Consider the following 144179-nt stretch of genomic DNA (forward strand, 5'->3'; position numbering starts at 1 on the left):
GTTGGGGGCGCGAAAAAACTTCTGGGAGCTGAACGCTTTGATCTAGAGACAGTGGAGTGGTGCCATATGAAAGCTTATATTCTCAGCTACCCGATTGTGGTATAATCCGGTTTTTCGATTTTTTTCAAAATTCCGAGAAAATCGCGTTTGAAAGTTGGGGTAAAATCTTTTTTCGAAAAATCCCCGAATCTTTGAACGCTCCTGGAAGCTAAACCGCTTGAGAGCAATTTTTGGGAGTGATGCCAAATGATAGCTTGTGTCATGGGCCTACGCTTTGCACATTGTCAGATTTTTAAAAAATCGCCTTCCATGTTAAACCGCCACATCATGCCTATTTTTTCAGAATCGTGCCTATTTTTTTTTTTTACTTTTAAGTTCTCCCGGTTTGAGAACGCCTGGACCTACAGGGATGGGAATTGTACCCAAATGTAGGTTAAAGTCCCCGCTACCTTTTGGCATCAAAAAATTTTATTTTCATTTTCTTCAAAATTCCGCGATATAGTCGTTGGAACGCTTTGATCTAGAGACAGGGGAGTGGTGCCATATGAAAGCTTATATTCTCAGCTAGCCGATAGTGGTATAATCCGGTTTTTCGATTTTTTTCAAAATTCCGAGAAAATCGCGTTTGAAAGTTGGGGTAAAATTTTTTTTCGAAAAATCCCCGAATCTTTGTACGCTCCTAGAAGCTAAACCGCTTGAGAGCAATTTTTGGGAGTGATGCCAAATGATAGCTTGTGTCATGGGCCTACGCTTTGCACATTATCAGATTTTTAAAAAATCGCCTTCCATGTTAAACCACCACATCATGCCTTTTTTTCAGAATCGCGCCTATTTTTTTTACTTTTAAGTTCTCCCGGTTTGAGAACGCGTGGACCTACAGGAATGGGAGTTGTACCCAAATGTAGGTTAGAGTCCCCGCTATCTTTTGGCATCAAAAATTTTATTCATTTTCTTCAAAATTCCACGATATAGGCGTTGGAAGTTGGGGGCGCGAAAAAACTTCTGGGAGCTGAACGCTTTGATCTAGAGACAGTGGAGTGGTGCCATATGAAAGCTTATATTCTCAGCTACCCGATTGTGGTATAATCCGGTTTTTCGATTTTTTTCAAAATTCCGAGAAAATCGCGTTTGAAAGTTGGGGTAAAATCTTTTTTCGAAAAATCCCCGAATCTTTGAACGCTCCTGGAAGCTAAACCGCTTGAGAGCAATTTTTGGGAGTGATGCCAAATGATAGCTTGTGTCATGGGCCTACGCTTTGCACATTGTCAGATTTTTAAAAAATCGCCTTCCATGTTAAACCGCCACATCATGCCTATTTTTTCAGAATCGTGCCTATTTTTTTTTTTTACTTTTAAGTTCTCCCGGTTTGAGAACGCCTGGACCTACAGGGATGGGAATTGTACCCAAATGTAGGTTAAAGTCCCCGCTACCTTTTGGCATCAAAAAATTTTATTTTCATTTTCTTCAAAATTCCGCGATATAGTCGTTGGAACGCTTTGATCTAGAGACAGGGGAGTGGTGCCATATGAAAGCATATATTCTCAGCTAGCCGATAGTGGTATAATCCGGTTTTTCGATTTTTTTCAAAATTCCGAGAAAATCGCGTTTGAAAGTTGGGGTAAATTTTTTTTTCGAAAAATCCCCGAATCTTTGAACGCTCCTGGAAATTAAACCGCTTGAGATCAATTTTTGGGAGTGATGCCAAATGATAGCTTGTGTCATGGGCCTACGCTTTGCACATTATCAGATTTTTAAAAAATCGCCTTCCATGTTAAACCGCCACATCATGCCTATTTTTTCAGAATCGTGCTTATTTTTTTTTTACTTTTAAGTTCTCCCGGTTTGAGAACGCGTGGACCTACAGGAATGAGAGTTGTACCCAAATGTAGGTTAGAGTCCCCGCTACCTTTTGGCATCAAAAATTTTTTTTTTTCATTTTTTTCAAAATTCCGAGATATAGGCGTTGGAAGTTGGGGCGCTCACTTTCAGCTCAGCTCACTTTCAGCTCAGCTCAAATGAGCTAAGCTATGGTACCTAGCTCAAATTTGAACTGCGCTGTGAGCTGAGCTGAAATGTGAGCTTTTTGCAACCCTGGCAACTTGCCACATGGAAATTACCACATGCAACTTGCCACACGCAACTTGCCACATACAACTTGCCACATGCAACTTGCCACATGCAACTTGCCACATACAACTTGCCACATGCAACTTGCCACATGAAACATGTAACTTGCTACGTGTTGTGTGTTTTATGTTTGCCGTACTGTGGCGTACTGCATTTTTAAATACTAAAGTACTGCGTACTCTAAAGGTGAAACGACAGCCCTGCTACCCAGGGTGATCGCGTCATAATCCCTTTGACATTCTTGTCAAAAAGTAAATTTTTATACCCACCCTCCCATAAGAAGTATAACTTCAAAAATATCGAGTATATCGATACTTCACAAAACTATCGATAGTTTCAATACTTCCAAATTATTGTACCACAAGGCTACCGATATTATCGATAGCTTTGAAATTAATAAAACACAATTTGAACTACAAGTTAAGTTTTCGTTTGACATTGGATATAAACAACGAATTAACATAGTGTTTGGTAGATATCGATAGTTTCCATTATCGATTGTATCGATAGTTTTGAGAAAAAACTATCGATAATATCGGTAACCTTGTGGTAAAATAATTTGGAAGTATTGAAACTATCGATAGTTTTGTGAAATATCGATATACTTGATATTTTTTTGTTATCGATGCTATCAGTCAAAGTTTAACCAACACTAAATTAACAGTTAAATTAATTTTTAATGGAAAACATGAAATGTATTTGTGCAAAAGAGAACAAAAACAGCGAAAAAACGATAAACAATGTAAAAAATTTCGATTTTTTTAATTTTTTTTCAAAAAAATCACTAAATTTTCAAATAAATTGTTCAAAATAGTTTATAATGTCTTTCTACTGGTAGCAAATAACGTTTGAGCAGAATTATTAGCAATATAAATATTGTTTTTGGTTGAAAAATTACGAAAAAAAGTGAAAAATTCTCAAAATAATTAAAAATCTTTCAAAAAAAATTTTGTTCGAAGTCGTACAGATAAATCGAAAAACTAATGACGCCAATCGATTTCTCGGGTCCGAAATAGGGCGAAACAGTTAATCGCGCACCTGTCTCAAAAAAATTTTTCAAAAAACTTGCACAGTGTTATTTAAATAAAAAGAGGTTGTCTGTAAAGCCGGTTTACGGATGATGATTTTAGGTGATAACGTCGTAAGAAAACAGGTTGTGTGCTTTTAAAATGAGTCATTTATTTATTTATTTCAAACAATTATAATTTACAAGAAAAAGCTAAAAAAAATTACCTTTTTTCTTTTCTCATTATAAATTGAATCTTCTTCGTTGGCTATAGGTCTTGATTTGAGTCTATCTTTTCTTCTTTGTCGACGTTTCACGTGTGCTTACACGCTTCTTCAGGACTAAGAAAAATAATTCTATAAAGCTCTAAAAACGTATAGAATAAATACTTATCTTGAATCCTCTAATGAATTATTTTTCTTAGTCCTGAAGAAGCGTGTAAGCACACGTGAAACGTCGACAAAGAAGAAAAGATAGACTCAAATCAAGACCTATAGCCAACGAAGAAGATTCACTTTATTTAAAAAGAAAGGTCACGGAATAAGGAAGTATTTATTTTTTTTTCTCATTATATTAATTTTTTTTTATTTTAAAAGCTTACAAAAAAAAATTATACCATTAAAAAGCCAAATAGGTATTTCGTCTAAATAATAAAACCATTTTTAAATTTGTACAATGAGCAAAAAGTATTAAAATGAATTATTAAAAACAATAATTTCTTTTGAAAAAAGTGAAAAAATCATTTCCATCACCCAAAAATTCATTTTTTTGATATAACAAGCTATAATAAATCTTATACCACCTGAAAGCTTAAAAGTTAAAATATATATATCAATCATGTCTTTTAGGCATCTACAAAAGAGCTAGAATTTTTTGAACTCGAAAAAATTTTAAAAAAGCAAAAAAAAAACATTTATTTTTATGTTCTCAGGCTATGGAATCAATTTTTTTGTTTGACTACCTATAAAAAATATATACCATGTGAAAGCTTATTATTTCACCTTTCATATAACGTATCAATCTCATTTCAAAGATGCCTACAAGAGAAGTAAGAATTTTTTAAAGTCAACCATGTCGAATTTCCAGACTGAGATTACGGTACTTCCCACACTGGTGGCTGTTCGGGGGGCAACAGATCTCCACTGGTGTTTTGAGGTTTTTCGCAAGTTTCTTGATTTAAAATTGTGTAGCTTGTAATTAGTCTACCGTTATGTGTGATATACCAAATAAAAGGTAATTGTATCAGGATGCTCATAAAAGTTTAATAAAATTTCTATCTGCTCTTGGTCAAAAGTTATAACCTGTTGAATTTTAAAATTTTATTTTACCGTTATCTCAAAATTGTGTTTACGAAAATGACTAAAACTCACACATATAGTCGTAGTCATGGTCTATCATTACTCCATATACTTTATTCCTGTATCTATTAAAGAAAAAAAGATAAAAAGAAAAAACGATGAAAATCGGTAAAAAACGGTCAAAAAACGTGTTTTTTAAAAACTTGTTTCTTCCGTTATTCAGTCAAAACTCACTAAACGATTCCAAATACACATGCACATGTATGCATAACCTACATGTCCATAAGTTTGAACGCTCCAAAAAAAGCTAAAAATCAAAAATTACCCAAAAATACCCCTAAAAATCAATGTGTTTTTCAAAAATTCATATTTCGAAACGCAGAGTGTTGGAAAAAAATCCGTATCAGACGCCTAATTTTTTTTCCTCATCTTTCACCTGGCATCTTTAGAATTGTCATAAAAAATTTTCCTTTACTCAAAATCATCATTTTGTCATAGCGCCAACACGTGTACAACGTTCAAACAAAACGTTATAGTTTAGTTACAAAATTTTTTAGAATTTTTTTTTAAATGCAGTTATTCTTAAATTAATCTCATCTACCTATACCAAAAAAAAAATCAATTCTCTACGACTTCGCATTTAGATTTCAGCCCAAATTTCATCTTTCTGTTTTACCCCCTGTTTACCCTATTAAATGACGGAATTTTTAAAAATCCTTCATTTGTATTAAGCTTTAGGTTATTATCTTTCAAATAAGCTATAGGAAATTTTTTATCTCTAATAGTTTATTTTTAATTCCGAATTGAAATTTTTTGCCGCACTGCGAAAGTGCGAGAGTGTAACTTTAGAAAATGGCGTCAATTTTTTGTGGTGGCGCCATGGTTCATCGATTTATAAGACGTTATCACGTCAAAAAAAATTTCTAACATTTTTCCACCAAAAAGGTTGGTATACCATTTTTAAGAAAATATTAATCAACAATTTAAAACGATTTTTTGAAAAAAAGCATCAACTCACTTTCAGAAAATTGATTTTTCAAAAAACTATAATTATAATTTTTTTTTTTTTTTTGAATCCCAAAATGTTTTTCAAAAAAGAACGTTACCTTAGTGCTTTTGTTAGTAGGGGAGCTTGACATTAGTGGATTGCAAACTAAACGAAGCTTACAAGACCGCTAATCGGACAGACTTTCCCAGGCCTTTTGGCAGCAAAGTAGCGACATCCGGTTGCCTTTTTTGGTGTTATGTAGGTTGTAGGTTATGTCATTAAGTCAATGGGAAACTTATCTAGAAGATTTATGGTAAAAGTAGCTATACGCTTTCTATGAAAAATATTATGGAAAATTATAATTTAATAAAGGATTTTCACCAGTAATGTAAAAAATATAAAAAAAAAATAAATAAAATCTGGTTTTTAAATTAATGAAACACCGTTTAAAGTCATTTTGATCACAAAACAAAGTGTTCCCTGAAGAAATAATAATTAATTATTTCTTCAAATTATCCACTTAAAAACGAAATTTCGAAACATTTCACTACACAGTTTTCAAAAAATTGATTTTAATTTTTTTTTAATAATTCTAAACTTGCCCTATACACCTATGTATACTATAGGACCTGTATCGCAATTAAAAACAGTATTTTTGGTCTATTTCATAGGGTCAAATCACAAGTTACCAAATGAAAGCTTACACTGCATAGATTAAGAATCTACTTATCTGTCAAACTTAACATGGGCCTAACATGCATCCGAAACCCTTTTGCGAAAAACTATGTAAAATTCTTATTTTTTTTTTTTTTCAACTCAATATCGATACACTAACTGTTGGCATCAAGTTGAAAAAATAAGAATTTTACTTAGTTTTTTTTTAAAGGGCGGTCGAACGCATTTTTTATTTTTGAAAAAATAAATTTTCTTTTTTGCTTAAATAAAACTCATAATTCGATATACAAATGGGTTTGCTCGAGTACAAAAATACAATTTGTCTAAATTCGATACAATTTTTTAATCTGTGTCTTCAAAATTCTTTTGCAATCTAATATTTAAAAAAAAGAGGAAATCGAAAGTATTTAAAACGAAAGATCTTTTTATTTAAGTTTTAATTTAGTTTCAGATTTTTTGAACCAAAACAAATGTTACAATTTGAGTATAGTGACTTGTTTGTTTTTTTAAATGAAAAAACTCATTGTAAACATTTTTTTTTTGACATTCATCACCAAATATTGAAAATGCTGTTCAAATTAGAGACTAATAAAGTCGAAATGCAAAACACTGAATTCACTCTGTTATAAATTCAGTAAAGAAAATAAAAACAATTTTCAAAGTACAGCATTAAGTCCGAAGACCTGCAAACTTTTATATGGAAAAGGCATGTTAGTGTATATTAAACCAAAGAAAACACGTTATTCTTTATGTCTTTTCATAGAGTTTTGATATTTATCGAATATTTAAGTTTGTAAAACTAATTTTAAGTTCAAAACTGAGCCATTACCTGAAAACCAAAATTGCACTTTTGGTCCTCACGATTTTGCATTTTTTTTTTTAATTTTTAACACTTGTAGTCTTTTGTGAATATGTATTTTTTTCCATTTTTATTCATACCGAAATTAAATAAAAATTATTTTTTTACGCAGAAAATAGTGAAATGTATACGCAAAATTTTAGAGTTTTTGCAAATAAAACATTTTCATTAAATTTTATATTAATTTCTCGTGTGAAAAATATATTTCAATACAATTGTATCCATTTCAGTACAATCCAAATTAAATTTTCAGTAGGTACAATTAAAAAATGTAATTTTCCATCCCTGGTGCTGGTTGATCTCAATTATATTCAATTTCATCGATTTTATTCAAAATTTATTAACACTACTTATATTATACAATATTATGCATGCATGAGCAAAAATGACTTCGAATAGTGTGGTAAGAACATAGTTCATTATTTTTGTTAAATACCCTCTTGTTTTTCAATATTAACAGAGTATTATAAAATTTGAACATACCTCTTTTTCCCAAGACTTTACATAGCAAATTTGAATTTGAAGTGATTTATTTATAAATAATTAAATTGTCGTTAGGAAAACTTGTCTATTTCCGGTTTCCTGTCCCTATTTGTATGCAATATAAAAATTAGTTTGCAAAGACTGACAAAGTTCGCCTAAAAGAATACTTTTCTTTTCATACCTCAACTATGCAAGAGGAAATTCATATTTTTAAATAGTATTTCTCCTTGAAGTAGATTATATTTTAATAGCTACAATGAATGAAGAAAAATCTAAATTGAAAAACGGAAAGTTCATTTTTCATTGTTCTTGAAAGTAATAACTTCTAGACATGCAATAAATAGGGCATTTAAATCACATTTTATATATTATAATATGTTTCTCTTGTTTATGATTGAACTTTCAGCCTGAACGGATAGAAAGTTAATTTTTTTCAAAAATGGCTCCTACGATTTTGATTAAATAAACCGAGAGCTTGTTTTTGAATAAGGTCTGTCTCTTAATAAAAACCAATTAATAAAATTTCCTGCCATAGAACGTTTTTTGTCTATGAATGTATCTTTTGAATGTCTGGTTCAATTTAACAATTTTTTTTCAATATAAATGAAAACATAGAACTTTAAAAAATAAGTTTCACGATTTTTGAGAAATATTTGGATTATTGTTTTTGTTAAATCTTTTTCGATTTCAGGGTGAAGAACTTTTTCGAGATTTTGGTTTTAATTGTTTATTAAAAAATTTTAAGATATGGAATATCAACTTTATTTTTAAAACTAAAAAAGACATATTTTCAAAAAATTCTTCTTTTATAAGTTTCGTACTTTTTGCGTAGCCGAAATGTATTTATGAGTAAGATGTTATTTTTATTGGCTTTATATATAACTATTAGTATTAGCACCTTGAACTCTTAGAGCAAGTGCGCCACAGCAGTGTATTTTATTCTATTACATTTTGCGTTTTTACCTAAAAAAGCCTTTTCATATTATTTGGAGATTAAAGTGCAATAAAAATGCAATGAAAGGTATTGAACTAAGAAAGATCTTCCATCTCCATTATACCTAATACTAAAACAAACAATATTAACGCATAAATGCAGAGATTAGAATATGTTCCGACCCAATAGAAAGTCAGGGAAGTTACAATATTGTTATGAAACCTGGTTAATATTCACACAAATAAAATAGCTTACAGACCCATTTCGTTCTTTCCAGTAATTTCGAAAGTCTTGTAGAAGTAAGTAGTTCAGTCAATGAGAATGAGAAAATTTGCAAATTTTCTGTCCCACCAGTCGTTCTCAAGATATTGAGACTAATACGTTTTTCGAAATGGCGGTCGCAACACAAGACCAAACAATACGCAAACTAAGATTTATACTCAGGATAAACGCCTCTTCAATACTGCATCCAAACTTAGCTGACGTTCCAAATTTTTTCCGATTTTTCCTCATTGACTGAACTAAAGGGGCTTAATACGTAACGTGAAAACCAATTCGACAATCAAAGATGGATGAAGTGCACAAATCACCCATGTCATTGAGAAAATTTGTTCAGCGGTCTTTTAAAATATGTCTTAAGCTATAGGATTACACCAGGGTCAACGAAATCGGTCAACAATCGGTCGACACTTTGACGTCACCTAAAACTGCATTGTCACTTTTTCAACGCGCTGTCTATGTGTCAGTGCGGGTGTTATCGTACTTATCAACCCGATGGCAGCTTTTTTTTTTGTGTTGACGATCACAAGACATGGCACCTTTAAAAAGATTAAGATGTCACTTTTACGTGAAAGAATCAACGCTTTTACCCAATTCGATCACCACGTAATCCTAACTTTAAGTTTTTGAAAAACCCTACTACACGGTCAACGAAATCGAGAAGATTTGCGGAGAGATTTGCTGTCTGTCAAATCGAGAACCTTATAGATGAGTGTCATAAATGTAATACCGTGTATTAAATAGAAATAATTGTTGGAAAGAACTGTCATATGTTTCTAATTTGTTTCTTTTTTAAGCCAAGTACGCTGCTGATTTGAAACGAAAAATTTTCAAGTCTCCAAAGTCTACAACGAAAATGCTAACGAAAAAATCTTTGCCGCCGGGTACAAAGGGGTTAAGTCACAAAATTGCACTTTCCGGGTTTCGATAAAATAAGAATAACCTCTTTTTTCTCTTTTATTTTGTATCAAAAACATAAATTTAGAACAACTCTTTTCTATAAAAATAAGAGGATCAATGCTCAAAAGTTCATCGATTAGCTCAACTTCACATTTTCAGGCAAACTATCAATTATGACTTAACCCCTTTGTACCCGGCGGCAAAGAAATATCATCGAGTATTCTGTCAAAGTCAAAATAAAAAAATTCTAAATTAATGTCGTTTTCGATTGGCCTTCTGAAAACGTTTTATTCTCACAAATATGACAAGCAGAACGCTTCTCAGAAGAGAAATTCTCTTCTCGATTTAAAATCGGAATTCACTCGAGAAGAACTAATACACGAATATTTAAAAGTCAAATTAATCATTCAATCAAAATTTTTTTTATTTTTTGAAATAAATTAATTTTTTTCCGAAATAAATTTTTTAATTAATTTTCAAACTTGCCTAAAATATTTTGGAAACCAACTTCCCTATTAATTTCTTCAACATTACCAGTTTTTAAAAAATTTAAAACAATTTATTTGAAAGAAAAATAAATTAATATAAATATTTGACATTTGAAATTTAAAAGAAAAACACACAAGACACAAACACAAAAAAAAACAGAATTGAGTGGAAGCGATTTGACCTGTTCCATTCGATTTCAGAATGAGTGAATCCTTGAGTGAAAGCAATCGAAAACGACATAATTTAAAATCAAGAAAAATCCACCGAAAATAATTTTCAAAATTTTTTTTTTGTTTAGATTTTTAAATCCATTTAAAATAAGATACAGGGGTCATAACAGCAAAGTAAAGAAATATGCGTTAATTTTAAGCAGGAGTGTATTTTGAGTTCTATTGGTTGGATATTCAAGATCAAGGTCTTCAGGCCTAGGCAAAATGACAGAGCATCATTATTTAATATTCAAAATAAAAATATAAATCAATTTGTCCTACAAATATTTTCCTAGGTTTAAAAAATACTAATTGCAATATCTTATATTTTTAATGCAATAAAGCAAAACGTCGTAAATACAAATAGTTAAATATTTTTATGAAATTTTGTCCACTTGAAACTAAAAAAAATTCTTCAATGTTATTGTAGGTATAAAAGCTTAAAAGTAATTTACTGCTTGTTTTTTTTTTTTGTTTTTTGGTACAGAAAATATTTTTTCTTCCTTCCTATATTCCAATATAACTATGTATAATGATCAAGGTCATTCTAGAGCTTTGACTTTTGTCGAAATTGCCCTTCAGACAGTATTTTATTGAAGGTTGACATTCAAACAAAAACATCTTATTTTTTTTGTCACGAGCTTACACATTTACATTATTATGAAATTATCTCCAATAAAAAAAAAAAACAAAAACATTTCCTAATTATAGATTCATGGCGCAGGAATTTCACAAAACTATTTTCCATAAGCATTGTGAAGTGATATTTAATGTTTTGTCATTTTCACTCTTGACTAAAAAATGTATTAAATTAACTTTCATCTTTAAGAAGTAATCATTCGAAATTTGTCATTTTCATACAAATAATGTCAAATAGTTTGATATAATACAAGTTTCTTTCACCATGCGGCGCCACTCTAGCTACTTACCATTGATATTAAACTGACAAGATGCCATGTTTAATGCCAAACACTTGAAAATGTGTCAAAAGTCATTTGTTTTCAAAAATTATAAATTTTCGAAAAATTACTGTTGATCTGCAAATTGCCTCACTTTCTCACTCTTCTTGTCCATACGGAAACAGCTGTCTGGTCATGATTAACGGTCTCTCATGAACCATTTGGTGGGGTATTTAAAAATACTTTTGTTAGAATATGAATGTTTTTATAGCTTAGTTTTATTGTTTCAAAAATACATTAATCTTACTCAAATTTTGTGTTAGTAAACAAACAGATGTCTTTGGAGTATTTTGTTTTATTTTATTATTTTTTTTTTTTACTTTTGTTTAACCTCTAAAAATATTCTACATATTTGACTTTTCTTTGTTTTTTTTTTTTTTTATAAATACTATCGCACAGAAAATACATTTTGGACTTCTGTTCTTTTTGTTGTTGTTTTTTTTTTTTTTAATTTAAATTGATAAATTTATGTTTTTTTTTTTGTTCATAAAAATTTAAAATTATTTTACTTTTTCAGTTTCTAAATATGTTCTCATGGGGCAATCACCTACACCCAATTTATCTAATATTCCTAAAATATCGGTACAGTAGCGCTCTTTGTTTTTATATTCATCTTCTGTATATTTATCCTTTCCTTCGCTAAGTTTTTCAATAATCTGAAGTTTGGCATCAATTACAACATGATTGGAATCGGGTATAAAACTGGAACTTTTCTCATTTATATACTCGATAACCACACTTAACGAATCTGCATGGAATTTAGCATTTAAGGCTCCAGATGCAAAGTCTTGACTTTTATTCATTTGGCTGTGATTTGATTTTTGTTTACATTTCAAACAATTCCAATCGGGATGGGGCATATTTTTAGTTTCTGGCACAACCATGCCTGGACATTGTGTGTTGCGGCAATACAGACCCGAGATGAAGGAACCTTTTTCCTGTAAAAAATAAAAACAAAATATTGAATTGCAATTTTTTAAGACGGGTTTATTTTTTTTTTTTTTTTTTTGATGCAGAACCCTGTTTTATTGAATAAGAATTTTTAAATCTATCATTCAAGTTCAACTCTAAAAACTGTTATATTTTTTTCTGAAAACTGTAATGAAAAGCAAGTTTGCAAAATAATAAACTAACTCTTTAACTAATGTGAAAGTGTAGTTGTAAAAGAAAATCAATTATGGATAGCGAAAGCAAAATACTGGGTCAAACTAGAATTTTTTCGAAACATCACAAGAACAACATTTTACCGAAACCCGTAAGTATTGAGAAATAACAAGTTATAAAATTCTGAAAAACCTTAAGATTGGTTTTTACGATATTTCTTTAAATAAAATTTTATTTTAAAATGTTTCAGATAATACATTTAAATACGAAGATTTTAGCAAGCATACAAGCTTAAAAAATAATCTTTCAAGAAATAGAGCCATATTTTAAGAAAAGATCCTAAAATCCCCGTCAAAAAAGCAGAGTCATACGTCTTAATACGCTTAGTAGCAACAAATATTTTTTTATAAAATCAAAACCAATACGCCAAGGCACTGTAGAAATTAGAACTATAAGAGAAAATGGCTCAATTAGAAGAATCCGATTACGAATCGATATAAGTAAACAATTCATTACCACTCCCAAAACTGGAGCAAGATTTTTTTAACCCTTGCCAAAATTTTTGCGTCGTCAAATTTCATCAAATTTTAGGTTTTAACTCTTTTAGAAAGTTCAAGTGTATGCTTTAAATCTATGTGAAAGTAGAGAAAATGTGGGAAAAAAGTTTTTAACCAAAACCAAAAAGAACTATTTTCTACAACATTGAAAAAAATTAATTTTTCTAAATCAACATTTTTGCAATGACCTAAGGTCCACAAATTTGTTTTTTTTTTTTCTGAATTCAGATTTTGGGGGTACCTACAGAAAAAAAAAAAAAAAAGTGTGTGTACACATGTACACGCGACTGAAGTTATACTTCTCATTCAATGTAAATGAATTTCATTTGATATTTTTAATTTCTATTATGAAGTAATTAATCCACACTTAGTTTTTTTACATTTTTATCAAGTGAACAATAAATTAATTCTTTCATCCTCCTTGCGTCCATGTAATTTTCAATTTATTCTGTGAAATTTACTCATGTTGTGGGGTTCAGACCGTACGGTATATGGTTAACGAAAGTAAATGAATTGCGCATAAAATGTGCAATATGGTAATTTTATGAGAATTGTGTGTGCTTCAGCACTAGTAGTAGCAATATGGAACTGGCAGGGTTGCTACAAAGCTCAAAAGTTAGCTGAGCTCAGTTCACAGCCCAGCTCAAATTTTGAGCTAGCTCACTTTTGAGCTATGTACCATAGCTCAGCTCATTTGAGCTGAGCTGAAAGTGAGCTGAGCTGATGGTTGAGCTGAGCTGTTGGGTAAGCTGAGCTGTCGGTGAGCTGAGCTGTTGGGTGAGCTAAGGTAAAGTGAGCTGAGCTGTGATGGGTGAGAGGATACATTGATTTTTATTTGGAAAATATAATGAAATATGAAGATATTTTAAACTTTTATAAAACACCATAGCTTAAGATGTTTGGTTCTAGTTATTAATGGAATTATTTTAACACATGGATATTTTTATAAATAAAACAGATAATTTTTCGTGATCTTTTTTCTTGGTTTTTTAATAGTAAATGTATTTCTATTTTTTTAGTAAAATATTTCTTTTTTTATCATAAAAAAAAATTCCAGTACAATCCGATTTTTCGACTTTTTTCAAAATTCCGTTTGAAAGTTGGGGTACATTTTTTTTTTCGAAAAATCCCCGAATCTTTGAACGCTCCTAGAAGCTAAACCGCTTGAGAGCAATTTTTGGGAGTGATGCCAAATGATAGCTTGTGTCATGGGCCTACGCTTTGCACATTGTCAGATTTTTAAAAAATCGCCTTCCATGTTAAACCGCCACATCATGCCTATTTTTTCAGAATCGTGCCTATTTTTTTTTTTACTTTTAAGTTCTCCCGGTTTGAGAACGCGTGGACCTACAGGGATGGGAGTTGTACCCAAATGTAGGTTAGAGTCCCCGCTACCTTTTGGCATCAAACATTTTTTTTTCATTTTTTTCAAAACTCCGCGATACAGGCGTTCGAACGCTTTGGTCTAGAAACAGGGGAGTGGTGCCATATGAAAGCTTATATTCTCAGCTACCCGATAGTGGTATAATCCGGTTTTTCGATTTTTTTCAAAAACCCGAGAAAATCGCCTTCGAAAGTTGGGGTAAAATTTTTTTTCGAAAAATCCCCGAATCTTTGAACGCTCCTAGAAGCTAAACCGCTTGAGAGCAATTTTTGGGAGTGATGCCAAATGATAGCTTGTGTCATGGGCCTACGCTTTGCACATTGTCAGATTTTTAAAAAATCGCCTTCCATGTTAAACCGCCACATCATGCCTATTTTTTCAGAATCGTGCCTATTTTTTTTTTTTACTTTTAAGTTCTCCCGGTTTGAGAACGCGTGGACCTACAGGGATGGGAGTTGTACCCAAATGTAGGTTAGAGTCCCCGCTACCTTTTGGCATCAAAAAATTTTTTTTCATTTTCTTCAAAATTCCGAGATATAGGCGTTGGAAGTTGGGGGCGCTCACTTTCAGCTCAGCTCAGCTCAAATGAGCTGAGCTATGGTACCTAGCTCAAAAGTGAGCTAGCTCAAATTTGAGCTGAGCTGAAATGTGAGCTTTTTGCAACCATGCAACTTGCCACATGCAACTTGCCACATACAACTTGCCACATGCAACTTGCCACATGAAACATGTAACTTGCAACGTGTTGTGTGTTTTATGTTTGCCGTACTGCGGCGTACTGCATTTTTAAATACTAAAGTACTGACTACTCTAAAGGTGAAACGACAGCCCTGCTACCCAGGGTGATCGCGTCATAATCCCTTTGACATTCTTGTCAAAAAGTAAATTTTCATACTCACCCTCCCATAAGAAGTATAACTTCAAAAAAACAAAATAAGTAAACCGTAGAGTAAGTATTAGGTTCTTTCAAGAAAAATTAGCTGAACTCCTGAACTTAACTTTAGTATTATTGTCGTTCAACGTAAATCAAATGTGAACTTTAATTTGAAAATATTTTAACTTTAACTTTCGTCTCTTAAAATTAGTTTAAATTTACAATCGTTTTTATCTCATATTTAAGAAACTTAGCAAATATATGACAATTTTAGAATGGTTTCGTTTCCACAGCAAAATTAAATTGTTTAAAGTTTTAAATGAAAAACAAATACAAAAGCAAAGTTTGAGCAATTATACTAAGAAACTCATTCAATTCACTGCTTTTTCGAATCAAACTGAGAAATTACTTTTAAATTGTATCTAGAAACTGTTTTACATTTGTGTGATCGTTACAGTTTTTTTGTATCTTTATTTTTCACTGCGAATTAAAGATGGCTATTAATGTGGCTTTTGGAGAAAAAAAATTACAAAACAAAATAGTTTACATGGCACAACACTGGTTTGACAAAAATTTTAAAAAAATCTCAATAATGAATTATTTTGGAAAAAGACAGCATTTTTTGGCAATTTTTCATTAATAATAAAACCATTTGTTTTTAAGAAGGCGTTTGTGTATGGCTTTTTCATACTTTCAGTGATGCTGCCTTTTTTTACAATCAGTCAGACAAATTTTTCTATCGTAAAGTTTGTCAAGTTAAAAACAAAATGTTTTCTTAATTTTCTATTTTCTGCCATCGATTGAAAATAAATGAAACCATTTAATTTTAAAAGGAAATGTTTAGCAATGTAAATATTATTTTTCCTTAATTAAAGCTTCTTTTGCAGAAATTATTTTATTTTTGGCAAATTTTTTATATCACTCTTAAAATAAAAAAAAAACGGCAATTAAATAACAAAAGATTTTGCAGAAATTATTTTATTTTTGGCAAATTTTTTATATCACTCTTAAAATAAAAAAAAAACGGCAATTAAATAACAAAAGACAACAGATTTTTATTTTTGATATAATAATAATAATATATTATTCCTTAAAAAAAAAAAAAAAAAAAGAACAATTTTGAGATCTTTAATTAGGTACCTACACAGCCACACAAAAAACAATAAAAGTTCTGACCTGAGGTTGCGACTAAGTTTTTCATATAGTTTTTGGGTCGCTGAAACCGAATCCGAATTCCGTTTTGCCCCATCACTTCAGGTTTTTGAGATAACCTCAAAAAATATCACGAAAACAAAAAAAAAATTTTCTCTGATCTGGATGTGCGAATATGTTAATCATATAGTTTTTGGATCGCTGAATCCAGATTCGAAGTCAATTTTGCCCTATCAAGTCAGGTTTCTGAGATATCCCCAAAAAAATGTCAAAACCAAAAAAACAAAATTTCTTATCTGGGGTTGCGTCTAGGTTTTTCATATAGTTTTTGGGTTGCTAAAACCGAATCCGAACTCTATTTTTCCGTATCACGTCAGATTTTAGAGATATCCTCAAAAAATGTCAGATAAGAACTTTTTTTTTTTTTTTTAGCTTAGACATTTTTTGAGGATATTTCAAAAACATGACGTGATACGCCGGATTCGGTTTCAGCGATCCAAAAACTATATGAAAAACTTAATCGCAACCCCAGATAAGAACTTTTGTTTTTTTTTTGGTTTTGACATTTTTTTGAAGATATCTCAGAAACCTGACGTGATAGGGCAAAATTGACTTCGAATCTGGATTCAGCGATCCAAAAACTATATGATTAACATATTCGCACACCCAGATCAGAGAAAATTTTTTTTTGTTTTCGTGATATTTTATGAGGTTATCTCGAAAACCTGACGTGATGGAGCAAAACGGACTTCGGATTCGGTTTCAGCGACCCAAAAACTATATGAAAAACTTAGTCGCAACCCCAGGTCAGAACTTTTATATTTTTTTGTGTGGCTGTGTTATTTAACAATTAACTAAAAAATGTCCTACTCAGTCCCGAAACGTTTATGTGTTTTTTTTTTTTTATTTGTTTAAAAAACAAAGGAGTCGGAGTTTTTGACATACAACAATTTCTTCAGCAAAACTATTATTATCTCTCCTGTAATTATCATGGTTTATACACATAAGTAAAAACCCATCAATCTCTTTCTAAAGTAATATGCAAAATTTATTCAGGCAAGTAAATTCAAAATTTAGATAACAACCAAACCTGACATTACGACTCCACAGAGGAGTTTTTGTAATATTTTTTTTAGAACAGAAAATATAACATGCCTGCCAAATTTTATTAAAAAACACGTTTTTGATAAGAAAAAAAAACGAGTATAATTTTTTTAAGACAAGGATTATCTTCTCATATGTTTTTTTTTTTAATTTATTAGGTACTGACGATAATCTTCATATAACATTATTTTTTTTATTTTTTTGGCTCTCTCGCAGATAACAATGTGATTTTTTATAAAAAAAAAGCTTTTATTTAGTTTAGTTATGAGTCAAAACTAAATTTTTCAATTTAAATTTTTATTTAATGAATATTTCGAAGCAAAGAGATTGATATTTATTTTTAGGTGATTTATTAATAACTACTAGGTACCAGAGATGAGTATTTACTTCATATGTAGCAGATCTACTTCATTAATTTATTTTGATGTATCTGCTACGTAGCAACCTATTTCTACTTCGTTTAACAAATTTTTTCTAACGAACAAAATTTCATTTAAGATGTGTCATCTTGTTTCATTTTTTGTTAAGAATGCATTGTTAGTGCTCTTTAGGCACTGCAAGAATTTCACATCATATACATCCAAATCAAAGACCCATCCAAGATATCAATTATTTTATGTCACCGCCCAGATCCACATAATGGCTGTGGGTCCGGTCATGCATTTTGCATAAAATAAATCAGACATCGGCTTTTAAAAAACAATCTTAGGTTATTATATGGCAGATGGCACATCTTTGCTCATGGAACTAAGACCAAGTCAATGAAAATAATTTTGTAATAAAAAACGCTTTATAATTTGAAATTAAAAATCATTATAGCAATCACGGGGATGGCTTTTTGAGAAAAAAAATCATATTTGTTATTTACGAGTGATGCGCTTTCAAGCCATGCAGGTCTCATTTAAATCGGTGCTGGTTTTTTTTTTTCCTTTGTTTTATAATATGTATATTTTTTTTTTTCATTATCTGCTACATATTTTCCAAATCTACTTCGTTTTTTTGGGCAGTATGTTTCACTTTTCGGGCTTAGCATTCTCATCCCTGCTAGGTACCAAAAGGCGTAGGTAGGTAAAAAAAATCTTACCAAAAAATATTTATTGAAAAAACCGCTCTCACGAGCTTGAATTTTATTTTCCCAAAATGAGTTGTAATAAAAGAAATCAATTAACGTAGAGAAGATTTTTTTTACAAAGAACGAATTTTATGTTTTTTTTTTTTTAATGTAAGTTTTCCAAACTTTTATATAAAAAGTTTAAAAAAAATTACTTTTGTGTCATTTTCTTTATGATTCAAAAACCTAAATTTCAAAATCATTGAAAAAAAAATATTTATTTTTTTTCATGAAGAAGAAGAATAACATTTAAAAATAAACTAAAAACAAAAAAAAATCACTGTCCCATTTCTGAAAAATTGATTGATTTTTTTTTTCAAAATCTTAAATTTTTTTTGGAAAATGTTGTTTTCATTTATATTAAAATTTAGTATAGAGCTTTTGCATGACTCCGTCAAAAACCACTCCTATGTATGTCCTATGCATGTAGTGAAGTTTAAAACAACTTTCAGAATTCCATAAAAATCATTTTAACCAAATTAAAACAAAAAAAAAAAAATTAAGGCAGATATGAGTTCATCTGAACAAACCGACGGACAACGTCATGAAAACCACTTTTTTGGATTTATCTATCATCGTTTGTCTGAATAAAACATCGATTTTTTTTTTGTTAGAAACCAATACTTGTAGAAAAAGTAAGTGAAAATTTCACTTTGAAAAATTTCCATTTTTACTTACTAGTTTGTTAGGACAAGAAAATTTGAATTTAGCTACTCATAAAATCTTTAAGTCATCGAATCAATATTGTAAAACTATTTTTTACGAAATTCCGACCAAAAAAAATAACAAAAAAATAAAAAAAAAAACCTTTAAATAGAGAATTTTGAAAAAAAAATATAATTTTTCACTAAATATTTTCGAAAAAATAATTTTTTTACATTTGGCCTTTCAAATTAAGCTAAACTATTTTACACCAACCACTTTTTTCAAATTTCCAAAACTCACCGTCGGATCCATACACCTCGGACACTTGCAAACGATATGTTTTTTCTGCTTCAAAAACTGATACCTCGCAATATTATTCGAAAACAGCTTAGTATACGTTGTAGTCAGTTCGGTGCCCTTGGGAATATCCAATGCAGCCTTAACAGTCATCTGCCATGTCTTTGGATCCAAGTGATACGTAGTATTTGACACACAATCATTATTCAAAACTCCAAACAATGGATACAATGATCTATGTGGACATTCCTCATTGTTTGTAGTCTTTTCCGGACTGCCTGCATTAAATCCATATGTCTTAACAGCTGCCACTGATCGATTAATAACATCAATGATCTTCTTGTCGGTAGGGAAATTTCTAAAACACTTGGCTGCATATCGCACCTCTGTTCTATGATTATTATCCAAAGTTGCTTGTAGAGAATATAATAAATCCTGTTGTTCCTGAGCCAATAATAAACCCCGGGCTACAGTTAATAGACGAAGAACTTGTGAATTAGCAATGCCAGGCTCATTCGGTTCCCACGACTTAAAAAGCTCGCATTCATCTTTGTGTTGCTTCTTTTTTGCACACGCCCCGCACACTGACAAACCACATCCTTGACGGCACATAAATTTGGTTTCATTCAAAACCTTAAAACATATCGAACACATATTCAAAGAGTCCTCATTTTGAGCTGCGGGCCCAATTAGCAGAGGATTTTCACGAAATATCACATCACCACGTTTAAGATCTCGCGCTGCATAAACTGCACGACCACCGATTTCCGAAGGACCGATCTCCCAGCCAGGATCACTTTCATGCAAGGGACCCAAATTTTGCACTATTAATTCCGAAAGACGTTTAGGATTGTTCATTTTGAAAATAGAAAACAAAAATTATTGTACTAGAATAGGTAGTATATGTAAAAAGTTCTTGAGGTTATATAAAAATTTTGTATGATTTTTTCGACTTTTCACAACGATCGGTCTAACGTCTTCTCGAGAACTGTCGTCCGTTGTCCAGTGTAGCTCATATTTAAAAGTATTTGCGGATAGCACGCATCGATCGGATTGCTAGCGCGGTAGGTGGTGGCAGAAGTGCTATCGCAGTGGTGGGCAATTATTATTATTCGAAAAATAGTTGGCCACGTGCCAGATCATCAGCTATCAAGCGTTCACCCACCACCGCCTTGCGCCTTTACAAACGTTTCCGAATTTTTATAATTTTGTTGTTGTTGTTGTTGTTTTCTGTTCAACAATTGCTTGTTTGCCACTGTGGCGTTACAATTTTTGAGATTTTTGTTTTTTTGAGAAAAAACATTTTCAAGTGGCTGTTTGAGAGTGTGTTTCAATGAGGGAATGAAAATTAGCGCTCGGTTGGAAATTGCTTGCTACAAATTGCACTCATCCGGGGGACAGTTCCGGTCAATGGCGGATTTTCGAATTCTGCGTGGCATTGCGTACAGTTTTTTCAACCTCCTCGGCAGGCAAATAAACTCAAGAAATGATGGGGTAATAATTAACAAAATGCAGACACGATGTCGGCGGTGGGTTGGTGGGGTGTGGGGGCAGAAACTTTGGCTATGACTGGTATGGCTGGGGTGGCTATATGGCGCGGCACGATCAGATTTGTATATATTTTTCTTGGATGCGAACGATATGACATGAAGAAGATCATTTTTGAAGAGATGACAACATTTTCGGAACAAAATCTAAGTGGACATGAGATTTGTTCTTAATTGGATTTTGCATGGCGTTGCAAGGCGACATGTCCGATGACATACAGTAGCAGTTCGTACGGAGTTACGACGGGAGGGCGTTTTAAAGGATTGTTTTTTTTTTTTTTTTATTATTTTTGAAAAATTTTATTAATTAATGTTTGGTCGTGGGTGATTTTTATGATTTATTTGTAACGGCAACATTGCAATACTGAAATATATGGCATTTTTATAAAAACAAAAATAAACAATATAATGTCTGCCTTGTTGTTATACAATGAACAGAGTCTTTATGGATAGAGTCAAGGTTGTGGCATTGGGCCTTTCATGTTTACGGCTATGTCTTGTTTAATGTAAGACGACTTTTGTATTACAAAAAAGAAAATTGCAGATTGCGGCTGGTGGGAATAGATCAAAGGCTGTCGTTTTAAAATTATTGTTTGTCAGAAATGCATAATTAAGAAAGTGACGAATTAATTGGGCTTTATTTAGAAGGTGTTTTTTTTGCTTTTTTTTTTGTTTGTTTGAAGATTGAATATGAGGTTGGAAATGTTTTGTTCTTTTTATAATACTGAATATCGTAAGCTGTTAAAGGTGGTTGGCCTTGATGTCAAATTGAACAAACGAAAATCACTTTTTCTACAAATATATATTTGCAAAAAAAAACTAGCTTGAAAACAGATTTTTTTTTTTCTTGGTAAAACTTGGCAATTTCATTGATTCATTTTTCAAAAACTGACAAATTTATTGATAGACATAGAACTCAAATATGTAGCTATTTTTGAATCAGAAATGTATCAAAAAAATATTGACATGATCGGTATGTCCTGCTTCAGCTGAATTGAATATTTTTAAGTTTTTATGTCACAATTCTCGATATAATCATAAAAATAGAATTTCGATTTTTAATGACCGTGTTTAATAATTTGAATAATTTTACATGTCTTTTTTTCTAAAGAGCCGTATTTTTTGTTTCTGTCGATGATCAGTGAACCATTTGATAATTTTTCTATCGAAATCTTCAAAGTTGTTTTATTATTCATCAGTAAATTTTTTTTTACAAGGAAAAGTGTTTCGTAAACGTTTTATGTTTTTAGGGCTTCCTAGTTTAAACTCAAATAAAAAATTAAGTGTATCTTAAAATTTTTAACAAAGTTTTGTGATAAAGAAAAACAAATACAAATACAAAAATACATTATTTTAAAATCTTGGCAACCTTATAAAGTGTTAAGTTTTTTAAACGCCACCCCATATCAATGCTCATAAAATAACCATACCTTCATTAATGCGTACAATTTGTATTCATTATTGACGTGTAGAGGGATCTTGTGCTATCAAACTATTAAGGTAAAATGGGCTTAGAAAAAAATGCTAAACAACAATTTAATTAGGTAGGTACACCATAACACTAAAAGAAAAAAAAGCACTTAAAGCCCCATAAGCCAGCCGTATTTTCAGGTTTGAGAATTTTAAAAACGAATTGTCTTTTGAAGAGTAATTTAAGTGTCAAAACAAGCTAGTTTGGAATCTATAATATATCTCATTTTTGAGTTCTGGGACCTTTTTCAGTCACAATAAACTAAATCAGTTATATCGGCTACATCAACGCATACAAATTTAAATTTTTTTCGAATCCTAAACTTTCCCTATAGGACCTACTTATTTACCTATGTGTATCTTAAGTAAAAAATAGAAAATATAGTATAATAATGACTCATACAATGTTCGCTCTTTTTTAAATTTTTTAAAATAAAATTCAGTTTGAACGCCTTTTCTGGTCGGCATTTTGTTAAATTAAAACATTTTTTTCTATTCAATACACTTAAATACTTAAGAGTGCCAAATTTCAATAAAAAATCAATAAATAAATTTCGCCAAAAAATTAATAGAAATAATGAAAAAAAAAGAAACAGTCAATTCCGTCTAAGAGAAAGAAAACTTTACTTTAAAGTTTAAACAATTGTCTTAAAGAAGCTATGAAGAATCTTTAACAAAATTTTATCGAAGCTGTATCCAGTGGCGCACGTTGAGTCACCGGGGCCCCGGGGTAAGACTAAATTTTGGGGCCCCTTTGATATTTGGGGGCCCCTTAGTTAAAAAAAAAATTACGTATACGCCATAGGTTTTTTTTTGTATGGCTTATTTATTTTTATGTTTATTTTAATGTTTTAATATGTTCGTAATGCACTTTGCTATACTTACCTAAAATGTCTCTCATAAAAGTAGTAAACACTTGTACTACACGGAGAAAAATGAATCTAGTATTTTATACTCCATATGACTAGTAAGGTAATTAAAGTAAAAAGCCCTAGATTTTAAGTAAAATTTACCTTACGTATTGAACATTTCTTGGATCCGTAAAGTAATTTTTACAAGAAAGTTATGGTGAACAAATTATAGTAGTATATACCTTACGAGTAGCAATATTTTCTTTACGTAGAGTCAAATATACCTTCAACCAAAAAAGTGTATGAATCTTTTCACTTTAAGATTCTAGTAAAACATATTTTACAAATTTAACTATTCTATGAATAAGTTTTACCTTACACTAAAGTAATAATAATACTGAATTCTAGGAAATTTCCCCAATAGAGATCAGTACCCTCGATACATAGAAAAAACTCTTAAAGCTATCATTGAAAAGTGCGCCATTTTTTCTCCATTTGTGTTTGATTTTGATTTTTTGTCAAAACTTTTAGGTGACGAGTGCGGGATAATTATATTAATTCATAAAGAATTCGCAAACAATTAGATCAAATAAAGTCAATTTAATTTTTATTGATGATATTTGCCTAAATAAAATTGTATGCATTTATCTTACAAAAATTAATTAAAATAAAAAGAGGTGATTTTTGTAATTATTGAAAAACATAACAGGGTCATACGTTACTTACTTCTAAATAGCTTTGAGGATTAAGTACGTGTTACTTAGTTATGCTTTTCAATAATTACAAAAATCAATTTTAATTTTTGTAAGATAAATGCATACAATTTTATTTAGAAAATGTCATCAATAAAAATGAAATTGACTTTACTTGATCCAATCTGTAACTAAATTATATACCTTCCATAGAGAAGTTCAATTTACTTTAAAAATCAGTATTTTTAGCCTTATAGTAAGGTTAAATATGTACCTAACTTTCTAGTAATTTCTATTAGAAATTCATACAAAAAAAGGCTTTACTGTAAAGTTAATCATAAGCTATAAATTTACTAGAAAAGTAAGGTAAATTCCATTTTATTGGGGAGTCATCCCTATTTAAACTTTACATTAAAGTTAAATATACCAGAAATAAGGTGGTTCATACCTTATTTTTTCTCCGTGTAGGGGCCCGCAAAATTAAATATTTAGAGACCCCTAAAATAAAAATTTTTTTAGCTTAGAATTGATAGTTCTTGGGGCCTCTGTTCTGAAGTAATAAATACATATTTTATTTTCCATCATCAGACATATTTTTTTTTATTTTGGGGCCCCTGAAAAATTATTTTTAGAGCCTCAAAATTAAGTGCTTAGAGGCCCCTAAAATATAATATAATTTTTTTGGAGCCAAGAATTAATAGGTATTGGGGCCTCTGTTCTGAAGTAATATTCGGAATTCCACCAATAACGTAATGTTTTTATTTTGGGCCCTGATGTATTTATGTTGGGGCCCCTGAATTTATATTTAATTTTCCATTTGATTGTTTTGAACCACTTTTGAAGATCCTCAAATAATATTTTTTTGCTTTTTTGGGGCCCCTAATGTATTATTTGTGGTGGCAAAGATTTTTCAAGTAATATTTTTTGGGGCCCTAAGATAAAATTATAATTTTTCTTTTAAAAAAGCAGTTTATTTTTTGTTTGGGGCCCGCCCCGGTTGCCCCAAGGGAGTGTGCACCCCTGGCTGTATCTATAGTAATTTTAAAAGAATTAAAATATTTTCTACCTTGCCAGAATCGCAATTGATATCAGGTGGCTCACAGTCCATCCATCATCAATCTATTTATTTGGCTATACCATGGTTTTCTTAAGAAGATCGAAAACAAGATAGATGCAACTTTTATAAGCTTCCTTATCGAAGTCTTACTGATTTTGCTATTGTTTGTTGAAACACTAACACTTTTCAGTACATTTTCGTGAGATCTATCTCAAAAAAAGTGATTAGAGCTTAAGCTCATTCTTTTTGCATATGAGCCATAAAGTCTGCTTGGTTCTTTTATTTCGCAGTATTAAATAAATTCTGTTTGTTTACTTTATGTATTCGGATTTGTTTAAGAGTTCACATAGTATAAGTCAATGATAAAGAAGTATAATTACTAACTCGTGTACACGAGCCAAGGACCTGTCTTTTCAAGATAATTATTTCTGAAATATTTTTCAAAAATTGTGGGATTAGAAAATTATAATTTACAAGTTCGTGTGGTTTAAAAATGTATCTTTTATTATTAATTTTTTTTTTTTCATCTTTATCTATTGTTAACAGTCAAATAAACGCATAAACATGCAATTAAAACTAAAAAAAAAATACTTTTTTGTTTATTTTCACCCAGTAAACTCATTTCTGTCATAAAATTCGAATGCCAGGCATCTGTGACGATATCAAATAATATCAATTCTAATTTTGACATTGGACGATTATTTTATATTATATTTTTTTATGCAGGAATTTAAAACGCATAACTCATGTTTTTCATGTGATAATATGAGTTTTATATTTGTAAAAAAATAAATGTATGTTATTAAGTTATTTATTAAAGTGTCAACTTGTTGGCATATCTGCTTGTATTTTTATTGTTTTCTTTTTTGTTTTATTTTTTTTTTGTCTAATCATTTGACTCTTCACCAGTTGTATCCATTTGACTTTAAATTAAAAAAAAAATATCTTTAAAATTTCTAAAAATATTTTATATAAAAAAAAAAAATAATACTAAGCTAAGTTAAGAATTCCGTGGGAAAATCTCTGTCTTGTTATTTGTTGAAAATTCTTATTCGCCTAATTAATATTAATGTGGTTTTTCAAGCGTGTGATTGTTTTTTTTTTTTTTTTTTGAAAATCAGCAGACAATATTTAAGATCAGCATAAGATGGATTTGATAGTTTTGACAGTGTGACTTTTTTTCAGAATCTCGCAAAGTTTATATGATTTTATTGCACTTTTATAGCGGATGTGTGGAGTAAATCAATCAGTTGGATCATCATCTTTTTTATTTTCTTAAATTTTTATGAGTTTTTTTGTTTGTTTTTATTTATTTAACACGTGAAATATTTTAATTACCTACCACCATGCTGAGTTCGAGTTTGTTTTTCAATGATTATTTTGTTAAAGTGGTTTTCAGTTTTCACTTTGCAAAAGAAAAAAAAGAATATTTCTTTCGTAGTAAATTAAACCATTTTCTGTAAAAATAAAAAACCTTGTTTAGTGTTTTACTTTCAATTTCAATGTTAAATTCACTCTGGCAGTGAAGATATGGATATTTTATGTCTTTTTAGTGGAATTTTTACTTTTTTAAATATTTTGTGTACCTTGGTATTATTTAATACTAATTGCTTCCTTTGATTCAGTTATTCAATAGGTAAACATTTTGATTTTATATTTTTTAAACGTAATCAAATTGGGAACACACAAGAAGTGATGGTGTAAACAAATCGTACGGAAGAAAATCTAGTTAAGTTATATATTGTGTATATTGATCTCTTCAAATAAAAAGTAAGCAAATACTCAGATTTTGCTATGGAATTCTTCAACTAATTTTCTTTGACGATGATGTGAATGCGACTGGGATCAATCACTCTTACCATTTGATGTGACGTCGTCGCTCGTTTTGAGTAATATCGACAAATTTCACAACCGCATTAAGAAAAGATAGGGTAAGAGAAATCAATTAAGACCCTGTTGTACTTTGTACATAAACAAATAAATGAAAATTAACTTGAAGTTCTTCTTAAGCACATTTTAAAATAAAAATATAAATAAAAAGTTCCAAGATTTTTTAAATTAAAAAGCCATGTTAATCTTGAAAATGCTTTTTCATAATGTATTGTCAGACTTAAAGGATTAACCTCTTAAGCACCACAGTCACTCATCGTATTTTTCATTGCACAGCAGTAATGGGATTTATCAATGCAAATCCCTTCAAGATTAATACGTTCATTATTTGCTTGACATTTTTGAAAATAATAAATATCCAGAATTTTCTTGTATTCTGAAATTCCATTCTGATCTATTTATATTATTCTTTTTTTTTTAAATGAAACAAATGAAATGAGAATGTTAAAGAATGTTCTTTATTTTAAATTCACTCTTTTGTGTTTTTTTTTTTTTTAATTTAAAATTAAAAAAAAAATAATAATGCATATTGTGTTATATAGTGGCTTTTTTTATATTTTATTAAAAGTGGCATTTTAAGACTATTTATGATGATCGTTTTGAATGCGTAGGTTTTATGTGCGGCTTTTCATTAATCAGTGTTATACACATTATATCAAAAATAAATCTTTTTAGTTTAGTCAGAGATGAAAGAGTATCTATAAATTTGTATTTATTTATAAATACATAATAATATAATAACTGATAGCTACTTTATTATGAAAATGAATAAATTTGACTAAACTATTTTGTTTAAATTGATATTTACTACATTGGAGGTAATATTTTATTTTTCAATTTGTATGAAAGTATGCAATTTAAGACAAATAAACAAAAATGTGAGATAATTATAAACAAACACAAAAACTGTCAACTTGTCGATGTAAATTTGTAAAATTTCTAATTTGAAAATTTTTAACGATGATGGGTGAAAATATTTAAGTAGCAAGTCTATGAGTAAGAAACTGACAGTTAAAAAATATAAAATAATTTACGGTTTGAAGAGAAAAAATTTGTGTTTTTTTATTAGTTTTACTATTGATTGATAGATAATAAATTAGTTTTTATTTTTTTTTATAATCAATAAAACAAACATTCCTATAATATAAGATGTTTACAGTGGTAATTTTGGGTATAAGATTGGTATCCTTGAAAAAAATAACATTACAAAATTTGACAGCTAAACTAACACTAACAGGAATAAAAAACACTTTGTTTATCTAAAAATGCCTATCAATTAAAGAAAATGATTCACCACATATTTATCTTTTTAGTTAGAAAAAAACAAGGAAAATATTCATTTTTGGCTCACTAGAAACTAGATTGTATACCTATTATAGACCTGGTGTTCTTTTGGCTCTATTTTGTGGAAAATAGTGTAGAAAACTACAAACTTATTTATTACTTTTTATTCCTAGCAGTTGCCAAAAATTAATAAAATGTAAATGTTTTTATCATAAACAAAAGAAACAAAAATATAATTAATTATGTATGTTCTATAAAAAGTGTCTTTTCATACTCCTTTTTAAGTTTTTTTTTTTTATTCCGCGATCTGATAAAGTTTCTTCGTAGCCCAGTCAAATTGTATTTAAAGAAGAGGATATTATTGTTTCCAGCGGTTTATTTTAAGTTTTTTGTTACTGAAAACAAATTGTTCTGTTGAAGTTGTCCAACAAAAATTAAAAAAATTAATGAAAATCGTCACCTACTTCTTAAAGACAAACTTAAAAACATGTTCACTATGGTGTATACGTGTATTTTAGTGAAAATTGTTCTATTGGAAATATAATAAGAAAATTAATGGCCGGAATGAAGAGAATATGATTTAACTATACATTTAAGTACATCAATCAGCAAGTGTAAAGGTAGCCCTTGCCACCATCATAAACCTGCTGTTTTGAAACCAGGTATATTTTAATCTTATCAAAACACTAATTCGATTTAGACGAATTTTTGTTTGTAAAAGCTTTAATACAGTTTTGAATCAGAAACAAAATTTTGAAAAATTAGTTTTTGGGTTTAGGAAAAACAATTGAAATCTTTTTCTTGAAAATCATTTTTTTTTTTTGAAATTTTGGTTTTATTGCTACAAAATAGCATACAAACCGATTTTATTTATTTATTTTTTTTTTCTCAAAAAATTATTTAAGTTAAGTATACAGTTCTTCTTCTAAAAAAAAACCTCAAGCATTTCTTATGGGAGACGTTTTTATTAGATTTTTTTCCGAAAAAAAATATTTTTTTAACTCACCAGTCACCACAGCTGCAAACCAAAATCGAAAAAAAAAAAAATTTAAACACACCACGATTTTTTTACTCGCAAAACAATGTGCATCTCATTGTTTTTGTGAAAAAAAAACTAACAATAGTCATCTGTTCATCACAGACTTTTTTTCAAGAGAAGAAATTTTTTTGCCACTTATTTTTTTTTTTATCAATTTTTTTTACTAGGCTTCATAAAAAAAATATTTTTTTTTAAACGATTCTAACGATTCTGAAAAGATTTTTTTCTAAAGTTGCCAAGTTGTGTTTAGCAAGCCTCTTGAGGACTTCACCCAGGTGTTGGCGGTGTTCGTTAACGTCGGATGAAGCGATGCAGATGTCATCCATGTATGGGAACGCGAATTCAATACCTCGTAGCACTTCATGAACTAGCCGTTGAAGAGTTTGGGCTGCGTTACGTAATCCGAACGTCATATGGGTGAATTCGTACAACCCAAAAGGCGTGATGATGGCAGTTTTAGGTATGTCGGAAGGGTTGATTGGTACCTGATGGAAAGCCTTCTGTAAGTCTATTTTTGAGAAGATAGTCTTACCTCGAAGTATGTTTGCGAAGTCGTGGAGGTACGGGAGCGGATAGCGGTCGGGAACTGTTATTGTGTTGAGACTCCTGTAGTCTCCACATGGCCTCCACGAACCGTCTGCTTTTCGTACCATGTGAAGTGGGCTGGACCAATTGGATTTTGATGGTCTGCATATCCCAGCACGCCTGAGCAATTCGAACTCCCTTTTTGCTGCAGCCATTTTGTCTGGTGGTAAACGACGTGCTCGAGCTGAGCATGGCGGGCCATTCGTTTCAATGAAGTGCAGAGCTTTAGAGTTGGTTGATGCACCTGGAGGTGCGAGACGAGTAATGTTTGGAAAAGTCAAAATTATGTCGGCGAATGGCGAGTTTCGATCTATGAGCTGCGGTGATTGTTGATTACTGGTTATAGCGAAAAGCGGTTTTGTAGCGAAATGGGTGCGTGAATCGATGAGCCGGGATCTTTTTACGTCTACCATTAAGTCATGATGCTGAAGAAAATCGGCGCCGATGATTGGAGAGGAGACGTCAGCGACGATGAAAGTCCAAACGAATGGGCGGCGAAGACCAAGATTAAGCTCATGAGTTACCTCTCCATAAACTTTAATCGGCGATCTGTTTACTGCGAACAGCTGCATTCTGGTTGGACGCAGCTTTTTGTGTGATGCAGACGGTGGAATACAAGAAACTTCAGCGCCAGTGTCGATCAGAAACGATAAATTTGTGTTTTGTTCTTGTAGACAGAGTCTTTCAATCGAGTATGACGTATTCTGATAGTGGTTGGTATCCGAGGGCGTTGGACGGAGTCACAACTGTTGCCGTGAACCTGATGGTAAATTTTTACCGATTCGGCAAGGCTGACGACAATTAGTGGCTCTTTTACCAAATTGTCGATGGAACCAGCAGTCGTCGAACTGCTCGATGGAATGATCGCGTCTACGCTGGCTGGAAATTCGAGGCTGACCTGAGCGTGGTGAAGTGAGCGTACGTTGTCGTGACGGTCGTTGGTGCTTTGTCAACAATTTAGAAAATTCTTGCACCAAATAAGCGGCTTCAGACGAAGTTGATGGCGCATCGGCGGAGGTGTGGGCTTGATGTTCACTGAGCTTTGGTGGTGAGCTGCAGGGTACAATCGCGTTAAGCTGTCGTAATTCGACGTTTTCCATAACGGTGTCGGCGATTCGAGTTTTTTCATCCACACCCCCTTTTACCAAGACAACGACTGCATGAACGGATTGTGGCAGACGGGAAGCCCATAAATCGAGTAGGACGGCTTCGCTTAATGAGTCCTTAGCTGTCTGAACCATCTCGTAGTAGAGCTGGCTAGGTTTTTTGTCGCCGAGAGGCATATCGTGAAGTATTCGACGAAGTCGTTTTTGCTGGCTATCGGCAAAGTAATTTGTGAGTTCAGTGCGAATGTATTTGTACTTCTCGGTATCCGGAGCTGCATCAATAATGGATCGGAGCTCGGTTAGCCTTGCGAGTGGCAATTGTGAGCATACCGTATCGAATCTGCGACCATCGTGTGCAATACCTGATGCTCGGAAATAGAAATTCAACAAATAAAACCAATTATCCACATCCGACTCAACAAAAGGTGGCATTTGTAGGCGAGCGTAATAATTTGCAGCAACATCAACAGCTTGATTGTCACCGTTTTCAACTTGTTCATCGTCGGCCATCACGTCGGGGTCACCACTTTAGACGCTGTAAAAAATGATTAAAAGAAAACTTTAATATTTTAAACTACTTTATTTAAGAAAAGATATGTGATCATGTGATCGGGTGATCGATTAAATTAGAACTGAAACTCGAACGGTTTCTTGTTTAAGCCAAGCTACACCTGCATCCTCATTGGCCATTTGCAGGTGGCCTCTATCGACTCTCGTCCGACTCTATCGACTCTCGCCCGGCGCAGTGTTGCCAGAACCATCCGCCACATGCATTTGAATAAAAGAAAATAATGAATACTTGTTTTACAGCCTAATATGATTTAAGATGTTTTTTTTTTTTCCTCTAGAAAACGAATTTTAGAATATTTTTTTTATAAGGCTCCCACTTTTTGAAATTTTTTTTTTTTTTTTATTTAAAAATTATTTAAAGTATGCTGAATTTTTTCGACAAACAGTTTGACTGGAATTATTGTTCCACGAGCAAAGCCCTATGTTATTCACATATAAAATCTTAATTGCTTAGAGGCACGGATAAAAATTAGGTAAGTAAGAGACTTGAAACTTTCAACCCAGTCGCCTAAGACAAAAAATGGCTTTAGGTCGCAAAATTGCACCGAACTAAATATTTGGTTTGTTGTTATTATAAAGAAATCAGTACTATAAAACCAGTTTTTCAGTTTCTGTGTGACTGTGACACGAAAAGCCTTGAAATTTTTTTAACTTTTTTAGTTTTAAGCATATAAATTCTAAGGGTTAATTTGATTTGATACTATTCTCATGACTGTGTGCCTTTGGTCCAAGTCCCATATATTTTTGTCTTATCTACTTTGTGAAAAAAATTCCATTTTTTTTGCTTTGTAATTATTTATACAATAGTTAAACCGATTTGTTTAGCTTGGTAGAAACTTATATACCTATTCAAATTCTCATACCAAATGTGAACGTTAAGAGTATCGATACTATAAGTGACTCCATTGATAGTATTTTCCGCGTTTAGTTCTATTAAACATCTCTGATTTTCAAGAAATTAAAAAAAAATATTGTTTTGCCTGAAAAATTAAAATTTTTCAAAGAAAAACAGAAAAAATATGTACATATAACATTAATTTAGAGTCTAAAGCTTCTATCAACAGGCAGATTTAAGTGATTTTTTTTTTGTGTTTGCCGAATGTCTGCGAATTTTTAAAGATGATTAATTCAAGCCATTATAGGTACACTTATAGGTGCAATTTGTCGATATACAATACGTTTACGTTATTATAGATGTTTGTTGTTTTCCAAACACACATGACTGAGAAATGTTTTCGCTTATGTGGTACCTACATATATATCAAAAATTCACATAACAAAGTAACAAGAAATTAGCAATTTAATAACATTTCGGACACACATCATCGACATTGAAAATGCAACTTGAGGTTTTAAATTCTAATTAAATTTTTGAAAAAAAAAAAAAATAACCAAACAAGAATATAAATCTGTTTTGTATTTATTTTTTTTTTCTTCTTGTGTTGTTTTGGTTTCCAACACACTAAACCATGATGATTGCATTCACATGTTTTTGCTCTAAATCTTCCATCAACTTATTAAAGAAAACTGACGACCGACCGCTTTGCAACGATCAACGACGAAGATGAACAGCGGATGCTGGCTGATGGTGGGTCCAGGCCAAAAAAAATATTGACATCAACAACGAAAAATGTTGCTCTTCGATATAAAGTGGCCCATGCTGACAGCGAATAATTAGGATTTAATGCCAACTTAGATCAACTTCTAAAAATCAAAATTGGAAATACATTTTAAGTAACGCTAATGTATTTTTCAAAAATTTAAAAAAAAAAAACCAAAAATATTTATAAACATTAGAGACAGTTGGTAAGTTTGTCAAAAAACGACAGTTGTTGTTGAAAATGATGGCAACCATCGATCCGAGGATCCGACTGTCACACTGTAACAACATCAAAAAATCTATTTCGCACCTCAAAAACTAAAATATTTACGTTATTCCAATTTATTCGCAATATTTTTTTCAGAGAATTTTTCACCTCCCTGATAACCTGAATCAAAAATGAAAAATATATGCTTATGTACCTCGAGTAGCGTTATTTATATTTCTAATTAGTAGGTAAAGTAGTGGCGGTAAATTTGGGTGACAGAGTAGCGGTGGGCAGATGATGATGGCAATGCCAGCCGGTGATCTGGCAGATCAGTGAATGGAAAATTAATAATTTATCAAAATAACCAGCATGTAGAATCAGCTGCAACATTTTGCGGTGGTCCTGTGTCGGTGTCCTCCTTTTTCAGCGCCAAAAACTGTTTCGCTTGAATAAATCAGATTGGCCATTAAAACGTTGCAAAAAGTTGTGCAATCAAGATTTGCTGATTTAATCAAATGCACATCATGTCAAAAATAGTGTTTCAAAAGATTTTTCTTTCAACGCATAACCAATTTTTTTGGTTGGTTTTTAAAAATTGTTTTTTTTTTTCTTTTTATTTTGTGATTTTTCGTGTTAGAAAATTGAGTCTTTAGAAATTCATTAGAAAAATCGAAACACAAATAAATTTTGTTATTTTACAGCGGAGGTGGATTGGATGGTAGAATTAGAATTCACGGAATGCAGCCTGTAATTGGCGTCACATACTTGTTGGTATAGGTATGAATTTTTCTGTTTTTCAATGAATATATGAAAATGTCTGTGATTTTAGAAAATGTTAGCAATTAAAAGGTGTATCATTTGAATTTTGGCAGAATATTGAAAGAAATCTAAGGTAGGTAGAGTGATATAGTCTCTTTGACTTTTTGGATGCAAGAAATGTTGCTATTTTTAAAAATAAGCTTGCAAGTATAAAAATAATAATAATATCTACCTAGTATAAGAAATTTGTAAAATTTTGCATTAGCTACTGGGGAATCCGGTCATGTGACTCAAAGGTGATTATTTTCTATTTCTGTGAAAAAAAAAAATTTTAAATATCAAATGTGGGATGTATTTTCCAACCAGACAGAGAAAAAAAATACTTTGTAAGATATTGTGTAACTTATTTAGTAATTTTAAGGATTTATTCGAAATCGATTTGTCTTTTTGCTTTCACGTCAACCAAGTACATCACAAATAGCAAACGACTGAACATGGCAAAGCTGTTCAGTATTTAACTTGAAGAATATTATCAATTTCAAAATTTAGCAGAGAAAAATTAGAGAAGTATCAAGAAGTTGGTCAAGTTGATAAAGCCTCTGTCATCAAAAATCATCTCAAAAATGTTTAAACCAAATTACTTTCAAATGTAACTTGAGGGTTGTCAAATCATCCATTTATATTTTAAGCCTAATTATTTCAGTTTGCTCTCTTTATGGGCAACTTTTTAACGGTAAAATAGCTAAACCGTTGGAACTGTTCAAAAAACCAAAATTTTCCAATTTTTTTGTTTTTACTATTTTTACTATAAGTAGGAAATTTTTTTCTGATAAAATGATTATTATTTTTAGAAAGGCTATTTATTTGTCTTTAAGATTCATTTTGTTTCAAACTTCTACAATTTTTTTTAGAATGCAATATCAGTCATCAAACCAAAAGCCATATTTTTGACTTTGACTATCATTTGATCTTTTGAGATGAAATAAAACATAATATTTCTGCAGGTCTAAATGACTTACTTCTTTGAACTTTTTTATGAGAAAAATCAAATTCTTTTGAGTTTATTTGAACATTTTATTTATTTATTTATGATAAACCAAGGAAAAATTAAAAGTTTTCAAAAAAGTTAAATTTTGAAAAAAAAGCTTTTTATACCATTTTTGGATATTTTTCCTAATTTTGAAAACTTTAGCTAAACCTGTAAAATGTACATATAATAGGTACTATAACTTGTCGAATCGTAAAATGGAACCTTATGAGTAATTCCATATGAAAACGTCCAAAAAGAGAAAAAATCGTTGCGGCCTCATTTAAGATTTTGCTCAATTTTCGTGAGAATGTTCTCAAGGACTGTTAAGAAGTAAATCCATGGTCTTAATTTCTGAGATAATTTTGTATGGGAGCTTGAGGATCAACTATTATACTCCTTAAAAGCTTTTTAAACGTTAAAGTTGCTTCTATAACGCTTTATTTGAGCAAAATTCTTTATAAAATAGCCATAATGCGCATATGCACGCTTCGTTAACTTTCGTCAAGCATATGCCGGAATGAGTTAATTTAATAAAATGAAAACAACATGGATGCAACAGGAATGGAAGAATTAAATTAATTTTCACTCAACAAAAATAAGCGAATTGTGGATTAAATAAAAACAGTTTTAAAAATATTTGTATGTTCATTATGGCTACTGCTCATGTTTTCAGAAACAGGACGAAGCAGTTCGTTCGATTTGACATATTTATTTTAGATTTATCTCGCGTACTACCCAGCAAATGGAAATAACCAGTGAAATATGTACGTTAGGGTGTGTCACTTTTGTATGGCCGAAAAAAGTACTCTAATTTTGCAATGTAATAGTGGTCAAAAGTTTTATTGGTGTCTAAGGTTTAATAATATGTAAAAAAAATTCATAATATCGTTCGTCTTTGGCTAGCTCAAATCGGTTAAAGTTGTTAGGAAAAAAACGACTTTATATGAAAAAATGTATTTTTTCCTTCTCAAATTATTTCGCAGTTTCTTTACTAAGTGTTCAATTCCAACATGTATAAGCTTTAAAGTTTTTTCTTATAAAGATATATAATATTTAATATATTTGTTTTTGTATTCAAACGGCGCAATTAAAAAAAAAACATTTATTTCAAAAATCTCTAAAAATTCTAATTTCTTCAATTTCTTCCTATATTTTGAGCGAGCCAAAGGTATTAATTAAAATGAAAATTGTAAACGCAGCATTTATTTTTGATAAGTAATGTAACTTTTAAAAGCTATTACATTTGGAAATTCCATACTTTAGCATTTTGACACACCCTAATGTACGTATAAGAAGTACCTAATTCTTTTCTTCTGAAAAAAGGTAGGCACTCGGAAAAAAACTCAGTTATTTTCTTCTTATACATAAGAATACGTCAAGCAACTATCTCTTTCTACCATATATTTTCCCGCCATTAAAAAGTACTGATATAACATATTAAGCCACTAGACAAAAAAAAAAACACGCCTCGGGGCTTAACCTGAATGAGTTTTTTTTGTCCACTTAAGGCCGGTTGTAATAAAAAAACACAAATATTGTACTTCTCTGCTGTTTAATAGGAGTGCAAAAAAGGTAGCCATTTTGATCGTAACGAGTCTTATATGAGTTTTTTAGGTGTGAAATCAATCATGGCGAGAAGCTTCTCATCATTGTTATAAAAGGAAAATAGTTAGTTGGGATATTATAAAACATGTAAATTGCTTAGAACCGACTGTGTTTATGTGTCCTGTTTAGCACGGGCGCGGGCGTAGTAAAAAAAAAACACACCTCTAGTGTCAAAAATGTATCCCAAGCTTAATATTTCCCAATTCACACACGGCCTAAAAAGTCAAATGAAAATTGAAACCACAGAATAAAACCACATCAACATTTCAAAATGACGTCTTAAAATAAAATTTTATTCGTGGCAAAAAAAGGTGTAATTGCTACAAAAAAAAATGTACCTACACGCCATGGTATAAAAAGAGAAGGTATGATCATAAGAAAAAACTCAGTATCGAGAACTGTCAAAACTTATGGCTACTTAAGGTTTTGACAGCCCAGTCCATTGAAATTGTTGTTGTAAACAAATTTGTCTTGGAAATTGTTGTTGCTTTTGACTTTGCCAAATGCCAAACGTCAAAACCTTATTACCCCATTTTGTAAGATGGCGGCTCTAATGATCATACCTTGTCTTTTTATACCATGCCTACACGCGATTGAAGTTATACTTCTCACTAACATAAATTCACTTAGTAGGGGAGCACAGCAAAAAAAAATATTTATGACCGTACGTAAAAAAATCGTTTCATGTAAATACCTACTTTTCATTTAAGTGCAAATTCAGCATCAGCCTTAAGAAAAATAATACTCACATTAAACACTTGGCGCTGCAATCGCTACAAAGACGAAAAAACAAATAAATACACAAAAAAATGACAGCTCGGCATTTTATTTCTTTTTTCTTTATGCGATAGACATTTTTCCAAAATATTTTTTCAACAAAAAATCAAAAATACTACAAGAAAAATTACAAATTAGATCGATTGAAATACTATTATTGATTCATTAAATCCTTATAATGGATAAAAAATCAAAAGAAGCTCTGCGTCGCTATAAAAAAGCCCGAGCTGCTCAATCCAGTTCGGACAGTTCAAGTAGTTCCGATTCAGATTCTGGATCCAGTAGTGGATCATATTCCTCATCGAGCTCTGAAAAGAAACCCGGCCATCGTAAAAAGAAAGCTCGTGATAGTAGTTCATCGGGCGATGAACGTCGCAAACGTGACAAAGGCCATTCTTCGTGCCATCAAAAGAAACTCGAAGCAAAACGTAATCATTTGAAGAGAAAATTACGCGAAGCTAAGGCTGCCAAGAAAAGAGCTCTTGGCACAAATGCAGTTCGCCGTGCAAGTCCTGGGAAAGTCAAAGTTCCCGGCGAAAAGAAACACGTTCGAACTGACAGCAAAGAACGACTCCGTCACGCTGCTGAGCGGGAGAAAATGCGTGCACGGGAACGTGAACGTATTCGGAGTCGTTCACCAAGAACTTTGGCCAAATTAGAGGCAAAAATGAGGGCAAGAAAATCGCCAGTTGCCGCAGTTTCACGGCATCAATTATCGCCTCGTGAGAAGATCATTATTCAAACAAGAACTCGTGAAAGAACTCCCGAGAGAAAACGGGATTTGAAAATGCGACTAGACGATTCACGAGAACGTGAACGTAGAGACCGAGAACGAGCAGAAAGAGAAGCCGAACGGCAAAAGGAGCGTGAGGAAGCTCTTGCTAGATGTCAGGAACGTCAACGAGAAAGGGAAAGATTGGCCAGGGAGAAATTGCGTCGTGAGAAAGAGAAGGAATATGCTGAGAGGGGAGGTGAACGATTGATTCCACGACCAGCTGAAAGGGAAATGGCTTTGGCACAAGCCAGAGGATATGGCAGTCGTGAACGTTCGTTGGAAGATGAGGGCAGGCTTCGTCATTCTCACGCTAGTCGAATTAGGGATCCGGCTTATGAAAGGGAGCGGGAGTATTTGGCTGCCGAACATCATCGAGTGCCCGTTTTGGAGCGTGATGAGAGAAGGGAACGAGAGTACCTCGTCATTAGACGGAGAGAAGTTCTTAGTCCAGGACATTACAGAGACGAGAGGGATTTGTACTCCGAGGAGGAAAGGTATGTAATTATTCGTGTTTATTGGTTTATCTAATTAATAATTATGTTATACTATATAATAGCTATACAAAACAGGACTTATTTGTACAAATGTTGAAATTACGAATGAGAACAATTATGAAACGATTGCTTAAGCTTTTCAATACCAATTCTCAGAGCTGTTTGCTCAAACAAAACTTAAGAATTTAAGTTCTACATAAAACCTTTTGTGACAGTTTACGCAAAGGAAAAAGTAGGGAATAAGATTTTATGTTCTATTTAAATATTTAAGAACAAGGTGTTCGTTTGTACTAGGGATGTTGAGAATATTCGCATCCGCAAATGCGGTACATGCGCATGAATTGGGGCATCCGCCTCCGCATCCACAATAATCAATGCGGATTTTCATGCGGATGCAAAGAAGTTGCGACAAGAAAGAATGGCGCGTACCAATGGGATTAGAGATGCGCAGAACAGTTCCAAAGCCGGAACGAACAAGGAACGGTTCTTTTTGGCGCAGGGACATAATAGTACAGGAAAGATAGACTTTTTCGTGGAACGAAATATAGGACGGCTGAATTTTTCAAATCTGAAAGAGGAGTGTTAAAAAAGCTTAATTCCTGGTTTTCGGGACGCCACCCCCCTGGCGAAATCCGCCATTTTGGAAAACTCGAATCGCTCTATATCTCCAAAACTATTAATCCTAGAGAAATGATTATCAGACCAAAGTTCTTGGAAATTTAATTATCTTTTTCTTTGTAATACATTATTTTTCTGAGCGGGCAATAGTTTTGAGGTTATGTTGTTTTAATTTATTTTTTTTTCGGTTTTTTTAAGATTTTATCATTCCCGGTAATAGTAACATAATTGTATATACGGTACAAGTTATAGACCATCAAATATTCAATAATTTGGTATATTTTTGAAAGTCATGCGATGTATGAGTCGAAAGTTATTGATCTGAAAACTATAGTCTAAGTACAGGAAAGTTAGTAAATAAAACAGGCAATTTGTGAAACGAAATATAGGGAGGCTGATTTTTTCAAATCTGAAATAAGGGTATTAGAAAAGCTTAAGTCCTGGTTCTCGGGACACCAACCCCATGGCGAAATCCGCCATTTTGAAAAACGTGAATTGGTCTTTTATTATTTTTCGGGATTTATGTCCCTCTTTACTGGGTCATAAGTCCCGAATCCAATTCGGGAATTATGTCCCACCCTACTGAGACTAAAGTCCTGAATTTTTTAGTCGAAAATGGGACATAAGTCCCGAATAGAGTAAAAACTATTTTACATACATATTTTTACTATAAATGTTCATCATATAGGTACTAAGTAATCTATAAGATTATTTTTTGGTGCCATGAAATGCGCCCAAGTGTAATAAGGAAGCCTTTCGGAAATTGGCATAATTTTAATTTTCAAAAGAGAAATAAAGCATTTTTTCAACATTTCGCTTTATTTCTTTTTACGTCAATATATTTTCTGAAAAAAAAAAAAAGAATGTGCCTCGTTTCGGTTTATTAAAGCGAAACAATACCAATATGATTTTTATATAATTCCAACTTTTCAAAGAATAAGTTTTATTTAAAATTTGTCTTACTTCAATTTGATTTGTTTGTTCCAAAGATATGCTTGTGTTATAACTCGATAAACGCGAAGCGGAAAAAAATTTCTCAGATTCAAATCTCTTTAATTTGCTCAACCCAAACGCGAAGCGGAAAACAATTTTGCCCACGGGAGAATCCATTTTGAGGTGTGGAAATAAAAATTCGCACGAATTTGGCATTTTGTGGAACTAGTGGAACTGTGTCCGAGTGAGAAACTAGTTCCAAGAACTATTTGGCTCCGGAACTACCCATCTCTAAATGGGATTCACATCGAGTAATGGTCTGTGACTGATTTTTTTAGGCAAAACACAGAAAAAACGGGCTATAAAAAAAGTGTTAATTTTATAGCCCGTTTTCACTAAAGCCCAAATTAGATAATTATATCATTTCGAATTTCAAATTTTATAGGAAATTTTTAGAATTTGGATTTCGAACTGACCTAATTTGCGAAATTATCAAATTTGGGATGAAAACAGGCTATTAATAGAGATCATTTTTTCCGGACAAAAAAAAAAAGGGAAAAAGCCATTGAAGTCTTTAACGATAATTTCTACCCACTCCACGAGGCAGTTTTCCTAGGGAACAATTATTTAGTAGCGCGGGGTTTAACTAACAAACCTCTGTGTAACCGGCTGTGGCGGTATTACTTTTTGTTAAGTCTAATGCACGTCTTTTTGATTTCTCTCACTAAACACAAATAATAAAAAGGTTATTTATAACTGTATCATTATTTTAATACATTTATATTAATTTTTTTTTATAAGATCTTAAACATCCGCATCCGCATCTGCAGATATTAACTTTGAAAAATCTGCATCCGCATCTGCATCCGCGGATGTGAAAAATTCCACATCCGCAACATCCCTAGTTTGTACTGTTAGGTATAATTTCTATCAATCCATTTTAATTTTGAACTTGATTTAAGTCTTGCAAAAACTACGAAATCCTATACTGCCCATAATCTCGCAAAGGCCCTAGCTACAAAATTTTCGATTTATGTCGTTTTCTTTCACTCCAATGAGAGTACCCTTTTAGTACTTATTTTTGCACTTTTGAAGGTTTTGTGTTCTTTGACGCCACAAAAGTGTAAAAAAAAAATTACTCCGGAGTGATTTTAGTACTACGGAGTACCCCGGATTTACTCCACATTTTTAGTCAGATTTACACCGATTTGCACACACACTTATGAATTTGAAGTTTGACATTTTAAAATTTTGTTTAAAAAGTGAAAAATGCGAAATGTTTTTTTTTCCAAACTTTTGTTATTAACAAAAACAACCATTATGAATATATTTTCTATTGTATTATATTCCGCCAGATATATTTCTTCCATTTTTTCGTTAATTCTTCACTTTTTCCAAAATGAAATTGAAAACCGAATAAAAAAAATGTTCAGCCAGTGTTCTTCATCAATAACAAAAAAAAAATCCTGTGCCATATAGCAAAAAAATCACATTTTTTTTGTGCGTTGATGGGATATTTTTATTTTACAATTATCAAACTAAGGGTGTGTGTCAATTAGGCTGAAAACCCCGATCAGAAGCGTAATGAAAAATATACCAAAAGTAAAACTAAGTCCACTTCTACACGAAGACGCAAAGCGCGAGACGCACATAACAGCAAAGGAGAAATAAGGTTCGAAAAAAAGGGAAGGAAGATTTTCTACCGTGTCTCCGGTAAAAAATTTTGTGACTCTTTTTGACGTTTCCCTTTGATCTTGTTCTTTTTTTTGCTGTTCGGCTTTATTTTATTTCGTCGGTTGCGTCATACGAAAACAAGAACAAAATACGCACCGAAATAAAAATCAAAAGGAAATTGGAAGATGATTTCTGCGCCTTCCGTCTTCGTGTATTATGCTTCATATGTTATTAATATTAATTATTCTTTTCAATCCATAAAATGTTTTCCCTAGGCCTGTTATCACTATTTTTTTCAAGGAAATTATCCATTTTTGCCTTGTCACACACACAATTACATAAAAAAAATTACTCTCATTATGTTCTTTCACTCCAGAAAAAGGAGTAAAAATTTAGAGTACTCCTTAATAGAGTGAAAGAAAACGACATTAGATTTGCTTGGCATATTTGGTGGGCATTGTCTCTGATTTATTTTTTTTAGTCTAGGTCTTCAAATAAGTCATAAAATTCCAAATATTTTTTTAAATTTTTTTCATTTTTATATGCAAATTGCGGTAATCTATTTAGTGTTTCCCTCTTTAACTCAGAAGGTAATGAAGTAGGTACCTTCTAATAGGATTTATAAAGTGAAAAATAAAATGGTGTCTGTACAAAGTAATTGAAAACATTGCAGTTGGAATTAACCAAGCATAAAATATGTTTTATTTTGGAATATGAAGCGAGAGTGATAGAAAATGGAGATGAAAAAATGTGACTTCAGTTTTTTGTTTTTAATAATTCCTTCATCGATTATAGATTTTTTTTATTTTAGATAATTTTATTTATGCTTATTTACATAAACAGTTTCTATAATTAAATCAAGGTTAATCTCATGGTACTTATTTAGCTTTAGTCCATCACAATCGTTCACATGATAATAATCGAAATACGGAAAGCAAAATAAACCTTACCGTCTGCGACGGACGATAGTGATTATTGAAGTCATGGAAATCAAACTCTTGTCGAAACGGTATCGTTTTTAACAGACTCCCAAAAAAGAGGAGGTTATCAATTCGTCAGTATTTTTTTTTTTTTCTTTTTGTTTATGTTTGTTACCGCATAACTTTGGACTGGGTCAACCTGGGTGATAATTCTTTTTGTATTCGAAAGCTGGTGACTGCAGTGTGGTCCCCTTTTAATTTCGCCCAGTTCCGACAAAAGAATCCTTGAGAAAATCATAAATTCAAGTTTTTATCCATAGAAGTTGGTTTTGTTTTTTTTTTTTGGTAAAAATGATTATTTGATAATCGAGTAACGGAATGAATCCCTCCCCATACATGCGAGTGCTCAATGTGCGACACATTCTTCTTTAGTCTTTGACTGGGACTGGAACGGGTTTGACGCATTTCCTTGACAAATTTACCATAGTACTTTACAACGCCAAGGAATGATCGAAGTTGCGTTAAATTCTGCGGTGCTGGCATGTTCTGAAATTTTTTATTTCTGCTTGATCTGGTAATGATCCGTTCTTATCGATTATGTGGCCAAAAAAACTTAATTTGTTGCAAAAATTAAAAATTGTTTATACCTCTGCCATAGAATCCATAATCAAAAAAAGAGGATACGGATATGGTTGTAGAGTATTGTTGAGGCCTAAATAATAATCTTCGCAAATTTCGATGTTACCCTTTTGTTGTCTACTGGCATTATGATATCAAGAACTTTCAAGGCGTTTTAGTTCTTTTTTGATCAATGGTATAACAGACTTGCACTGAAAACATGAATTGCTCCTGGCTTGAGATAAAGATGAACGTCGACTAAAACGCATACTGGTTCATCGCTAAATAATCTCTAGTATTCTTAACGAAAACTGACATGGCTGCAAAAAAAACGAATTATTTAAACAGTCGAGTTGGTTTTTTTTTTATGAGCAAATGAGTTTATTTTTCTCATGAGAAGACGAACCTTTGATATAACATCAAGAGACGCCCTATCGACAATAAATACGTTTAAAAACGGTTGTACTAAGATTCAAGAAGCAATCCATTTGCAGGATCATAAACAAATTCTTGAATGAATCGATTGTCTATTCTTGATTTCGTCTTCCTTTTCCTTTCCGATGATTGATTGCAAAAGTTTGCTTTGCAGTTCGAGAAATTCTAGAATCCTCAGAAAAATTATCTTCGATAAGATAAATGTTGCTTTATGGATTAATAAATTAAGTTCTTGAATAATCCTCGTCGCCATATTGTTATGTATTCAAGAAAACAAGACTTTATTTAACAAGCCAACAGTTTAAATACATTTTTATATTCATATCTTTCTAACATACTTTTCTAATAAATTGATTCTGTTTTTCAGAGCTGCCTACGCACGGGCATATGCAGAAGAAGAGCGTCGTCGTGACCCCAGATGGGATCCAAGAGAACTGGAACTTCTAAATGACCGTGAGCTTGAGAAGCTTTATCCACCCGTACGACGTGGCGAAGACTGGCCCGAAGACGATCGATGGGATGAGAAGAACTGGGGACGCAGCAAGTCAAACCGTCCCCCATCCGAGCCCGACTGGGACGCCGAAGAGTTTGCTGGTGGTTCCCGTCAGCTTTGGGAAGAGGCACGTGAAAAGCGAGAACGTGAACGCGCATTAGACCATGTGCAGTCGCCCAGTTCGGGTCGATCCGGACGTTGGCCACAACAGGATTGGGCTCGTGGACATCCACAGGCCGGTGAATCGGGCAGTAGCCATCGCAAAGGAGCCAACTACCGGCATAGTGGTGCCCCGCTCGACTATATGCACGATCGTCAGAAATTTCGACCACATCCACCGCCACTGATGGCTATTCACAGTGGATATCATCCACCAACACGGCAATTCCCATCCAAACGACAAATGACCTACACAAACCCAAACTTGAAGAAGAAACTCGGTGGTCCACCAACAACTCCAGGAGGAACTGCAATTCCATCATTGCTGGCACTACCCCCAATACCTCCGCCATCAATCAGTGAATTGGTTGCAGCTGAAAAAGAACAACAGCCTTTGATGATGGAAATTAATGAACCAATTCCAACTATGATCCTTCCTTCGGTCATTCCCGAGGAAGAGCCCAAGAATGTTGAAGAAGTCGAAAAACCTGAACCAGAAGTTAAGGTGACGCCTATCGAGCAAGCAAATGAAGAAGTAAAAGATCCTGAAGTCAAAGTTGAAGAACAGGCTTTGCCTGAAACTCCTTCCGAAACTGAGCCTGTTCCAGTTAAGGAAAATGAATCATCATCGGAGGCAACTCCCACCACTGAAGCAGTTGAAGAGCAAGCTCCAATTGATGCTCCTACTGATGTTGCAGCTGCTCCTGCTGTTCCAACAGAAGAAAATCCAGTAGAAACCGAGCCTGTTCCCGATGATCTAAGTGAGATCTCGGACAGCGATGATGAAATTCTAGACAAATTAGAAGAAAGTAAGCCTGCAATTGATCCATCCTCTGCTGAGGCAAATGGAGATGTTCCATCGGAAAATCCAATTACTGGAAGTCCAATGAAAGATGCTGGCAATGAAGATTCCAAACCAGAAGTAATGGATGATGATTTGTTGGATTTTGAGGAAATTTCCGATGGTGAGCTGGAAGAGGATTCGCGTACTAAAGGTGTTGGTGATGCATTGGGAGTTGATTGGGCATCACTTGTCAAAGAAGCCAAAGTTCCAGCATTGCATGGGGCAGAGCGGACAACTGCTAAAGAGAAGTGGCAGGCACATAGAATTATTCTGGATGTGGGTATATCGCTGAAAATGGCTGGTGAAGAATTTGGCAAAAGAATTTTGACCGAAGCCAAGGAGAAGTTAAATGCAGAATTAGGTGAGACGAAACCAATTAAAATGGAAATCAAAGAAGAGATGACTGAAGAGGCTGCTGCATCGGAAGAAAGTGGCGATGACAAAAATAAGATCAAAATAGAATCAAAAATGGAAGGAACCGGAGGGGAGACTTTTGATGTTAATCGTATAAATCCTTTGGCATGTGCACAGGTTGGTGAGCGGGTCAAGCTGGCAGCAAAGCAAAGTTTAATAATTGGTGCATGTGGCCCAAATAGTCGGGCTCTAAGTGCTCGATATGACTTGAAGTTGCGGCGCAAATTGTGTGGTCTACCGACGTTGGAATGTGATTTCCGTCGTCCAGCAAGTGAGAAGATGAAGTCTATTGCATTGGCACTTTTTCAGAGAACAATGGAGGTGAAGTAAGGGCATAAGATTTATTGAATGCTATTAGTAATGGACACATTTATAATTTTGTTGTTCTGAGTATTTAGGGGGACATGTATTAATTAATAAATAAAATTAAGATTGATGTGTAATGAAAGGTGGATTTGTATTTTTAATTGTTTAGGTTTCTAGCGAAATAGTATTTTGGGGAACTATGACGATTTTCGTATCTCGTAAACATTTTATGATATAATCGCAAAAAAGAAAACAACGATTAACAGTGTGATTCTTATTGGGAATTAAAAGTTATGCACAATGAATAAATGTACAGACGAAGGTATTTACCAAACCATGGTCATGCAATCAAACATGAAATTCCGTTTATAGAGGCGCAAAATTTTAAAGGATTTAGAGAAATTCTAAGGCCATTTTAGTAATGTACTAAGTTATAAATCAGGGTGCTTTTTAACTTAGTAGCTTACTAAAATGACTAGCATTTCACTAAATCGTTTAAAATTTTGCACCCGAGTGTCTAGCATCTATTCATCGAAATGTAATATGAGCTGAGAAAGAAATAGTAGAAATGTTCTGATAACTGTAACGCACATCACGTAGGTAATAATTTAAAGTCAGCTTCAGATTTTTTGTTTGCTCGCAAACAAGTTTTTTAAAATTGGAATTTTATCACTGGGGAAATGATTTGCAAAATGTTTCAAAATGTTTTTTCGACCGCTTTTCCCCATAATACTGTTTTTAAAATGTTTCAAAATCACTCATCGCTTAAAATTTACCATACTTCAAACGTTTTTAAGTAGCCCAAAAGTATGCAATATTTTTCAAATGGTATTTTCTCACCAAAACCTCGCATGCATTTATTCATAGGTTTAGAAGCTTTACCTATGTAGGTGATAGCAATTGACGGCATCTTAAGATGTTAAAAGTATATAATATGTACTTCCTTCAACGCGACTTTTGGATCAAGAATGTAATAGTTGCATGTGGTATCCCTAGAAAACCTTTCAAAATAAGTGCAAACCTAGAAAAATTTTCAGCAGGCAATTCACAATTATTGAAAACCCTTTTCAACAGTACGATTATATCCTCAAAATCGTTATTTTCGAAATTTTGCATTTTTTAAAACAGAACTTTTTTTAACGGCGTATAGACAAGAAAAGTTAAAGTAGCAATTCATGAATTTTTTTGATAGTCATCGACACAGAATTTGACCTCTATAGTAGGTAGGTCCCAAGTCCTTTATGGTCTTCTTTTATGCTGCCAATCAACCGATCAGATTTTAAATCAATAGCAACATAAATCAACATAATTTGTTTCCACCCACTACCATGCTCAAAAATAATAAAAAATGCTTGTGAAAATTTTTTTTTTGTTAGATTTTAAATTATAAATAAAAAAGTGAAAATGACTCCTTAAAAGTAAAGCTTTGGCATTAAGGACAGATAAATATCTGATGGTCAGTCTGATTGTAAAAAAAAGTAAGCCAAATTGTTCAAACATTAAAAAAGAGTTACTGGGTCGAATCTCGTGAGTGTTTCAGAGGAAAAATTTTCATTTGTAAGGCAAAAATAAGCAAACAAAATTGAATTTTTTTGGAGCATGCTCCGTTTGTTCCAAAATGTTTCTCAGCCACTTTTCTGAATGTTTTGAATAAAATAAATACAAAATTTAGTTTTAATGAATCTTTATTATTTTTCCAACTTATTAATTTTACTTTTTAAATGTATTTTATGTTCCGTTCTTTTATCAAAAAAAGATAAAATTTTATAATAATACATTCTTGTTCTTTCTAATTTCTCTTTTTTTTTTTTTTTTTTGATTAAGAAAAAGAAAACTTAGTTTTTAAATTTATTCATTTTTTTTTTATATTTTTAACTATTATTCAACTATAACTATGTTTTTTTTTTTTGTTTTGTTTAAAATATATAAATTTACAAAAAGAAAAAAAAAGTATTAAGCATAGTTAAACATAACTTTCTTAAAGATAGTATTTGGTGCATTCACATTTTCTTCTCTTATAGAAAAAACAAACAAAAGTTTTGTTTAATTTTAATTAAGTTTATGTTTTTTTTTTAATTAATCGAAAAAAGCTTTTTTTTTCTAATTTATCTTCTATGACGATCTATTTTGTTCTTTTCCTTTTTTTGTTTATTTTAACTTTTTCTTTTAAAATTTGTGTTGCATTTTTTTTTCTACTCTTTTTCTTTATTTTATAAATAAGTATTTTCTTTTTTTAATTTTTTATTTTTAAACAAAATATGTGAAATAAATTATTATAATTTAAGTTTTTTTGTTTTTTTAATTTTTAAGTCTTAATATTGAATACAATTTTTGTGAAGGTGTGTGTGGGAGTGTGTGAAATGAATGTTTTTTATTTTTCAATGCAACAGTGAATCTCCAAAAAGGGTGACTTGTGAAGTTTTGAAGGTACAATAAATCTTTTTTAAACGACGAAAAACTTGCCAATGTTATTTTTTTTTCTTAAATATTTTTTAAATAGATAAAACAGTTTTCCAAGATAACAATGATGAATAGTAATGCAGATAACAATTGCTTTTGTTTTAAAAGATTTTTTTTATAACAAATGTCACATAAAAAATATATATAATGTACAATGATTAAGGAAAGAAATTAAAAAAAACTTATAAATGTACAAAAACTAAATTTAGTGTAATTAATAATTATTTAAAATAAAAAAAAAATACTTTACAATCTAAGTGAATACCGCAGCATTAAGGAGATGAGATGAGGTGGTGGATGGTTTTGTGTGCAGCAAGTCCGAAGGTGGCCTCGGCTCAGCACTCTTAACATTTAACACTCCAATACTCGGATGTCTTTTTGTACAACATAGAATTTATGTTTTTTACCAAACAAACCCCAAATCACTGCCACATTCTCAATAACAATGTTCACTGGGATGGTGCATATTGCACCCATGACACACAGCAAGAATCGCAGCAATCCAAAGCGATATAGTGAAAAGGATTTGATTACACCAAAAACGTACATGTAAATGTTAACGGCTGCAATGAAGGCGCACACGAAATCCATTACATTTGGACATGGAATCGGATAGAGCCCGGCAAAGATGATGTTAGATGTGGAAAGGGGCATTGTTACCCATGAATAGACACTAATGCCTAGGAGGAGTTTGTGCTTGAGCGGGATGATTTTTGAGTGCACAACAAGGAGAATTCCTTGGAGCCAACGTTTGCGTTGCTGTAGAAAATCCAATAGTGTGAATGGAGATTTCTCGTACATTTCACCTTCGATGAAATTGAAGGAGTAACCTTGGGCGAAGGCACGCATAGCAAAGAAGCAGTCCTCGGCCACGGATCCATCGATGCCATTGTCGAATGAAACTTTACGTTCGGCGCCCACCTGGAAGTAAACAAAAATGTTAATTATTTTGAAATCACAAAAATACTTTGAAATAAATAAATTTAAATCAGCATCAGGAAATACAGGGTGTCCCAAAAGTAATGGATCAAACAAAATATGCTCATTGGGGAACTTAAGGGCTCTCAGAATTTGGTAACTTGTTCATTTAAAATCCTTACGGTTTTCAATTTAATGCAATTCTTGTGAAATTTCGAAAAATCTTTACTTTGCAACAGTATTTTGCTTCCCGCGCCCATTATTGATTTTTGTTTTTTTTTTTTAATTCTTTTACAAAAACATTGCCAAATAATTAGGAACAATAAATTAATCAAAATATTTTTTATTCCATACGCCATTTCGCTGCAAATTAACTAACAGTTTCAAGTTTTATAAAAAATCTATTTCTAACTTTTATTGAGAGCAACACCGCAAAAAAATAATGTACGGTTTGGTCATATATAATATGTACTGGGGGGTCATTCCGTAATTTTGAAAATGATAATCAAATAGACGATAATCGTTTCACAGTTTGAGAATCTTTAAAGCTATTTAAAATCATGCCTGATTCAATATTTTCAAAACAGTTTATATAAATAAAAGTTTTCATATCCTTCGAAGTCGTATTAGTCTAGGTGAGCTAGTAGTTGCCTTTTAATCGGGTGGCCGAGGTTCACCTCCCGAAATTGGAATTTTTTTTTTTTTTTATTTTCTGTAAGTCAATAATCGTCAATAAATAAACGATAGCTAAATTCGAGTAGGTCTCGTTTTCGGAGAATTTATTCGTTTTTGGGTGCAATATTAGATTTTATAAAAGTGTTACGAACTTATTCCAATCACCGATCAAATTTTTTGGAAAATGAAAATTTTCAAAAATTACTTAAGATACGCATAAGAAGAAGGCAACTTTCTTTGCCTGTTCCAACGCATATGTATGTAAGTGCACATGAACATTTTGATATCATATTAACGTTATTGAATATTATTATAAATAAAATTATTTATAATACCCACAGATTTGTTCAAAATGTTCGCCTATATGTTCAAAAACGAATAAATTCTCCCTAAAACGAGGCCATTTTTTTAAGAAATAGCCTAAATGTAAAAAAAGACATACATGTCCTGACTAAACCCCTAGTCCTAGAAAAATGATTTATACCTTTTTGAAAAGGGTGTTTAATATAGAATAGAACCTCATCAAAAATGTTTACATTTAGTCTTTATCTTAAAAAAATGGCCAATAAGTCAACATACATATACCTATTTCAAATGAGAAAGAACTTTAACCCTCTTGGGGCGCCATCTAGCGCCAAAATAAAAATCTAGAAAAATTAGGGGATTTTTTTTTTATTATTTAGAAACAGTTTTAACACTTAGGAACTCGATTAAAAAATAATGAACGCTCTAATGTATATAGAGGTGAATAAAAGATTGCAGTTGGTTTTATACGTCCATCTCAAAATTTGAGCGTTTTAGACGATTTTTGCTCCAGAAATTTGTTAAAGGGTGAACAAACGAAATTTTTTGGTGGGCAAACATGGACAAAAGGTGGAAAAACGAATTAGACAAGTTTGGTTCAAAAATTTTGAGGTCGCAATTCTGGTTTCACGGAGCTAGTAAAATCATTGCAAATTTACATAAAATGTTCAAAATTTTCAAGTGACTCTATTTATTTATATTCAATAGGAATTGAAATAACTCGATTTGAAAAGTGGGGAAAAAGAAGATAGGGGTGAATACGTCAGTTTAAATGTTTTTACCTTTGATTTTAAGTTAATAAATTGCACAAATTGCAAAAAAGCAATGGTAATAATTTTCCTGTTGTCTAAACCTAAACAGAAAAGCATTTTCTCTTTAAAAATCGCTCCTAAGGACACCTCTAGTGCAAAAAGTGTATGGAATTCGACGTCGTTCATATGTTCACCACTGGAACGTTGCAATCGATTAGTTGTAGGTACCTAGTTTTTGAAAACTCATGCAGATATTTCAGTGCAGCATGGCTGCTCCATTGGCTGTAGAAATGTGATGCTAATTTTTCACATTCTGTTGGTTGAGTTTATTCAACAACATTTAAAAATAATTTTGCGATCAAAAATTGGTCATCTTAATCTTACATTTCTAGAATTCAATCCGAGAAGTTAATGAACTTCTTGGCGATGTCAAACTCTCGAAAGTGCAGTATTGTACTGTTGGAACTTCAAACATCCTTGAACATATAATTGGAAAATTAAGAAATCTACTCCCTAGGTCTACACTATGGGACGAGAACTATAACGTTAACTCTCATAAAAATGCCGAATTATCCACTCAAGCTAAAAAATTTCACGTAAAACGCTCCAAAGCGTATTGCTTTCTAAGCTTTATTTATAGAATAAAATTAATATTATAACAATTTAAAAGACAGGCGTAAAGGGTAACAAGAAGAAATGCTATTTAAATCAGATATTTAATATTTTTTTAAGTAGGTAAATATGATTTTCAACATAAGGCAGACCAAAAAATTGTTGGAAACAGTGTCCACGCATAATAACATGAAAACTGAGTTGCATATTTGATTTCAGGTGTAACTCCCTTAATCATGGCATTTAATTATCCTTGAAAGATAAAAACACTTTATGTAGATCATACAATTATGGAATTTCTGTGTGTTTCCAATTATTCATCACCCATAAAGAATAGACGTTATATAACTATCACCAAAGATAGTAATTTAAATTATAATAATGGTTTAATATAATCTTTGAATCACCAAAATGATGACGACTTAACTATAATCATTTTAAATTTGAATGTACGTACGATTACCGACAGACAATTTTTATTAAACAGCTCACCAGGTCAAAGCTCAATTATTTACGCTACGAGCTATGTAGGCAGGCAAGTGAACATTTTTGTGTGTTAGATGGAATTTGAATTTATTTTATTAAAGCCGCGAAACATCACTCTCTCTCCAAATTGGACAAATGCCAAATTCTAATATTCTCATCTGTCGAAGTTAATTGTTTTCTGTTTTTCTCATTTTGTTCTAATTTCTAAATTTTGTACTTTTGATTTTCAATGAATGAAGCAGCATGAAATAATTTATATTTATTTGTGTATCTTGGAAAGATTTCATAAATAAATGATCATGAGAATTAGTTAATTATATTGTAGGTATAGACAAAAATAAATAAATAAACCATTTAAGGTAATTGTTTTAGAAGTGGTAAGAGGACAAATTGATTTTTCAATTCCACTTGTTTCAAAAACAGGAAAATTGACAAAATAATGAAGAAATATTGATTCTGATTCTATCGGTTAAGAATGCAATTCACTAGCAGAACCTTTTTTTTTATTAATAATGGAACTATTTTCGGGTAGAAAATATTCTTTCCAAAGGGATGTGACTTTTTTTTTTTTTTTTTTTTGTTTATTTACGCTCTCTTAACAATTGTTTGATATTTCACACAATAGAATTAAAAGTTCCAAAGTTCAATTGTCAATTGTCTCCGTTTCTATGTAACTTTAGAACTTTTTTTCCTTACAAGTACCTGTGTAGAATATTAAAAATTACTAAGAAACAGGTTTGAGAAAAAATCGAATCTATTTTCTTAAATCTTGAGAAATAGCTATCGGCGGAGAAATAACACTTTAGGGTAGGTATGCATACAAACATAAAGTTTCTATTAAAGCTATAATTGAAAATGACCACAGTCTCGCTTTGAATGCTAAATTAGCTTTGAAGCGTGTAAAAAAAAAGTAACAAAAACTCAGGCTTTCATAGGAAAAGAAATACCTAACACAAAAGCGAATTAATTTGCATTTAAATGTGTATGTATAATTGAATGATCATCAAATATAATTGCGATTGATAGACGACACGGCTACAAGGTCATTTATAATATGACATTTTATAAACAAACAAAACAACTGCAATGAGCCGGGTATGTAAAGTCGAGGAAATTAGTCCACAAAAATGTTGCAGACAACGGAGTGAAATAATTTTTTTTTTTACATTTTTTTAAAAACTTTTTATGAAAAGTTAAGATTTTGTAAATTAGGTTTAAGTTTTGTAATTTTTTTTTTAATTTTCGGATAAATTAAAAACATAACGCCGTATTTTGGAGTTGGGTTGGAGTGATTTGAACAGATGTGTATAATAAAATCATAAATATCAAAGACGGCATGAGCAGAATTGGACGCAGTGCATGAGTTTTTACACATATTTCCGTGATACTTCGAAGTCTAGCCAGTAAAAATGTATCAACAGATACTTTATGGGAGTTATTTCATCCTCTCTTTTTCAGAAAAAATGATTTATAGACCAAGAGCCTATAACAAATTTCGGGAATGGAAGTATAAACAACATCTGAGTACGCAGTTATAAAACTTCATGCGTCTTGATAGCGGATTCAAAAGTGCGGCAGATTTATTTTGGGGGCTTTATATGGTTTTCGCGGGATTAAATAACGTCAGACTTCCAATCAACGTGAGTAGGTTAAATTTACATTATTTAACATTAAAAATACAAGATAGTCATTCATTTCTCCTAAGCCTTAAAAATTCAATAGGTAAAATTTTACTATACTATGAGTATTTTCAGAGTGTTTCAACATTAAGATAGGGTTGCCAAGTACACACTAGTGTAAAAAAAATGTAAGGGTTAAATCATTTTCAATTTTGTTTGTGTTTTTTGAGATACGTAAAAAGGATCGTATTGCAAATTCTAAAATAGAATTTGGAAGCTTCAAAAGTCAAAATTTCATTAAAAACAAAAAATTAAAACCATCGTTTTCACGTAGTTCTAAAGTTTCAACAATATTTTATTTTTCGTTTTTCAGTGCACCGCACAGTGCACACACCCACGAAATATTTTTGTGAGCTAAACCATTATTAAGATTTTAAAGGAAATACATTCAGTTTTAATTACTCATTTATAAAGTTTGTATAAGATTTTTTTAACGCTTTTTTTTGGATTTTGAATAGAAAACCTAGGCTCGCTGCGTGCTGCTTCTCATGAACTGTTTGGAAACCTTGTTCGTAGCTCGACAAGGCAAAACTAATACATACATATAAAGTGTACTTTATGTTCTTTTATGTTTTTATTACATAGATTACGACCACTTAGTGAGCAGCTGAGCGGCAATTCTGAGCCTGACAAAAATTAAAACCTATGAAAATGTATGGGACCAGTTAGAGAGATAAAGTTTGTAAAGTATTTTGTAACTTTTCTTAAAAATGATATAAATACAAATATTTTAACCAATGAATAAAGATTTTGTGTTCAATTTTCTGGTAAATGAATGCTTGAATTCTTTTTTTATCCCCTAGCTTACTAATTTTACAAAAAATAGCAGCGCTAGACAATAAAGACAGGAAACTCAAACTGACTCATCAAGTAATAATATTTGATTTGACAACAAAGGCCTCAAACTATTATAATAACTTTAACAAATCAACGGAACCAAACACTTGAAGTAGGTACTTAACAGCTAAAGCCATTTAGAAGTTTTCACAGCCCTTATCTTTTGTAAGTTGCACTCTGTTTACAAGTACATAGTTGAATCTCAATCTGATTTAAGATATGACTTAATCATTTTAAGAAAAGAAATAATAAATCGAATATTTAATATACCCACATATTCCAGTAAACTAATTGAATGAAAACCATAAGTGCTTCAGCGATGAATTTATTACTCACGATCTCTTACTTAGGTTTGGAAGTTATGGTATGATGTTATAATTGATGTTTAGATATTTGCAAATCTGATTCAAACTTATTCCTGACACTTTGAATGAATACTTGATTTCGAAGGGTTAGTAAAGATGCAAACATTTTTATTACCTCTAAAAATATAAAACAAATTTAAAAAAATTTCATATAAACTTACTTGCGTCACAACATAGCTTCCCTTCCAGCTAAACAATGGCTTATGGAATAACTTAAATTGCAATCGCAACTTCCCCATATCATCACTCACACGAAAACTATCCGCCAATGTAGTCAACCAATTAACAACATTTTCATTGGCATACGTTATTAAACCCTGCCCAAATGGATGTTTCCCATCTAGTACAAAATTGATAATACCTCTCACGCAATTCTCAGTTAATAAAGTTTCCTCATCGAGATGCACGATCCAATCGTTATCATTCAATACATTAACATTGTCCTCCAGACAATATTGCAGGGCGCGTGACTTAAACAAAGCACCAGTTTTTGTCTTATACGCATTCGGCACCACAATCTCACGAATCCGACGGTGCTTGGCCAGATTAACAGCCTTATCGGTTACAACTTCGATGAGGAAATTTTCCAGTCCCGTATCTAAACAGATATTCATGTTGCGCAAAACATTTGTCTTGACCAATTCGGGGAAATCACCACGTGTCACCACTCGTATGCAGATAAATGGTGCTAACAATGGGCTACCCTTGAGGACGACTTTCTCAGGGAAGGCATTATAGAAGACCAAGCCGCAAAAGTTAAATAGCACCTGCGGCAGAGTGAGGAACGTGAGGAAACGCAATAAGTACAAAAGTATCGTGGGTATCTGGCCATATTCAGTCCAGGGATCGACCAGTGTAAAGGAGTCCTCGTTGATCTTGATCCCGCCAGAGAATATCTCAAAGAAGATTATCACAATGATGAGCAGGGTGCAGTGCAATAGATGTCGTGCGTTAGAATTCATCTTGTTATGTTATTTTATTTCTTATTTATAAGCTTTTTTATTTGAATACTTTTTATTATTTCGTTTTTAAGTTTGTGCTTGTTCGTTTTTACTTTTTTTTTTGCTTTCTAAATTTGTTGCAGTGTAGTTTTTTTTTGATTAATTTTCTTCTATTGGCTCTAAAGTCTATAATTTTATAAATGTTGTGGACGAATTTATAGTATTCTGAACTTATATATTTAAATTTGTCCGTTTTCAGCTATAATCTCTTTATTTTTAGTTTTTTTTTCTGTTTTTATATTTTTGTTCAAAACTGCAGGTCAATTGACCTTGCAGAAGCGATAGTAGAAGCAGGTTGTATCCTTAGCATTAATGCGGACACTTCTTGTGACATCAACAACAGCACACGAAACGGCGTCGATTCGGTGCTGGGTGGGGGCCAATTTTGGGACATGAGACAACGATGAATTGAGGCGCCAACTTGAAAATAGTATTCAAATGACGATGAAAGACGATGATGCACTTATGTTGTTTATAATGCGGCACGGTGGCGGTTGGTGGTGGTGGTGTATAAAGAACGTCAAGCAATTCTAAAGAGGAATTACATGAGTGTTCTTTTCTTTTTTCGGTGCAACCAATTTTATTGCATTTCTGTAAATAAATAAAAGAAGAAGAGAAAATAAATTATTTTTGAAAAGAAAACATTCAAAGGAAAAAAAAATTGTTTAAATAAATAATATATACACTGCCGCTCAAATGAATAGGTTCACATTTTAGTTCATCTTACTTTTAGCTTGTCTTGGTATTTAATGCAATGGCACATATTTTTTTATATGTAACGAGAGAACATCTTTATGCGCTTAGTTTAAGAGAAAAAAAAATGTCCTAGGGCCTACCGTTCTTCTCACACGGTAGCTAGACCAAATCTAGTCATAAAATCAAGCATATTTTTTGGCTCATCTGAATAGGTTCAAAAGCAAAAATGTTAATAAATTATGAGTTGCATGGGTCAGTTGGACTCAAAATTGTGTCTGTCAATAAATCTGATTGTGTATTACGTGTAAGGATGAAAACTGGTCGTGAAAAAGCCTTAGGCGCGAAAAAAATGAAAAAAATAAAAGAAGTCTTTGAATTAGGCCAAAACTAACGATGCGTTGGGACAAAAACAAACACAAGTTAAAATTTAGTAAGCAGTTATTTGCGCAATATCCAAGGGTATAGAAACAACATTAAAAGTCGATGTAACTCAGTCACAACATGGGCCGATGGATGTGCAATGATCAGAACAGCATGACTTCGCGCTGAAAATTAAGCTGAAAACCGGTATAAAATGCAGTTTAACAACGGCAAAACGGGTTTTCAGTTTAAAACGGTTACCAATTTAAAACCCACGAAAAGAAACTCGCCTCCAATAAAAAAAAAAAAACATGTCGTAAAAGTCGAATTTGCAACCGGTGATTTTTCAAAGAAAAATAAATTGCACGACTGGGGTCGCACGTACTTGCTCTTATGCTTAAAGTAACTATAATGTTAAAGCTTTTTATTCAAGAAATTAAAAATTTGATATTTTGAAGAAATTTCATAAGTAGTATAAAATAAATTGCACGACTGGGGTCGCACGTACTTGCTCTTATGCTTAAAGTAACTATAATGTTAAAGCTTTTTATTCAAGAAATTTAAAATTCGATATTTTGAAGAAATTTCATAGGTAGTATAAAAAAATTAAATCTGTTTTTATAATTAATAAAACTCCGTTTTAAAATATCTTAAAAAAAAAAACAAATATGCCATTTTATTTCTCGTATAAAAAGGTATTTTTAGAAAAAAAATTTTGAAAATTGTAGGAGCCGTTTTTTAAAAAAATAATTTTTTATATATAAAATTTTTTTAACATTTTTCAAAAAAAAAGTTGGTATGCCATTTTGAAGAAATAATTAATTTACACATAAAAACTAAATTTCAAAATTTTTCATTGATCCGTTTTCAAAAAATTGATTTTTCAAAAAAAAATTTTGAAATATTTTTTAAAAAACCAAAAATGCGTTTTTTGAAAATTTTCTAAAATTTTAATATTATCTTTACTTACACACTTTTGTATACAAATTTTCATTTAAATCGGGTTAATTTTGTACGAGATATTCAGAAACGAAAAAAACTGTTCTATGACAGGTACCGTTAATAACGGTACAAAAAATATTTTTTTTATTTAAAAAGTTGGCCCTTATGTGTAGTATTACACACAAAAATTTTAATCAAAATCGTTAGAGCCGTTTTTGAAAAAAATTAACTTTTCTATTTCCGTTATATGGCAGGTACCGTTAGTTTTGGTCATAAAAAAAAAATTTCAATTTCCCCTCTAGGGAATCACCAAAAACTGCTAACTACCAAGTTTGAAGAAAATCACTTCACTCGTTTAGGCTGTAGCTATAGATAGAGACAGACGGACAGACAGACAGACAGACAGACAGACAGACAGACAGACAGACAGAATTGCCGGACCCACTTTTTTGGCATTCTCCATCATCGTAATGTCATGTAAAATTGTTATCTCGAGTTCGATTTTTTTTACGAATCCTAAACTTGCCCTATAGTACCTATATCGCAAGTAAAAAAATGAATTAAGTGGGCCCCGAGGGCTAAATTCCTATTTTTATGACCTTCGTAGAGAGAAGGATTATTTTAAGTTGTCTGCATAACTGTGAAGGCAGTGTCATTAAGTGCAAAGCTATTTCCTTCTACAAAACTTTCGATCTGCAATTTCTAACACAGTTTTTTTTTTATTGGAGGCGAGTTTCTTTTCGTGGTTTGTAAAGTGGTAATTTTTGCGAAGTTTTATTCTTCTCAATTGTTTACCATTTCTGACAACCCGTTTTGCCGTCGTTAAACTGCATTTTATACCGGTTTTTAGCTTAATTTTAAGCACGAAGTCATGCTGTTCTGATCATTGCACATCCATCGGCCCATGTTATGACTGAGTTACATCGACTTTTAATGTTGTTTCTATACCCTTGGATATTGCGCAAATAACTGCTTACTAAATTTTAACTTGTGTTTGTTTTTGTCCCAACGCATCGTTAGTTTCGGCCTAATTCAAAGACTTCTTTTATTTTTTTCATTTTTTTCGCGCCTAAGGCTTTTTCACGACCAGTTTTCATCCTTACACGTAATACACAATCAGATTTATTGACAGACACAATTTTGAGTCCAACATTTTTGCTTTTGAACCTATTCAGATGAGCCAAAAAATATGCTTGATTTTATGACTAGATTTGGTCTAGCTACCGTGTGAGAAGAACGGTAGGCCCTAGGACATTTTTTTTTCTCTTAAACTAAGCGCATAAAGATGTTCTCTCGTTACATATAAAAAAAGATGTGCCATTGCATTAAATACCAAGACAAGCTAAAAGTAAGATGAACTAAAATGTGAACCTATTCATTTGAGCGGCAGTGTAATTAGGTACAAAAACTTGACTTTGAAAAGCAGAAAAAATATGTTAAGAGTTCACATTGTAAAGGATTGTTGTTTAGGGTTTAAACATTTTTTTAAAGTAGGTAAATACCTATAAACTTTTTTTTTTACTTTGTCCTACGCGTAAACTATCACATCATATAGTTTCATATACAACCTACATGTTTAAAAATGAATGTTTGAATGTTAAGGAAATTTTTTGAGAAATTTTATTGAAACTACTTGTTTGTTCGACTGGCGTTTATTTAACAATGATAAAATTTTTCAATACAACATTTTTTGTTGATGTAGGCCCCAAATGTGCTAATCAATAATGATAAACGTTATTATTTCTGGCAAAATTTATTTTTAATTGATTTTGATTTAATTGATTGACAATATCTTTCTTATTATATGAGTGAGTCACTTGAGAAATAAGAATTTTGGCAAAAAAGTAAAATGTAAAATGGAACGGATTTTCCTAACTTCGCCTATTTTTGGGGTTATCGTAAAAAAGTTAAGACTTTATACAAACACGATTTATGTCCCCTTTATTTCAAATATATGTTTTTTATTTAGCCTTTTAGTTGCCATTTTCGCCCGTTAGTGCATTTTTGCCTTTTTAGTAGTTAGGTAGTTTTAAGAGGCTAAATTTGCATACTTTTATTTTAAATTCATTTTTGTATGGGATATCAATTGGGCCAGTGTTCCCCATTTTGAAGAATATCTACGGAATTGAAAAAGTTCACTACTATTTTCTACTTCAATCAGGGACTAAAAATAGTTGAACAAGTAACAAGTAATTACTCTGTAATTACTGTAATTAATTACTCGTTTCTACTCAAGTAGAGAGGTCTTTTAGCTCATTTTAGACGCTTCTAGAGACAATCACAGGAGGCTGTTTCCTGAAAACTTTAAAATGCTGTTGGTAATTCAATACTTTCATAATTAAATTTCAAGCACTTTTTTCTATTTATTTTTTAAATGCCTTTTTTTGCATTTTATTTGATTTGAATTTTGTAGGTCATAAAGATCCTTGCCCAGCGATTTGATTTAAACTTTTTAGTTGCGAGTTTTGAATCATTCACTAGTGGTGAAGTTATAAATTTAATTTTTAGGGCTAAAATTTAAAGTATTTGCGTAATAAATAGAAAAGCTTGTTTTTCTCAATTGTATATTTTTACATTCTTTTCAATCGAGTTTTAGGTCAAATATTAGTAATTACTGCGATTTATTAAAGTTTGTATCTGCTTAAATAAAAAAACATGGACCTGCTCCCCTTTTGATGCAATTATACTTAACTAAAACATGTTTTGTTTCGTGTTTTACGAAGTGTGAATAATATGGGCGTTAATATACAGGGTGTCCCAAAAGTAATGGATCAAACGAAGTATGCTGATAGGGGATCTTAAGGGCTCTCAGAATTTGGTAACTTGTTCATCCCAAATCCTTACGGTTTTCGATTTAATGCAATTCTTGTGAAATTTTGAAAAATCCCTACTTTGCAACAGTATTTTGCTTCCTGCTGCCATTATTGATTTTTGTTTTTTACAATTCTTTTACTAAAACATTGACAAATAATTAGGAACAATTAATTAATCAAAATATTTTTTATTCCATACACCATTCAGCTGCAAATTAACTAACAGTTTCAAGTTTTATAAAAAATCAATTTTTAACTTTTATTTGAGAGCAACACCGCAAACAAAATTTCTACGGTGTGAGAATGGTTTATTATTTCAAAAAGTTGCCCAGTTATTGTAGTTTTCAAAAATGTATAAAAGTTTCCAAAGTTGCAGTATGATCGCAAAATATTACAATTTGAATTCAACAAAACAGGGTTTTTCAAAACAAAAATACAAACAAAAATAGAGGCTTTTGTTCAAAGAAAAATAAACAAATAACAGCTCGAGAAAATGTGTTTATTTTTGGTTGTTTTTTGTTCTGAAAAACCCTGTTTTGTTGAATTCAAATTGTAATACCTATTATGCGATCTAAGTGCAACTTTGCGAACTTTTATACATTTTTGAAAACTACAATAACAGGGCAACTTTTTAAAATAATGAACCATTCTCACACGAAATAAAAAGAAAGGTAGGCCTAAAAACTCCTGGTACAAGCAAATGCAAAAACACCAGCATTCAGTTGGCCTCAGAAACGGAACAATACAAAACCGGGAGGCTTGCCGCCGATTTCTGAGGTCAACCCGGCGAACCCCACAGGCGGATCACTAGTGTGAAGCAGTAACGTGGGAAGGTTATGATCCCCTCGACATCGAGATCATAACAGCGCCGAGAAAAAAGGAAGAAGAAGAACCATTCTCACACCGTAGAAATTTTGTTTGCGGTGTTGCTCTCAAATAAAAGTTAAAACTTGATTTTTTATAAAACTTGAAACTGTTAGTTAATTTGCAGCTGAATGGTGTATGGAATAAAAAATATTTTGATTAATTAATTGTTCCTAATTATTTGTCAATGTTTTAGTAAAAGAATTGTAAAAAACAAAAATCAATAATGGCAGCAGGAAGCAAAATACTGTTGCAAAGTAGGGATTTTTCAAAATTTCACAAGAATTGCATTAAATCGAAAACCGTAAGGATTTGGGATGAACAAGTTACCAAATTCTGAGAGCCCTTAAGATCCCCTATCAGCATACTTCGTTTGATCCATTACTTTTGGGACACCCTGTATATAAAAAATTTTTTTGGATTTTTAAAAAAATATTTAAATTTTTAGTTTCAAAAACTGTTTTTTGAAAACGTGTCGATAAATTTTTTCGAAATTTTGAATGTTTCAAACAATAATTTCCTAAGAATGTCATTCAGTTTTTATTTTTGAAAAATATTTGAAAAATTTAATTTTTAAGATTTTTTTTGAAAATTCGGTTCTAGCGATTTTCAAAGAAAAATCTAAAAATTCTTTGGTATCCGCAGGAAAATAAATGACATTTTTTGTTTGCAGGTCAAAACCATTAATTTATAAAGATGTTTTTGTATTTTTAAAAAATAACAAATTTTGTTGGATGAAATTGATGCTCTGTAAAAAGTCTGTGGGAGCGCTTAATTTTTCAAAAAAAAAACACCAACAAAGGTGATCAAATCAAGGTCTTAAAAATTAAAAAAAAAAAATGGATGCTGAATAACCTTGTTATCTGTTTCAAATGGCTATATGACAGAAAATGTTTCCCATTCAAAAAAAAACCGAACATTTTTATAGAAACCAAAAATTCAAGATGGCGGCCAAAAGTTTATTTTAGGTTTTTCTTTATAGTAAAAGAAAATAAGAAAATAAAATATCGGAAGGAGGAAGGTGGAGCCAACTGCTGGGTCAGATTATAAATACACGAATTGGTACAATCTCAGATTATGACACATGACATAAAATTTGATTGTCACATTATTTGTTATCATGTGACGCTGAAAATCGCAAAGCTAATAAAAATGATATCTTCAAAATGTGTCACTTAAAGAAAATTTTAATCTTTTAGGAAATTTGCACACAAAATGATTCACCAAGCTACTATCAATATCAAGTCAAGTCTGTAAAAATAAAATCAAATAAAAGTTATTGCTGTTAAAACACAAACAGAAGGCAAAAATAAAATCTTTTACAAATAAAACGCAGCTCCAGTCAGGTGGAATACCTTTTCTATTCGAGAGACAGAAATATGTCTCACGTGAGTGATGCATCTAATAACAAGTTAATAGAGATTTATATACACAAGTGTAAGGTACGAGATACGAGAAAATTTAAAACTATCAGCAGAGAACATTTTAAACAAATCTAATAGCGCGACGAGCAATTTTCAGAAAAAAGTTGTTATTGACAACATTGTTTCAAACAATTTCAAAGAACGAACACTGTATAACTATGTATATGATATTAAAATAGTTTTATAACGTACCTACACAACACCTTAGTTGTTTGCTGGAATCTGAAAATTTAAGTGTTTTAAAACAGGGATGATACCACTAAGTTTTAAAGCATTTAGGCTTTGAATTCGAATAAAAAAGACTTAGGGCGAAGTTCATAGATGTGACTAAAGTCGAGATTTTTCTCAAGTAAGTTTTGAGCAGACTTTTGGCTACTTTAGCTCCTTGAAACGTGAAAAAAACTAATGTGTTAGCGTTAGCTAACTAGCTAGCTCTTATGAATAAGAGAAAAGCTGAAAAATTCTAAAGTTAGTGCTTAAGAATTCACTCACAAAATTCTCCTAAAAAATGTGGAAGATTACGACTTGAGGAACGACCCAACGAATATGACTGTATTCCACCATTTGACCACTTTTGTTCTGAGCACCTTCTTATTTAATTAAGTAACATGAAGTAGATATACTTTTCGTAATGAATTTTTAATCATCTCTGGTTTCAACTAGAAAAAAGCGTAATTTCACTAACACAGTGATTCACATGAGGGGATTATTTCCTCTATCTCTGTCAATTATTTGATTTGTGTGTATTTTCTTTTTTTTTTTTTGTATTTTTTTGCATTTAATTAGTGCGGTAGCCTTATAAAGTAGGTAGGTTAGGTACCTACTCTGTGATTTCAAGAAATAAATAAAAAAAGTAAAACTGCTAATTACACAACTGACAAATGTGCACTTGACACGAATCTTCAATTAAAATACTTTTATACCTAATCTCATACAGTAGAGAATTTTTATTGAAATAAAAACGTAAATTAAAATATATTTTATCAACAAAAAAAAAGTTAAATCTGCTCGTAACACGGAGTTATTAGATAGGTAGGTATATTTTCCTAGATATTTTTAACTATTATAAATAGTATAGATAATAATGTATATCATTTTTCTATGGAAATTGAACTTTGGATTGTTTACAATTAATTGCTAGTTTATGGCAAATACAAATTAACTTTTTAGTTCGTAGTAATTGTTGTAGAAAAAATAAAATTTTATAAATTTTATTGAACAGGCAAACTAGGCGAAGTAAAGTATTAATGGGTTTTAAGGATTTCTTATCTAATATTTAATGATTTTTAATAATAAAAATTTTCCATCCGTGACTGATTTAGTCGGAAATATTTTTTAACGTTTTTTATGCTTTTTCATTTCAGATAAAGGTTTTTTTAATTTTAGAGTTTACGAAAATATTAAATTTACTGTACTGACACTGAGGAATTTTTTTTCTGCTATAGTCAATTAATTGATGGTTTAAATTTTTTGTGGTTACAATATAGTTAGGTACTATACTCGTATATCAAGAAAGGTTATATCCTAAACGCGAAGACCAAGTAAAGATTTTTAAAAATATAATCATTAAAAATGGTAAATAGGGATAAAATGACATAGTAAAAAAAAAACAACATTTTCGAAGCGACAACTCTTAGATAGTTGAATTTTTTTAATCAATAGGTAAATTTATTAAAAAAAAATGAAAGTGTTGACAAAATTGAAAAAAAAAATTCTTTTTTACAGAAACTTGAGTTATACCAATGAAAAGATAACAAAATAAAATGCACGACTGGGTGGCACAAACATGCTTTTATTAAAAAAAAAAATATAGAATTCGTTTTTCAATGGAAAAAACAACATCTTAAATCAAAATAAGCTCCAAAACAAGTATGGAATTAAATTTGTATTTACTAAGATGCACTTTAAGAAAAAGAGCTACATATTTAAATAAAAAAAACTAATTTTTTATAAATAGTTTTCAAAAAAAAAAAAATTAAATTGATTTGGTATGCTATTGTTAAATTAAGCATTTATTAATCAATTGATAAAACCAAAATTTAATGAAATATTCAATGTATCGTTTTCGAAAATTTGATTTTTCAAAAAAAAAAAATCAAATTTTTTAATACTAATCCACACTGACAGAAAGACATACCTTAGCTGCGTTCTTTATCTAACAATAGTCAACTATGATTGTTATGTCAAAAAATATTGTTAATGTGTCATTGTTAGAAATTGTTGGATTTTTACAAATCATTTAGGAACGATTTATTGTTAGAAATTGTTGAACTGTCAAACCAGCAGCAAACATTTTTTTGAGAATATTTTTATTTCCATTATTGTAACAAAAAATCATGTTTTTTTTTTCAAAATAAATTCTCTAGCATCAAATAAATACAAAACTCTTTTTTTAATTTCATTTTTTTCTCTTATTTCCAAAGGAAAAAAATCTTTGAGTTTGTTTTGTAAACAAAACAACCACTTTGACACATCAACTATCTCATGAGTGTTCAACTCACATCATGGAAGTGAGTTGGAAATAGTTACGATTTGTAACTTTTTGACACTTCAAAACGAGTTTAGGAACGATGTTCATCTGTCAAATAGTTACAAATCGTAACTATTTTGTAGTTTAGGAACGACAAAAGTTAACGATAGTTAACAATAGTTAACTATTGTTAACTCTTTTTTTTGCATTCTCTATCATCGTTATGCCATGTCTGATTTGTATCTCAACTTTTTTTTTGGACGAATGTTTAACTTGATACTATAGTAATTAAAATAAATTGCACGACTGGGGTCGCACGTACTTGCTCTTATGCTTAAAGTAACTATAATGTTAAAGCTTTTTATTCAAGAAATTTAAAATTTGATATTCTGAAGAAATTTCATAAGTAGTATAAAAAAATTAAATCTGTTTTTATAATTAATTAACCTTCGTTACAAATAATCTTAAAAAAAAAAAAAAAATATGCCATTTTATTTCTTGTATAAAAAGGTATTTTTAGAAAAAAATTTTCGAAAATTGTAGGAGCCGTTTTTTAAAAAAATAATTTTTTATTTATAAAAATTTTTTAACATTTTTCAAAAAAAAAGTTGGTATGCCATTTTGAGGAAATAATTAATTTAAACATAAAAACTAAATTTCAAAATTTTTCATTGATCCGTTTTCAAAAAACCAAAAATGCGTTTTTTGAAAATTTTCTAAAATTTTAATATTACCTTTACTTACACACTTTTGTATAAAAATTTTCATTTAAATCGGGTTATTGTTGTACGAGATATTCAGAAACGAAAAAAACCGTTCTATGACAGGTACCGTTAATAACGGTACAAAAAATATTTTTTTTATTTAAAAAGTTGGCTCTTATGTGTAGTACTACACACAAAAATTTTAATCAAAATCGTTAGAGGCGTTTTTGAAAAAAATTAACTTTTCTATTTCCGTTATATGGCAGATACCGTTAGTTTTGGTCATAAAAAAAAAATTTCAATTTCCCCTCTAGGGAATCACCAAAAACTGCTAACTACCAAGTTTGAAGAAAATCACTTCACTCGTTTAGGCTGTAGCTATAGATAGAGACAGACGGACAGACAGACAGACAGACAGACAGACAGACAGACAGACAGACAGAATTGCCGGACCCACTTTTTTGGCATTCTCCATCATCGTAATGTCATGTAAAATTGTTATCTCGAGTTCGATTTTTTTTACGAATCCTAAACTTGCCCTATAGTACCTATATCGCAAGTAAAAATTAGGGGTCGAATCGAAATATGAATTTTTGAAAAACACCTTATTTTTAAGGAAGGGTTTGAGTGTTTTTTTTTTTTTTATTTTTAAGAATTTTTGAATGCTTGCGAATAAGGTTAAGGGTTTCTACTAAATCGACCATATTTTGAGCTTAAAACCATCACCATAAAGGTAGTTTCTAAAATACAGCTTTTGAAGACAATGATTTTTTTTTTTTGAAATTTTGGCAAGTTTCAAGAAATTTAAGCGGCCAATTGATATCAATTTTAAGTTGGAGCTTAACGTTTAAAAATATGTATACAAAAAAGTATCAAATAGCAAACATATGTAAGTGTTTCTCGTTAAGGGCGTTTATTTCATGTTAAATTACAAGTGTCTAGATAAAAAATTGAAAAAATTAAAATTGAACAATGTCAACCATGATAAAGATACTTTTCAATCCAACGGATTAAAAAAAATCGCCAGACAAAGATAATATGAAATTCAATACTTCGATAACTCTGTTATAAGGTTAAAAAAGTTAAACCCAGTTTATTTTATGAAATTTGTTTGTTTTTTTTTCGCTAATCATCAGGTTAATAATAGAAGCTAAAAAAAAAACTAACCAAGCGTGCAATTCATGTTTAATATTATTGGTTAAGTACACAATTTTTGATACAAGCTATTTTAACATACTAAAATGTTTCTTTAACAAAAAAAAAAAAACTTCATTACTATGTCCATTAAACTTGTGCTTTATATTTTTATATTAAACATTATGAAACATGAAAAAGCATTTATTTTCTCTTCCTCAAACCAAAAAAAAAACTGTATTTGATAATAATTTGGTACACGCCCTTAATTTGCGCATTCTATTCACATGTGTATGTCAAATTTAGCGATTGCAATGCGTTTGATATTGTTCTCTCAATATTTACTCAAAATATTTGTTTGAAATTTAAAAGTTTTACCTATATGGGTGTAAATATAAATAAATTCAAACAAATTTTGTGCAAAATTATAAATTTTCGTCTTAAAAATAAAGCATTTGTAAGTACTTTGGAATGCGTAATTTGGATCAGATACTATCAGTGTATTATACCTACATGTTTTATTTAACTTTTTTGTTTTGTTTAATACCATTTTTACAGTCATGCTCTAATGACTTCTAACTGCTCTTAGTTTTAGCATTTGACTCATCAACCAAGAGCTCTGTATCTATACGAGACTAATGATTTTCTACTGCGTTGACAACTAATGAATATGGGACACAAATATTTGCACAGAACAAACACAAGTTTATTTTATGATTTAAAATGTCAGTTGGCTATTATGACATTTTAGTGAAGACACAGTTAAACAGGTGTTTACATTATAAATCATTTTTACCTTGGATGGTTAACAGTTGTTTAACAGTATTAAGCAGCTACAAAGGCAGCATTTAATGTTCAGTACATATAAAAGCTGTGTTTTATTCATAACTGGGTACGCAGGTTAGTATTTATTTTTTCTTTAGCAACCGTTTGTTGTTGTTTACCTTGCATAATTATACTTACCTACGTACCTACACAGTTACTACTAAGACACGTTTAAAACTTTTTGTAAGTTGTTAAGTTACATAGTTATATTTTGACTTGCGATAAAGATAATATCAAAAAGAAAATGATGCATGAGGAAATGAAAGATAATTATATTTCCAATCCGAAATATTGAGAGTTATACGCTTTTTTCAAATTAGCGGGTGGTCCACAAGTCCAACCAAACTGAGATTTGTACACAGAATTAACCCTTCTTCAATACTGTTTCAAAATTTTTTTGACGTCACAACTTGTTTCAAATTCGTCCATATTTGACTGCTAGGTTCAAGTAACTAATGATATTCGTTAACAAATCGAGTTCTAGATAAAAACTTACTTTTTTTCAGAAATAGCTCTAAGGATTTTAGCCGTGTTTTCGTGAGAATTATGCATAGTTAAACAAAATAAGGATCACGAAAACTCTCCAAACGCAGTATATAACCACTTTAATTCATATAGAGCCGATAGAGGGCGATATCTTGATTGCAAAAAGTTCGGTCCCAGACGTTTTATTCGCGGCATTACCCTTGCCAGACGTCCTTGAAGATTCGCGAAATAGCGATTTTCATACAAAAGTCGGAAAATTATTTTTTGCAAGATTTATATGCGTCTGGTGGTAGCTCTTAAAAAATCACCACGGACGCTATTACCTACACATACATATGACCCATTTTCGGTTATCCAAAAACTTCCAAAATCTGCTCTGGGCTCTTAGACTATTTGCAAAAGTTTTCAAGAAACGAAGTTTAGGATTTGTTAAAAAATTTCAATGTTTTTTTTTTTATCAATTACTAGTAGAGTAACTAAAGCAAATTATTAGGGAACCCGGCCGAACAGCTCTGATTTTGACGATTTTTTTTTTTTCAAACGTAGGTAATTAAAAATACTTTAAAGTCTATAGATTAAAAATTGCCGATGTTGCCGTATTGTTTTTTAAAATTAAAATTAATTTTTTTTTTTAACAAAACCATTTTTTTTGCTTAAATTTCATAAAACGAAGGAAAGCAAAACATTCTCTAGGTAATTTAAGGAAAAAAAAGTATAAAGGAGTAAGGGACAATCTTCCATCGTTTAAGCGATAAATGCAATTTTCTCACAATCTGACTTCAAACACAAAAAAAAATATTTTGAAAACAACGGCAACACCTACAATATTTTAAAATACATTTTTAAAAAGCCAGAAGCTCATTCTTATCTCTTAAATTTAAATCCACTAAATTTAATGAAGAGTTTTTGAAAAAATGGTCCTCAAACTCAGAATTAAAAAAAAAAATGTTAAAAAAAAAAATTTTAAATGACTTTTTTCCAAACTTTTTCTAATAAAATATGAATTTATTTTAAAAAAATTTTTGGCCATAAATACTATCAGTTATATTCCGAAGAGGAAAAGGTAATATATATTACAGTTTAAAAACAAATTAAAAATTACTTCAATTTCAATGGGTTTTTTTGATAAAACTGAATTTTTGCATTGAAATAATTGATTTTCTCAAAGACTTTTGTAAATAAGAACTTTAAATTTTTGCTATTTAGCTTTCAACAGTAAGGGTTATTAAATTAATAAAAAATAATTTTATATTTAAAAGTTGAACTTAAAAAAAAAAAAATAAGTTAAATTTTTTTCCAAAACTTCTATTCAAAAAAGTTCTTTGAAATGAAAAACTTTTTAATTTTTTTCATAAACCGTAATACATATTGACATTTCCTTTTATAATTTCAAATCATAATAAATGTGGCCAAAAAAAATTGAAAAAAAAAATGCATTTTATATTACGAAAAAGTTTTAAAAACCACATGTTAAGATTTTTTCAATAATTTTTTTTTTCAAGAATCTGAGTTGAGTTACCATTCTTTCAAAAGTCCTTAATTCAATTAACTTAATCTTAATTTTACAAATATGACTAAGCTTCTAGCTTTTTAAAAATGTACATTTAAATATTGTAGGTGTTGCCGTTGTGTTCAAATATTTTTTTTTGTGTTTGAAGTCAATTAATAAGAAAATTGCATCTATCGCTTGAACTATGGAAGATTGTCCCTCACTCCCATATATTTTTTTTCCTTGAATTTTCTTGAAAATCTTTTGGCATCAATTAATTTATGAAATTTAAGAAAAATTTTTGAAAAAAATTTGTTTTTGTTCACAAAAATCTTCAATTAAATTTAAAAAATCAAAACGACAACACCGGCAATTTTTAATCTATAGACTTTAAGTATTTTTAATTACCGACATTTGAAAAAAAAAGATCATCAAAATCTAAGCTGTTCGGCCGGGTTCCCTAATATTGCCAATTTTTGAGCTTTAGTTACTCCACTATACTCTAAGTCAGTTGAATGATTTTTTTTTGAAATTTTTATTTTATACGTGGATTTATAATAATTTATACAAAAATATTTTTGTTTGAAAAATGTGTGAAGGTATATAAAAAAAATACTGAGACCATTTTTATTGCTTTCTAAAAATTCTGTGAAAGAAATCATAGGTATTTTTTGTATTTTTAAAAACATACATTTTGTGTATTTTTTACATTTCTTATAAAATTAAATTAAAATTATTAAAAGCTTCAACATTTAAAATTCCTTAACTTATTCAAGTTTCTGTTTGTATTTATTTTTATTTAATAAATTAATAAATTTTGAATTTTCGGACGTACCTTTCAAACATATTCAAAATGTCAAAACTGGCCTTAGCTCAAAAATGTATAGTTACATCAATTTAAGTTAACATGGCAGTATTTATAACTTTTAAAATATAGGTACTTATAAAAATGATCTTCAAGACTTTGAAAGTGAAACCCATAACGTCACCGAAATGCAAATAAACAATAACAAAAACAAAAATAGAACAATGCAACCAATCCAATTGATCTTTGAACATTGAATCACTTTTTGTTTTTTTTTTTTAAAGATGCGTCATTATTCACCTGAAGCACAAGCACTCCACTCAGTCAGATAGAAATGCATGACCAAGTTGAATGAACTCTCAATTCGCCGCACACACGATCAATTGAAAACAAAATGCAAAACCCAAACAAAATACAATATTGCACGTTGAAGTTTCACTTTGTTTTTTTTTTTTTTTTTCAATAAATTTCCATGTCGATGATGAAAATGGTTCTTCAAAAATTATATCAAAATTATTACGCAATATAGAACAGATGAACAATTTTTTTTTTGGTGAGCTTTTTGTTCTTTTAAACAAAAACAGCACGTTAAAGAGTTTTTATTATTCCAAAGAATATAAAAAAGAATTCTTACATCATAATGGAGGTGGGTACCTATATCGGTGAATATAAACAATTTCAATAATTTCTCAGTAAATCGAAAAAAAAAACATACAAAATAAACAACAAAATTTTGAATTTCCATAATAATATGATTTCAGGCAAGGAATATCCAATTCCAAGGTTCGATTCAACTTGATTTTGCAAAATTGTATGTTAAATATATATAACTAAAAATATATGTACATTAGGGTGTCCGTTATTTCCCAAAGTGATGTTTTCGGGGGAGACACCCCCCAGATCGAAAGTTTAGGGCCTAAATAAGGGGAAATTAGCAAAAATTTGTGTATAAATCAAAAATTTTAATTTTTTTAATATTTTTTGAAATTTTTGCTGTTTTTATACGTTTAAATTTATTTTTCTCGAACTACAAAAGATATGTTTACAATATTTTTATTGAATTTTGTTTAAAAATTATTCACCTAAAAAATGAAATCAAAAAAGTTGCAAACAAGAAAGGGTAAAGTATTAAATAATATTTATTTAATATAAAAACGGCAAAAATTTCAAATAGAAATTTAAAAAAATTAAAATTTTTGATTTATACACAAATTTTTGAATGTAATATTTGAAAAGAATTAAAAACCAATAAAACTGCATTTAAAATTATGTGATAGGTGAAAGCAAAAACTACGAAAACAGCTAATAATATCAAAAACCGAAATAAAATATAAAAAAATTTTTAACGGGGAATTTTGAATGTAATCTTTTAAAGGAACTATTTTCCAACCAGAATCAACAAACATTTTAAAAATAGATGATTTATGAGTTAAAAATTTCCCATACAAATTTGTATGGGGAAAGTATGACCTTAGAGGCACGGGTTAATGACCTCCAAAAATTTTTTTTTGTTAATTTCCCCGTATTTAGGCCCTAAACTTTCGATCTGGGGGGTGTCACCCCCGAAAACATCACTTTGGGAAATAACGGACACCCTAATGTACATACTTGTTATTGATTGAAAACTATATAAATATGTGAACTCTCTTTTATGAAGTCACTACTCATATTCCAAAATGCATGAATAAAAGGTTAATGACTAAGAATTTGGGCTGAATGACGACTAATTTACTAAAAGATATAAACTTCATTAATAAATAAAGAAGATATACGGTTAGTCATTGTTGATTACATTTTAATTTCTAAATATCGATGCGGTATTATAGGTATCTGATTTTGGTCTCTTAACCACGTGAATCAGGAAAATAGATAAACAAGTTCATAAATAATAGGTTTTTTTGTATTCTTTTAGTACAATGAGTCAATTATTCTTTGCGTACACAGATTGATTTAATCGAAACGGATAAAATAGTCTATAAACTTTTGTGAGTCTAAATAATAATATCATTGAACCATCTCAACAAAAACAAAATAAAAATCATACATATTTAAAGGCTTTTTCTGGAAAACAAATTTTTGGGATGAGCATAACATTTAGAAGGAATTTTTGTAGTGCTGGATGGTAATGGAACGATTAGTTGTTTATTAATTTGTTAAAACCTTACATTCAAAAATGAGTCATAACTCATAACATAATTATGTTCATAGGCATTAGACAAAAATTGTATTAAAAGTTAGGAATGAATGACTATAGGAGGTCCTCAAATTGATAACCTTTTCATTTGCTTCAGTTAATATAATTAAATTAAAAAAGTTCAATCACTCCATTTAAATTTTCTTATATTTTGTCATCCTTATCTATTTAAATAACGCCTTATCGTTTGAAAGAAATTTGATATTTTACAAAGAATTGTTCTTTTTTTTTGGCTGGGATTTAATTTCATTTTTGATAATGATAATAAAATCAAATTCAATGCCTAAATAACGTTATCTTATAACGATCGCATTATATCGATTGTTGGTCCATTTTTTACTTAGAGCCTTTTCATACAATTAAATTTACCAAGAAAAATGCAAAAAAAAAACGTTTTTTTACCACTTTTGATGTTATGCCTTTATTTGAGGAATTTTTAAAAAATATAATTCATAACGGTTTCTATAAGAACTATTTTCCTTCTTTCAAAACCTGTTTAAATCTTTGCAATATCTTTTTTACTGCCGGAGATATCTTAAAATGAAGTAAGTGTGTTTTTATCAAGAAGGAGATGAAAACGTGATATCTGTTTGATACATTACAATAACCCAAAAAACTAACGATATCTCGAACAATAAAAAAGATATCGAAAAGATTTAAAAAGATCTTGAAAGAAGGAATATAGTTCTTATAGAAACCGTTATAATTTATATTAAAAAAAAAATATGTCTTCACATAAAAGCATAACCTCAAAAGAAGTTTTTTTACATCTTCTAACGGTATTATTTCAAAAACAGGAGCTGATAGAATATTTCTGACTTCAGATTCGAATTTAGCACACCGAAAACCTATAGAAAAGTATATCATAGCCTCGGCATCAAAAACCTTGTAGACCTGTGTAATCTTATAAGTTCGGGGAAGTCAGAAAGGTGAATTTTATTTATTTTTAACAAAAAATATGAAATTCGTTCTTCAAATGAAAAATACAAAATCTTAAATCGATTTGAGCTTCTAAAATGTTATGCAATTTGACTTTTTTTTATTAAGATTAATTTTAAGGGAAAAAAATTAAAAAATTTAAAAAAAGGTTTGATTCGTTTAAAAAAAATAGTTTCTTACAAATATTTTTTAAAATAAGCTTAAAAAAAGTTGGTATGTATACAATTTTGTAGTTATATGTAATATTAAAAAACGGAGGCTAATATTATAATATATTAAATTAATAAAATAAACAAAACCAATTTTATTTAATTTAATTTAGGTCTATGACGCATGGTTTTAGTTTTTTTTTTTTTTTTTATTTTGAGTATAATAGTTCCCAAAACAGTTTTTAACAATGTTAATTTAAGCAAAAAATTTCATCCATATTTTTTTTTATTTTAATTTAATTTCTAATATTTTCTGTAAAGTTTCGACAAAATTTCTAGCTGCATTTTATTTTTGCTATCCGTATGAATATTATTTGTTAGTTGTGTACTGACTTTCAATAATAAAAGATAAGCGACTTTAGATATCAACCTATTGTTATTGTAAAACTCATATTGATCCAACTGTAAAATTATAAAAAAAATTTCTAGTTTGAATCTCTAAAAAAAAGAGAAAAATCATGAAAACTTCCAAGCAATTATAGTTCAAAGATTGAATTTCTCGCTACAAAGTACAAAAATATCTTTCCTGTGTAAATCCGTGTGTACACAAGCTTGCAAATCAAACATTGTTATCAAAAAAAAGATTTTAAAATAACAAGAAAGTATTAATTTTTATCTTTGCTGCGACAACGTCGTTGGCGATAAGCAGTATTTCCCCATATCTATAGTTTTGTCTTTGAAAAGAATTCAAAGTGGGTAGATAGTATTTGCGCGGTGATAACTTTTTTTTCTTTACTTTTTAGAATTCTTCGTATTAAATTTCTATATTTATACGCCCCGAAACTAAAAGTATTCCGAGACTAAAGGAAGTCTAGCTTGTTAGTGATAAAAATAAAATATCACATGCAATGATGACTCATTAAATGTAACAAGAAATTAAAAAGAAAAAAAAAAATGAAATAGAATTCAAACAAAAAACAAATGACGCACAAAAGGCCACAGAGAAGGTGACTAGTGTCAGGGTTCTCATAATTAAGTAATTTAGAAAGTAAAATAAAAAAAAAAGCTGTTTAATTTAATTTTGATAAGCTTATCATCCACTGTATAGTCTATAGTATTATCAATGTTAATTGTATTTAAAGTACACAGACCAGAAAAAAAAAAATTTAAAATCTAATCGCAATTGAATGAGATCGAAGGTAAAATTGACTTTTTTGTTCTGTGTTTCCAAATAATTTTATCGTGTTTCTTTAAAAATATTTTCAAGTAATCGTCATTATTTGTAACGAGTATTGTGAACCCAGGTATCAAGTCTTTGTTGAGTTCAATTGCACCGATTATTGACAAATATTTTTTGAGTTTACCCGCGGATATCAATAACATTTGGCAGAGATAAGAAGTTTTTTTTTTGTAATCAAAGTTCATTTACCCATAAATTGCACAGGTCAGGGTAAAATGGTTAGAATTTATCTGAGTCAGATTAAAACACATTAAAAAACAAACTTACAAATCATTTTTTTAGTATAATAAATTGTAGAATAAAACATCGAACTAGTTCAATTACCCAATTACGGCAAAGCAAAAAAGACGACTATGTTCATCTATTGAAACAAAACTTCTAGAAGTCATATCGTAATTCAAATAATGAGGTATCGTTGGAAGCGCCTTGCTTGTTCGGTGGTTATAGGCTATGTGACGTCGATGTAAAATAAATATAACGCAATCTAGAGTGAAAATTTACAAAATTCTTTGCTCTTAAAATATTTTATCAAGAAAAAATGTATGTACATAAAAAATAAGTTCACAAAATTTAAACCCGACCACTCTAAAATGAAGTTCTTATGCCTAATTTATCCATACTCCATTTTAATGTATTTAAACATTTAAATTCCTCATTAAAAATTAGCAAACAGTCAAATAGCATGTTTAAAATTTCCCCTTTAAGATGGCGATTTTTAATTCAATATAATAGGTCTGTTTGGGTACTGCCTAAAACAGAAATATTTCAACTTTTTTCAACATTTTCAGCCCAATTCCTGTTTGGGTACTCTGAAATTGTGCATTTTGTCACAAAAAAGATGGCCCCGAGAGAGAAAAAAATTTCCCCCTCGTGCGAATTTCTGCCCCAAAAATTTCTTCGGACAAAAATCTGAAATCTGTCAAAAGGTAGTGCTTTCTCTCTTTTTCTTATTTGATCTTGTGGCACAACCAAAATAAAACAAACTACAAACATGGCAATGTGGCTTTGTGTTGTGTTTTTTCTTTACTTATCGCGTTTTAGTGGTGTAATAATCAAAATAAATAAGTGTTTTTTTGAAAAAAAATAATAAAAAAGTATTTCAAAAATAATACAAAGTTGTTTTAAATATTTTGTTTCTTAATTTATTTTTTTCAATTGGTGTTGTTGTTTACATTTGTTGTTAAAAAAAAAGCAGAAAATTTTGTGTTTGGGTACTTTTGCTCAATTTATTTTTCTCTGAGAGGATTTTATCCCCACTCCTCAAAATTTGACAGGTTTAATATTTTTTTTCAAAAAGAACCCAAACAGACCTAATGTGAATAAATTTGGAGTTGTGTTAGTTGCGACAATCAATCCGTTTATATTGACGGATGGGACGGAAAGTGGTGACCAATAGAATACGTTGCATGACGGATTGCTTTTTGACAGCTCACGTCAAATTTCTAGGTTTGTTCGATGTTTTCTCGGGGAATGTACACTTATTAAAAATAGATGTTTTTTTTTTTTTTTTTTTGCTTTATAAATGTCAATTTAATGCTGTCATTTTGACAGCGAATGTAATAAATCTGGTAATAAAAGCCTAATAATCACCGGCACACAAAAAAAAAAAAGTGTCATGAACCAGAAACCAGACCTATCTTTCTATATGTTTTTGGGCCCGCTGAATCCGAATTTCAAGTCCGTTTGGCCCTGTCACCCTCCAGTTTTGAGTAATATGCAAAAAACTCAAAAAAAGGTAGTTTTTGGGGTCTTTTTTACACTTTTCTCAAAACTGGAGAGTGACCGGGCAAAACGGACTTGAAATTCGGAGTCAGCGGTCCCAAAAACATATAGAAAGATAGGTCTGGTTTCTGGTTCATACAACTTTTTTTTTTTTGTGTGCTAGCACTGTCGCGACATGTCGCTGTCATACCCGGCACACAAAAACAAAAGTTTCATGTACCAGGAAGCAGACCTATCTTTCTATATGTTTTTGGGACCGCTGAATCCGATTTTCAAGTCCGTTTTGCCCGGTCACCCTTCAGTTTTGAGAAAAATGCAAAAAACTCCAAAAAAGTCATAAAAATTCAAACAAAATGCACTCACAGCTCAAAACTGGAGGGTGATGGGGCCAAACGGACTTCAAATTCGGATTCAGCGTGCCCAAAAACATATAGAAAGATAGGTCTGGTTTCTGGTTCATGACACTTTTTTTTTTTTTTGTGTGCCGGTGAATTAAAAAACAATTAACTCGCATGTAAAATTTAACATGTCGATACTTAAAAGTGTGCTAAGCGATTTATTTTTGATAAGGGAAGAGAGTCTAAGTTATGCTGGCTATAAAATCGGACGGAATTTGACGCAAATCATTTTTCAACTGAATTATAACAATAATTTTGATATTGTCAAATATTAGAATAATAAAAGTTAGATAAGTTTTATTATCTGATTGCAAAAAAAAAAAAAAAAAAAAAAATTGATATCATATCACTATTATGTTTATTGCTTATAATTTTATAAATGATGCAAGGACGTTAATTCAACACTATTAAATTTCTTATCTATCAATATTGAACGGGTTTCCATAAGCTGATAAGTTTAAGTTTACTTAAACTAACCATCTACTTTTATATTATTTTGAATGATAATAATATTAAAGGTGTTTATTGTTAGCATTTTTGTCTACAATATTTTTATATATAACAAGAAAAGGTATTTGTACAATTTATTATCATGTTTTTTTAATAGGAAAAATGATTGACAAAAAAAGGCATGTGTTTATGTTTGTTGTGTATGCAAAGATGCAAAGTAAATGCGAACCATTCATAACTTTTAAGTACACATGTACTCGATCCGTTATTGTAGCGTAAGCCTTGATTACTTACTGACTCATTGAGCAAATGGATAGATAAAGAACAATGTACCTACTCATGTGAATGCAATAAGCATTTTTTTTTTCAGTCACAAGAAAACAATAAAAATGTATCGCTAAAATAATAAGTTTTTACTGTGGGGAAAAACATAAGTAAAACAAATAGAACTGCTAAAATAAGGGTTTCCAGCAATTTCTGCAGCAAAAGGAAAATATTCTTGCTTTACCACATCTAACTTCTGGAAATCATGGTAACTCAATTTTCTGGAGCGTGTTGCAACCGAAAGATATTCGAGACATTCAATACTTATGTTCTTTTTATTTGGCCAAAGGTCGTATTAGTCACTTTCTATGGACAAGACGTTATCGAGACACAAAATTATTATGTATTGTTTTTTTTTTTTTTTAAACAAGCGCCGCTATAATTATCGCGATATAAGCAGGAAATGAACACAGATATCTTGCTATTTGACTGCACTTGATTATTTTTTTTGCAGCATTTGATTAAAATATGGGAGATCCAAATGCTAAAAAAATTATGAAAAATCGAAACGTATTGAACTTAAACATTTTTGAGTAATCACAAGTCCAAATGTTATAAGAAATTCCATACAACACTGGTGACTTACTTTGCTTAAAATAAAAAGGGAATATTTCTTGATATTGATTTAAGAACAGTTGGGTCTCAGATTTTAGACTTATTTTGACTTGATAATTACCATACAAAAGCAGTTATTAAAATGTTTGCTTCTAAAAGTCGCAATATTCAAATAAATGTGATACTGTTATATAGCATATAACCAGCGGACAAAAACGACGCATTCAACGATACCTCATTTGTCAAATTTCGATAATTAGTTTAGAAGTTATGCAAGAACAGATGAACGAACATGCATATATCCGTTGCCAGAACAGTTCTCGTGAGAACCAATTTACAATAGTGAAGGTTACTTGACATGCGGTGATCTTAAGGATATAAACCTAGTTTAATCGCCAGATGGATATGGTTCTTTTTAAATATCATTCAATACCTTTATTTTGATGATAATTCGAAACTATGGCAAAAAAAAACAACTTATTACTTGATTTTTTTAAATAGTTTGGTGGAGTTGTTTCATTGTTGAGCTATTACTTACAGTAATTGAAAAATAAAGAAATTCTTTTTTTTAAAGGTACTTGTGATAACAGCTTCAAAAATAATAATGTCTTTAATCCTATTCAACCTCTGAAACAGAAAAAAAGCTTAAATTTTGTGCATTTTTACAACCAAATTAACCTATGTTTGAAAAGAAAAAAATAATGATAAAAAAATCAAAAATGGAAATGCAAGTTAAAATACTTAATTTGATATGGTAAATTAAGTTTGTTGACATGTGTAGTTTATAATATCTACATATCAATTATTACGATAAGCACATCAAACAAATGTTTTTGTTTCTTATTGTATTTGTATATTTATTTTTATCTTTATCTATAACTTAAACAGCTTTTTAAAGGAAATAATACCACTTAATAAATTAATCAATATTTATTCGAATCATTAAGCACATGTGATTGAAAATAATTAAATAATAAATCGAGAATTAAATACGTTTGAAAATAAATATTATTAGAACAGGATGTCATTAAATAATAATACACGCTTAATTACTGATATAACGACCTTTCGAATCAGCTATTAATGATTTTTATGTTGTAAATTCTGACGTTTTTAAATAATTTAAATCTTAAGGCTTAACTACATACACCACTTTTTGGAAAAGTACAAAAGTGAAAACATTTTTTTTCTGGCTAGCGCAATTTTTTTGTGAAAAACAGTATACAAATTGTTTTTAAGACCAAAAAATAATCTTTCTGAATAATTTGTTTTAATTTTCTAGCCCGAAAAACTATTAAAAAATGCGTTTGAAAATTTTCACTTTTGTACTTTCTCACTTTTTGAGCCAATGTAGTTAAGGCTTTACGGATTAAAAGTTACGTTTAGATTTTTAAAACATGAAATTTTTTTAAATCTAAACTTTAGCACGAATATATGCCACGACGTATGTACTTGCTCATATGGTAAAAAGTTGCTTCGAATGTTTATGTTTATTAAATTACAAATTTATAAAACAAAAATTAGTGATACCTACCTAATTTTATAAGAAATGTAAAAAAAGTAATAGAAATTCATTTTAAAGTTACGAAATATTGTTTTAATCTCTAATCAAAGTATGCCATATAATTTTTTGTATAACGAAGAGTTTTTGTAATTTTCTGTTTTGAATATTGTAGGAGTCGTTCAAAAGTTCAAAAGTGCAAACGGTTAAGCAGAGATGCACTTTTTCATGACAATAATACTTTTGGAGGCTTTGTCAATCACCTTTAAATTGAATTTTCCCAAGAGTAACTGCGCCCAGGCTTCAGTTATGTGGAGAAGAAGGCAAGTGAAGTCTTAAAATCAGCACAAGAGATCGATATTCCATATAACGTAACTTCTGACCCCGATGTCCCACTTCGGAAAAAAATTGTTTGTATCCATAAATCCTGGCACAGGAACTGAGTACGCCATTTAGTTTCTTGTGTTATAAGTTGGTTTTTAATTTTTTTTTTTTTCGAAAAATTGTAGACCCGTTTTTTTAATTATTTTTTTTTTTTAATAAAAAAAAGGTCAAAAAATTTGGTATACTAATCTGCAGAAATTATTATTCGACACATTTAAACAAAACATAAAAAAAAAATATAAACCCTTCCCGAAAAAAATGTCCATTTTTTATCAAGGGAATTGCCAAAAACTCTTGCCAAAGGGGTTTGGGCTGCAGCTCGAGATAGAGACAGACAAACAGACAGAATTGAAATTAACAAGAAATCTGTTAATTTCTGGTAGTTTTTTTTATTAGAAAGAAAATTCTTAGTAAAATGAAATGAAGTTTACTTTATATACAACAGAGTTCTAACGGATTCTATTTATTTTAATAAGAAATCTTATTGTTTTAAGAAGATTTGATTTAAGGTGCGCATCACCTTATTTCAAAGCGCCTAATTTTTCTCGGTTTGTATTTCGATATGGGAATTTCTATCGTTACGGGTGTGACAGTAATACTTTTATGAATTATTCAGCCACTAATCTTTTTCTGTCTTTGTAAGGCTTTTTTATGATCTCGACGTCGAAGGATCATAGCTCTAACACGAAAGTAACATACAAAGCAGATAATTTTCAAACAATAAAAATAAATTTTCCATATCAATGAGGTTTTACTGTGAATAAAATAAAAGTTGAAAAGCAAAAGTACTAGACCATTAGTGCCTCAGATTGTGATTCATACAATTTAATCGATTTTCATTGTGTCACTAGCTCACAAAAAAAAAAAAAAAAAAAAAAAAACAAAACAAAACAAGGAGTGCTTCTGGTATGGTTATCCATTTGTTTACATCCAACTTTATTGGTTTAAGGAAGAATGTTCTCATTTTCATCATAGTATACTTTTGGTGAAATGAAATTAGATAGATATAAATACATCTGTCCTATTTTACTGGTGTATAAACTAAGGTGGGTAGTAATTGATTTTCATTTTTGACATATAAAACGTTTATACATTTATATAACACATACAAAATTCAGTATCTGATGGAAACATTATTTATTAATTTGAATTAATACGTTTAGAGGTATAACAATTGAAAACCGGTTTAAAATTATTCCTGTTTTTTTTTTTTTAAGAAGATAATAATTCAACTGATACATTTATGCATTGAATTTAGATGTGATTCATCGTGATTATAAAGAAATGTGGAAAATAATAAAAAGTTGTATCTATTAAGTCCGAATTGGAAAATTAACAATTTAATACGGACTGCATTATACAAACTATTTAAATAATTCATCTCATTCATATTAATTTTTAATACAAACATATTATAGTGGATAATTCTCACAAAATACAAAATTTATAAATAAAATTTCACTTGGTTGTCCTGATATAATTTCCGGCCGTCTGCCAGCATCAACAGGTGCCAAGTTCTCTCATTCTCATAATATTCTATACAAAACCAATACCACTGTCTGTCTTTAAAATTATAATCACGCTTCAATTAATGTTCGTCATTGAAATTTATATACAAAAAATAAATAAAATTAATTTTAAAAATAAAACACGCAATAATCAAAGGCAGTAGCATTTTATCATGTTCACAGTCGACAGTCCTCTTCAAGTTCATTCCCAAATTTTTCAAATATAATTTTAAAATATATATTTTTAGATTATTATGGTGCCCATGACTGTGTGTTGGCTGTTGCACACACTTCGACCATCAAGAATAGAAGAGCACCCTTAACCCACGACGCGACGGCCAGATATTTTTTTTTCATTCCTTTTTTTTTTTTTTGAAAAATATTTAACTCAATTCACTCAGCATTGTGGTGTGTTTGTTGTTTTATTATAATTAAATTTCTCTCTCTTTCTTTTTTTTTTTGAAATTTGTTTATGTACAAAAAGAAAGGCAGGCAAGCCCACATTTATGGCATATCGAAATCAATCAACAGCTAATTAAATGCGACAGCTGCCACAAGTGGTACACACTTGTAGAGTTTTGTTACTTGTCACCCTCCAATTTTCAAATTAAAAACAGTTAGGTGTTACCGATTTATTTTTGTTAGCTTATTGTTTCTATTTTTATTTCTAATGCAGATAGAAATAAAAATTCTTTTCCTTTAATTTAGAAAAAAAAAACTAATTTCAAATTAATTTGAATGAACTTGTATTGATAAGGGAAACCATGGTAGAATTCGGAATTTTGATTGTGCAACCGTCAGAATCTTTTATAGCTCTTTATTTTACTAGAATCAATGGATGACTCAATACGATTACACATTTCCAAACCCCTTGATTTTTTTTTTCAATAAAACAAATTCAACATAAAACACTCAAGATACAAGATTTTATTAAATATAAATTACAAGATACAAGATTGCTGATTGTTTGGAAATGATTTGGTTAGGTTTTCTTTTTTTATCATTTCAAAAGTTTTTTCTTGTAATTCCTCGTATTCAATCGGAAAAGATTTTAAATACAACACAATTAAAATTGATTCGTGGTAAAATGGTATTGATCTGTAATTGATCGTTTGTATCGAAATATCGATGAATTTCAGAAAGATTTTTAGAACAGAATTGTGCTCCCTTTGATTGTAAATTTTAACTGGTTGAGCTTTTGCTTTTAAAAAGAAATTCAACCTTTTATTAAGTTCATGTTAGTTATTTTTTTCAAATAGGTACATATTATGTATTATTCGTATGTTTACTTTCAGTAATTCACCACAATATTTATTTATTTTAATGATGTTACGGATGTGACAATTAACGTTATCGTGACATTTTATAAATTTGTGCAGGGTTGTAAAAATATCAATTTAAAAAAAAAATGCATTTGATATTTAAATAAATTGCACGACTGGGGTCGCACGTACTTGCTCTTATGCTTAAAGTAACTAATGTTAAAGCTTTTTATTCAAGACATTTAAAATTTGATATTTTGAAGAAATTTCATAATAGTCTATTGAATAGACCCTTTTGGATGGAACAAATTCGTTCAAGAGTTTTTATTAGCGATTATGATTCCTTGGCATACAAGAATACTCCACCCAAAAGTGCTACTAAATCCATTGGTGCATTTCTGAGAAAACGGCAACACTGGTCGGTTTTCAGTTTTTTTGATTTAACTCGAAAACCAAGCCTGACTTTGAAATGGTTCAAAGACACTTTTCATAGCAAATTAAATTTTCTGTCAAGTTAAGATGGTTAAAAAATTTTAAAAATTATTTTTGTCTAAAATTCTAACCTAAAATCAAAGAAAAAAAAGTTAAAAAATTGACAATTTTATTTTTTTTTACTAAATCAAGGGGCATTTTGTGTATGTAGCCGGGACGTCCAAACTTTGTACTAATGAAATAAAGTAGAGGTAAAATCCTTTGATAATATGCAATTTTTAATTTTTTTTGTCAAGAAACAACTTAAATGTACCTATTCAAAAATTAGCACTTTTTCTAAATTTTTGACTTTTTTAGTTAAAAGCAAGTTTTTAAAACTCGATAAAATCATATTAATTGGTAACTTTTAGACTTTTAAAGTAAACATACTTCGAGGGATTGATTTAATATAAACTAAATATGACAAACAAAAAAATTTATTTGCATCCTTATGGCCTTTTGTGCAATTTTGTGTATGTGCATTTTTATAAATTCGGGTCGAATGGATGGACGGAGAGCCATTAGCTTTGGTCTATTGCATAGAAGAACATTTAATACCAACTCTTTTACTGTTTTCAATGGCCTGAAAAACAATTCTTGTAAAATCCGCGACCAACGAAAAGTTTCTCTTGAAAAACGAAAAAAATACTCTAATGAGTTTGAAACAAAATAGCTCAGGGAAATTAGTAAATCAAATTGCACTTTTCGCGGGACAAATTTTTTTCATGGAACGTATTTAGGTGAATGTCCTTATCGTAAAAGTGAATTTTTTCGGATGATAAGATATCGGGAACAGCCGCCATCTTGGAAAAGAGGTCGGTGCCGTTTTTATTTTATAACTCCATTTTTACTCATTTAAACCAAAAATGTCCGAGGGTAGACTTATTATCAATTAAATTATCTAAAAAATGATATACAAATGAATTCCGTGAGTTAGTTAAATTCAATTTTATAGTCGGTCAAAGTCCGGGTTCTTCTCGCAAGGTTAAGACAATATGACATTTTTTCAAATATCTGAAGAACTTTTGATTTGTTGGGGATTTTCTTAAAGTATGAATTATAGCACTTTGAATTATCTATGAAATGAGCCCTTTATCGTTACTGTAACCAACATAATGTATAAGCCATCTAACGTCGAAGTTCACATTCTACTATCCAAAAGTGAGAAAATAACAAGTTTTCTTCTATTAGACCGAGCAAATTTTTGAAGTGGAGGTATAACCAAAATATAAGTAAACAGTTTTTTAACTATATTCGTCTAAATATTGAATTCAAAGTTTGAAATCTTTAATGTTAACCTTTATATGGTTTTCGAGGTTTGAAATGAAGTGAATTTTCCAATTAATGTGAATAAGCTCAAGTGACACTATTTAAAATTCTAAATATTAGAACTGATGCCCTGTCATTTTTCCTAAACATGAACACCTCAATCTCAGCATTACGATAAGTATAACTCAAGATATGAGGTGTGTAAGCCGTTATGTTTTCGAGACTATTGTGTTTAATTTTTGATTGTTTATTTGAACTATTGAAATCCCAAATATGTTCAGTTAAAAAATCGTATATCATGACTTCGACGTTTGGTTGCCTCTACAATGTGATGGTTACAAAAACAATAAAGGGTTCATTTCATAGATAATTAAAAGTGCTATAATTCATTCTTTAAGAAAATCCCAAACAAATCAAAAGTTCTTCAGATATTTGAAAAAATGTCATATTGTCTTAACCTTGCGAGAAGAGCCCGGACTTTGACCGACTATAAAATTGAATTTAACTAACTCACGGAATTCATTTGTATATCATTTTTTAGATAATTTAATTGATAATAAGTCTACCCTCGGACATTTTTGGTTTAAATGAGTAAAAATGGAGTTATAAAATAAAAACGGCACCGACCTCTTTTCCAAGATGGCGGCTGTTCCCGATATCTTATCATCCGAAAAAATTCACTTTTACGATAAGGACATTCACCTAAATACGTTCCATGAAAAAAATTTGTCCCGCGAAAAGTGCAATTTGATTTACTAATTTCCCTGAGCTATTTTGTTTCAAACTCATTAGAGTATTTTTTTCGTTTTTCAAGAGAAACTTTTCGTTGGTCGCGGATTTTACAAGAATTGTTTTTCAGGCCATTGAAAACAGTAAAAGAGTTGGTATTAAATGTTCTTCTATGCAATAGACCAAAGCTAATGGCTCTCCGTCCATCCATTCGACCCGAATTTATAAAAATGCACATACACAAAATTGCACAAAAGGCCATAAGGATGCAAATAAATTTTTTTGTTTGTCATATTTAGTTTATATTAAATCAATCCCTCGAAGTATGTTTACTTTAAAAGTCTAAAAGTTACCAATTAATACGATTTTATCGAGTTTTAAAAACTTGCTTTTAACTAAAAAAGTCAAAAATTTAGAAAAAGTGCTAATTTTTGAATAGGTACATTTAAGTTGTTTCTTGACAAAAAAAATTAAAAATTGCATATTATCAAAGGATTTTACCTCTACTTTATTTCATTAGTACAAAGTTTGGACGTCCCGGCTACATACACAAAATGCCCCTTGATTTAGTAAAAAAAAATAAAATTGTCAATTTTTTAACTTTTTTTTCTTTGATTTTAGGTTAGAATTTTAGACAAAAATAATTTTTAAAATTTTTTAACCATCTTAACTTGACAGAAAATTTAATTTGCTATGAAAAGTGTCTTTGAACCATTTCAAAGTCAGGCTTGGTTTTCGAGTTAAATCAAAAAAACTGAAAACCGACCAGTGTTGCCGTTTTCTCAGAAATGCACCAATGGATTTAGTAGCACTTTTGGGTGGAGTATTCTTGTATGCCAAGGAATCATAATCGCCAATAAAAAGTCTTGAACGTATTTGTTCTATTTTTGCTCTGGAGCTCGGGTCTATTAAATAGACTATAAGTAGTATAAAAAAATTAAATCTGTTTTTATAATTAATAAAACTCCGTTTTAAAATATCTTAAAAAAAAAAAAAACAAATATGCCATTTTATTTCTCGTATAAAAAGGTATTTTTAGAAAAAAAATTTTGAAAATTGTAGGAGCCGTTTTTTAAAAAAATAATTTTTTATATATAAAATTTTTTTAACATTTTTCATTTTGAAGAAATAATTAATTTACACATAAAAACTAAATTTCAAAATTTTTCATTGATCCGTTTTCAAAAAATTGATTTTTCAAAAAAAAATTTTGAAATATTTTTTAAAAAACCAAAAATGCGTTTTTTCTAATTTTAATATTATCTTTACTTACACACTTTTGTATAAAAATTTTCATTTAAATCGGGTTAATTTTGTACGAGATATTCAGAAATGAAAAAAAACCGTTCTATGACAGGTACCGTTAATAACGGTACAAAAAATATTTTTTTTATTTAAAAAGTTGGCCCTTATGTGTAGTACTACACACAAAAATTTTAATCAAAATCGTTAGAGCCGTTTTTGAAAAAAATTACCTTTTCTATTTCCGTTATATGGCAGGTACCGTTAGTTTTGGTCATAAAAAAAAAATTTCAATTTCCCCTCTAGGGAATCACCAAAAACTGCTAACTACCAAGTTTGAAGAAAATCACTTCACTCGTTTAGGCTGCAGCTCCAGATAGAGACAGACACACAGACAGACAGACAGACAGACAGAATTGCCGGACCCACTTTTTTGGCATTCTCCATCATCGTAATGTCATGTAAAATTGTTATCTCGAGTTCGATTTTTTTTACGAATCCTAAACTTGCCCTATAGTACCTATATCGCAAGTAAAAAATAATATTTACTGTAGGTAAGCAAAAAATATTTCTATTTAAAAAAATTGTATGACTACCAAAAATATTTTGCATACAAAAATGTTATTGCAAATGAGAAACATTTGCAAAATGCGTAAATTAAAATTTTTTTAGTATTCCTCAAATTTCTTACAATTTTGACAATTTAACCAGCTTTTTAACTCCATATAACATTGAACCAAAAATCATATAACAAGTTATATGATTTTATATGATACTTGTTATATGATTTTTGATTGAACATTATGTAATTCCAAATAGTTAAAATTGTAAGACATTTGCAAAAAATTATTTAATGCACACATTTGGCATTCAATTTGATTTTTCAATGCAGACATTTTTTTATTTCTAATTTAATTTTTTTTAATGCAATAATTGGCCAAATTGGTCTTCATCTGAATCCGGAATAACGAAAACTCAAGATCCCGAAAATCCAAAATCCCTCTAAAGTAAAAAAAAAATTGAATTTTACTTAACTGAAATCCCGTTTGGATTAAAAAATTGTTTGTACACATTTTTTAAGTTTGTCATTTTTTTGCATTTTTGTTTTATAAGAATCACCTAACTAGAAGTTGGTTAAATATTCTAACCATTTTAACTATAAAAACAAAAACAAAGGAATACCTAAAATTTTCAGAAACAATTTAGTTCTATTTTTTTTACTCCGATTACAAAGTCTTTTCGTCTTGATCTTTAAGAAAAAACATATGAATGATAAAAAGAATTTTTATCTGTATGACAAGTGTATGTGGAAGATAGCAATACTCAATAGCCGTGTTTCATTGGTAACTCAGTACTTAGCTCAGTAAAATTTTACACGGTAAACAACAACAAATGATTGCTAAGGATAAACAAAAAATTTGTATTTGTTGATTTACAGAGAAATTTTTTTCCTAACTTATACATTTTTTAACCTTCAATCCTTTAGATTACAAAAAATAAAAAATAAAAGTAATCGTTTTTACTTGCTCTATAGGGCAAGTATTGGTTTCGTGTCAAAAAAAAAATTCGAGGTTTTAATTGAAACTAACATTACGATGATGGAGAGGTCCGAAAAAGTGGTTTTCGTCATGACGTCCGTCGGTCTGTGCGTCTGTGCATCTGTGCGTCTGTGCGTCGTCAAAAAAAGGTGTACATGAAGCTGCAGCCTAAACGGGTGAACGGTTTTTCTTGAAATTTGGTACAGATGATTTTTTCGTAATTTCCAAGGTTGGTTTTTTTTTGTTTTGTAATATCTTGCTTAGAACATATACCTCCCATACAAAATGTTCGAGGTATTGCAATTTTCTCGAAAACGGCTCTAACGATTTTGATTAAATTTGACCCACGTAATACTGTACGTAAATCTAACAAAACTGCGTTTTTAGTTTTTCTCAAAAAATACGTATAGTGAAAATATGATATTAAATTTTTTTTTTAAATCACCGATGCACACTGGGGCCTACTATATGGGAGGGATGCCCATAAGTCCATTTCTTAAATTATAACTTTTACGTTTTTTTGTGTTTTATTTCATGAGTATATGTGCTTCCCTATCTTTTTCTAAGCTTTATATCATGAATTAAGCACAACAGCCTAAGAAGTGAAGCATCAAAGTGCAAAGTTTGATACCATTGATTTCATCCACTTTTAGTGGTTAATCATGGATATAATTTTTTTCTTCGTATTAAGTGAAAATAAAAATAACTAAAAATTATCAGCTATGGGCCAAGGTAAGTAGAGTTCACTGAAGTGTTTTTTAGAATTATACTTTTTAAAATATCAGAGATATTTGAGGCTAAAGTCGGAGGTCTTTTTTCGAGAAATTATCGATTTTCATGGAAATGCGCAAGGTTCTTTTGAAACTATTGCCTGTTTATAATGCATATAGGTACTCTTAACATAAAACTGAACTCAAAAGTAAAAGCCTCCTGCGCATTTCCATGAAAATCGATAATTTCTCAAAAAAAGACCTCCGACTTTAGCCTCAAATATCTCAGATATTTTAAAAAGTATAATTCTAAAAAACACTTCAGTGAACTCTACTTACCTTGGCCCATAGCTGATAATTTTTAGTTATTTTTATTTTCACTTAATACGAAGAAAAAAATTATATCCATGATTAACCACTAAAACTGGATGAAATCAATGGTATCAAACTTTGCACTTTGATGCTTCACTTCTTAGGCTGTTGTGCTTAATTCATGATATAAAGCTTAGAAATAGATAGGGAAGCACATATACTCATGAAATAAAACAAAAAAAAAAGTAAAAGTTATAATTTAAGAAATGGACTTATGGGCATCCCTAGAATATAGTAGGCCCCAGTGTGCGATGTCGGCTCTTCCCGTGCATCGTTAATGAGTTATTCCAATTTTCTCGAATTTTCTCTAACTATTTTGATTAAATTTAACACACGTAATGTTGTACGTAAATCTAACATAATTGCGTTTTTAGTGTTTCTCAAAAAATACGGATAACGGAAATATGGCTTAAGAAATTATAAAAAAAATTACATATTTTTGCATTTCTTATGAAATTCCTTAAAAAATCAAATTATAACCAATTCAAAATATTTTTACAAAAAAGCTTTGACATAAAAGGTATGATAACATAAGAGCAAGTACGTGCGGCCCCAGTCGTGCATTTTATTTGTTATTAAGAGCATAAATGTTTACTCAGTAAAATACTGAGTACCAATAAAACAGGGCTAATATCTGTGATTATTTTATCTCAATTGATTTTCCGACATACATATCTTATGTAGGTAGAGGTTTTGAACCAACAAAAATTCTGATCGCCATCCATATATGTTCACATCATGCTGATTAAGAGCCATTTATCCGAAGAAGAAGAAGAAAAAAATTAACACTCCCTTATCTTTGCTACGGTTGCTAACGAACGTGCGAGATCATGGGTTCTATTCTGTCTACAATTATCTTCGCAGCCAAAATTAATCCGCAGCCCCAGCCCTTGTGTGGTTACGCCTATTAACTTTGTTTATTTTTCTTTTTTTATTTTTTTTATCACAATACGTCAGATAGTGATGCCATACAAGAAAAAAAAAATAATTTATAACACAAAAAAAAAAAAAAAAAAAAAAATAAAAAATGAAAAATCACGGGATCTGAAAATTTGAATTTGTGTTTTTTGGTAAACAAATGGTTCTATTTATAATCGAATGAATTCGATTTTTTTTTGACAACTCATTTACTTGAAACACCAGCCTCAATTGTTGAATCAATTTTTTTATCTTACTAGGTACATCAAACTTATACGAGTATGAAAGAATTTTCGAGGCCGATTTGAGGATAAAATGCCTATAGTTGATAGTTGACCGTGTTAACACAGTCAACAATGTCGAATTGAATTTATTTTTTTTTTTAAACTTAAGATTTGTCTTAATTCTTTTAAGTTAGAGTAAATGATGTTTGTGTTTTTCTTCAGAAAGATTTAGCCAATATCGTTGAGCAAAAACTTGGGTTAAATTTTTTTTATTAAAAAATTGTTATCCAAGCATTACATTTTGCATTAAAAAATACATTGTAAATAAAAATGCATTAAAAAAATATTCATTGTTTACGTTTTTTCGCTTTACAACAAAGTAACAAATTTTCCCAGAATATATGTAATTCCTTGACATTCTTAACAAAAGTCTCTGTGAAAATGACAACATCGTATTACTAGATTTTGAAATATTATCATTTATATTGTCGGGCAGAATAAGCCTTTAAATAGATTTTTTTGCAAATCATTGTAAAAAATGAATCTTAACTGACTGAAAGGTGTTGGATCCTGAGTTTAAATGTTCAATGAAATATTCAATGAAAAAACATTAAAAAATAAAAATTGAAAACAAAGTTAAAAAAAATTCATAATCAATGGAACATACTTTTAGAACTTTTATCATGCCATTTTTTTAAACCATTTTTTTTAATTTTGACAACTTTGCTAATAACTTTCTAATATTTTGGCGTTATATTGCTGCCAATTATACAAAAAGCAGATTAAAAAAACATGAAACATAACAATTACAATGTTTAAACAAAACTGAATATTTTTTCTTTAATTAAAATTAAAAAGATTTTAATATTTTTAGGTCGAACTCGAAGTAAAAAAATTTACATTTTTTTCTAACTGTAGCTATGATTTTTCATGACTTTCTTCCTTGTTTAAATAGACAATGTCACTTAAACACCATTTTTTTTTCCAAGGCAAGATTCCCTGGTAAACAATTGAAATCCTTCCAAAATAATCTGAAGGGTTTTTTCTTGCTTATTCAAAAGAAATCAATTTTATACAGAAATTAATATTGTATCTCCAATTCACTTGTTTATCCAAAGAAATTAACCTACTAATGATCCGATTTGAGCAAAACTTGATGAATGTGAAAACAATACCAGGCGAACTTTGGATTAAAATGAATCGGAGAACTGAATAATGTGATTATCTTCAAAACGCCTTTTTGATTGTTTTGAAAATTGGAAACAAGCATATCTTGGGAAACTACTATTGAAATAATATTTAGAAGAACAAACACATTTTTTTTTAGTACGAAATTGCCGGCACTTTTTCTAATATTATTAATTTCCAGCTCAACTTTAGATTTAAAGAGTCTAAAAGTAGAAATGTATGTAACTCAAGGTTATACGACAAAGCAAAGGAAAAAAAGGAAGTCAATTTAGCGATAACAATCTAGTTCCTGTCAGATATGTAACAATTCAAAACCCATAATTCTCATAATATCTGCGCCATGACATTCCATTTACCCATATCCTATTTTAACCATCGCTATTGAGTTATTGACGTCATCATTTAATCGAAGAAGAAGTAACTAACAAACCATTTTTTTTATTTAACGAGAATCCTTTTATATAATTTTGTTTTTTTTTTATATCCAAGGTCAAGTTTTTTTTTGTCTTCTTTTGAAAAGAAAAAATTCTATGGCAACACTGACTCTTTTCATGTTTTGGAAGGTCATAGTTGATACCAAGTCCATAGAACTTTAGTTGAATTTGTTTTCTGCCCATGATGATGCTTGCGTTGTCGCCTTCGTTTTTGGTCAAGGTTTCTTTCTTATTCTTCGTTAATCTGCCAGGGAGACATAATCTATTTAAAGAAACAAGCTATTCTTTAAGAATAAGAAATAAAAAAAAGGAAAAAACATAAAAGAAGATACAAAAAAAATATATTGCTGAACTATTGACGCGCTTTTTCTGTAAGAATGAAACCAAAAAAAAAAAAAAAAATAAACGGGAAATGAGTGGGTGCCCCAATGTGTTGTTGGTTGTTGGCATTTGGCACAATATAATAGTGACTATGCCGGCTTTGGTGTGATGTTGTTTGTCATGTTTTCTTATGTTTGTAAGTCGTGTTAGGGGTGTTTCTTAGAGAATTTTTTTTTTTTTGTTTTTTCTTCTTTTCTTTCAAGTTAATTTATGATAATTTGTTCAATTACACTGAAAGCATGCATGACTATTTTTTTTAATACAAAAGAAGTAAATAAAAAAAGCAAAAAAACAAAATCAAATTGCAATCTTCAATGAAGAAAGCGATATACTCACTCACTCACTCAGCATCTTTTATTCATCATTCTTCATCCTCGACTCGGATATGCTTCCATAGAATAGGTAGCTTTATAGATTGATAAATATGTGTGGTAGAATGCTGACTATTTGCCATTACCCATTAGTAATTTAAATGAGACTTTTGATTGAAAGAATAGCCCAAGAAAGACTTTGCTTGATTCAAAGATTTACGACTTTTTCTTCTTTTTTTTTTCAATTTGTGATTCAAATTTTTGTGTAAAATGCCAAAGCTGGTAGGTGCTTTGATTTCACTTATTTAGATAATGGACAATAGACACGAGCTATGTCGCAATTTTAAGTTACTATCAGAACGTAAATAATGACAATTCAAAGGATTTGCAAATCGCCAAGGTCCATTATAGTTTCCATTTTTTGCAAACTGAACTATTAGACTTTTGTTGAAGGAATTTGTTTAACATTATGAAGACAATTATGCCTCCATAATAATCAAGATCAATGTCCAAAATGACTCTAAAGTGTTAATGACGAGAGATTCATAACAAGAGGTGCTAATTAAGTATAAGCAATTCATACGTAACTATAACATTCAATTTAAACTTGACCTTTCTAGAAACGTTTGTAATAAAACGCAAATAACAAAACAGATACTCGCTATAATCAAAAAGGTACATAAGTAAAAAACTATACAATATGAATATGTGTTTTATCAAGTAAATTAAATTAAACCCCGAGAGTTAATTGTATCTTTTTTTGTTTCTTTTTTTGCGGTGTTAATGCACAGTGGAATTTTTTGTGACTCAAACAATGACAATAGCAACACAATGCATTGTACTCTTGATTTTGTGCGCATTAAAATTAAATTTTTTTTTAAAGAAGATGACAAACAATGTGGGTTGAAAGAATGAATATGATCTTATCATTTTTTTCAGCGACGGGATTTGTGGATGATAATGATAACATACAAAATGCACGATTAAGTTAAATGCATATGTCTGAAGTATTTTGGTTTAATTAAGGATTTATAAAAAATATGAAGCTTATTAAAGTAAATAAAAAAAGCAACTCAAATTAAATTAACTGTGTTGCACGTACTTGCTTCTATAGCTTAAAGCTATATAATTTATTGGATTAACCTTGAAAATCGTGTTTAAATTTAAGAAATTTAGCAGGTACCTACTCGTACTTGTTGACACATTTTGAAAAGAATGTGAAAGACTGGAGTTTATCCTATTCAAATTGCATTGGATAAACTCCAATCTAAGATAAACTGGGGTCTAAAAACGACTATGAATATGCCCCAAATAGCCGACTTACAATGTAACGCTAAACCCTTTCCATTTTAAATCCATTTCCCAATATTTCTTTCAATTTACTGAGATAAAGAAGGGCAGCCATGAACTATCACCATTGGTTATCTTTCAGTATTTTGAGGAAACAAATGCAAGTTCACCCTGCTATAATACCGTGAGAGAAATACCAGCGACCGACGAATTAAATTATGATTTGCATTGGCCTTGGAGAGCGAAAGTACAATCGCATACTTTCTGGATATTGAGAAAGCATACGAAAGCTTATGGGTTATGCTTTAGTCTATTCCATAAACTTCACTTTCTTTTAGCACTAACTAAATTATATTTTTATTTACTTTTCCTCGACCTACAGCTATGTGCTACTATGTGCCAACAAATTTTATATCAATTAAGAAAACTCCTAAAAATCACTATGAAGCTTAGAAGCACTCATACATAAATTAACACCGGAGCCGGCATTATTTAAATAAAAATTGAAGCTTGCCCTCAAAGAACTTTGTAATAAACAGTTTTTAATACGCAATTCTTTGATAAGTTTAATAACTGACCATCAGACAAGCAGTTCAAAACAATTAAACTCTCTTCTATTAATTTATTAAATGAGAATCATTCAAATTTAACAAGCTTTAGAAAATCAACTAATTATGCATTTATTTTAGAGTTTATACTCTATCTCGACCATTATCAGATCAAACTTTTGCATTTTAAATAACTATTACTGATTGTAATTAAATAATATATTAATAATAAAATTATGTACAAACTGCAAAATTACATCTAGAACTCAGCTAGTTTTGAATTTTTTTTTTGATAAAGACTCGTACTCGTTGAAAAAAACCCTTATTTTTACATGGACGTGTTGTTTTACACACAATAAAGTTAAAAAGATAATAACTAAGGTACTTCAAATTATTGTTAGAAAACAAATTAAGGGCTCCAGCACGTAGTTTGATACAATCGAGTATAATCGATAAAATCGAAGGTTTTCAATGGAGAACGGTCAATTGAAACACTATCACTAATTGATTGTATAGAAAGAATCTGATTGAAGCACGTTAAGTTCTGATATTTCAGCTTTTGGGTCGGCTATTTGCTCCTGACCCAAAAACTCAACTAAACTTACATGTACTAAAAATAACTTAAAGACTTAGTTTTCTAGCCTAAAACTATCTGGGGGGCATATGAAACTTATATACAAAGTATCAAGACTCCTCCAAGAGTGTATAATGATTCCATAGGACATTTTTTTTTTCAATCTGGTTGACGATTGATCACTAAATTTCCATGTCCTTTGATCAATGTTAATGGCGTAACAGCAACGTCGATTAGCCAGAATTTATCGTTTAAATTATTTAAAAATATTCAACAATCTCAATACACAACACAAAAAAATCGGTTAAGCAGCAAATTGTTCCTAATTCGACTCTATTATTGAAATCAATTCAACTCAATCGAACAAAAAAGTACAAAACGAAATTAATTGACCATAAACAAAGAAAAAAAGGAAAGAAAACAACTCTGAAAGCCAGGAATGTTGTCCTTGGATTGACCTACTAAAAACATACCAACCAACTAACTATGCCTACTCATAGAAATATATTTGAGGAATGGAGGTTATAACAATGAGCCCAAAAACTTTATTGACCCATGAACCTCGAACCTACAAAATGTAATTGTACTTCAAAAAACTAAATAATACCAAGCTACTTTCATTTCCTTTAGTTAATCAAATAATAAATAAAAAGGTTCTACCGACTCGTCGTCGTCGATGTTGTTCTTTGGTCATCGGTTGGTGGCATGAACATGGACAGGATAGAGGAAAACATGGAAATATAATATTTCATTAGTCATTGTGTTCGACTTGACACGGAACGGCGCATAGCCACAACATTCCCTTCTACTCCTTGACAGGGCCGAATTTATTGGAGCGCAGCCGGGGCTACAGCCCTGGTCCTCCACAAAAAAGGGCCTTCACAATGGCAAACAAAAATCATATTCCAACAAATAAACACAGCACAAAAAAATAAATATAAACCAAAGAAACTGCATCATTTTCGTCATACAGATTGCAGATCGAAAATTTTGTAGAAGCAAATAGCTTTGCACTTTATAACTGCCTTCACAGTTATGGGTCAAAATCATGGAGGTGGAAAATTTGATGTCTAGGCATTTTTTTAAATCAAAATAACATTTATTTAAAGTTTTTTTCTCATTTACCAATTAAAATAGTAGGCACGCATCTACGAATATATTTGTTTCGGTTAGAAAAGTTTAAATTTCTTTTTTATTGCATCTTATATACCTAAAAACAGCGTTCCCGGACATGTCCATAACTCAAAAACTGATATTCAAATGACTTAATAACACATTAAAGTCAATTATTTTTAAGTATTTCTTTTCTAAATACTACATATACACAATACTTTTTATAAATTGGTACATCTCTTACAAAAAAATTAAGTTTTGTTATTCTTTATACATTAATAAAAGTTGTCCCAAGAAAAATGACGCATAAAACCAACATTTCTTAATGTATCAATATTTTAATCATTTAACGTACAAATTGTGCTGCAAGCAGTTTTTAAATTTGATTTTATATAGATTTATCATTCCACGCTTATTTTTATGGATAAATATATAAAATGTATGTAAGAAGCTAGTTTTAGTTTCATTTTTAAGTAGTGTACATAACCGGGAACGCTTGTTTTGGGGTATAGTTAGATTTAATTTGTTGGTGATATTATGATCAAAAATCGAGGCCACTGCAATATAATCTCAAAAATATTTCGTTTAACTTTGTGACATAAAAAATAAAAATAAATTAAGGTCAAAACGTCATTTCCGGGAACGCTCTGAGAATCTGAATAAATAATGCTGTCTAACACTCATAATTTTGCACTTTTTGGGTATTTTTACTCAGCAATCTATCTAAGTATGGCTGTAATATACACTTTTATCAAAAAAGTTACAAGAAAACAAAAGAAAAAATTACTTATGGCCTAAGTGTTTCGGAGGTGCATAAAAGCATTTTTTTTGTAGAAATCGGTCTCTGTCTTAAGAAATAAAGTTATATTTAATTAATTTAGGACCTACTTCCTTAATATAATAGTGTATCATTCACATTGATACTATTTCTAGACCCCTAAAGTCGTTTTGAAGAGATTACCACCATTTCGAGGAACGTTTTTCTAGTACTAATTTTTGGGGTTTTGCGGTAAAGTGAAAAATATACATTTTTGTGCTCTGCCCGTTCATGAACCGACAAATTATGGCTAAAGCGAACATTTGAGCATGAAATTTTTATCATAAAACAAAGTTGATTTTTTAAAAATTCGGTCATCGAAATTTCCCACCTCCAAGATTTTGACCCTTATGCAGACAACTTAAAATAATCCTTCTCTCTGCGAAGGTCATAAAAATAGGAATGTAGCCCTCAGGGTCAACTTAATTCATTTTTTCCTTTGAAAAATCACCGGTTGCAAATTCGACTTTTACGACATGTTTTTTTTTTTTTATTGGAGGCGAGTTTCTTTTCGTGGTTTTTAAATTGGTAACCGTTTTAAACTGACAACCCGTTTTGCCATTGTTAAACTGCATTTTATACCGGTTTTCAGCTTAATTTTCAGCGCGAAGTCATGCTGTTCTGATCATTCCACATCTATCGGCCCATGTTGTGGCTGAGTAACTTCGACTTTAAATGTTGTTTCTATACCCTTTGATATTGCGCGAATAACTGTATACTAAATTTAAACTTGTGTTTGTTTTTGTCCCAATGCATCGTTGGTTTCGGCCTAATTCAAAGACTTCTTTTATTTTCCCATTTTTTCCGCGCCTAAAGATTTTTCCCGGCCCGTTTTCATCCTTACAGGTTATACACAATCAGATTAATTGCCAGACACAATTTTGAGACCAACAGACCCACGCAACTCATCATTTATTAACATTTTTGCTTATGAACGTATTCAGATGAGCCAAAAAATATGAGAAGAACGGTAGGTCCCAAGACAATTTTGTTCTCCTAAACTAAGCTCATAAAGATGTACCATTGCAATAAATACCAAGACAGGCTAAAAATCAGATGAACTAAAATGTGGACGTATTCAAGTGACCGGCAGTGAATAGTACCTAATCGCAAGTAAAAAAACACGTTTATCTCGGATATCTCGAAAAAAGAAGCTAATCGGATATTGGTAAAAACAGATTATTATTGCTGATGCCTTCAGGAACAAAGCCTCATTTTTATGTTGAATTCCTTTGAAAAAATCGGATTAAAATCGATTTTTCGTTCTGTCAAACATGCTTGAAACATTGTTTACGACACGTAAAACGCATTGAGATCGATTTTAATTCGATTTTTTTTTTTTTTTTTTGAAAGGAATTCGACATTAGTTTTGGCTCAACTTTCCTTTAGGGGCGCACGAATTTTAATACGCGAATAATTTTATTTGAAAGATTAATGACTAAAAGTAATAAAAATAACAATTTTAAAGTTAGGAAACGTGTATTTATATTTTTAATTAATTTTTTAAAGTTAATTTTTTCATACAAAATGCATGCAAATGACGACCACGAAGAAAAAAAAATTTTGTTTGAAATTCTTTTTACATACCCAAACTTGTCCCCACCTCAAATCCTGCAGGGGGGTTGCAGGGGGGCAGCATGCCCCCCATACGCATCTTATTTTATACGCCTCAAACTTCAAATTCTTCGTGGTCGTCTTTTGCATACATTTTGTATGAAAAATTTAAATATTTATTTTATGTTTCCTAACCTTAATATTTTAAAGGTATACTATTAGGGGGGTTCACAATGACCAACTTACCAGACAGACCGGTTGTCATTTTGCCTGATGGCCGAATTATATTTTCGTTCACACTCATCAGACAATTTTCATCAAAACCCATTTTTCAGCTTATTTTTAATATATCTTTACCCTATTCTGCTCTCAAATTAGAGAGAATGGATTACACTGGTTTACAAGGGTTTTGTTGCCCAAAACAAAAATATACTTTTCTGAAGGTTTTCAGTGTGTTGAACTCGAATATGAAGTCAGAAACAACTAATCAGCTCCCGTTTTTGAGATATTACCGTTAGAAAATGCAAAAAAAACGTTTTTTTTTATTTCTTCGGACCTTATTCTTTTATATAAGGAAAATTGTTTGAGAATATTTAGTAACGGTTTCTATAAGAACTGTTTTCTATCTTTCGATACCTGTTTAAATCTTTTCAATATCTTTTGTGTTGCCCGAGATATCTTAAAATTAAGTAAGTGGGTTTTTCTTCATATATCATAAAGGAGATAATAACGTTATAAAATTTATAAAAATACCAAAAAACTGAGGATATCTCGGATATATGATAAATAGTTCTTATAAAAACCATTACTGAATATGCTCAAACAATTTTCCTTATATAAAAGAATAAGGTCCGAAGTTCTGCATACTCTAACGGTAATATTTCAAAAACGGGAGCTGATTAATTTTTTTTGACTTCAGATTCGAGTTCAGCACACCAAAAACCTTCAGAAAAGTATATTTTTGTTTCGGCAACAAAAAAAAAGTTTAATTTTGTTAACCAGTGTTATCACTGTCTGCCGGACAGACATGTCGTTTAATTGAATAACATGTCCGTCCGACCACCAAAAAATAAAAATTTTTTGAAAACCATCCGGCAAACCGGACAGGCCGTCGGATGGGTGTTCACATTATCAAAACAGCATCAGATCAGACCAAATGGCGGCTGGTCTGTCCGGTAAGTTGGTCAATGTGAACCCCCCTATTGAGACCCTAAGCTCACTGTAAAAAATAAAATCACAACTCTAGGCGTGCGCCCTTAATGGAAAGTCGCCCCTTAGTTTTTGTTGTCATTTTAGATTAACCTTTAACTTGATCAGGATCACTGTGTATTGTTTTGTAAATAATAAGTGGAGGGCCCCTACTTTTTTGTTGCTCTGGTGCCACCAAACCTTTAAATCCGCCCCCTTTCCTTGAATACATTTTCCCGGTCTTTAGGTGTAGACACACTTTGCGCATTTAAATTGGGTCAAACCACGCCACCAGGATTTCATTTCCTTTTTTCAACAAAATAGAAAAAAAAAATGAATGGCAGCAGGAGAATACCCCTTTTTGGCAGTTACTTGATTGTTTATTGATTCATTCATAGCCACCGCCTAAAGGAAAAGTTGACACGCATAAATCCATTCAAATTGTAAATGCATTCATTCTACCTATTGTGTGGCTTCTTTTTCAAATGTAAATGGTTACTTAGACAATTAACCGTTAACCACCATAAAACACCCACCCACTCTGAGCCACCCAATATGGCCAACATAAATTAGCAAACAAGCAACTCCAAATTCGGAGAGAGAGAGAGGAAGAGTAATTAGAATAAAAAAAACCCGCAAAAATCCCCATCTCCAGTCACACCCAAGATTAGCAAAACATTTTGTAAAAAAAAAAATACAAAACCGCAGGCAGAAAATAAAGAATATATTCTCCAATTGGGATTCTTTGGAATCCCAATTTCGGAGAAAAAAAAAACAAGAAAAATAAAAACACACAAAGCAAAAAAAAAGTCATCGAACAAGTTTTTTTTTTACAAACCTTTTTTGACAGAGACGCTCTCGTGATGTTTTTTTTTCTCCTCTTTTTTTAATGTGCCGTGCAAATTTTTTTTTTTTCAATTTTCACCTCTAATGGTGAATTGTTGTTGTTGGATGCGGCCAAAAAACTATTTTGTTTCAAATAATTTGCTCTCTTTCACTTTCAATAGGAAAATTTGTTACAAAAATTATTTAAAGAATTTTTCTTTAAAATTTAAACAAATTTTTCGTGATAAGAAACAATAAAATTTAACAACAAATTCCTGTTGCCAGGAGAGACGCGCGCGTTTTTTTTCTTCTCTTCTTTTTCTTGTGTAGATTATCTTTTTCTTCTTTTCACCTTTCACCACCACAACCCGGGTGAACAACAACTCTATTCAACATGAACTATACGAACGAAATCGATTTTTTGCACTCCGTGTAAATTATGCACTTTTTTTTTTGTTGGATTTTTTCTTTCTCATAAAAACATGCATACATAAGATTTTCCCTTTTTTTCTCTTTTTTATCAAACACACAAAATTATGGAGTGGATTTATGTTAAAAATTGATGAAACTTCTTTATTTTAATTGGATGATTTATATTTTTTTTTGTTTTCAATTTTCGTTCGGAGGACGCGAAATTAAAAGATTAAAACAAGAATTTCGTTCGTGAGAGGTTCACCCGATGCGGCGCTCTGTCACTCTGTCAGGCAAAAAAAAAAATATATGACATTTGGAAAACAACGAAGGAGAGAATTTTTTTTTGGTGAAATTTCGATGACTTTTTTGTGGTGAATATATATACATTTTGCTGAATACAGGGATGGCTGTTGTGCTGATATGAGGTTTTATGATTGACACATAGATGGCCAAGTATAGAAATTAAAGCGAATCGTTTTGTATTCGATTAATATTCCTTAGGTGAACATTTTTGGACTGAAGTTATAAATAAAATCATATTTTTGATCTTAAAAGCCGCGTTTTTTGTTTTATAGTCTGTTTTCACTAAACCCCAAATGAGATAATTTCGCAAATTAGGTAATTTCAAATTAAATACATTTTTTTTTTATCCGATTTGAAATTCGAAATGAAATAATTTGCGAAATTATCTCATTTTTGGACTGTGTGAATGATTTGGATCAATATGGTCAGGTCATGGATACAGATTTGTATATTCATCTCTTTTTCACTCATGTTCACTTATTATCCAATCCATGTTGTATCTCTTATTTTTCTCCCTACCGACGCACAAAGTCGGCTTTATAGAACCAAAATTGTTTGTCGGGTCTACTTATCAAAATAGGAACTAATTTTTCTTTCAATGAAAATGAAACCGATTGAAAGTAGGAGCACGCGTTGTTTTTGCTTTAAGGCTTGGCCACACCAGAGGGTATACGGTAGCGATACGGGTAGCGGTAACGGTACTTGTATGAACAAAATTCCAAACTGACACATCAACGTTCAGATGTGGAATTTTTTTAATACAAATATCGTTACCGCTACCCGTACCGCTACCTCATACCCTCCGGTGTGGCCAAGCCTTTACTTGTAAAATTGCTCCTGATCCAGGATCCACATTAATTCTCGACTGAAAAGGTAAAGTATCTTATGTCAATTTTGATGATTTTTCAGGAGAGCAAAAAGACACTTCAAAGCTGCCTCCCATAAATTCTTTCAAGTGTAGATTTGATTGTATAAAACATTTAGATATCAAATTTTATGATCTTTTTTATAAAATTTATTTCAAAAAGATATTTTCAATATTTTTCCCGTTATAAGGAAAAATATGACTTAAGATAGGAAAAATATGACTTAAGATAGTTTAGCTTTTCTATAAATTGTATTTTATATTAATTTCCAAAATCTAAAGTTGGCATAAGATCATTTGCCTTTTCACACTCTTTCTGAATTTTTTACAATATTTTATCCTATGTCAACTTAAGGATGACTTTTGTTTCTGCTTGCACGCTCGAAAATATCTTAAGTCAACATAAGATAATTTAAGATTTCACAATAGTAAAAAAAAGTCTTAACCCAATACAATCTTAAGTCTACTTAAGGTTAGGAATAAGTGTCTTTTGAACATAAGATGAAATTGTTTTTGTGCATAAAAAAGCAAAGGGGTAAGATAGAAAGATGCCGATAAGACAGAACTGTAGGCCTTCGAAATGGCACTGAGGTTCAACAAAAAACGCCAAACATCTTAAGTCGACTTAAGATACTTTACCTTTTCAGTCGAGAATTAATCAAACACGGCTATTGAAGTGAAAAGATAAATTTTCAGCTGTCAAAAGTTTATCCTGCGCTGGCTGGGAGTAGGTTAAATTTTTATCTTCCGAGGATACCTAAATTTTCTACAGAAAGTTTTATGTAGTATATCTACCTATTCTTTTTTAATAAAAATAAAGAAAGAAAATTGTGAAAGAAACACAGAATTATGATAGTGTAGGTATAAGTAGGTATGTATATCGGGAAAAATAATGTTTTTTTTAATATGTACATAAATATTTCACCGAATTGATGATGACAAAAATTATGAGTGTCAACTTACCGAAACACCCACCACCACCGATCCAAATCACAATTTGCCGTTATTTTATCGTTAATTAGTTGTGCCAATTTCAATTTTGTCGCTCACAGCTGTTTACATTAAATTTTTTGATGATTTGATGATTTTATCTAAGTCGACTTCAACAAAAAAAATTACATTAAAAGAGTTATTTTGAAATATTTATCAACCATATTATTAAACCTTTACAAACTTTTAAAAAAAATTAATTTTTGGATTTTCCAAAAAAATTTCAATTGTTTCTTTTTTATTAAATCATGTTTTTGTTTTTTTTAAATCATATTTTGATTTGATTTAAAATTCATTTTTAATATTAAGGGAATTCTTTATAATAACAAACCTACTGTTTTTTTGTTAAATGTTAGGAAAATAATATTATAAATAAAAAATATTTTTTTTCAAACGACTCTAAAGGCTATATTATTTACTCTGGATTTTGTTTGGATTAAAGTAAATTTTAAATCCAATCACTTAAATCCGAATTTCATAAATCAAGGATTTATTTTTTTTTCATAAATATCACCTATTCACTAAAAAAAATTATGTGATTATTCGTTTTGAGTATAAATTTGCAATATCTTTATTTTTCCTTTTCAAAATACTTGACAAAACAACGGAAGACTATGAAAATGAATTTTACATCTGGATTTATAAAGTTTAACAGACCTCCAGAAGGAGTTTAAATTTATTTGGATTGAACGAGATTGGATTAAATTAGTGAATTATAATGAATTTGGATTTATTTTTGACATTTAAATTTCTTTAAATCCAGATGTATTTTTAAAATAGTGATTAATATGACAGTAACGGTTTTAAATATCCAATGGCATCTTTTGTTTTGCGGTCAAAGTCATTAAAAATTGTGTATAAGTAAATATAAAAACAAATTTTTACTGTTTTTTACTTTTTTGAAGTGAAAACTTCTTTAGTATCGTAGTGATTTGAAACAAGATGAAACGATAAATAAAATATATACTGTAGAATCTACAGTGTAGATGGGTAATTAAATAAACTATAATTGTGCAAAATTTCAATTTATTTCATATTCAAAATCATGAAATAACGGTGATATAAAATTTATTAAATGTTGTCATATAAAAAATATGAATATAAAAGGTGATGGAATAAAAAAATATGTTAAGATTTTTTCAATGCAAGAAAAATTGTTTTTAAGGTTTCACTTTTACCACATGTGAATTGCACACATGATTTTTTTCTTTTAATTGAGATTCTTTAAAAATCAAATTATAATTATTATTTAATTTTTTGTGGTTGTATTACTTCCTTAATTATTCAAATAAAAACGCCATTTTTATTTTAAATTTGCCAATATATTTCGAGGTTTATACCTCATCTTCAGGGCTAAAAATATTTATATATAATTATAAACATATACAATTAAATAATAAATTACCTATTATAAAATTATATTTTGTTATATTATACAAATTATTTTTTCGGATATAACATTAATGTTTAATGAATTATGATTGATTTTATTTTTAATAATTATTGGAGTAACTAAAGCTCAAAAATTGGCAATATTAGGGAACCCGGCCGAACAGCTTAGATTTTGATGATCTTTTTTTTCAAACGTCCGTAATTAAAAATACTTTAAAGTCTATAGATTAAAAATTGCCGGTGTTTCCGTTTTGATTTTTTTAATTTAATTAGAGATTTTTGTGAACAAAAACAAATTTTTTTCAAAAATTTTTCTTAAATTTCATAAATTAATTGATGCCAAAAGATTGTCTAGGAAATTCAAGGAAAAAACATATATGGGAGTGAGGGACAATCTTCCATAGTTCAAGCGATAGATGCAATTTTCTTATTAATTGACTTCGAACACAAAAAAAAATATTTGAACACAGCGTCAACACCTACAATATTCAAATATACATTTTTTAAAAGCTAGAAGCTTAGTCATATATGTAAAATTAAAATTAAGTTAATTGAATGAACGGCTTTTGAAAGAATGGTAATTGAACTCAGATTTTTGAAAAAAAAAATTATTGAAAAATTTGAACATGTCGTTTTTTAAACTTGGTCGTAATATAAAATGCATTTATTTTCAAATTTTTTTGGCCGCATTTATTATGATTTCAAATTATTAAAGGAAATGTCAATATGTATTACGTTTTATGAACAAAATTAAAAAGTATTTCATTTTCGAAGAACTTTTTTTAATAAAAGTTTTGAAAAAAAATGTAACTTATTTTTTTTTTAAAGTTCAACATCTAAACATAAAATTATTTTTTATTCATTTAATAATCCTTACTGTTGAAAGTTAAATAGCAAAAATTTAAAGTTCCTATTTACCACAGTCTTTGAGAAAATTAATTATTTCAATGCAAAAATTCAGTTTAAAAAAAAAAAACCATTGAAGTAATTTTTCATTTTTTTTCCAAAAGTGTGATATATTTTACCTTTTTTGCTTCGATATTCAACTGATAATATTTATGGCAAAAAATTTTTTTTAAATAAATTCATATTTTATTAGAAAAAGTTTGGAAAAAAGTCATTTTAAATTTTTCTAATAAAATTTTTTTTTTAATTCTGAGTTTGAGGACCATTTTTTCAAAAAGTCTTGATTAAATTTAGTGGATTTAAATTTAAGAAAAAAGAATGAGCTTCTGGCTTTTTTTAAATGTATTTTAAAATATTGTAGGTGTTGCCGTTATTTTCAAAATATTTTTTTTGTGTTTGAGGTCAGAATTTTAGAAAATTGCATTTATCGCTTGAACGATGGAAGATTGTCCCTTACTGCCTTTTATATATTTTCCTTAAATTACCTAGAGAATCTTTTGCTATCATTTGTTTTATGAAATTTAATCAAAAAAAAAAATGGTTTTGTTAAAAAAAAATTAAATTTTAATTTTAAAAAACAACACGGCAACACCGGCAATTTTTAATCTATAGACTTTAAAGTATTTTTAATTACTTACGTTTGAAAAAAAAATCGTCAAAATCAGAGCTGTTCGGCCGGGTTCCCTAATAATTTGCTTTAGTTACTCTACTAAATTTTTTATTTTATTTTTGATTTTTAATTTTTAATTAAGAAACAAATCAAGCAAAAGTTACTGAGTACAAACAAAGTGATTATTTAATAAATTTTTATTTTTCAGATTTTTAAATTTTAGTTTCATCAAATTTAATGAATGGCCATTTTGTTTTGTATGCTCAGCTAGAGCGGCAATATTTTTGTTGGATGAACCTTCGAGGACTTTTCCGTATTCATTTTTATGTTGATTGATACGAGAACCCAATTTCTGTATTGTTTCACCAATATAATATTTTTGGAATAAACTACTCCACTTTAATTAGTTTTCTCAATCTTTGATTTTGTATTTGCGAAAAAACGAAATACTTTGTGATTTGGTATTATAGCAGTTTTTATTTCAGGTACCTACAAAGTATTCTCACTTTTTGGCTAAGGATTCACTCAGTCCAGGAATATATGCTATATATGAATAGATTTTTGGATTACGATTTACTGTTTCATCTTGTGTTTCAGATAGGAATTGGTAGCTTCTTCTATCATAGTTATTAATATAAGTAATCACACTATGTATATGTCTTAACTATCGTTACGATACCCATGTTTCGTTAATTTATCTTCACTGAACCAAATCTTTACGTAAATACAACGAAAAAATTCGTTGAGCCAACGAAAATTTAATTAATTTTCAGCCGATGAAAAATTTAATTGGCTCAACGAAATGGCTTTCATACGTTAATGAAGAACTTCATCAATCAACGAAAACTGTAGTATTTTAATGAAATTTTTCATAAAAATTTTTGATCGAGAATTAATGAATTTTTACATCAATTTACGAAATTTTTTCATCGTTTAACGTAAAATTTAATTAACCCCGGTGATATTTTTCGTTAGTCAATGTAATTTTTGATTAATTTATGAAAGAACTTTCGTTAGCTAACGAATTTTTTCGTAAATTTTATGAATATTTTAATTAAATTACGAAAAAATATTCGTTAGCTAACGAAACTTTTCGTTGTATTAATTATTTTTTTTTTTTTGTAGATTATAGTGTAGGTATATTTATTGGACTTGATAAATTATTAATTTAATAGAGTCCAAATGAAAAACTTGGCGTTTCGACCCGGTGAAGCTCACTTGGACTCATCAGTTGACATATCCGTGAGACACCTTGTCAATACGCAAATATTGGTTATATTCAGCTCAACTTACATAGATTTTTAAACAAAAACCTAATGTGAACTATATCCAGCAAGATACAATTTTGAATCCATAAAACAGAAATGCACCCAAGTCTACGTTTTTTTTGTGAGGCAACGATTTTTTTCGTTAACTGATGTATTTTTTTATAAGCCAATGTAATATTTCATTAGTATATGAAGAATTTTCATAAGCTTATGAAGATTTTCGTTAGTTAATGTTGAATTTCATAAGTTAATGAATTTTTTCGTTACTTAATTAAAACTTTGATAAAGTAAGGAAAAAATTCATTTTTTTGTTCTTTAAAATGAGTATGAAATTTTTCGTTAATTGATGAATGTTTTCATTGAATTGGGTTTTTTGGCACTAAAAAGGGAGAAAAAGTTTATGAAACGTTTTCATTAATTGATGAAGGTTTTCATATTATGAAAAATTACATATTTTCGTTGAGCCAACGAAAGTTTCGTTGGGCCAACGAAAATGTAGTGTATGAAACGATTTTCGTAATTTTACGAAATTTATTATTTTCAGTGTTTCTTTTCATAATTCGTAATATTTGCCTAGATAACACAGTTAAAAGCCAACAATAACTTGAGTATGAGTATGTGACATACATATATTTTTTTTTAATGAGATGTTTATTGTTCATGATGACGTCACTAAAAAAAAAAACAACTTAAATCATTCCTAAACGAATTCCATATCTAATTATTTATTTTTGTACATATATTATACATATTCATGTGATTTGTATATCTAACCAAACCATTCATTTTTTTTTTTTATTAAATAAAATCTATTTAATGCTTGAAATCTAATTCTAGTTTTCTGCGTCAAATTATAAGCGGTAATTGAAAAATGTTTTTAATCCATCCCACAATTAAAATAAAATTCATTTTAAATAAAATACCTACTAGCTATATAATTTTATAATTGGTCATTTGATCTAAATTGATTTGTGAATAAATGGATATTTTTTAAATTTTAATTAAACGTAAAAACTTCATAGGTAGTTAAAATAAATTATCATCACTTCAGAAAGGAATTTAGTTATAATTAAAAAAAAAAAGATTTATTATTATTTTCGAATATTTATCGAACATAAGAAATTAGTATCAGGGTTGCCATAATATTTTCAAGGCAAGGAGCCAAAAATAGCCGTTTTCAAATATGGTAAAATAAACGCAAACAAATTTTGTGGAATGGGATTTTAATTTTTTAAATAGCTTTGCTTATCAGACAAGGCCAAAATCCGATAAATCGAAAATCAAAATTTTAAGGAGCGTGTTAAAAGTTCAAGGAGCCTGTTTGACGATAAATAGCCGGCTCTAGCAACACTGATTAGTATAATAACATAGCTAAATATGTAAATGTGAAGCATGCATATTAGGGAGTTCGTTATCTAATAGTCCATTGAAATGTTACAAAAATTTGACCGAACCTTGGGTAGGACAAGATTTTTTTTTTTGATCTTTAGAGGAGGTTAATGTGAGTATACAATCCAGTTTTCGGGGTTGAAAGCCCCCCCATTTGGTCGCCATCTTGGAAAAATATAACACGTTAAAATGGGTGTAACCGTTGATTTTTAGTAAATTTTTTTTCAAAAGTAAGACATTTTTTTTAGAAAATTGCCCTCCTGATTAAACGGTACGGAATGGACCCCCGTACTTTGATTTTTTTCTTGTTTCAACACAGCCTACATATCCTTTTTAATCAGTCTGTATTGAATTTAAAAAAAAAATAAACATATAAAAGTACGAAAATAAATTGTTACCTTTTTTTTTGTAACAAAAAAAACGAAATCTGCAAAATGACCACATAGAAAAAAAGCTATGGCCTTTCAAAGAATTTTTTCTTGAAAATGTACATCTATTTTCAAGTATAACTTTCTTATTTTAAATTTTACAGAAAAAGTACATTAATCAAAATTGTAGAGAAATAAATTATCTACAAAATCGCTGGAGACATTTTGTTTGTGGGACTTAAGGTTCGCAAGATATCGGTAAAAAACATTTTACACCCCTTTTTCCAAGATGGCGGCCAAATTTGGGGGGCTTTCATTCCCGAAAACTGGATTGTATACTCACATTAACCTCCCCTAAAGGGCAAAACAAAAAAATCTTGGCTTACCCAAAATGCAAGGTTAATGTAACATTTCAATGGATTATAAGGGTTTTCCTAGAATTCTAGTAGTAAAAAAAAATCCCCTAATTTTTTCAGATTTTTATTTCAACTCTAGATGACGCCCGAGAAAACGCTATTTAATGCAGACAAGAACCTCATCAATTTTGTTAATTTAAAGCTATAATAAATATTTATTTTTAGATAACGAACGCCCTAATGCATTTTCAGCAAACAAAACTTTCTTATAACTTTATTCCTCTTAAGACCCTCAATACATTCCTGAAGGTGTATACCTACACTATAAAAATTACAATAATTCATCCCCTTTATCTGCCAACTTGTTCAGACATCTCTAACGAATTTAAAATGTGGATTTAAGACTATCTTTGCCCCCTCGTTTTTTATTGATTTCTCGTTTGCCAAAAAAAAATCTCTTTCTCAACTTCTATTCTCTTTCACACAATTACTTCCCAGAAATTCGATATTCTCCCAGTTCCTGCATCTTTGCATGTAGGTAAAGCATGCCAGAAGGGCTTTACTTTACAATACAAAAAAAAGATAGTAAGATACCATAGCAAAATTTACACTACCCTTTGCTTTTGACCTAAAAACCGATTAAGCCAACACTAGCTATATATGGACTTTTATACTTTTGGTCATACGTAAGGATTCTTTGTTTATACAGATCGACCAACAACCGGGTTTTTGCTGGCGTGTTTGAGAGCTCTAATTGAACCTATCAAATGGGTCCTAGGTATTGACGGAAATGAAAAGTCCATGCCACTAGGGCTGACACTATACCTACACTACAGAAACCCTTTTCCCAAAAAAACTGATAGTTTATATCCTCTGGTACCAACAACTACCTACACAAGGAAAAGAGAGGCATGTTTATCACTTCTTGTAACCAAAAACATTCATGTCCGGTACAACACTCGATATCTTTTCCATCCCAAACAAACATCCTGCAATTTTGATGCTTGCCAAAATACAAAATCGAAGAATCCTTCTCACACCGACACACCGCCTCTCGAACAATACCAATTACATATTCAGATTTGTTGGCGAATTCGATCGCCTTTAAACACAAAACCAATGAATATCTAACGAAACAACAAAATTCTTGATTACAGTTAAGGACTTACAACAATTCTCTCTGTAGAAGGATGTGGTAGCACCTTCACCTTCATCCTTGTCTAGTGTTGTTGTTTAGTTTTTTTTTTTTTTATGTTTAGGGTGTGTGTTTCCTTCCGTATTTTGGGGGGGTTAAAAACTTTCAATTAAACATCCATCGTTCGATGTGAAATGAAAATGTTCACATGGCAGAGGATCAACACACAACTGGTAGAGTATAGTTCTTATGAAGGGCTTGTTGTAAGAGTAAGTTGTAATGTTGTAACTCAGCGATTTTGAATTGAACTTTTAGTTTTGCATGGTTTTTCGTACTCCACTGCCACATAGGTATGTCCTGATTGTAAGCCCTGCAGTAAATTCAAATTACGTCCATGTAATCCTCTTTCGATGCAAATATTGAAACTTCCGTCCGATGCTTTAAAGAAAAGCCTTACTTAACTTTACCATGAAAACCTTTCTCTGGGAAAATTCCATCAACATTATACACATTTCGTGAAGTTGGAGGAGAAGGAAAAGTTATTGTTGTTGTTTGTGGGTAAGAAAATATAGAGATTTTCAGGAGACATGTGAGTGAGTGTTGAGTGTGTGTGTGATGAACCACCTGGAAAAGGTAGTTGAAGTTGGAGAACTTTTAAAATTAACTCACAGATGAAGTTTTTAGACGAGTATGTATGCCCCACAGATATTTTAAAATAATAGAGTTTATAGTATTTGCATTTAGCGAGAGAGAGTGTTTAAATTTGAAATCGGTGGATTTGACGTAAAATATTTTGTTTTTTGTTTTTGAAAAGTTAACACATTATAGTAAAATGAAGTTTTAACTGGGAAAAGTGGAAGTCTATCGAGAGTTCATATAAATCGTCATTTGGATAAATTTGTGTCGTATCTATGTATGTGAAAATTGGGGTTTTGAGGTTTAAATGCAGTTTTGATAGTAGAATTTTGACGTGATAACGTCTTATAAATCGATGAACCATGGCAGCCACCACAAAAAAGTGACGCCATTTTCTAACGTTACACTCTCGCACTTTCGCAGTGCGGCAAAAAATTTAAATTCAAAATTTAAAATAATCTATTAGAGATACAAAAATCTTCTATAGCTTATTTGAAAGATAATAACCTAAAGCTTAATCCAAATGAAGGATTTTTAAAAATTCCGTCATTTAATAGGGTAAACAGGGGTAAAACGGAAAGATGAAATTTGGGCTAAAATCTAAACGCGAATTCGTAGAGAATTGATTTTTTTTTGCTGTAGATAGATGAGATTAATTTTATAATAACTGCATTTAAGAAAATATTCTAAAAAATTTTGAAACTAAGCTATAACATTTTGTTTGAACGTTGTACACGTGTTGGGGCTATGACAAAATGATGATTTTGGGTAGGGGAAATTTTTATTGACAATTCTAAAGAAACCAGATGAAAGAGGAGGGAAAAAAAATTAGGGGTCTGATACGGATTTTTTTCCAACACTCTGCGTTTCGATATATGAATTTTTGAAAAACACCTTGGTTTTTAGATGTATTTTTGGATAGTTTTTGATTTTTATCTTTTTTTTTGAGAGTTCAAAAAACCTCAAACTTATAGGACATGCCTTGTGCATACATGTGCAAAAACTTGGAATCGTTTAGTGAGTTTTGATTGAATAACGGAAGAAACAAGTTTAAAAAAAAAAAAACGTTTTTTGACCGTTTTTAACCGATTTTCATAGTTTTTTTATTTTTATCTTTTTTTCTTTAATAGATACATTAATAAAGTAAATGGAGTAATGATAGACCATGACCACGACTAAATGTGTGCGAAGTTTCAATCATTTTCGTAAACACAATTTTGAGATAACGGTAAAATATATTCAATGGATTATAACTTTTGACCAAGAGCAGATAGAAAATTTTATTAAACTTTTATGAGCATTCTGATACAATTACCTTTCTTTTGGTATAAAACACATAACGGTAGACTAACTGCAAGCTACACAATGTTAAATCAAGAAACTTGCGAAAAACCTCAAAACACCAGTGGAGATCTGTTGCCCCCCGAATAGCCACCAGTGTGGGAAGTACTGTAATCTCAGTCTGGAAATTCGACATGGTTGACTTTAAAAAATTCTAACTTCTCTTGTAGGCATCTTTGAAATGAGATTGATACGTCACATGAAAGGTGAAATAATAATCTTTCACATGGTGTAACATTTTTTATAGGTGGTTGTCAAACAAAAAAATTGATTCCATAGCGTGAGGACATAAAAATAAATGTTTTTTTTTTCTTTTTTTAATGAAATTTGATCGAGTTCAAAAAATTCTAGCTCTTTTTGTAGACGTCTCATAGACCTGATCGATATATATATATTGAGCTAAGACAATAAGCTTTCAGATATAAAATTTTGTAAATTTTGAAAAAAATGGAATTAATGTCGTGAGAAGATAAAAATTTATTTTTTTTTGCTTTTTTTGATGAAAATGAATGTTTTCAATAAATTATTTTTATACTTTTTGCGCATTGTAAAAATTTAAAAATGGTTTTATTCTTAAGAAGAAATACTTGGCTTTTAAATTGCATAATTTTTTTGTAAGATTTTAAAATAATAAAAATTAAAACAATGAGAAAATAAAAAATGTATTATTTTTAGCTTTTTATTGTAAATTATGATTGTTTGAAATAAGTAAACGCTTCAATTGACTCATTTTAAACAAAAGCACACAACCTGTTTTCTGAAGACGTTATCACGTAAAATCATCGTCTCTAAACCGACTTTACAGACAACCTCTTTTTTTTTGTCTACACAGAGAAAAATATGACCCGCTAAAAACTAATAGGTAGATTGCCATATTGTTTTACCGTCCATACATTTCATAAGGAAATCTTATTAAAATCAACGATTAATAAGGTTTTTTTAAGGAGATTTCTTATTATTTTTATAGAGAAAATCTTATTAAAATTTGACTGAAAAGTTGATTTTTTTTTGCAACTTAGCACTAGAACAAAAATCGCGATCAATATTTTCATGGCAGGTTGGTTCAGGTGGTAAGGTGTGCGACTAATGATTTGAAGTCTCCAGTTCGATTCCCAGCCTGGTCATCGTTTTTTTTATTTTTTTGCAGATTTTAAAACAATAAGGAAAACCCGATTGTTTTAATAAGGTTTCCTTCTTGGATGAAAACCATAGAGAAATCTTATTGTTTTTGTTCTATTTTATGTGGTCTATTTTTCTCTGTGTACAATTCTGTGGAATACGTCTTTTTATTTGCTATACATAACATAACATAACCAAAGTGCACTCTTTGAATTTAAAATTTTAATACAAAGCTTGAAAAAGCTTATTACCCAACTAACAATTTTACTTCCACGAGGTTAAGATTTTTAATTTCTTGCAGCTATTATCTCTACAGGGCTTGTATTTAGTTTGTGAATCGAAAATTCAAACTTTCGAGGCTTAACTTTCGTTAACCGCTTCCTAGAAACCTAGTGCAAGTGGAATCTAAAAATTTCTACAAGCATTAATGTAAACATTTCGTTTAAATTTCAATACGGCCACATGAAATTCCATTGTAGAAGCACAAGAAATAAAAGCCAATAACTGACTTCTTTTAAATGGCTTTGCAAAAGAAATTGTATTAGAACTGCTTACAAAATCTTTATGAATGCTTTCTATTTTTTTTTTTATCCAATTCGAAAATTATTAGACTCAAAAATGACTTAGGTATGTATTTAAGTATTTTAGAAGTACCTACAACTTATACAATTGCCTTAAATGCATTTATTATTATAATTCTATATTACATATTATCAATATTATAATATTATATATTATATATTATCAACTTGCATATGACTCTTCTAAAGCCTATCAAGCTTCTCGGGTGGGCCAAAAGGGCTTCTCTATGGTCGTATACAAGCAATATTTCTAAAATCGAAACAGCTTCGTTAGACCCTTGTGGAAGTAAAATTGTTAGTTGGGTAGAGATAAGATAAAAAAAAAAAAAAATTAATTGCCAGTTCTAAGAACATGCCTAATTGGGACCCCTATTTAAAATAGCATTCAAAAGATCACCTTACCTTCGCAGTCTTGCAGTGGTTTTAAAATTAAATTTATATTAATTTTAATTTTAGTTTTTTGGGGGTCGAAAACATTAATTTTTTTAGAACCTTATTAAGGTACGGGCATTTGTGTGGTTAGCCAACAAAAGGCCTTTAATTTGTATTTTTTTTACGTTCTTGGTGATTTATGTCCTTTAGATAAGTATCTTAGGTAATTAAAAAATAAGGAACCTGAGTGAACATTGGATCTTTTTGCTTTTTTTTTTTTTGCAAACAAATTTGATCCTCACATAATCTCTCGTGGAGCCCTGTAAATAAATAACAATACGAAACAAATTACAAAATAGTAAAAAGTGACCATTAAACTATAATAGTCCTGTAAAATAAATAGCTACATAAGTAAGTGTAATTTTTGAAGTAAATTTTTATTTTCAATGCAATTTTTTTTCTTGCAGTAAGATTTTTACTTGCTCTATAGGACAAGTATATTTGATTTCGTGTCGAAAAAAAAAATTGAGGTTTTAATCAAAACCAACATTACGATGATTGAGAATTCCGAAAAAGTGCGTCCATCTGTACACATTTCCACAGCCTAAACGGGTGGATGGTTTATCTTCAAATTTGGTACAGATGATTTTTATGGAATTCTGAAAGTTGGTTTTTTTTTGTTTTTTTATATCTCGTTTAGAACGTATACTTCCCAAACAAAAAAATACGATATTACGAATTTCTCGAAAACGGCTCTAACGATTATGAATAAACTTTGTACACGTAATATTTAAAGCATTGGCAATAAAACTGCATTTTTATTTTTTCTCAAAAAAGTCATATAACAAAAAAAAATTTTTTCATTTAATAAAATTTTGCCCTAAATGTCGGCTCTTCCCCAATATCAATTTTTTTTTAAATTTAGATCCAGCTTTTAAAATCTGCAAGTAGACTAACATAAAAGTGCTTTGAACTGCAAGAGCAAGTACGTGCGACCCCAGTCGTGCATTTTATTTTATTTTTTGTTATTTGCAGAAAGTATGTACCTACTTTATTTTTAATTTTAAATGCATTTTTGATTTTGATATAGTTACAACCCTGTATCTGTGTGTAATAAAGTTAAGAATATGACTGTGCACAATAGTAATGGCAACTTTTCTCAGCCAGATCAGCTGTAAAATCGTACTTATTGATTTACTTTCGTATAATTTATTTTATTAAAAAAAAGGTTACTCATACACCACAGTGATCCTTTTTTTAAATAATTTTTTTAACCTGATTAAATAACATGTTATCTAAATTAAAATTTAAAGAGTAGCAAACCAAAATAAATATTAATAAAATCCATTTAAAATTTCAAAAAATATCTATGTTTTAGTATCCACTCTTTAAATGATGAAAATTTTCCAAAAAAAAAAAAAATAATATAATTCTCTTCGTGCTTTGCTGTGGTCTGTCCGCCTGTGTCAGGCTATCTGGTTTGTGCGTCTATTCTTCTATGTGCTAATCTGTTCAATGTGAATATTGCAAAAAAAACAAATTCTGTATTGGCAAAATATAAACTTTTTTGTCTTTAGTGTATCCACCATGGATACAATAAAAAAAAAAAAAAATTTCAACTAAAATTTTTATTTTCATTTGGCAAATCAAAATTTCCCACTTTTATTGTTATTTTCATTTGGCAAATCAAAATTTCCCACTTTTATTGTTCTCATTTAAATTCTCATTTAAATTATTTCTATGTTTGTTGCTTTTAAATAAAAAAAAAATGGAACAAAATTATGTCAAAACCCTATCACCATTCATACTAATTAACATATTTTTTTTAACAATTTTATTCCTGACATAATCATCAAACTCAACACCCTTCAACTAACTTTCACACTTTTATAACCCTCTTCCCAACTTTGAGTGGTTTTATTTCTAATTGAGAAAAACACCCTCAAATGTTTGAATTTTAAATCGAAAATGTACATAATCATATTAGAAAAACCTCCACCATCATTACTTTTCCAAACAAACTAACCAAAAACTTTCAAAACAATCATCAGACAAACAAAACTCAACACCACCACCTCCCACAAATAACCGCAACCAACTCAAAGCCCATCGGCATCAGCAGCAACTACATCCTGACGGAATCCCTATCATAAAACACACCAAGCAATTTTCCAAATAAAACCTCTTGCCCCCCAAACCCCACCTCTAGTTATGTACCATTCAAAATAGTAATTTTGCATTTATTATAGGCCTCTACTTTCATGATGCTGATGATATTGAAATGTTGGTTGGTACACAATAAATTCCCTAAGGACCCTCAGCCACAGCTCCTTTATTCACGTTTGCTGCCATCCGAAAAACCAAAAGGGTAAACAACACTGTCCCTATCCTGTTTAACATAGCAGAGCTGAGCAGAGGACACCAAATACGTAGCAGGCAAGTAGTTGTAGTAGCAGCCTGAAGGACATTCTGCCGCATCTTTATGCCATCACCAATCAACAAACAGAATTGAAATCAGGTGCTTTTTATAACCACTTTCCTGTTGGCCACCCGCAGGCTAGGATTGCCTTATTTGTAGAATTCTCACAGGAAGGACATATAGGGGACGATTTATATGCGGGATAGCTTTGTTGTTGTTTTTTTTTCTTCTATTTCTATCTATTTATTTTTCCATCTGTCAAGGGATAGTTTTTTTTTGCCAAAGTTAATGCCCTCTTTGGGACCACCACCACGATCTTACCATTCTTGATCCTTATGAGAAAACACGCGAGAGCCCAGGATGAAGAATACATATATATGGATGAGGGGGATTTTCTTGTTTGTCCATCGTATTTTCAATTTTTCATCGGGATTCTTTAGTAAAAAATAATTTTGCCAAGGAGACTTCCTTCCTGGATCCTCTTGTGCAAGTTCATTGTTATCCTTTCGATGACAAGATGTTTGGCAAGGATAAACTTGTGGATTCTATGAGTATATGGAAAAAAGGATGGAATAATTGTTTGCAGTTTACTACAGCTTATTTCTTATTTTTTTTTTTTGTCTTTTTCTTGTCTCTCATAGCTATTATGTATAATGTCTCGATGATGAATGTCCTGGCGTTGGTTGTTGCGCTTTTCAAATTGATATTCATGAGGATAATGTTGTAGCAGAAGAAAAAGGATATTGGCTAAAGATATATATGCAAATTATTTTGTTTTTTAATATTGACTTGACAGAGACTCTGCCATCCGGCATAGAGGGATATTTGAATAATGAACCCAGCAGAGGAAGGATGCGGCATCTGTTGGTCGCCACACTACTTCCTTATTGGTTGACTTTATATTGATTGCCCATCCGGAGTCTAGAAAGAGCTTTGGTTTGAAATAATGTCTTTGTGAGTTCTTGTTATTAGATGTTTTTTGGTTTTTTGTTAGCTTATTCAATGAAGTAAGATTGTAGGATTTTGAATATTTGAAACATATCGTTGAGATCTGATTTACAATATTTAAATACACTGATGAAAAAAAGAATTTTTATATCAAAAAGTAGTAAAGTAAAAAACTGCATGAAGTTTTTTACATCATGAAATCATTATTCTTCATGAAAACAACTTGTTGTATTTGAACTCATTTTTGTTTCAGATTCCTCTTACAATAATGAAAAAGAACACACGTTGCACATAGAAGTATTGTCATCAAAAACATGGCCATAATTATTTTTTGTGGTTTTTGTTATTATTTCTGTTTAAAATGAGTATTCCTACAAGAAAATACAATATAAACCTAGTTTTTCTTATTTTTATTTTTTTATCAAAAACTAAAAATTTGATAAATGGCCCTGTACTCCCACTGTCGACATTATTTTTTTCAATTTTTTTCCTCACCCCTAATACGCAATTCTAAGTTTCTTTTCTCTCTTCCCCAACCTTAATTAAGAATACCCAAAATAAAATACACTAATAACATCAGTAAATTTAATTTAAAAATAAGAAACGTTGCATACAGTAAGGATTATTTTGTTTCAGAAAGTGAAACACTAATTGACTCTCAATTCTTTAAAGCGCACCTAAGAGCACCCAATTTTGGTTGCATTGTGTTAAATAATATATAAACTAACTCATAAGTTTCAATTCATCGCAGAATAACGGGGTATACTAAAACAAAATCATTAAAGTTCAAATAATAACTTAACAAAAATATCAAGTTTTAAGATACTAGTTCTAGGCCCGAATTAAAATAGAAAACACGATCTAACATTTCCAAAACTTTATTAATATCGTAAATAAATAACAGAAGAAGAATTCTCCATTTAAATTTTTTTAGATTTCTATCACAACACTTCGTTATCGCATAACACATAACGCAATAACACTTACCAAAATACTTCGCTTTCAAATAAAAATGAGGTAGATGTAACAGTTAACTTTGAACTCATTTTTTAACAAGACACGATCGAAAAACAAAAAAATGAGTGCAGCATATTGACACATGTTTATTTTGCACCCATTTTGCCAAACTTTTTGGTGTTAATTTTGATTTTCAGAAAATCGATTTATGACCAGGTTTTTACTGTTAATATTCCTATGTGCGTTGGTCGCCACTATTCTAAGAATATGGCATATATCCTAAGCGTGTATTGTTTGCTATATACTTTCGTTTAGCTAGTTCTCAAAAGATAGATTAGATCTTTAATTTAATGTCCTGTTAAAAATATCACGTTTATTTTTTGTTTCACTTTCGTTTTGCCAATTATCAACAGATATATTATTTATAAGATCTTTAATTTAGATAATGTGTTAAACCCTACTGTGAAAAATATAAATATTAGATCTTACGTTGTTCGCCACTTTTGTAAAAGTATCTCATAGCATCAGCGGGTTTTTTTTCTTCACTTTCGTTCAGCCAGTTCCGATAGTTCGGATCTTTAATTGAATGTGTTTCAGTATCCTGTCAAAAATATCACAATAAGATCTCACGTTGAGCGCCACTTTACTAATTATCGTATAACATGAGATCTTTTTTACTTCATAAAGTCAGATTTTTTACATCTTGAAGTTTTCATACCTCTAGCATAATTTTTATTTTACAAAGTCTTATCAGACTTTTTACATCTGGAAGTCTTCATACCTCATGAAAACTTTTTATTTTCCAAGTCCTATCTTCCATGAGGACATTTTACTTCATAAAGTCAGACTTTTTATACTATGAAGTTCTTATTTTACAAAGTTTTATCTTCCATGAGGTCTTTTTACTTCAATAACTCTGACTTTTTACACCATGCAATTCTTATTTTACAAAGTCTTATCTTCTATGAGGTCTTTTTACTTCATAAAGTCATACTTTTTACATCATGTAGTTCTTATTTTATAAAGTCTTATCTTCTATTGCGTCTTTTTACTGCATAAAGTCTGACTTTTTACACCATTAAGTTCTTATTTTCCATGAGGACTTTTTACTTCATAAAGCCAGACTGTTTACAACATGAAGTTCTTATTTTACAAAGTCTTATTTTCTATGAGGACTTTTTACTTCATAAAGTCAGACTTTTTACACTATGAAGTTCTTATTTTACAAAGTCTTATCTTCCATGAGGACTTTTTACTTCATAAAGTCAGACTTTTTACACTATGAAGTTCTTATTTTACAGAGTCTTATCTTAAATGAGGTCTTTTCACTTCATAAAGTCAAACTTTTTACACCATGAAGTTCTTATTTTACAAAGTCTTATCTTCCATGAGGTCAGCATAAAGTCAGACTTTTTACACCTTGAAGTTTTTATTTTACAAAGTGTCATCTTCCATGAGGGCCTTTTGCTTCTCACAGTCAGACCTTTTACATTATGATATTCTTATTTTAAAAAGTGTCATCTTACATGAAGTCTTTTTACTTTATAAAGTCAGAGTTTTACACCTGGAAGCTCATAGCTATATTTTATAAAGACTTTTTATTTACAATGTCTTATATCTTTCATGAGGTCTTCTACTTCATCATTTAACAAAGTGTTTTTACTGTGTTTTTACTTCATAAGGTCAGTCTTTTTACACCTGTTTAAATAAACTACATGTAATGTATTAAAAATGCGATTTTTATCAAAGACCAAAAAAAGAAGACGATGCATTAAAAAAATGGCAGCTTATAAAGAATTCTGGGAACGTATAGACTATTATAGTCTCCAACTTTATAGGTACTCCAACTTTAATTTATGTATTAAAAAAAATATCATTCAAACATGGTATCAAACTGGCTTAGGTATATAAGTAGTGTTGAATAATATAGAAATAAAACGGCAGATACACCATTAAAAGTCGTATAACTATTTGATGGATAGAAAAGTATTCCACTCCAAAAAAATAATAATGAAACCAGCTTTATAAACGTCCATCATTTTTGCATCTTTTTTGTGTGGAACATTTAAAGACTGTTTTTCAATTTAACACTACATAAAAATTTTGACTAAAGAACCTTATTAAGAGGTATTATAAGTGTAAAAACTTACGTACTTAAATTCATAAATCATAACTATTCTTAAGCAAACAACACGACCTCTAAAAAGTGTTGAGAGCATTTTACCCATGTAATTATAAGTAGATGGTAACTTTTAACCTTTAAAACATAAAAAAAGTTGGAATATTTTTCAAAACTTTTGTAGGTATAATTATTTTTTGAACAACGGGTTTAAAACTACACAAACACAAAAACAACAAAATAAAGTTTCTAATTCAAAAGCAAGTTAGATGAAAGAGGACAGCAAGAATTGTTATATTCCATCTATACACAACACAGTCATCTACTTAACTCTCCAAAATATTTCAATTATGCTGCATCACACTTCAACAATTTCTCCCAAAAGCAAGTTCTCCTATAGTAGAAGACTATTATAGGGTTATAGAGTATTTGAAGTCAAAAACTCTATATAGTAGGGGTACATTTAGTAGGGAAAGGAGTTTGAGCATCAGCGCGGTTGAATGTCTAAAAACTTTTTTTTTTTTTTTTTTTGAAAAGTGAGTCAGAGTTAATTAAGTTAAGGCAAAGTCCTAGCAAAACTGGGTCAGACACATAGAACTTTTTCTTTTCAATACAATGTACATACTTTTACTAAATGCCACTATGCGGCGTTTCAGTTTTCGAGGAAGGACCTTTCAAATTACACATCGCCGGAGAAGTGTAACGTTTTCTAAAAGCGCAAACACAAAATATAAAAAGGCTCTACTCTTTTATACACAGAGCAGAAGAGTCACCCGTCTCCAGTGATTCGTTGGGTTGGAAAGTTTTTTTTTTTTTAAATGAGATGTTTTGAGGTCGTCAATTTCTATAAAAGTTTTTGTTTATGTTGTTTTTTATTTTTTGTTTGTGTGTATTTTGCTTAAGAATCACCAAGTTGACAAAAACGTTGAAAAATAAAACCAATTATTCCGACTTTTCTCTGTCTTAACGTTCTTCGTCGTAAAGGGACACTTTTAATCTTTTTGGTTGTGTTATAAAGCGTGTACAACCTCAGTGTGGTGAATGATTAGATATGCTCTGTGGGATACAAATACTCCAGTCAAAGCGTCATTTGACCTTGCGATGAGAGGCACTGTCTGTTTTTATTTCATGGATCAATAGGGGTATATTTAAAAGGCTTAAACCCAATTTCTCACCACCTGATCATTCTTTTTAGCGGAGTTATTCACAAAAATGCATTTTTTGGGATATTTTACTTCTAAGCTAATATCTTTGCTCCAGATTATCGTAGACCAAAAAATAAACATACATTCTCTTCCTTATAATATTTTCTATCGTTGTATGTAATTTCATTGTATTCGAGTGAGTAAATATAAAATGGCAGCCATTTAAAGTCAAATTCTTGTTGTTAAAAAACACATTTTTGTCATTATTTCGAAAAAAGCTTATTTCATGATTAACATTTTTCTAACCTGTTTTGTAGCCCTGTTCATGTCCTGCATTTTACAGAAAAAATGAGCTCTTTATCACCAAAGATGGCCGAGCTATTGATAAATGAACGCATGCAAAACCGGTGCGAAAACACCTAAAAATATCGTTTTTTGGGAATAACTCGACTTCAGAATGTCCTACGGCAAAAAATAAAGCAATGAATTGTTCGTTACAACATTTTCTATCAATTTAGTGCACAATCTTTTTGTTGAAACAAATAAAAAAATAAGTAATATTAAGTCAAAGTCGTTTTTTTGTTTAGCAAACTCTTGCCTTATTATTTTGCAAACGGTGAGAGTATTGGCTAAGAAAATAAAATATTATTGTAGTCCTTTAAATTATCTACAATTTAAAAAAAAATTTAGCTTTCTACGACCCACGGGAGCCGAGCTATTATAATTTTAAGAAAGCATTAATCCGTACGAAAATTCAAAAAAGTTTCCCTTGTTTATGATTCGAATACTAGTTCTCAGTGAGAGGGGTTGTTTTCATTGTTTCTTGTTATAAGAGAATTTGTCTTATGTTTGTTCGTTGGTCATTTGGACCTTTTTTAAAAAATTAATTTCTCGGCTCGTGTGGGTCGTAGAGAGCTAAATTTTTTTTTAAATTGTAGATAATTTAAAGGACTACAATAATATTTTATTTTCTTAGCCAATACTCGCAATGTTTGCAAAATAATATGGCAAGAGTTTGCTAAACAAAAAAACGACTTTGACTTAATATTACTTATTTTTTTATTTGTTTCAACAAAAAGATTGTGCACTAAATTGATAGAAAACGTTGTAACGAACAATTCATTGCTTTATTTTTTGCCGTAGGACATTCTGAAGTCGAGTTATTCCCAAAAAACGATATTTTTGGGTGTTTTCGCACCGGTTTTGCATGCGTTCATTTATCAATAGCTCGGCCATCTTTGGTGATAAAGAGCTCATTTTTTCTGTAAAATGCAGGACATGAACAGGGCTACAAAACAGGTTAGAAAAATGTTAATCATGAAATAAGCTTTTTTCGAAATAATGACAAAAATGTGTTTTTTAACAACAAGAATTTGACTTTAAATGGCTGCCATTTTATATTTACTCACTCAAATACAATGAAATTACATACAACGATAGAAAATATTATAAGGAAGAGAATGTATGTTTATTTTTTGGTCTACGATAATCTGGAGCAAAGATATTAGCTTAGAAGTAAAATATCCCAAAAAATGCATTTTTGTGAATAACTCCGCTAAAAAGAATGATCAGGTGGTGAGAAATTGGGTTTAAGCCTTTTAAATATACCCCTATCGATCCATGAAATAAAAACAGACAGTGCCTCTCTGCGCAAGGTGAGGCCCTTTTTTCCGACGCTTTGACTGGAGTAAAACTGAAAAGTAGTTTAAAAGTTTTGAAATGTGCGGAAGGTTTTCATCCAGAGTTAAAAACAAGAAGAGCAGTGTTTTGATGTTCAAATTAAGAATTGAAAATAAATCGCACAAATGCATCTAATTTAAATTCTACGAAGGATTTTGAGTGAAAGAAATGTTTCTGATACTTATTTCAATACTAAAAAAAAAAATAAAAGTCATTGCATGATACAGTCGCCAGTATGAAGTAGTTCCGTAAACTAGCTAGATGCCACAGAAGACAGAATCTAACTAAGAAGCGGAAGCAAAAAGCGTACCACGTTACCACGGGGGCAACGAAATCGGTCAACGCGTTGACTCTCTGACGTAAAAATGATGTCACAATCACGTGACAAGGGTGTCACGTTGTGTGATCGTCAACGAAAACTGCTGTCTTTGCGCTGAAAGGTACGAACACTCGCGTTGACACACATTTTTGGATCAACGCATTTACTATTTTCGATGAACTCTCTGTCAATGGGACGTGTTAACAGGGTTTTAGGACTACTGTGTCCCAGCTATTGGGACATTCCGTTTTAGAGGGAAGAGGTTCTTATTTCACCTTTTTGTTTTTTTTTTTTTTACAAAAAAACAAAAATCAATTTGTATGGCCATTGCATCTATGTTGGATAAAAAATATTTTTTTTTTCACAAAAAAACAAAAACTATTTTTTTTATATTTCTACTTAAAAATTATGGAAAAGTTTAATTTGCTCAGAAAGACTCTTACGATTTTTATTTTGAAAATCAAGTTTTAATTTTTGAACACCATAGGCCCAATTTTATCATAATGGCTCCATAAGGGTTAATTGTGTCGGGTACTTTGCCTGACAACCACTACAACCTAAGGTGATATTTTTCTAATTTTTAGTGGTGATTTTTAATATAATGGAGGGTAAATAAATTGGGGCTTTTTCTAATAATAACATACATTTTTTTTTTTCAATTTTCAATGTGCTTTCAAAGTGGGTATAGTGTTAAGTGTTTTTGTCAGTTTTTTGCAAGTTAAGCTGTTGAAAACGAGTTATAATTTGCATCTAACTTTTAACGCAAGAACATTTTCTCTGATTTATTTAATTTAATGAAAGAATTTTTTTAAGACAAAAAAAAACACATAACTTACGTACAAAAATTGACAACACTTCTATGACTACCTCGGAATGTATTAGTCATTACCGAAACTGGGAGTTATTGCAACATTAATATTTTTTATTAATTTTACCTACCTTTTTCGCTAAATATCTGCTGTGAGTTCATATTTCTTAAACTAAATTTTTGACGTACAAAAAACAAATTTATTTTTACTGAGAATGCATTTTTCAAGGAGAAAAAAAGACATGTTAAAAACAAATGCAATATGTATTAATATAATTGAATTTCTGCATGGGTTTTTTTAGTTTAAATTAGTGTACAAATCTTCTTAGTAACTTGCAAACAAAGCATACTGTGCAAAATGTATGCATACACAAATTTATTGAAAAGAATCCTTTTATTTTTGTTTAAGCTTTTAATTTCAATAAAAATGTACAATTAATGATAAATTATTTCATATAATTAGCTGATACACTTAAATTGTTTTAAGAATTCAATTCTAATTTTAATGAAATGAAGTTCATTTTCATTTTATAGTTGAGTAACTAAGGCTCAAAAAATGCCAATATTAGGGAACCCGGCAGAACAGCTCTGATTTTGATGATCTTTTTTTCAAACCTCGGTAATTAAAAATACTTTAAAGTCTATAGACTTAAATTTGCCGCTGTTGCCGTTTTTTTTTTTTTTTAATTGTGTTAAAAATATTTTTTTTTGTTTGAGTCAGTTTGTTAGAAAATTGCATTTATCGCTTAAACGATGGAAGATTGTCTGTTACTTCCATATATATTTTTGCCTTAAATTACCTAGAGAATCTTTTGGTATCATTTATTTTATGAAATTTAAGTAAAAAATGGTTAAAAAAAACAAAAATAATTTTAATTTAAAAAACAATACGGCAACATCTACAATTTTTAACCTATAGACTTTAAAGTATTTTTAATTATCGACGTTAAAAAAAAAAAAGATCATCAAAATCAGAGCTATTCGGCCGGGTTCCGTAATAAATTGCTTTAGTTACTCCACTATTAGCAAAAGTTTTTTTTTATTACATGATTTAAAAAAAGCCTCATTTTGTTTTTTTTTTTTTGTTTAATTTTAAATGTTTTTTTTTCTGTATTTCAATGTATGTATGAATTAATGACAAAGCATAAAACTGAGAAATCTTTTGAATTAATCTGTAATATCGACGACTTGGTTATAGAGACTCTTTTTAAAGAAAACTCAAGTTGGATTTGTTGAAACTTTTTGCTTCCAAATTTTAAAATAAATACAATTCCGTATTCAATGGGTAAAAAGAAATTTTGATTATATATATTTTTTATTTTGTTTTGCTGAACTGTTATATTTATATTCTGAAGTTGTATAGCTTTCTTAAAATTCAATTAAAACGCCATTTATTTTTATTTTTTAATATTTTGCCAATATGTATATGTATTATTTCGAGGTATATTACCTCGAAACAGAAACATTGAATTTCACGCTTTATTTTAGGTGTTGTCCTTTCAAGCAACAATAACATCAAAAAAGAACAAAAAAACTATGCAATTTGATTTCTTATATTGAGATGCATTAAAAAAATTATTCTACAAAATATTGTTTTTTTTTTAAACATTTTTTTTGTTCTTAATTGATGAATTTCCCGTTTTGGAAACTTGGATTAAATTTTTTTTAAATCCAAAAATGTAGTTTTAGAAAATTTTGATTTTAACAATATAGGTAATCCGTGTATTTTCTACAACTCAGTAGTTACTCATTTTTAAATTTGAACTCATTTATTTGCGAAATTAATTTAAATTTAAAAAATAGTTTCAAGGGAGTGACTGTTACGAAGGTTACCGTTTTTTTTTTGGTCCAAGAGAATTCATTTCAACTCTCTAAGATCTGGTAATATCATCGTTTTCGTTTTCCAAGAAAAATAACAATCAAAAGAAATAGGCCTCATCTGTGGTGGAAATTCGGGTCAAAACACAAATTTGTTTGCCAAATTTTAATTTGATTTCAAAACATCAAAATCCAAAAATAAATTCTTTAAAAAAGATATTCTTTCAATATAAACCCACTCATAATAACTCGCGTGAACAAAATTTCACCCTCTCTCGACAAAGTTAAAGTCCATAATTAATTACACTTTGTGTAGCCAAAAAAAAAACAACAACAACCTTCTCCAAATCCTCATCAATTCAGCTGTGCTCCGCTGCTGTTGAGCTATGCAAACACATAATATCATGGCACCTGATTCCAAAAGAGGATAATTAATTACAATCTACTAAGAGCTCATGATGAACATGATTGCATATCAAATAAATCTGGGTATCATGCCAACAAATCGACGGTTCATAATTCACTAAAAATTTCCAAACTCAAATATTTTACCTTCCGTTTGAAGTGAGTCGAGTGCTATATAGCCATATAGATAGAAAGAGAGTGCGAAATAAGTTACTTCGTTTTGATTATATGGAAGGGAACCAACTTGGTCGTGGTTGCGGAAGACACCACAAGAGAAAAACATATAGTGAACTGTGTAATAACGTGGCTTGAAGATTTATGAATAATTATTATTATTCTTGGGAGATGAAAGATAGAGGGAGTTTTGTTTCAACATTTATCCACTAATCGTCGTTAGCATGCAAAACTTGGTCCCTCGTTTTTCCTTTTTCAAAAATTTTTTTAAACCCAGATTTGAATAGCAAACATGTATAATATATCGCAATTTTTGAAACAAATAAGGTTAATTGACCGATCTGGTTAGGTTTAAATATCTTAGAACATAACCTCCCTACTAACAATTTTGCTTCTATAATGCTTTACAGAAGCAACAATTGCATCTGTAAAGCTTTATAGAACCAAAATTGTTTGTCGGGCTTTTTCGGTCATACCTATTTATTTTCATAATACCATTTCGTCCATTATCAAAATTTCGAGTTTATAAAAATAACCGTATTTAAGCTCAGAAATAGTAACAAAAAAAAACTCAGCAAATACAACTTACAATCTTTGATTATATTTTGAGTTAGTATCTACCTAATTCATTGAAATCCCAATTCTTTTATCAGCGCATTTAGGCTTACGGAACTAACGTCTGCGAGTGTGAGTCTAAAAAAAAAAGAATTAATTCCCCCAGGTGTTAATTCCCTATGAAATCGGTACTTACACATTACATACTTTTTATAGAAATCGTGAGAACTCACGACGCTGGCCACACGAGGTAGGTTGATTTTTTTTAAATAAATATAATATATAATTAAAAACTACTACTAGCTACTTTCTGGTTTGAACTAAAGACTCAAAAGACTTCATGATGTTAAAAGATTTAAAGAGGTAAAAATAATGTTTTACTTAAAAAGATTTTTAGATATCATTAAACAAGGTTATGACATTTTTATCGCGGAATATGTTTCGGTACATCTCCTTATTATAAAATACAAGTTATTATGACGATCGGTGCGGTCGGTGCATGGGAAGAGCCGATTTGAAAATTACACGGTGTAACACTCAAAATATACGCTGGCGGAGACCTATCAGGTTTTGTAGAGCTAGTCGCACTGATTACGAAACGGTATTTGAAAATCCCCTAACACCCCCAAAATCTGGAGTTAAGGGAAAAAAACGGTTTTTTGGACCTTCACCCATTGAACAAATTCTAGCTTCGTCAATTTTTTACCCATTTTTTTACAGTTTCTGATAAATATACCTTTTCAACAATGTATAAAACATGTAACTCGGTTAAACCACTTAGAATTTACAAGCTGTCAAAGTTCAAAAATTCCATTTTTTTTTGGTCATTTGCCCAACTTCGGCATCAATTTAGAGTATATGTTTTCAAAACAACATGCTATTTAAAAAATATATTCTAAAATCATATCTATTTCCCAATCAATCGAGGTATTTTTTATGAAAATCACTTCAAAATTGGCTTAGAAAAAAAAAATTACGATTTCAACCCAGGTACAGAAATTCGAAAAAAAACCGACCGAACAAAAATGTTAGTTTCGCTTACCTCCCCAACTGGATGGAACATTTTTTTCTCAACGAAGCTGAAATAGGATGTTTTTGGGCGCAGGGACATAAGTTCCCGGGACACAAGTCCGGTTTTTTTTTTTTGGGACTAATGTCCCACTTTACTGGGTCATAAGTCCCGAATCCAATTCGGGAATTATGTCCCACCCTACTGAGACAGAAGTCCTGAATTTTTTTGTCGAAAATGGGACATAAGTCCCGAATAAAGTAAAAACAATTTTATATACATATTTTTACTATAAATGTTCATATATGTAGGTACTGATTAATCCATAAGATTATTATTTTTCACTCACTTACTGCAAGTCCATCTCGCCAACAATAGCTGCCAGGAAAGTCGAAGCTCACATTCGGAAACTGTATGAGTTCTACAGTAAATGGGGTATCCGAATAAACTCATCCAAGTCGGAACTACTGTGCCTTAGACGATCAGGAGGAAGAGGCAGTCGATCGGCTGGAAGCTGTAGAAGCATCACATTGACACTTCCAGATGGAACTAGATTGCCAGCCAAACGCAACGCCAAGTACTTAGGAATCAACTTTAACGAGCTCCTCAGATTCAACAATCACTCCCGTTTGGTCCTCAAAAAAGCCAACTTTGCTTTCCATCGCCTTCACCCTCTGATGAAAAGAAGAACAGGATTGAGTCAACCAACGAAACTCTTGATCTACAAGCAGCTTCTGCGACCAGTCATTGCCTACAGCTTTCCAGTATGGTACACCATCTCCAAGACAGCCATTAAGGAACTACAAATGTTCGAGAGAAAAATACTGAGGATTTGCACTGGACTCATCTTTGACCGACAGCGGCAGAAATACTATAGCAACAAGCGACTCTACGAGGAAGCAAAAATCATACCACTGGACAAGTATCTACTGCAATCGGCGAAGGTACTGGTAGGAAATATCGCCAACCATCCCAATCAACTGATAAGAAGAATGACAGCCCAACAACGACATCCGGAACCTAAGTACCTTTGTGCTTTGGATATACTGGCTGAGAACATAATTTCAATGGACAACGAAGAAGTTAACTTTTACGCCGACACCCAGTCGGCTTACTACCGTGGCTAACGCCAACCAAACCAACCCAACTCAACCAACCCCACAACTGGACATCCGGGTCTGAACACCCCGAGGACAACCTAGTCAGCAGACTTTAAATTAAGTTTATCCATGTATAATATTTCTTTATATTTTATAACTTAGTCATTGTATAAGGTTAGGCCCCCTCTGTGCCAACAAAATTTTGTATCTATCAATGAATCTTAGACATAAGTTAATTTTAAGTCAATTGTAAATAACAAGTTCAATAAAAACAAAATTGAAAAATTGAAAGATTATTATTTGGTTCCTGAAATACGCCCAAGTGAAATAAGGAAGTCTTTCGAGAATTGGCATAATTTTAATTTTCAAAAGAGAAATAAATCCATTTTTCAACATTTGGCTTTATTTCTCTTTCACGTCAATTTATTTTCAGAAAAAAAAAAAAACAAAATAAAAAAAAGGTGCCTCGTTTCCGTTTATTAAAGCGAAATAATACCATTATGATTTTTATCTCATTCCAACTTTTCAAAGAATAAGTTTTATATAAAATTTGTCTTACTTCAGTTTGCCAAGGAAAAAAAAAATAGAACTCAAACTTCAAAAAGAATATTTTTCAAGTTTAATGTTTGTTCCAAAGATAGGCTTGTGTTATAACCCGATAAACGCGAAGCGGATAAAAATTTCTCAGATTCGAATCTCTTTAATTTGCACACCCAAACGCTAAGCGGAAAAAAAATTTGCCCACGGGAGAATCCATTTTGAGGTGTGGAAATAAAAATTCGCGCGAATTATAATATAATAATAATAATTATTTTTGTATTATGCTGCTTTTTTTTTAATCCAAAAGATTTTTTTCAGTAAACCTAAGGGTTTCCAAAATATAACAGCTTAAGTAAGCACTTTTTTTTATCAAAATAAAATAAAACATCAATTTGGTTGTTATCTCTTTGAAATAAATTTTGTTGGTCTAGAAATATTAGAAACGTTAAAAAATAACCAATAAAAACGTTTTACAATAATAGTGCATCCATGTTTGAAAAGTTTTTGTTTTTGGAAAACAACTATTTTTAAAATCTGAGCAAGTTAAAAAAAAAATGCTTCCATAAGCATGCTTGATCTAATCATGTAATCAATTGTTTAAGTTTTTCTACCAGAACAAAATGTTACGCATACGCCACAGTGACTTAAGAAATAAGCACAAAAAAAAAAATGGACTGTATTCTCATTGTTTCGACTTCATAAGAATTTCTTGGACTTTATTTGACTAAGGGCCAATTTTTCAATAGTCAGTCAGTACAGAAAAAATCAATTTTTCAACAGTCGGATGGATATAAATGTACTGCACATAGCTTATTCCTTTAATAAAACATTTAATACAGGAATAAAACTATCTGCCTCTTTCAGAGACGAATACAAATTATTCTAAGAAATAATCCCAACGAAAATATTGTGTCAATTCTCAAAGCTGTTTTGAAGAAAATATAGATAAAAAATATATTGGAACATTTATGAATAAAAATGACGTTACATTTTTTTTTGTTATTCTGTAGAATAGATTTTTCTTTGATTAAAAAATTCAATGTTGGCATCTGATAGTTTATGAGGTTATAACTTTATTCGTCAAACAGTTAATTGATTGTTTATTAGAAGATTGAAAAATCGTCTCTAAATATAATTACGTAAAGTGGAATTATAAATTAATTTTTTTTTTCTAAATAACAACTTATCCTTTAACTTTAACATTGTTAAATATTTTTTTAGTATTTTTGATAAATTAAAATTTTTGACATTCTAAGAACGAAAATGATAAAATCATACAAAACCGTCCATTAATTCAAAAGTTATGTGTTCAAAAGTTTTTTCAGCTTTCGATTCACTGTGCGGCTTTTGAGTATGTAACCTTAATGTAAGAATTAAGAAAAATTTGCAAAAAATAATTTTTGGATGTTATAAAAAATTCAATTTTTTTTTTCAGATTTTTTGAAAACGAATCAATAAATTTTTTGAGACTTTGTTTTTAAGTGTTGATTAATATTTCTTTTATATACCATACCAATTAAAAAAAAAAAACTAAATATAAAAATATTAAAAAAAAACAGTAGGTACTAACGATGGAAAAAAAATCATTTTCAAAAAACTTAGGTATATGGCATTCTTCGTGTAGAGGTCGAATCCTTGCTTATTTTTCTGAACAAAATGATACTAGAAAAATTTATTAAAATGCTCTTTGATAAAAAAATTCTGTGAAAACCGTTAAATGAACACGTAAAACATGTGACACAAGTTTAAATCGTTCTTAATTCTTATTCGAATTATTTCAAGAGCCCATGATTTTCCTCTGTGGCGTTGACTCTGGAACACCTTCTGTATGTACAAATTATGAATAAACATATCTTCATAGTGAGTGGTTCCTTCATTCGAAAAAAAAATCTTTTAAAACACTGTTTCAACCTACAAGGAGTGTCTGCTTTTAAATTACATCCTTTGACTTCCGGTTTTCACGTCACAAGTAGGAAGATACTTGTCGTAGCACCTGAAACATGACCCTCCTCTAATGCACCGTCTCAACAGAATATTTTGGTGTGTTGATAGTAGGTATAAGATCATATTTTCTAATTCTATGGGTACGTTTATAGCACTCGCACGTGTTCTTGGGAGAAGGACATGAACCTTTCCTATTAGTAACACATGATGCATTCATATTTTATAGCAAACTTCCAGGTTATCACGTTGTCGTTCTTTGCATTATATGAAATAAAATTGTATGCTTTCACTGGATTTTACATTCTTCATCGATTTATGATCCATGATTCCCGAAAGAATTGTCAAAATTTTGGTGATGGGTTTCTTAAGAGCTTAATCGCTCAAGATAAAACCTCAAACTTAATTAACAAGAAAAATTTATCAGATTGTCTTGGGTCCAACGTTTTATAAAGGTCAGTATAGTTCTTTTAAAAAAGAAAAACAAATGAAATTTACCCTATTTCCACAAAACTCATCTCACACAAAACAAGCCAAGAGAAAACCAAAGAAACTATGTTTTCACAAAAAAATCATATAGTCAATTCCTTTAATGTCATGCAACATGATTGACTTAGTTCATATTTCACGCAGTGATACACCTCAGCACCAGTTGATGCATTTGCAAAAATATATATCTAAATGTATTATATAGCATATATTTGGCAATGACAAATGAAGGCACTTAAAGTAGAAAAGAAAAATCGAGCAATTTGTGAAAATGTGAAAACTTTTCATTCACTTCACTTAAAAAAAAAAAGGAAAAAAAAAAGATAGAAAAGCATCAGAAAGCACAACCAAGACTCTCTACAGAAGTGGATTTATTTGTATAAAATTTTCGTAAAGTTTCGTTTTGGTTTTTTTTTTTTAAACTTTTTTTGCTTTTTTGTCAGAAACCAAGAGAGGATAAAGTTGTTACTGCAAATTGGCTGATGATTTGAACACTTGAAGGATTTTGTTCTTCTTCCGAAAGAGTTGTTTTAAAATAGAAGAACTAGAAAAAAAAATGAACTTTCTGCAAACAACTTGAAATTTCTACGTATGGGAATTACGAGTGTATTTGAAATGTCATTTAAAGTTTATTGATACATAATATTTTTTTTTTTTGTTTATTTTTATTTGATTAACTTGATTTTGAAATGACCAAACAGTGACTAAAAGCAAATTCAAACAAGAGAATAGGGTAAATATTTATTATTTTTTCAATTCCCTATGACAGTATCGTTGTTTCATCAGAACAATCATCATTTTCAATCACAAAAAATAAGAAAAGTTGATTTTTTTTTTACTTTTTTCGCTTATATGTGTTGAATGCAATACCTACTTGTAGAAAGATTGTCAGTCTATGTCTTATGAAAAACCATTTTTGAAATTTAGGGACCCTACCAAATTCCGATTTTGATGATCAAACGCAAGAAAAAATATTTTGAACAGAACGGCAACACTTACAATATTTAAAAAGCTACAATCTCATTCCTAACTGTTCAATTAGAATCAACTAAATTTAATGATGAGTTTTTGATAAAATGGCTTTCTACTAACTAAGAATTTTGAAAAAAAAAGGGTTATTTAAAAAATGTTAAATGACTTTTTTTCAAACTTTTTCATAATAAAATATGAATTTCCTTAAAAAATAAAATGCACGACTGGGGTCGCACGTACTTGCTCTTGCAGTTCAAAGCACTTTTATGTTAGTTTACTTGTAGATTTTAAGATTTATAAATTTAAAGAAATTTTTTTGATGTTGGGGAAGAGCCGACATTTAGGGAAAAATTTTGTTAAAAAATGAAAAAAAAAGTATTTTTTATTTGACTTTTTTTGAAAAAAATAAAAATGCAGTTTTATTGCAATTGCTTTGAATATTATGTCTGCAAAGTTTAATCAAAATCGTTAGAGCCGCTTTCGAGTTATTTTTTTTTTTGAATTGAAAAATTTGTATGGGAGGTACACTTTATAAGAGAGATATAAAAAAAACAAAAAAAAACTAACTTTCAGAATTCCATAAAAATCATCTGTACCAAATTTGAAGAAAATCCGTCCACCCGTTTAGGTTGTGGAAATGTGTACAGATGGACGCACAGACGCATGAACGGAATTGCGAGACACACTTTTTTGGAATTGTCCATCATCGTAATGTTGGTTTTGATTAAAACCTCAAATTTTTTTTTCCACACGAAACAATACTTGCCCTATAGAGCAAGTGAAAAAAAATTTGGCCACAAATATTATTAGTTGAATTCCGAAGAAGAAAAGGTAATATATATTACAGTTGAAAAAAAAATTACTTCAATTTCATTTAATTTTTTGAGTAAAACACCCTCAACAATTAGGGCTGTTAAATGAAGAAAAATAACTTTATATGTATTTAAATGTTGAATTTTGAACAAAAAAAATAAGTTAATTTTTTTTTCTAAAACTTCTTCGAAAATGAAATACTTCTTTATTATTTTTTTTATAAACTATAACACAATTGACATTTTCTTTTATGAATTCAAATAACAATTAATATGGCATTTTTTATTACGAAAAAGTTAAAAAAACGACATGTTAAAATTTTTTCAATACATTTTTTTTTTTTCAAAACTCTGAATTTGAGGACCAGTTTTACAAAAACCCTTCATTCAATTTACTTAATTCTAATTTTAGAAATAGGAATAAGTTTCTAGCTTTTTAAAAATGTATATTTAAATATTGTAGGTGTTGCCGTTGTGTTAAAATATTTTTTTTTGTGTTTGAAGTTAATTTGTGAGGAAATTGGGTTTATCGCCCAAACGATGGAAGATTGTCCTTCACTCTCATATTTTTTTTCCTTTAATTTCCCAGAAAATCTTTTGGCATTAATTAATTTATGAAATTTAAGCAAAATTTTTGAAACCAAAATTTCTTTGTTCACAAAAATCTTCAATAAAATGAAAAAAAAAAAAAAAAATATAATACAATTTTTAACCTATAGAAATCAAAGTATTTTTAATTATCGACGTATGAAAAATTAAATGCACGACTGGGTCGCACGAACTTGCTTTTAGAGTTAAAGTTGCTTAAATTTGTATGACTTTTTATATAGAAATTTGGAAAAAAAAATAAAATTCGTTTAAAAAAAAAAATTAAATAAAATCTGAAATTAAATTGCCCTCCAAAACAAGTATGCAGTTTTGATTGATATATTAAGATGCATTTTTAGAAAAAAAATTTCAAAATCGTTAGAGCCGTTTTTTAAAAAACTAATTTTTTATAAATAATTTTTTGGAGAAAAAGTTTTTAAATAAAATTGGTATGCCATTCTTTAGAAATCACTAATCAACATCTAAAAACAAAATTTCAAAAAAATTCAATGTCCCGTTTTCGAAAATTTGATTTAAAAAAAAAAAATTTTAAAATTTTTTTAAAAAATCCAAAAATTATTTTTTTCAAAATCTTATTTTTGGCTTATATTTAAATTATATAAATGCTTCTTCACAAAAAGTTTCGTTGAAATCGAATAAGCAGTTTCGGAGATAATCGGATTTGAAAAAACGGTTCTATGGCAGGTACCGTTAATAATGATTTGCAAAAAAAAATTTTTTCATTGAAAGATAGACCTTAGCTTAAAACTAACATTTGAATTTTTTAAACAAAATCGTTAGAGCCGTTTTCGAGATATTTCAATTTTACTAAAATCGGTATATGACAAGTACCGTTATTTTTGGTCCAAAAAAATTAATTCCAAAAACCCCTCTGGAGAGTCGCCAAATAACGCTACATACCAAGTTTGACATTAATCGGTCCATCCGTTTAGGCTGTAGCTCCTTATACAGACAGACAGACAGACAGACTGACAGACAGATAGACTGACTGACAGACAGACAGACGGACTTCCAGGACCCACTTTTTTGGCATTGTCTACCATCGTAATGTCATGGAAAAATGTTATCTCAACTTTTTTTTTTTGTACGAATGCATAACTTGATATATAGTAGCTATATCGCAAGTAAAAAGATCATCAAAATGGTCAATTTTTAACGTATATAAACCAAAGTATTTTTAATTACCGACGTATGAAAAAAAAGATCATCAAAATGGGAGCTGTTCGGCCGGATTCCCTAACTTTGCCATTTTTTGAGCTTTTAGTTACTCCACTATAAATCATGTTTTTTAAAGGGGTTGGGGTCGAAATTCTGTAATTTGCAAAATTCTGTATTCAAAATACTGTATGCCAAAATACTGTATGTCAAAATTCTGTATGTGCAATATGCTGTAGGAACAAAATTCTGAAAGTCAAAATTCTGTATAGCAAAATTCTGGTTGGTCAAAATACTGTATTTCAAAATTATGTTGAGCTCCGAAATAAGGCCCTATGAAAAAAAAAAAAATAAATAAGACCTTAAAAAAATACACAAAAAACAACAACAACGAAATTTCTCAAATTTTGGCTTTTTATTTCATACTTTTGGTGCCTTATTTCATTTTTGTTTGGCATAATTTCACTATAAAATTAGGTCTCCAATGAAATAAGACACCAACGCTGATTTTGTGGATTAGTTTCATTTTTTTTAAACCATTCGAGACCTTGTTTAATTTTTCATAATTTACGAGTACATGAAAATGCTCAACTAAATAATTGTCTTTCACAAAAATTTTTGTGAAAATCGGCAAATCGGAACCCAGACATTCTATGTAGGTATAATTTAACGAAAAACTGTTTGAAACATCCTTAAGGAATAATTTGAAAATTTCCTTCCAGAAAGATGGTTCTCTTAGTTTGGGGTGATATTTCACTATCGAAAATAAAGTTAGGTAATTAAGAAAAAAAAAAAATGTGTAATTTATTTCATTTATTGCATTTTTTTGCATTTCGTTGGGAACTTATTTCATTAGGGTATAATTCCATGAAAATATCCCACTTTCAAACCTTATTTCATTTTTAGGGATCCTGTAATCGTAAAGAAAAAAGATTTAATATGTACCTAAGTGGTTTACAAAAGAACTCACAAAATTAATAATTTAATCCAATATTATTTTTTCCAAAAATCATATTCATAAATCTAATTAGTTACAAAATATATTCGTATGTTCACAAAATCCTTCCACATACTCTAATACATTGCAAGAAAAGATTTCCTCAATTCAATTTCATTACACTGATTGTGTGTTGAGAGTAGTTGTTAAAAATAATTGCTAGCTATTTGTTATGAAAAAAGAAACAAGAGGAAACGTATATTGTTTTAGCACAATGTGCATTATTCATTTGAACGATGGCATTTAGTATAATGTCCTTAATGAGCATACGTTTATCATACCTCTAAACAAAGAAGTATGAAAAGGGGTAAAGATAAATTTATGGCAATTAGGGACTAGAGAGAATATTTTTAATCAGAGCAGAAAACAATGGGAAATTAGTATATTTGTCAAAGAGAAATGAAAGGGAAAGAGGGCGGCTATCACATTGGGGATTTTAGGTAAAGAATACCTGTTGAATTTTGTTTGGGAAAAAATACAGATATAAAAACCAAATTATGTTCAATTTAAAATAATTATTAATTTTGGCTTAGAATAAAGTAAATTCAATATATGTTTATAATTTTAAAACAATAAGAAACGTGTTTTATTTAATATTATTTGTTGGATAGCATTTGTTATAAATCAGTTCAACACTCTGATTTTTTTGTGTGGAAATGTTTTGAAAAAAGGAAGAAAATAAAGCCAGCACGTACAAACAGAAAATACTTTGAATTTGTATTTCAAAATTAAAATTACGAAACAAATGTATTTTAACGTTTTAAAATGACAAAAAAATTATTATATTTTCATTTTAAAAGTTACAGAACACCAATCAAAAAGTTTCAATTACTTTGTTAAAAAATAACGAATCAGGCATTCATGAAGCAAAGCGTAAGGCCTTAAGACCTCTTTAAGGATGGATATTTATGTAACAAAAGAGTCTTCATACGAATCAGGCCTTCACGAAGTAAAAAAAGGCCTTCAGACCACTTTAAGGATGCGGTTTTATGAAGCAAAAGAGTCTTCATAACGAATCAGGCTTCCGCGAAGCAAAAATTTAGACTTTAAGACCTCTTCAAGATATAGAATTAATGAAGCAAAAAAGTCTTTATAACGAATCAGGGCTTCACGAATCAAACAATAAGACCTTCAGACCTCTTTAAGGAAGCGAATTTATGGAACTAAAAAGTCTTCATAACGAATCAGTCCTCCGCGAAGCAAAAATTTAGACTTTTAGAACTCTTAAAGGATGCGAATTTATGAAGCAAAAAAGTCTTCATAACGAATCAGGCCTTCACGAAGAAAAAATTAAGACCTTCAGACCTCTTTCAGGATGCGAATTTATGTAACAAAAGAGTCTTTATTACGAATCAAAAATTAATACCTTCAGACCTCTTTAAGGATGCGAATCTATGAGACAAAAAAGTCTTCATAACGAATCAATCCTTCACGAAGCAAAAAATAATACCTCAGATATCTTTAAAATATGTTATGTTTTCGGAAAAACGACGATTACTTAATTAATATGCGTCTTTTTGGATTTGAAAGAGGCTTATACAATCTCTCGTTCAAATTATTAAAAAAAGAAAAAGCTAAAAATTTATAAGGAGAAAAATTCAAAAAAAAACTTCTTCCTCTACAAACATTAAATTCCATACTGCATTTAGTATACAAGAAAATATTTCATTCTTCGTTAAGCTATACACAAAATGGAATATGTCATGTTCTTCTTTTGTGGTCATATTATACCTCCCACAACAGACAAAATAATAAAATTGCACATTTATGGTATATTGCCATCAAAATGCCATTGTGATCCCATCAGCTTCATCCATATAAAAGCGAGCTATTGCATATCCATTTTCATGAAAGCGAATAAGAAGAATTTTCCTATATATCCTAAAGCAAAAGACAAAGATACATTGTAAATAGACGTATATAAAAAAAGAACAAAAAAAAAAAAAAAAATAGAAAACCATAAACTCCTTTAACCTTTTGTTTGTATTTTATGCTGTTTCAATAGAAAACATTATAGTCATCGGGTATGGCCTTAGTAAATCGTGAACGACACACGGAAAAACACTTGAAATGTCTTAGAAAACTGATCCAGGAAATGGAGCTCCTTTTCTTATCGTTGAAATTCTCATGTATCCTGCTCATTGTTTGACAGTTAAATTGATAAATGCAACTTACATGACTCTTAAGTGAAACAAGACATATCGTATAGCCTTGCTTTGGCATGCTCGTTGTCACAGACATTCAACACTGTTATTTGGTTTTCTTTCTAATGGGATCCTTGATGTTTTGTCGTTCACTTTTTGTTTGTTTTTATTTTTATTATTTGGGTGTATTGTACAATGTACATATAGATACTTACTCCTTCATCAAAACAATATGAATTAGATCCAAGAAAGCAGTTATACACTCTTTAATAAGTAATACAATCTACAGGGTGCACTTGACAAATGAATGTGAACTTAAAATTACCATTTTTCGTATTTAAAATAATAATGGTGTGTTGAAATTTTCAAATTTAAAAAAAAAAAAATTGTTACACTCATGAAACTTGGCAAAAAGTTTGCTTTCGGGATAAGAACCAAGGACAAAAAAAGTTGTGTGGAAGGGTGTTTTTCGCGGACAAGAGGGAGGGGGTGAAAGTCAAAAATATACTGAAAAAAATTGTTTGTCGAATATCATCATATAAAACATGTTTTCAAGGTATTTTTTGATGCTGAATCTATTGACATAAAAATAAAGTCAATAAGATTGCTCTAAGAAAAGTTATTGCCGATTAAAAACAAGGGTGCTTGTTTTTTGACTTCAACAGGTAAAATATAACCGAAACCAATGTGAAAATCATGCTACACTGACAAAATTCGGGATGAAGGTTTTAAATAAAGCAGAGACAAAGGATTCATAAAGTTTTTAAAAATATTTTTGGTGAAAGGGTGTTTTTTTGATAGGTTAAGTTGTGTGTGAGAAAGGTATCATAACAGCTAACTTAAATTTTATTAATTTTTAAAACTTGGTGAAAAAGTTTTGTTTGGTATAAGAATTGAGAATCTATAAAGTGTACCAAATCTTGAGGGAAAGGGTGTTTTTTTTTTTAAGATACGATGAAATTCGGAATTAGTACCTACCACAAAAACTGGGAAAAAATCGTTACACCAATGAAAATTGGTACAAATGTTTTATTTATAACAGAAACCAAGAATCTAAGTAGTCTATACAAATATTTTAGGTTAAAGGGTGTTTATTTTTTTGGGAAATAGGGGAAATACCGCCATAAGTCCGATAAAATCAATGGTATAAAAGTTACCCTTACGAAATTTATTAAAAATGTTGTTTTTTCCATGGGAATTGCGAATAAAGTAAAACTATAAATTTGTTTCATCTGAAAGGGTGGTTTTTTTAGGTGTAGAGAAAATATGGGTATATTGGAAAAAGTATCACACACTAGAGTAATATTAGTGGTACCCTATTAAAATTCAGCAATTATGTTGCTTTTAAGATAAGAAACAAGAATCTAAAGTGTCTATAAAAATATCATGATTAAAAGGGTGTTTTTTTGAGTGAAAACAAAAATGATGGGTCACCCTAATGAAATTTGGTAAAAACATTGAATTTGGGATAGAAAGCAAGAATAAAGAATTTTCATAAAAAAAAATTAGGTGAAAGGGTGTTTTTTTCGAAGAGACAGTAAAATCTGTAATTGGTCCCAAATAGCTAAAAACGTTTCTATATCAGGTATCGTTAAAAATGTTTTATCTAAAACGTATCGGCTCATTTTCTTCATTACACATGTTTGTGTGTACACATTTCAATCAATGTGCAGACGTTCTTCTATAACTTATTTGAAAGTTTATATCTTGAAAGTGACTGATAAAAGACTGATAAAAGATTTCTTAAGATCAATTTAACCCTATATACCCTAGATGTACATGGTAAAAAAATGTATTTTATTAACGGAATTCGACAAATTCCAGTTCTTTTTAAGGTGTTTTACAGACATGACTGAACTAAATACTTTAAGATGAAATAATAAGATTTCAGATGGTACACAATTTTTAGTAGGTTGTCATATTTACACATTGACAAAATGTTGTACAAAGAAAAAAAAATATTTTTTTGCCGTTTTTCATGGAAAATAAGTGATTTCAAAAAACCGTTATTATACTTTTTACAAAACATATAGACTTAAATATATGTTTATAGTTTTATTCTATTATTGAAAAAATATAAGACTTTTAGATGTTGTTATTTTTTTATAAACTTTTCATATACAAAAATTGGCAAAATGATAACAGAATGGAATAGTTTATTTTGTTCGCCTTTTTTTGTAATCTGTATATCCTGCCAGATTTGAAGTCTTGATAACTTGATTTGGGAAGGGGCGAACTGCTTTTGCTGTGTATAAGGTCGAAGTAATGGCTTGAGGTGACATTCCATATTTTGGTAAGATTGACATTGGTTTTCCGTCGTCAAGTCGGATTCGTTCAAAATCGGTTTAGAAATGTTTTTTTTTTTATGAGATTAGTGATTTATTCGAAACAAGAAAAGTGAACCTATTTTATTGGTCCATCGAAAAAAGATGTTTTTGGGAGCATTATAATAAATTGTATTTAATTACTATGAATTTTAATAATTTTAAATCTGTCATGACAAATTCAATATACCAATGCATTAGTAAAAAGATTTAATCTTATGTTTTTGTAGGTGGAAAATTCGATTATATTTCGTTTATAGGGTGAGCCATGAGCCTATTATATTAAGCGGAAGTATAGGAGCAACGAATTGTATTTTCTTGCATTGATTTGAGGAATTTATAGATTATAAGTTCAACATGATAACAGCTTTTAATAGGGTCACGTATATCTTACAGGTGGGAATTTATCTGCGGATCATGCTAGTTCCTTGAAGTTTAAGACTTATTTTAACAAAGAATCATTTTGACAAAAACATTCGTGTAGATTTTTACAATGATTCATTTTGATTCATCAATATATGTATTTAGTTCGACATGCTGAAAGTTTTAATTTAAAAACATGTTCAGTTCATGTTATCTTAGTTCTTTCTAATGTTTACAATACTATATTATAATTTTTTTCAAAACCATGTTTAGGATTTTTTCTGAGTGCTAAGCTTCTCAGATATCATAATTATAATATCAAAAAAAACTTTTATTATATATTGAAGACGTTATTAATTCTCATTCCATAAAATTTTGAAGAAAAATAAATGCTACATTTGCTTCTTCAATTCTTAATTTCTAAAAACCTTCTTCAAAATATATGTGTTTTTGTTTAATAAACAAAATCAAATAACAAAATAGGTTTCATATCAAGCCAAAAGCACCCTATGATAAAAAGTTTAATTTTAGGTTGTCATCTACTTACACTCAACACCACAGGGTGAAAATGCTCACACATTTTTGTCTGTCTGGGGGGTTATGAAGAACTTGAAATATAATATTCAATGTTGACACCACTCCTGTCTTGAATATCAGTCAATAAGAATATTATTAATGTACATTTTGTACATGTAAGTGATAGTTTCTAAGACGAAGGTAAAT

The 144179-nt window shown here is 30.2% G+C and overlaps 4 protein-coding genes across 4 annotated transcripts; 1 reads left to right on the forward strand and 3 right to left on the reverse strand.

The window, feature by feature from the left end:
* Positions 1–11671: 11671 nt before the first annotated feature.
* On the reverse strand, positions 11672–20516 carry LOC129908993 (SET domain-containing protein SmydA-8). Its single transcript, XM_055985871.1, has 2 exons — positions 19438–20516; positions 11672–12144 (listed from the first exon to the last, which is right to left on the reverse strand). Exons 1-2 carry the CDS (start codon positions 20290–20292, stop codon positions 11707–11709), a joined length of 1293 nt encoding a protein of 430 aa, XP_055841846.1. The 5' UTR covers positions 20293–20516; the 3' UTR covers positions 11672–11706.
* A 10073-nt stretch (positions 20517–30589) lies between these two features.
* On the reverse strand, positions 30590–31465 carry LOC129909587 (uncharacterized). The gene has a single exon (XM_055986661.1). The coding sequence runs from the start codon at positions 31463–31465 to the stop codon at positions 30590–30592; it is 876 nt and encodes a 291-aa protein (XP_055842636.1).
* Positions 31466–37553: 6088 nt separating this feature from the next.
* LOC129908986 (fl(2)d-associated complex component) lies at positions 37554–46329 on the forward strand. The gene is made up of 2 exons (XM_055985859.1): positions 37554–38773; positions 44339–46329. The coding sequence occupies exons 1-2, from the start codon at positions 37683–37685 to the stop codon at positions 46209–46211; spliced, it is 2964 nt and encodes a 987-aa protein (XP_055841834.1). The 5' UTR covers positions 37554–37682; the 3' UTR covers positions 46212–46329.
* A 1747-nt stretch (positions 46330–48076) lies between these two features.
* Positions 48077–102323, reverse strand: LOC129908991 (beta-1,4-mannosyltransferase egh). The gene is made up of 3 exons (XM_055985867.1): positions 101623–102323; positions 55436–56866; positions 48077–49568 (listed from the first exon to the last, which is right to left on the reverse strand). The coding sequence occupies exons 2-3, from the start codon at positions 56234–56236 to the stop codon at positions 48999–49001; spliced, it is 1371 nt and encodes a 456-aa protein (XP_055841842.1). The 5' UTR covers positions 56237–56866; positions 101623–102323; the 3' UTR covers positions 48077–48998.
* Between the last annotated feature and the right edge of the window lie 41856 nt (positions 102324–144179).

This window comes from Episyrphus balteatus, chromosome 2, assembly GCF_945859705.1.
Source record: "Episyrphus balteatus chromosome 2, idEpiBalt1.1, whole genome shotgun sequence".
Taxonomy (NCBI): Eukaryota; Metazoa; Arthropoda; class Insecta; order Diptera; family Syrphidae; genus Episyrphus; species Episyrphus balteatus.

Excerpts from the sequence above, each read along its gene's own strand:
- LOC129909587 (XM_055986661.1), bottom strand. The coding sequence starts at position 31,465 with ATGGCCGACGATGAACAAGTTGAAAACGGTGACAATCAAGCTGTTGAT.
- LOC129908993 (XM_055985871.1), bottom strand. The coding sequence starts at position 20,292 with ATGAACAATCCTAAACGTCTTTCGGAATTAATAGTGCAAAATTTGGGT. Across the intron at positions 12,145-19,437 it reads CGAGGTGTATGGATCCGACG|GAAAAAGGTTCCTTCATCTC; the intron begins GTGAGTTTTGGA and ends TATTTTTTACAG.
- LOC129908991 (XM_055985867.1), bottom strand. The coding sequence starts at position 56,236 with ATGAATTCTAACGCACGACATCTATTGCACTGCACCCTGCTCATCATT. Across the intron at positions 49,569-55,435 it reads GAAGCTATGTTGTGACGCAA|GTGGGCGCCGAACGTAAAGT; the intron begins GTAAGTTTATAT and ends GTTTACTTCCAG.
- LOC129908986 (XM_055985859.1), top strand. The coding sequence starts at position 37,683 with ATGGATAAAAAATCAAAAGAAGCTCTGCGTCGCTATAAAAAAGCCCGA. Across the intron at positions 38,774-44,338 it reads TTGTACTCCGAGGAGGAAAG|AGCTGCCTACGCACGGGCAT; the intron begins GTATGTAATTAT and ends TCTGTTTTTCAG.